Raw genomic sequence first — 144,179 nt, forward strand, 5'->3', positions numbered from 1 at the left:
CAGAATGACAGGAGAGCATGGAATCCTGGTATTTCTTTCTTGTCGTAATAGATTGATGGATAGGAGAAACAAATCCAACATATCAGCCCTTAGCATCTTGCCTTAAAACACATGCGGCTGGCACTGAAAATTGTCTATGTAGCGGACATACTCTACTGATATGTAGGAGTGCAAATACCATACTTCTGATCAGAGAATAAACCACCAGTAATGGCATCTGTTAGGTTGGTCTCTCAGAGCAAAATTTGCAAATTTTTATTTCGAACTGTAAAGTAAAAGAACTGTTTCTTCAAAGAAACCAGTTGCTAAAATGTTATGTAATAATGCCAAGGAGTCCAGTATAATTACTGCGATTTTACTATTGCAGGTACTTAACACGTAATGTAAAAAGTAAACATTGTGATCTGTATGGAATAGGGTACGTTTATACTGCTGTTACAGGTAACATCAGTAATGTGATCGAAGTTGTTAAATTAGATGCCATCTGATCTATAGTATGTCATAGTCGTGGTGACAGTTATAATGAGGTGCTGTGTATGGTTGTTCGGATTCTGGTGTTAGTGAAAGAGGCTACTAGCACCAAAGTTTCTAACACTTGGGCTGTCCCATTTCTCCCAGCTTGTATATTCTCTGCATACATTTAATTTTCATGTAAGCTTAGATTCCTAACTAGCAAATTCTTTATAGTGGACCATTCAGAGCGAGGCGGATTGTCCATGAAAATGCTGTACTGATTGAGACGATCAAGGGAAAAACAATCGCGTGGGCTTCATCACATTTCAAACATCAAATTGTGGAAAAGTTAAGGATAGATCCAAAGTAGGCAATTTATGGTAGATAGTCAGTGTATTTATTTGTGGTGTGTAACGTTGTGCAGAGTCAAATCGAACATAAGAATTTTCAGGCGGGATGTCAGGAAGTATGACGGAATAGACTGGTCAGATGAGTCATGAACAGGAGTCGACAGAGTGGTGTATGTACGTATTTTTTGTCGTATGAATAAGGATCAAGCAGAAACGACGTGATGATTTATGAGTGAATAAAGATGGTAGATAGAGAAGCGACGTGATAAATAGTAGTGGATAAAGGTGATAGGTAAGGGAAGAAGCGACGTGAAGCAGTGTGATTAATAAATAGAGATTCGACGTGATGAAATAGTGGTAAATAAAGGTGAGTAGAACTGAATAATGTGGAGATGTCTTAGATGTATGTTACAGAGAGACCTGTGTATGCTGCAATAGAGATTGATGCGAATGGCGAAGGAAGACCAGGAAATGATGGAGTAATGGATGGACGGAGAGCCGAAATACGAATGAAGAGATGAGGACAACTGCACAATGTGAAAGGACATAAAGGGAGTATGAGATCCAGATGGTGAACGTTGTGGAACACTGACGTAAGATGTAATATAAGTGTAAGAGCTAATTCTTAGCATAACATTTGCGATTTGGCAAAAATAATATTTATTGTTGTTGTTGTTGAAGCCTGGTACCAGGATAACTAATCAAAACGGTACCAAGAATGTGTACAGTTATTTTGCAGGTTGAATAATTTGTGTATTTTTGTTTCTTAGATGAAATGTCGCAATTCTAAGTTGATATTTAGCATGAAGTGAATGCGGAGGTAAGCCGATGGAGAGAGGTGCCAGAGTGAAAGGACGAATTCGGAGACTGGAAAGCTATCTCCGGAACAGCTTCATGTGTTATGTGGTTGAGTATAAGGGAGCAAAGGTATGGTATGTTGTCGTGAGTGTGGTGGTGTTATAAGTATAAGGGAGCAAAGGTATGGTATGTTGTCGTGAGTGTGGTGGTGTTAAGGTTAACTGACTTCTAGACCTATTCTGTTAGTGTATTAATGGATTGAATGAGAGGGAAAATGTGATGTCTGGTGAGTGAGAGTCGTAGAGTAGTGTGATCAAGGCGCACACTCCTGTAAAGGGGATGCTACCGTTCTGTAACTACAACATTATTATGTATTGTTTGATTGGGATGAACCTCGATGGCAGGTCAGGATCTGACATCATGTGGATGGTTCATACATGTCCTAGAAATGTTGTTATATATAATAAAAAGGTAAAATATATAGAAAGATACTAATTTCAGTCTGTCACAAGCACAAAGGTGCATTGTATGTTGTAGATTTAGAGTCACCAGTTTCTAAAATGTTTATTGTCTTAGGATGTTAAAGTAGTTTAATATTTAATAACCTGTGTTAGGTAATTGTGAGCTGCATAGATTATTTCTTATTTTTTTGTTAGAACACTTTCAAGTGGTATTAATTTCAATCTGTCACAAGCACAAAGGTGCATTGTATGTTATAGATTTAGAGTCACCAGTTTCTAAAATGTTTATTATGTTAGGAGGTTAAAGTAGTTTAATATTTAATAACCTGTGGTAGGTAATTGTGAGCTGTATAGATTATTTATTTTTTTTGTTAGAACACTTTCAAGTGGTATTAATTTCAATCTGTCACAAGCACAAAGGTGCATTGTATGTTGTAGATTTAGAGTCATCAGTTTCTAAAAATGTTTGTTGTGTTAGGATGTTAAAGTAGTTTAATATTTAATAACCTGTGGTAGGTAATTGTGAGCTGTGTAGATTATTTCTTATTTTTTTTGTTAGAACACTTTCAAGGGGTATTAATTTCAGTCTGTCACGAGCACAAAAGTTCATTGTATATTGTAGTTTTAGGATAAAGTTTCTAATACTTTCACTGTGATAGGACGTTAGAGTAGCCTACTATTTGATATTGTAATTATGAGCTGTATAGATTGTTTATTATTCCTTTTGTTTTTTTTTTTACACTTTCATGTTTTGTATGAGGGACGACAGGTACAATGAATAGCACGAGTGTGGGCTGTCTATAGAAAAGAGATAAATGTTGATGTTGTATGTGTAGAAAACTAGGGTGTATAATTTTAATGTAAGAATTTCCTTTTGTCTGTAATGTTGCGAGATGCACGGAAGGCTAAATGATTGGGTGTCGTAACGCCCATACCGCTAGCGGGCCGAGCTGACGATGCCGTGGCGACAGGCGACAGAGCCGCGGCACTCCCCACTCCACTGTCGGACGGGGTACACTCCACGCGCCCGCTACAGCAGGTCAACGGCCTGGGGCGACACGCACGTACCACTGGCCATTCATGAGTTCCGCCACCCTTACGACTGGGGAAGGTATCCCGCGGAGGCAACAGCGGGTGGTTTCTTCTGCTCAACGGCGCGCGCAGCGGCGCTACTGCAGAATGGACGAGGCGCGGCAGAGCCCGGCGAGCATTTTTTTTTTACCAGCAGCTAATAACTAGTACTGGACTGTGGAGCCGTGAAACAAGATGACTGCGACTTTCCATAATGTGGAAAGTGAAGGACTGGTGTTTCCACGTTGTGAGTGGTGGAAAAGATTTTGTCTTTAGCAGACAGGACGATCGTTTTGTTTTGTCTTGACCACTGAATGGTGGGATCCATAGACTTTTGGCAGTGACTTGTTAAGTGTGCTTTGTGAATTGCACGTGGGACACTTGGTACACTTAGAGGACAGTTGTCGTTTGGTGAACAATTATTGTATGAAGGCAAGAAACTAGAGTGGGACATTGACATTTGCGTCTGTAGTAGGAGACATTTCTTGAACTGGTGCGGGAATAAGTGCTGTTTGTTGAAACTTACGACTTTTAATTACACCATGAACTGAAAGGACAGAACCGTGGGTAGTAGTAGTTGTAGGGCCATTTTTTTGGACGAACAGATTCGTGTGGATGGTACTCTGACAGTGACTATGACGTTTGTGTTTAATGTGAGATACAGTTTGCTGTCCAGTGCGTGTTCAAAATGCCGATTTGAGTGACTCAAAGACTTTCGTCCGGGTAACCATGGGAGAGCTTTGACACCGAGACAGTGGTTCTAGGAAAACTATCAGCAACTTTTTGACCACAAGAAAGTCACAGAATGAAAGGTTTCCGTGTGACTCGCAAGATAGGAAATAATGTATTTGTAATTGTGTAAATGTTTTTTTTTATGTGTTTCATTCCTGAAGGGACAGCAAGTGTAATTGTATTTCATCAACATTTGTGTTTAGAATAGTTAGTGTTTGTTTTTTGTCTGTTCTGGGTTATCAAGTTCACGTAGCATGTTTATTAGAATATTTCGTACAATGATGCTCTAATTATAAGCAAGTGGCGTAATACTAACGTAGCGGTTCATGTAGCATTGATCAGTAAGATTGTCACAGGGGACAAGAGTTTGCATTGCACAACAAATATCGGAATTAACTGATGTATTTTGATGTCGTCCATAGTAATAATCTTGTTGGTGTTTTGACTGAAGCCACTTATTTTTATTATCACAGTGGTGACATTTCACATTAAAGTGTAACGAAGGCTAGTCGAAATGCAAGTTCTTGTCGTCTATATGTGTGACAACAGAGAAAGTATTTTTTATTTGTTTTAGAATTATTGAAATTTGGATTACTCATAAAAATAACGAAGATCCCAGTAACTAAAGCAAAATTTTATCTCAAGATTATTTTTTCATTTCTATGATGTGATGTTTTATTTGTCATGTAGATTGTTGTAAATTTGTATGTGTACGTTACTCCGGATTGTGGAGAGTACAATAATGCAACAACTGCCAATTGCGTAAAGTAACAACATTTGCTCGTCTATTTGAGGTCACCAGGGGCTAAGGTCTCCTCCTGGTTACTTTGATGATTTGCTACGTTTGTTCTAATACAGTTTTCTTAAAAAAAAAAATGTTCGGAACTACCCTCGCATTGCAAGGATAGTACCGTGCCATTTTTTTCTGCATGGGTAGCCGGTGGTGAAAGGGTACAGTACCGCCCAACATTGAAAATAGGTACGAAATTCTTGTCAGAACAACACATTTTTTGTGTAAAAGTAACTCAATTTCAATTAATACAGCGAAGCCGGATACCAGTGTGGGAAAGAATGACAATTTATTTATTTAATTGATCACATGTGCACTCCCTCAAAATAAATCCCTACATCCAGTTTGGTGAGATCTGTGAAAGGAATGAATGTATGGTCGTCTGCTAACCACAGATAGTGAATCGGAATATATGATCATCTTTGAGTCGATCCTTTGGCTACCTTTGGTGAGACCAAAGAGATGGAAGTTACCAGAACTTTGAGCGTCTGAAATGTGGCTGACCAATAAGGTAGCAAGGTGCTTCTCCCACTTCGAGAGAGGTGCGAGAGAATCAGAATACGGCCATGTTTCAGGATTCTGCCGCTGAACCTTCTGCTGTAAAGACCTGTTTTTTTGTTGTGCTCCGGAATGAAAGAGTGGAGGCATGGTATGGATGTGGAATATTTAAGAGTAGTTAGAATTAATAATTTCTCTTTCACAGGACCTTTTGTGGGGAAAATTACAAAGTGAGGCAGGTAAATTTAAGGGGATTGTAGTAAACCAACGGTCACAAAGAGCCCACGTGTAGATATAAGTTGAGATACTTCCGTGAGCTTAAGCTGAAATATTTAAGAATTAATAGCGTGTGTACAATAAGCTGGAATATTTAAGAATTAATAGCGTGTGTACAATAAGCTGAAATATTTAAGAAATAGTGTGTGTATCATAAGTTGAAGTATTTAAGAAATATCATTCCGTGTGACGCTGAATTTAAACTCTGAGAGAGAATCAAGGTGAGTCGGCCGTTTTTCCAGCAACGCCACATGGCTTGCATTGCACAGGAAGACGTGCGTTTATCTCCAGAGTTCACATTAGGAAAGTAGAAATTACAAAGTGGGGCAGTGTCGTGTGAAACTGGGATAAATATTGATTGAAGTGGGAAAGCGGAAAGTGATGAAGTTGTAACCGTTCTTTGTGTAATATTTCATATTGTTGTGTTGTGTATGTCTTGTAATTTGGGTATGTGTGTTTTGCATGGGAGTAGCAAGGTAGTTTCGAAAGATTTGTGGGTATGCCGTTCCTTCTGTATCGCTCGATCTGGAGGAAAGTTTCGTGAGGATTATTGTGAGAGGCGAAGTGTGAGGTATAATAAAAGATCCACCATCCGATCCAGGGAGTGCACTGTTGCGATAAATAGATTACGAGACCATAGTATTGAGATTCACTAACGTAAAGCCATGCCCACTGGGCGGAATTTCTCATGTGATTTTGTTGTAGGTTGTAGAATTTGTGTGTTTAGGAATAAATCAAATAGTGAAAAGAAAGAGATTGGTGGCCTTTTTCATTAAATTGTATGTTATCGTAATGTCCCGAATTTATATAAAAGCCGTTAAATCTAAGACAAAAGGTAAATGTGGTATTGCCAGTGCGTAGTGTACAGTCAGAGTTCTATAAATCACTGATAGTCAGATGCGTGTTTCCGTTGCGTATTATTCATACAGGAGGATAATTTGTAACTAAATAGTAAGATACGAGAATTCATGTTGCTCGATAAATTAAGGAAGATTCCACTCGCTTGGCAAACCACACATCTTGCAGGCCTGACTGCTTGATGCCACAGTATGAGAAAGGCAAGTGGGTGCCTCTCAACCTATACCTCATAGAGCTAATCTCGAAGAATTTGCAGTGACCAAATAACTTTTTTAGCAACGTCTGTTCCTTCAGATATGCATGCATGTCTGAAGGAACAGACATTGTAAAATAAACTTTGTATTAAGATGTACTTGTTGCACAGCATGGCGATCTTCCTTTGTGGTGGTCAGACGTAGTCGACCAGAACGTTGACGAGTATATCTTCTGTCACGTTATCATGCAGTCCATTGCCAGGCCACTGACACATTCGAATGTCCAACAAATCTCGACCAATCGGCAAAAATGTATACCAACAATAACACCACTTTCAAACTGTGTCAGGTGTCGATAACGCTGTGTCACACATGTATATGGCATATCTCTATCCCTCATAGTGATAGTAGTGGAACAAAGTTCAGATCCCCCCAATCTGCATTGTTGCCAAATTTATTCAAGATGGCGGATCGAAGATCGCGGTGATAGATGTGGAAAGTCGCAATGACGTCATGGTGGGAAGTTCAAATTTTGGCAGGAAAACAGGTCAATTGGACCACGTGCACTAAAATAACCCCTCTCCTCCCACATTTCCTTCCCTTCCCCTTCACTCCCCAAGAAAATCACAGGAAAAAATGTCGGGAAGGTCACTTGGGCTACCTCCACTAACCTAAGAAAATGGAGGAAAAATTTTGGGGGAGGTTCCTCTTCCTTGGAATTGGAGGACAAAGGACTCAGCCTGTGCTGGGCTGCTGGATAGCATGGATGTAACTCTTTATTTTGCATGCATTGTTTATTTAAAAAATTTGAGTTGTCATAGGCAGTAGCTCTATCCAATGTGTTCACTATGAGGTCCGGAGTCCAACTAACCTAGTACACAGTACTGCTACCAGAGGGCTCTGTCGTCCCTCTCGAGAGGTAATCCGAGATGGCGGTCTTGGAAAAATGGCGGGAAAAGGACTCAGTCTGTGTCCAGCTGCTGGAGAGAGGAAGGAGTGTACTTTCTTTATTTTCAGTGGGAAGTTAGAACAATTTATTTAAGGATGGATTTCATATATTTTATTTATTTATCACACTGATACAAAAAACTCGCCTTGACATGCTTGGGGTCACAATCATACATTACAGACCTGAAAACTGCTCGAAAATGACCGAAATAATTCAGTACACTGATGTACAGACACGAAAACAACTCGTAAATTGTCAAAATAATGCATGTAAACGCTATGCAAATACGCTCACTAATTATAAACCGTCGAAATGATGCACTGAATAGCCCACAGACCTGCAAACTACTCGTAAATTACTGAAACAATGCATTTCACTGACGCACAGACACTTTCACTACACATAAAATTGTCAAAAATAATGTATGTATAATGCTCTGCAAACACGTTCACAACGCTTAAACAGTCGAAAATAATGTGTGCATAAACACTCATGGCATGTAAAAATGCTTTCAAACTATCGTTAAGAAATTCGACCGTGATGTATCAGCGAAGAGTTCCCTACAGAGCTCCAAGACGTCACGCTGAGCGGCACACACAAACACTGGTCCGGCCATGTCCCACATGCAAGACGCGTTTTTCTGCACGCACATGTTTACCTAGGCACCGTTGCTAGCGCAACGACGTGTAGCCGCGAGATGTTTGCCTAGCGACTCATCCTCGTAGGTGCAGCTAATTGGTTGTCGATGTTATACTGTCATGTCTATGTAAATAAGAGCCAAGTCTCCCTCTGGACGCGATATAGAAATCTTTTGCTGTGCTTTCAGAAACTGTTTACGAAAATATCGCAGAATACCGCAGGATGCAGTCTTCCTAGCGATCCTAATGGGACTGCCTGTCGGAATTCGTAGTGTTGCAGAAATACAGTGTTTAAATTTAGCAAACGTAGGGATGGTTTGCTTGTCGCGGCATCTCAGTAAAAATGCAAGGCTGCTTAACAATCTACCTCTCTTGAGACGTAACTTGTCAAACTCACATATGTTCTGCCATTAGAATTAAACGACGGGCGAGTGTGGTACTTGTGATAGAAATGGTGCGCTACAGGCATGAGGAATTGTGCTTGGTGTCCAGACAATTGCTATCACTCCATCTCAAGATTTCAGCGAACCTTTCAGAGGTATCCTGGAACTGGGTAGACAGCGCCACTTGAACACTGGCTGACTGGACTGGACGACAAGCTAAGGTTCGTCAAATGACTAAATACGATGGACTCGAAGCCCGAACGCAAGAAGACTTACCAACAAGACGCACTGTGTTTAATCTCATGGAGAAGACTTTAGACGATGCTGCAGTTTCGGTGCTAGAGAAGCGTCTGAATTTTGCACCTACACCAGGGACCATTCCCATCCGAGATGTGATTAGTATAATAGAGCAGGCTGCTTCCAAACTTCCTAAGGATGCTACCGAAGAGATTAGGCATGTCACACGCCGCATCTTGACTCAAGCTTCATCTAAGAGTTCCAACTTTAACATCACCTCAAGTGAAAGAAAGGCTCTACGAGAATTGTGAGAAGGCCAAGACATCGTCATCTTACCTGCTGACAAAGGAAATGCTACTGTGCTTCTCTCATGCACAGAATATAACAGCAAGATATACACTCCTGGAAATTGAAATAAGAACACCGTGAATTCATTGTCCCAGGAAGGGGAAACCTTATTGACACATTCCTGGGGTCAGATAAATCACATGATCACACTGACAGAACCACAGGCACATAGACACAGGCAACAGAGCATGCACAATGTCGGCACTAGTACAGTGTATATCCACCTTTCGCAGCAATGCAGGCTGCTATTCTCCCATGGAGACGATCGTAGAGATGCTGGATGTAGTCCTGTGGAACGGCTTGCCATGCCATTTCCACCTGGCGCCTCAGTTGGACCAGCGTTCGTGCTGGACGTGCAGACCGCGTGAGACGACGCTTCATCCAGTCCCAAACATGCTCAATGGGGGACAGATCCGGAGATCTTGCTGGCCAGGGTAGTTGACTTACACCTTCTAGAGCACGTTGGGTGGCACGGGATACATGCGGACGTGCATTGTCCTGTTGGAACAGCAAGTTCCCTTGCCGGTCTAGGAATGGTAGAACCATGGGTTCGATGACGGTTTGGATGTACCGTGTACTATTCAGTGTCCCCTCGACGATCACCAGTGGTGTACGGCCAGTGTAGGAGATCGCTCCCCACACCATGATGCCGGGTGTTCGCCCTGTGTGCCTCGGTCGTATGCAGTCCTGATTGTGGGGCTCACGTGCACGGCGCCAAACACGCATACGACCATCATTGGCACCAAGGCAGAAGTGACTCTCATCGCTGAAGACGACACGTCTCCATTCGTTCCTCCATTCACGCCTGTCGCGACACCACTGGAGGCGGGCTGCACGATGTTGGGGCGTGAGCGGAAGACGGCCTAACGGTGTGCGGGACCGTAGCCCAGCTTCATGGAGACGGTTGCGAATGGTCCTCGCCGATACCCCAGGAGCAACAGTGTCCCTAATTTGCTGGGAAGTGGCGGTGCGGTCCCCTACGGCACTGCGTAGGATCCTACGGTCTTGGCGTACATCCGTGCGTCGCTGCGGTCCGGTCCCAGGTCGACGGGCACGTGCACCTTCCGCCGACCACTGGCGACAACATCGATGTACTGTGGAGACCTCACGCCCCACGTGTTGAGCAATTCGGCGGTACGTCCACCCGGCCTCCCGCATGCCCACTATACGCCCTCGCTCAAAGTCCGTCAACTGCACATACGGTTCACGTCCACGCTGTCGCGGCATGCTACCAGTGTTATAGATTGCGATGGAGCTCCGTATGCCACGGCAAACTGGCTGACACTGACGGCGGCGGTGCACAAATGCTGCGCAGCTAGCGCCATTCGACGGCCAACACCGCGGTTCCTGGTGTGTCCGCTGTGCCGTGCGTGTGATCATTGCTTGTACAGCCCTCTCGCAGTGTCCGGAGCAAGTATGGTGGGTCTGACACACCGGTGTCAATGTGTTCTTTTTTCCATTTCCAGGAGTGTACAAACTGCTCGACGATCCTGCATATAGTTAATTAAAAAGTGATCCGAGGGGTAGGATCCAGAGAAAAAGTATGGAACTCATCAGGAAGAGCTCGATTCCAGCGAAAGTCGCTAAGGGTTTGCGTCAACAGGTTGCAGTTCCTCCTAGAATCTACGGCCTACCCAAGAACCAAAAGAATGGGGTGCCTCTCCGTCCCATTGTAAGTAACATAGGAGCACCTACTTATTTTGTTGTCAAATACCTGACATCACTATTGGGACCTCTCGTAGGCAAGTGCGACCATCACATTCGAAACTCTGAAGATTTCATAGGTCGCCTGAAAACTCTTAGATTGCAATCATCGGATCTGTTAGTAACTTTCGATGTTGTGTCTTTATTTACAAAGGTGCCGTTGCAGGACTCTTTGGAGCTCATCAGCAACAAGTTTGAGGAGGACATAGTAGCATTATTTAAACACGTGCTTACTTCAACATATTTCTTATTTCATGACCAATATTTTGAACAAGTGGACGGTGTCGCCATGGGAAGCCCTCTGTCTCCTGCGGTGGCCAATTATTTCATGGAGGACTTTGAAGAAAAAGCACTACAGTCAGTCACTCTTAAACCCTCTAGTTTTCTGCGGTATGTGGATGATACATTTGTGGTGTGGCCACATGGACTTGATACTCTACCTACGTTTCTTCAGCATCTGAATTTGCTCCATTCGAATATCAACTTCACAACGGAAGTGGGAAAAGACGGTGCTTTACCTTTTCTTGATGTCTTGGTACGAAGGAAAGCAGATGGAACCTTGGGGCACAGCGTCTACCGCAAGCCAACGCATACAGATCTATATCTGCAGGCCACAAGCTACCATCATCCTGCACAATGCGGTAGTGCATTACGTACGCTAGTCCATAGAGCACATGTAGTATCGGGTCCTGAGAGCCTGTCGAGTGAAATACAACATTTGAAGACAGTGTTCCGACAAAACAGTTATTCTGAGAGACAGATACGTAATTCATCAGGCCCAGGCGAGTTCAATCTGTGGAGCAGAATGTAGATACGAAGACACCCACTTCTTTGGCCTTTCTGCCATGTTTTTGTGCCATGTCGTCAAGAATCGGAAGAGTCCTAGGAAGATATGGAATTAAGTGTGTTTCTCAACCTTCTGCAAAACTGAGAAACCTGTTGGATGCGGTTAAGGATGACCTTGTCCTGAAGACTGAGCACAGCCTGGAGCGCTGCATAGGCTGCTATTAAATCACGACGCGAAGATCAAAATTCTTCGATAATAGGCCCGTCATAACATTGACTTAGTATGGCCGTTGGTGAGTAACGTCTGGCTGCGTTGTTGACAAACGCGGCGTACAGCGTACGCGCGAGAGAGTCGCTCTGCGATTTTCGGCAGAGGGAGTTTGAATATGGCAAATCATTGCGCATGCGCGATTTCCGCCGCCGCGCATTCTTCGACCGCGTGTTCTATAAAGGGGGCGTCGACGTGCGGACACCGTCAGTCGTACCTACCCACCAGCAAGGTTGAACCACCTGAAGATGTCGGACAGTTGCTCTGAGAAAATATTGTGGAATTTGCACGATTTGATCCGGCGGCAAACCCGTGAAGACTATTTACAGTATTCTTGTTGTTTGCAAAGAGGGCACTGTCCAAGCACAGTCAGGAAAATCAGAACAATTACACAAACAGAATTCGAAGCACTGTCCTACAGAAGAGAAAAATGGGTGGAATTTTCGGTGTCCTATAGCTACTGGTCTGGAGATGTCCTAATGCCACAGTGGCAAATGAGGGTCAGTATCCCGCCAGAGATGGATGGTCTGCTTCAACTTGTCTTTGAACACTTGAACAAAGAAGACATCATGTTACTCTCAGAACTTTCCATAGATACATTGTCCCCAGTCTGTAGAGGCTCCTATGTCCCAGCACAAAGGATGTCTTGTGAATGAATGGAGAATTTCGAAGGGCTTTTACTGAATTTACCCGCCAAACTACTGATGCTTCTGGTGTGAGGGCCCTGTCACCATTTTTTTCTGCAGACGAGACTTTCAGCGGCAAAACTATTTTGTACAGATTGCCATATCGCACTGACAGTTAAACCCCGCAAAAGTGATCTACAGATAATGAAATACGGGAATACATTTCCTCAATTAAGCTACTCTGCTGTCCGCCCCGAAGTCAGTGTGGCGGATTGCCATCCTACACCGACCACTGATGCGACAGTATGCTTCCCAGATTCTGTATCAGCGCTAAACAGCCCCTCCTCTACTTTGCAAGTACCATTGCAAATGTAGATAGATGACTACGCAGTATGTCCATTCATTGCTAATTCTCTAACATGTACATCAAAGTATACCAAACAGTGAGCTACATATTTCTAGCACTTCCAGCATAGCACGTAATTTACGATGTTTCTCTACGTGGATCGTAGTCACATAGCATTCTCGCATTCTTACGATAAAGTTAGAGGCTGAAAGATCCCATCACACTGTCTTTGACCTGCCCGCCCTACAGTACTGTCACCGATTTAATCTGCAGCTGACCAGAAGTAGACCACTACATTCCACGTTTCGTGAATGAATGGAGTGTACCGAGTCCGTAAATGCTGTTCCAAACCCTTCCAAGTGCACAAGATTTCTCCAGATGCGCGCATGTCGAGGAGGTTAGCACCCGTTATCGGTGTATAGTAGTAGATATGAAAGTGTTGTGATGTAATAGCAGACGGTTAAGAAGAACAAGAAACGGGTGGTTTTTATGCATAATGGAGCTTCAGATGTACAGAGTTCGAAGCATTTTACGTAAATCAACTACGCTATTAATTCTAAAGGATTGTTCGAGTGTCTGGGATCAGTACCAAGAAGGTATTGGTAAGAGAGAACATAAACACTTATACTCCTAAGGCTACACGGTTCTACACTTACAACAGGCTATAATGTTACATTGTTGCAGTTTCCAACCTATTAGTCATGTGGAATGCAGCGTTGTTAATATTCCAATATAAGAAATATATTTCCAGCGCATGACATACATCCCTCTTCGTGGTTTCTCTTCGATGAACTATGATGACAAATTGTAAAATGAAAAAACTACTTCCTTAAAACATCAGTTCTGTGTGATACATGCACAATATAGCTTTCCAGAGGTGTACAGCGTCCACTGTTCACATCCGATCATGATTCAGAAATTATGCTATGATTGTATTAGCCCAATAGAAAATGATCGTTAGTAACAGAGAATACCTCTCACAAGGAAACAGATAAACGCATAGCAGTGGCGTTTGACATGTGCAATCACACATCATGTATGTCGCCACTAACTCTGGAAAAAGGACATCTGTCAGGCAGATGTATACACAGGGATTGCAGTGCCTCACAAACACTTGTCGCTAACTTAGAATCATCTTAGTTGTGAAACTGAAGTCTCGATTTTATATCCAAGATGCCACAGGGGAATGGAGTACGTCGCATAAATCTTCGTTCGTTTAGAGGAATGTGTCGAAACAGGATGGTCACGTTTCATCACACATGAGATGGAAGTCCTCAGATGACCGAAAGGTATGCTGTTAACGATTGCAAGTAGACAGTACTCTAAGTCACACACAGAACACGTGGCTGTATACAAGTGGAACGCAGGCTATGTCACACAACTGATGAATCCTGACAGAACAATGGAAAAAAAATGGTCAAATGACCTGCAGCAACATCTCCCTCTCTCTAGAATGAGTCATCAGTCTACCATTAAATCGTACCTGGTTACAACTCCATCTCAACCGATCGCTCCATTCATTCTCTCTCACCCTTTAACGCAGATGCAAGAAAGCTTAGAGGCAGATGGTTCTCTGTTTTTTCAGGGAAGCATCAAAGACAGCAGTCAACTCGGGTGTATCGCTATTACCTCAATAGTCATACAGTAGAATGTTGCCTCGACAAAAAAAATGACTGTTTCCCTGGTTCCCGGTGCTTCCATATCAATTTTTTCTCGTTTTCCTCTTGCTGTCGCATACTCGTTCCCATGTACAAGAATTGTTCTGCGCCCATCAGGAGACACGCAAGTACTTCAATTTCCCCGCATTTTGATGTATTTTCCCTCAATTTTCTACGTATCTTCCGTCATCTTTCGTAATTTTATCGATTTTGCGTCACTTCTATTCATGCTATCATGACATCACTTCTCGTTCCGAGTTCTAGAATTGCTTGTAAATGTAGTACAACATAGTGCAAATTCACTATTTTTCTGGTCGGGTGGTATAGTATAGCACTGTACTCGAATGTGTCAGTCACCTCCACAGACATATTCAACAGTTGTAGTGCGTTTGCTTTGTTTTCTGTATCTCTATGGAGATGCAGTAGCAAAATCCTCGTCCCTGTTCGCTACTGTCTTTTATACTACCTTGTGTCGCAGGAGTGGACTTTGTTTTACGCTGACCTGACACACTATACACCGTTCGGGAGCTATGACATGTTCCTATTTCCATTGAATGATCAAAACACGGTCCTGCCACACTAACTCACGTCACTCTACACGAGTTGCAGAAGGTGGTAGATAGAGCTCTCTCGTGACTTCTGCTCAATTCTGACATAAATTGAAACGATCACATGCACAGAGCTGCAGGAATGGCAGAACAGAGTCTGATGAGCAGTTACAAGATGTAAAGGGACTATTTAAAATCACGTTGGAATTTTACTGTAGCAGATAGGTTCGAAAAAGTGGCTCGTTTCGAGATATGAGAGTGCCACGAGTATGATTCACTAGTGGCTGTAATCATTTCAATACTTCTCCATAGGATCCAACGCAGGTATGTGATTGAATGGAAAGACTTGATTCCAAATGATGTCTTCTTTGTTCGAGTGTTCAAAGACAAGTTGAATCAGACCACCCATCTCTGGAGGGATACTGTCCCTCATTTGCCATTGTGGCATTAGGACATCTCCAGACCAGTAGCTGTTGGACACCGAAAATTCCACCCATTTTTCTCTTCTTTAGGACTGAGCTTCGAATACTGTTTGTGTAATTGTTCTTATTTTCCCGTCTGTGCGTAGACAATGCCCCATTTACAAACAACAAGAATGCTTTTACTGTTAAAATGTATTTTCCCAAGTATGCACAGATGTTATGAAGGCTTTTATCGGCGAGAACGTTTACCGTTTCTGGTACTATACGAGTATTAATAGCAGGACCCTACGATTTCCAGGATGGGCAACACATGGTGGATGGGGTGCATCGTTAGGACCATTAGGGAGAATGCCTTCTGTATTATTCTGGGCTATTTTCGTAATCAAGTACTATTAAGGGAAGAATTTCCATGTGTGTGTGTGTGTGTGTGTGTGTGCCGCTCGGCCTGCCCTCCTTGGAGCTCTGTAGGGAACAGTTTGCTGATACTTCGTGGTTGAATTTCTTAATGATAGCTCGAATGCGTTTTTACATGCAATGAGTGTTTGTGCACTGCATTATTTTCGGCTGTTTAAGCGTTGTGAGCGTGTTTGCAGAGCGTTATACGTGCATTATTTTTGACAGTTTTATGCACAGTGAACGTGTCCGTGCATCAGTGTATTGCATTATTTCGGTGATTTTCAAGTAGTTGGCAGGTCTCTGGGCTGTGAAATGCATTATTTCGACAGTTTACAATTAGTGAGCTTTTTCAGAGCGTTTTTTACACAGTATTTTGACAATTTACGAGTTGTTTGCGTGTCTGTACATCTGTGTACTAAATTATTTCGGTAATTTTCGAACTGTTTTTCAGATCTTTGTATCAGCGTGATAAATAAATTCCATCCCTAAATAAATTGTTCCAACTTCACACTGAATATAAAACAAGTACACTCCTACCTCTCCCCAGCAGCTGGACACATGCTTAGTCCTTTCCAGCCATTTTTCCCCAGACCCCCATCTTGGATTACGTCTCGGGAGGAACGACAGCACACTCTGGTCGCAGTACTGTGTACTAGGTCAGTTGGACTCCAGACCTCATGGTGAACACATTGGATGGAACTACTGCCTATGACAACTCAAATTGTTTAAATAAACAATGCATGCAAAATAAAGACAAACATCCATCCTGTCCAGCAGCCCAGCACAATCGAGTCCTTTTCCTGCCAATTCCAAGCAAGAGGTGGTGGTTGGATGACTTGCATTAGTGGAGATAGCCCTAGTGACCTTTATTCCCTGCCAAAATTTTCCCTCCATTTTCTTAGGTTAGTGGAGGTAGCCCAAGTGGCCTTTGTCCCGCTATTTTTTGCTGTGATTTTCTTGGGGATGGTAGGAGTGGGGAGGGGATGAGGGGGAGGGGGGAGGGGTGGGTTTAGGTTAGTTGAGGTAGCCCAGTTTACCTATTTGGACTTCTTGCTGTGACGTTAATGTGACGTTGCCACATCTATTGCGCCATCTTGGATCCGCCATCGTGTATAAATTTGGCAACAATGCAGAGCATTGTGACACCAACTTTGTCCCACTTCTAGTGATCAGTAAACATCTGACACTGTTCACACTCATTATATACACTACCATGTCTGGTAACAACGCTAAACATGAACAATATACCAGTGCACTCTGACAGCCGTCTTACATGTCACAGAGAACTGCAACTCTAATCATTTAAAACTTGCCGATGGTGTGTATGTCAATGAAGTTAGGTTGACATCCAGCCATTTTGTCTGAATATTTCGTTTTTCAGGCAGTGTAAGCTGAAATAAACGCCTAATATGTCCACCGTAGTCGCTCCCTGCCAAAGGAAACGGGAACCGGCTATCCAATCATGTCCATTGGTTTGTTAGCCTATAACACGTCGAATGAGACATGTATATTTATCAAGACAATAAATCACGCCATCACTTCCAAATGGTTTGAAAAACTGTTTGAAAAACACCCCACAGGCCTAAGGGTGCTAGTGTGGTCTGCCTAAGCGCAATCCTTTTAAGTAGCTCTTATTAAATCTGTATCATTGTAAGATAAGGCCTATAGCAATGATAGAAAACCCAATACTACCTGATTACAAGATTAGTGGTGAGCGTTTTGAACAGGTATAATCGTATAAGTATTTAGGGATGACTCTCAGAAGGAGTACGACATGGAACGCTCACGTAGAATCCTTATTAGGGAAGGTGAATGGAGGAACAGATTTGTTGGAAGGGATCTGGGAAATTGCTATGATCTTCAAGGAAGAAGAATGGAAGTAAGGTTATCGTTTAATATTCCGTCAACAAGAAGGTCATTAGAGAGCTCGGACTGGGGAAGGAAATCGTCCGTTTCGTTTGTGAGGGAATTATCTTTTCGTTTGAGTAAAACGTTGCGTATGGAAATGACAGAGAACTCGAGAATAAGTTATATATGGCAAAATTGGTATACTGAGTACGAGTTAAAACTGACATAGGGAGACCAAGTTCAATTTACACAGGACCACGGCAGTCCACCTCTTTCGTCTGTGTATTGTGTATGAATTGTGGATCGCCAAGTCAAGGGCAATAGTTACTTTCAACATAAGAAAGATAAACTTCACTCTGGAAATTAAGAGCTGTACTAGATCGAAATACATTGCTAATAAAGAAAAATAAAAAGGGATCTTCTTAGTAAGTAAATAATATATTCTTGTACTACAAATATCAATCACACTTCGAAATTAATGACTATCGTTCATGAGCTACGTAATACTGATCAAGGAGTGAAAAACATTCATGTGATAGAAGAAAAAACCAGAATAGAGTTTAGGATGCAGTCTATGAAGTACATGGTGTTCATAACTTCTTGTATGTGCATACACTTCTATATGCTATGGTGGTATTACGTACTACATTACTCGCCGGCATAATTGAAATTTAGTTTGGAAGAAGCAAGTAGTGGTGTAGTTTACTGTTCGCAGAAAATAGAACACCTTAGGAACGTGGATAAATTAAGACCGAAAACTCACTCCGATATGCATATATCACGTAGCCGAAAAATCAGATACAGAGGATTGTTTTCTTATTTTTATTAAGAGACGTTATTTGAGATAGCACTCATCGACAATAAACATTTGGAAGTCCTTTTACTAATGTCTACCTTAATTTTTTTTGTTGTAGTCAAAGTTTAACATTCTTACAGTAAACAGAAGTAGTCTGTAACAATTTAAGCAAAATCTAGTGCACACGGAATACTAAGAAATATTTTTTTTAATTATGTCTGTGCGGACAAAGATTTTCTGAAATGATATTAACGATAAGGATTTTACTCGATCTGCAACAGAATCACAGAAAATACCACTGCCCTTTCTCTACCCGTGCTTCTCAAATAATACCAGCGTTTGTGTGATTTGTTATTAAACAATATTTCGTTTGGAGTATGAAATGGTTGCTGTTAGTCTCACGAGACACTGATACGCCACTGAGTTACATGCCGATGGACAAGAGTTATTATGTACTATGTTGGTTTCTTCAACGTCCTATGTGTATCAACACACATACCATGCTCTGATTATAGGGCTCCCATGCTATATCTACTGATTTAAGTATCGAGGGTCATTGGGATGCCTCATGTAAGCTTCATTAGCCTATGTTTAACGACGTTTAGTCGAGCTTCTTAGCTGAGGCCATAAGGCACCGAAGCACGTTTACAGTGCGTGAAAGTCTGGGCCCCAACGTGTCAAAGGAAAGCTGCCCCAACTCATTCAGAGCTTAAACCATTGTACAAAAGCTCATTTATTGTAATTAAGCTTGCAAAAATTGGTTACCTGGAAGCCGACTATCTGAAATACATGCCGGCCATTAAAATTGCTACACCAAGAAGAAATGCAGATGATAAACGAGTATTCTTTGGACAAATATATTATACTATAGCTGACATGTGATTACATTTTCACGCAATTTGGGTGCATAGATCCTGAGAAATCAGTACCCAGAACAACCACCTCTGGCCGTAATAACGGCCTTGATACGCCTTGCCATTGAGTCAAACAGAGCTTGAATGGCGTGTACAGGTACAGCTGCCCAGGCAGGTTCAACACGATACCACAGCTCATCAAGAGTAGTGACTGGCATATTGTGACGAACCATTTACTCGGTCACCATTGACCAGACGTTTTCAATTGGTGAGTGATCTGGGAAATGTGCTGGCCAGGGCAGCAGTCGAACATTTTCTGTATCCAGAAAGGCCCGTACAGCACCTGCAACATGCGGTCGTGCATTATCCTGCTGAAATGTAGGGTTTCGCAGGGATCGAATGAAGGGTAGAGCCACGGTTCGTAACACATCGGAAATGCAACGTCCACTGTTCAAAGTGCCGTCAATGTGAACAAGAGGTGACCGCGACGTGTAACCAATGGCACCCCATACCATCACGCCGGGTGATACGCCAGTATGGCGATGACGAATACACGCTTCCAATGTGCGTTCACCGCCATGTCGCCAAACACGGATGCGACCATCATCTGTAAACAGAACCTGGATTCATCCGAAAAAATGACGTTTTGCCATTCGTGCACCTAGGTTCGACGTTGGGTACACCATCGCAGGCGCACCTGTCTGTGATGCAGTGTCAAGGGTAACCGCAGCCATGGTCTCCGACCTGATAATCCATGCTGCTGTAAACGTCGTCGAACTGTTCGTGCAGATGGTTGTTGTCTTGCAAACGTCCCCATCTGTTGACTCAGGGATCGAGACGTGGCTGCACGATCCGTTACAGCCATGCGGATAAGATGCCTGTAATCTCGACTGCTAGTGATACGAGGCCGTTGGGATCCAGCACGGCGTTCCGTTTTACCCTCCTGAACCCACCGATTCCATATTCTGCCAATAGTCATTGGTTCTCGACCAACGCGAGCAGCAATGTCGCGATACGATAAACTGCCTTTATCAAGTCGGAAACGTGATGGTACGCATTCCTCCTTACACGAGTCATCATAACAACGTTTCACCAGGCAACGCAGGTCAACTGCTGTTTGTGTATGAGAAATCGGTTGGAAACTTTCCTCATGTCAGCATGTTGTAAGTGTCGCCACCGGCGCCAACCTTGTGTGAATGCTCTGGAAAGCTAATCATTTGCATATCACAGCATCTTCTTCCTGTCGGTTAAATTTCGCGTCTGTAGCACGTCATCTTCGTGGTGTCGCAATTTTAATGGCCAGTAGTGTAATTGCTTGGTGCCACGAAAGACATTGTTACAGTATTTTCTAAACATGTGGACCTTTCTGGGTCGCAAATGTTTGTAGGTAATTACTATATGTAATTACTATGTGTTTCATGTGACAAGGGACAGTGTTTAGCCCTCCCGTAGTGCAATATAACCACACAGCAAACTAGGTCTTAGAGAAAATGACTTACTGTCTTTCTACAACATATGTTGAATAGATCGCAATCATTAATTTACGAAAAAAACGTAAACTAACCTTCAAGCTACGCTTCTTTTTTATTCATATGATACTTTTCTTACATTTAAGTGAGGCCACTGACATTGATAGTCAAGGAAAAGCCACAAAACATAGATGTATCGAAGAATATTAAAGAAAATTGAAAAATATAATGGGAATTTGAACAAACATTTCATCCTCGATGCAATCAAGCCGCAGATATGGTATTTTACCTCTATTATTACACCTTCAGTAGTGAAACTTCATGGCAGATTAAAACTGTGTGTCGGAAAGAGACTCGAATCCAGGACATTTGCCTTTCGCGGGCAAGTGCTCTACCATTTGAGCTGCACAAGCACGACTCACGACCCATCCTCACAGCTATAATTCCGCCAGTACCTCGTCTCCCACTTTCTAAACTTCACAGAAGCTCTTCTGCGATCCTTGCAGAACTAGCACCCCTGGAAGAAACGATACTGCGGAGACATGGCTTAACGACAGCCTGGGGGATGTCTTCAGAATGAAATTTTCACTCGGTAGCCGACTGTGCGCTGATTTGAAACTTCCAGCCAGTTTAAAACTGTGTGCCGGACCGAGACTCGAACTCGGGACCTTGGCCTTTGGCGGGCAAGTGCTCTACCATCTGAGGTCCTCACAGCTTTCATATCAGCTCACACTCGCCTGCTGAGTGAAAATTTCATTCTGGAAACATTCCCTAGGATGTGGCTAAGCCATGCCTCCGCAATATCCTTTCTTCCAGGAGTGCTAGTTCTGCAAGATTCGCAGGAGAGCGTCTGCAAAAGTTTGGAAAGTAGGAGACGAGATACTGGTGGAATTAAAGCTGTAAGGACGGTTCATTAGTCGTGCTTGGGTACGTCAGGTGGTAGAGCACTTGCCCGCGAAAGGCAAAGGCCCCGAGTTCGAGTCTCGGTCCAGCATACAGTTTTAACCTGCCAGGAAGTTTCATATCAGCGCACACTCGGCTGCAGAGTGAAAATTTGATTCTACCTTCAGTAGTTATTTTACAAGAAGGAACTTTTACACAATAGAAAATTCATGAGTAAATGAAATCTACATTCAGAAATTATAATGAACTGTGGATAGCCTTGCTCACGGAGTACTCGAGTACACACGGTCCGAGAGCGCCGACCACCACCAGCTGTATTGACTTTTTGACAGTAACACTTCCCGTTGACTTAATTTTCAGTTTGTAGTGGAGTAATAGTAAGATGGAAAAGAGTAATTACGGATAAGGTTTTTGGCTGCAATTCTAGATTCTTCAGTTTAACGAAAACTGCGTGGCTGAGACAGTGTTGTGAACGTAAAATGTTATACGTACGGTTGAGAAATCAAGTAATTAGTTAATTCACCCTCTTTATTACCAACTAACAATATGTGGGAAAAATGAATATAAAGGTTTAACGTTGCATCAACAACGAGATCAGGAGAGGCGGAGTGCAATCTCCATTTGGGAAAAGATGGGTAAAGGTATTGGTCATGTCCTCTACAAAGGAACCATCCTGACATTTGCCTGGAGCGGTTTAGGAAACCGCAGAAAATCTAAATCTGCGCGATTGGAAAGGGATTTGATACAGGTGTGCTGATGTTAACCCAACAGGTATCCATGAAACGACTAATTTCCACGGTGAAGAAAATATACGAAAATGTCAATTAGCAACGAACCAGTTTCCTGGATGCAGTCAGTCACTGGAACCCGTCATAACCATTGTCAAGAACCTAGGCGTATCTATCTAGAGTGATAAAAGATCTCTCGATAGCAAGAATATAGCCATCTTCAAGGAAGATGCTACTTTAAATTTATCCGAAGAATAGTAAGGTAATGTGGTTCACCTACGGAAGTACCTATTCATAAAACCCTTATTAGAGTAATTCTCGAACTTGCGTGCCCTGTTCACGTTGCATTAACGCAAGAGTCAGAGAAGGCTCAATATTTCAGCACTTCATGGTTGGCTTATTTGGACTACACAACAGTGCCACATAAATGACCCACAAACCCAAATGAGAAAAATTACAAGACTCGCAGGAGCTTCGTGAAGGGCCTTACTCTCACAATTAAGACAGTCTATATTCGCATACGACATGAAAGATGTAGTACTTTCTCCAATATGTATCTCACAAATTGCCCACGAAAGTAAAATTAAAGAAACTTTCTATTCCTGCACCATACATGACAAGTCCTTGAATGCTGGACATTAAAGAACATTTTGTCCTACCCCCTACACCTCATCATCATTATCATCATCTTCATTGGAAAGATCAGGAGTGGGTGACTGAACTAGGTCGTCAGTGCTCGGAGGGTCAGTAGTTCATCACCCTGGTCGGGGTTGCCATGGAGCGGCAGGTAGATGTTAAACATTCATTTTATTGCTCAGATAGTTACAAGGGGCGTTCAATAAGTTTTGCAACACAGTTTTATCTGAAATTAGGTTGTTTTATTCAGGATTCCAACACACCATATTATTCTCCACTCGTTTGGCTACAAAACCCTATTTTTCAACGTAATCTCCGTTAAATGCGACGGCCTTACAACTTGTATGCTCGCACGGTATCACTCTACCGGTCGACCTCGGATCCAACGTCTTGCTGCATCAATAAACTCCCCATTATCCAAGTACTGCATCCCGCGGAGTGCATCCATCATTGTACCAAACTTGTTGGCCGGCCGAAGTGGCCGTGCGGTTAAAGGCGCTGCAGTCTGGAGCCGCAAGACCGATACGGTCGCAGGTTCGAATCCTGCCTCGGGCATGGATGTTTGTGATGTCCTTAGGTTAGTTAGGTTTAACTCGTTCTAAGTTCTAGGGGACTAATGACCTCAGCAGTTGAGTCCCATAGTGCTCAGAGCCATTTGAACCAGCCAAACTTGTTGAACTTTACGGTCCTATGTTGCACGGCGAGAAAGCCAGTGGGCACACATCTTTGAGTAACACCCCACTGGCCGGCCGTAGTGGCCGTGCGGTTCTAGTCGCTACAGTCTGGATCCGAGCGACCGCTACGGTCGCAGGTTCGAATCCTGCCTCGGGCATGGATGTGTGTGATGTCCTTAGGTTAGGTTTAAGTAGTTCTAAGTTCTAGGGGACTGATGACCTCAGAAGTTTAGTCCCATAGTGCTCAGAGCCATTTTTTGAACACCCCACTGGTGGACGAGTCTGTCGGCACTATCAACAGCGACGTCCAGTTGTGCTGTGAGGTGTTTGACTGTGATCCGTCGATCACCTCGAATGAGGGTGTCCGCACGTTCCAACATTGCATGAGTCACAGTCGTGTGCGGCTGGCTGGCACGTGGAAGACTGGACAGGTTTACGCGACCCTGTGACACTGATATCTGAAGCATCGCCCAACGACTCACTGTGCTTTTGTTCTCTGCCAGGTCTCCGTAGACGTACTGCAAGCGTCTACTAATATCTGTGATGCTATGCTTTCCCGCCAAAAGACACTTAATGGCAGCTCTGTGCTTGGAACGCACCACCGTTACAGACGCCATTTTGAAGGTTACACATAGCGCCACCACCTGTCGAAACTTCATGAAACTATAGGGGCTGAAGCGGGAATATTCCACAACAAATTCTGCAGTTTTTCAACCGAAATTGGTCGAGAAAAAAAGTGTTGCATTTTTTATTCAACGTTCCTCGTTCAACAGTAGTGACGGTGCTCAGGGGAGCCAACACCCCCATAGGTATGGCTGTATTCGGCAGGCGAGGAGCTGCTGAGGAGGGCAGGCAGCAGTTCGCTACAGACGTGACAGATTGTCACTTGGCAGCGTCCAGTTGCCAGCAAAGTGATGAGATCAGTGAAGTGGATTTGAGTAGCAGACGGCAGCCCACATCAGTCGCCACACAGACTAGATACGACAACGTAGTTCAGGGTGGGGCACACCGTAGTGCAGCATTGCCTGCCCACGCAAGGGGAGATAGGCAGCAGCAGAGTTTGCCTGCACAGGTAGAGATGGCTGAACCGTTGCACGGCCCTGCGCTCAACCTGTAGCTTACCAGAGTAGGAGGCTGGCAGCGACTGGAAGTAGGCCAGTTGGTGGTCCAACAGTTGGGGGGTGCTAAGTCAGCAGCGTCAGACTTAGAATGGACGGTAGGCCCATAGCTTGAGGAGGCCAAGTCTGGTAGTTGCATATTCTCAACTCATGACGTCCAGTGTAGACCTCCCTTAAAAGCTGGCGGCTGTCAAACTGCATACATGTGTCTAGAAATGAGTAGTATTTATACATGCTCGGTTCTTCCCTGTTTTACCAAAACAATGATTTCAATCATGAAGCCACGACTCGGTCGTGTAGCAATCGGTTCGCTGATGCCACAGTGGTTGTGCCTTTCTGCTGTTTCATCAAAATTACGATCCTGGTCTCTCTGTTTGGCCGGCATATGTGGTAACTGCCGCCGTGACGGTACTTACTGGATTGGCAGGTAGCTCCTGATGCAGTCATCACTGACCTGGCCCAGTCAGACCTGCTTCCATGGGCTTCTTGTGGTATCACTATTTTCTTCAACTGTGCCTAGGAACATAGCTGTGGCCTCAACACCATCATCAATTTTAAATGTCAAAATTTTTCTCAATAAAGTAACTGGGATGTGAGGGCTAATTTTCTCATAATTAACAAAGCCTTCTGTGTGATTTGTAAGCTTCAAGTCACAGAGACAATCGTTCCAGCGTAGAATTTCACTCGTCCAGTTCGTGACTATTTTATTTACTTTTGAAACAGCCACATCAGCCACAAATGCCACGGTGTGGCCACTAAGCTGGGCCACACAAGGCCAAGTCATGTTTAAAGGTATCCTCAGAAACTGCATCTATTGTTCAAACGGTTGCTTAAACTCTGGTCAACGACGTCAGAAATTTGTGAGTAGGGGGATACTAAACAACTAATGGGCCAAGATGACATGACAGTTATGCAATTCTCTGGCAAGAAAAGAGACGAAAGGCATCTCCTTTATGAGCGTGATACACTCTGATAACAAGTAATGAGCATCTGATGGGCCTCTTCTCAGCCACACAAACATCGCAGGAAGGAACGCCACGATCACAGATCGCTACGGTAGCGCGGAGCGCAACGCATTTCCTACATAACAGATGTGGAAAGCTACATCAGACTCTTTCTGGCAAACATTCCATGATTACGACTCTTCTGTGTGAAGACAACATTATAACTAACTGCTACTGAATAATGCGACCAATACGCATAAATTAGTCAGCATACTGATGATACTTTTAGATGTTTCAAACTACATCTCTTACGCAAGAACTCCTTATTGCATCTCTGGTTACATTTTCCGCCCAAAATGGCTATAGTAATAAATATGGAATTCTTGTACGGGATACTAGGGTTCTAATGTTGATACCACAGAGGCAAACAGGGTGTATCCGTAAGATGGCTCTAAGTACTGTGGTACTTAACATCTGAGGTCATCAGTCCCTTAGACTTAGAACTACTTAAACCTAACTAACCTATGGACATCACATACATCCATGCCCGAGGCAGGATTCGAACCTGCGACCGTAGCAGCAGCGCGGTCCCGGACTCAAACGCCTAGAACCGCTCGGTCACAGCGGCCCACGTTTCCGTAAGAGAGAGCAAAAATTCAACAGGACGTGGAGGATGCTCCACTCAACAATTCTGAGGTAGGGAACCTGGGGTAGGAGAAGCCAGCTGAAGGAGATAATAGGAATAAAATCTCATTACTGTGTACTTTTTTATTTCCATTAGTTACAGTTAACTGCAAATACCATCATTGACACAATGACTGAGAGAATTAAACACTCGTTATGGTGGATGATGCCTGTTAGGAAATCGTTCCCCTGTACAGTCGTTCGGCAGTGAGAGCATTACAACGTATTTCCCCATACACAAGGGGCATGTCAGTGAGCTCTGCGAAACTGTACTGGCACTGCTCCCTCGTATTGTACTGTATGTCTCTGAATAGCACTGAGTAATGAATCGTTAATTCATAGCACGTTCTGTCATGGGGAAACATAAATACGATGCAACAGAACCACCTCATGGAAAAGTAAAGTAAACAAAACCTGCATCATGACTTCCTGGTAATCAGGCTCGTCCTCCTTGTTTCCTTGCACGAAATAAGGAATGCATGTGTAAATAAACAGCACAGTACGTGTAAACTTGTACGCGTGTTAGTTGTAAATAAGCTGGGAAACATTAATGCTAGACAAAGCGTTACACAAGTTTACTTCCATATCTCCTTAAGATGACTTCTCCAACCCCAGGTTCCCTATCTCAAATTGTTCAGTGGAGCATCCTCTACGTCCTGTTACATTGCACGCTCTTACGGAAACACCCTCTATACAGTCGGTGGCAGATTTCGCGACACCCCTTGCCTTACCGTTATGCTCAACTGCACAGCTTTACTTCCTCTTATACAGCATAACATGCAAGTTGACGAAGTACTGTCGACATATTCACTACAGGCGTGTAGTCGAAAATTAACAGAGCATTATCAGACTGTTTTAGGAAATGTGGGAGACTGTATTGCTGATGATTTATTTATCTCTGACGTTTATCTGTTGTGTTCGATGAACTAAAGAAATACACCATTTAGTATGCACTGTACTAATAGAAACGGATTACGACTTTGATAGCATTACGAAAAACGTCCTTTAATAAAACAAATTACCTCAAGTTGTTATGGATTAGCAATATGATACGCACTTTCGTCTTCGAAATGGTCTGTGTCTACGGTCAGTCTACAGTCATACTGAAGTAGCGTTACATGAAGGACTACCACGAAAGTATGTAAATGTAGTAGTATGAGTACATTAGTAACGAAATCCAATTAACAAATAATTCATTGCTACAGTTAAGTCAATACAATTAACAAAAGCAGAAAAAGCAGGCCTTAACAAGTGTGCAATGCTGCAAATTTTTCATCTTTAGATCCGCAGGTAGCGGCAAAACTTATGTGGGAGTGGTTGTCTTGAGGTTTCTTAACTGACTGTTAACCTCCGTGCTAGTCGCTCTTTCACAGATGACGTAAAAGTTTAGTCTCTAGGGAGATTAGGACTGAAAAAACCGGAATTTTCCCGTTGGACGGCGAACACCTTAGTGCCAAGCCAGCCGTAGCAGATATTGATCCTTTATTATACCAGTCGTGACTAAGAAGGAGAATTCGAAACCTAAGTGGCGAAGTTTCTGTTGAAATGAGCTTCCTGGACACAAAAACACAAATTTGCTACCTCTATATCATCCTTTAAGAATCGTTCTGAGTATGTAATCTAAATGACAAGAAAATATGGAGTGAATTTACCAGAACAATTCTGAACCACTCCAGGAAGTAAATCGACGGTAACATAGTTGCCAGACGTATTCTACAATGTTGCCAATCCTCCATTAGACTAGAGTCAGGCAGAATACGTTTGTTCAACTAGCTAGCTCTGGGGATGCTCACGTTTACTTTAATATTATATAGTAGAAAACTTATATAGTAGAACTTATATAGTATATAGTAGAAAACCACCTGGCCCAGTAAAATTATCATCAAACGACAATTCAGAGCTTGCTACGCGCTGGAACAGAGTGACCTTGCACGCTTGCACTACCTGCCTTTCGCCACACACGGATAGCTTGTAAAACCCATGTCTCGTTGAGTACTTGTTTCCAATTTTATGAGAATGATCTATTTCGGCGATAAACTTCTGTGAATTGCAGATTGGGCATTTGATAGTGTAACCTTATCGGAGCATGTGCCATACATGCTCAGTAAAAATGCATCTCAGATGTGGTGAGATGTTCCACAATGCTGCCTCTGACATGTCATACCTAGCAGTCGCCGTATCTGGCAGTCGACTAGACTTGCATCTTACATCCGTTTAAGACATCAACCTTCATCAAATACCATTAAATACTGCAATTCTTACATCTAGTTCTCGCTGTCTTACAGTAGACTACTATCTTTCCTAAGTGTTACGGTATCTGGTGACGGAACAACACGAAATGTGCATGGACGTATCTCCAGCTTTACAAGTTGACAATGCATCTACTGTACCCTAGTTCAACAACGCTAAGAATTCAAGATTAAACGGAGAGTCTCTGCGGAGTTTGCAAGTGATAATGAGAGGGAACGGAAAGTTGAAGCTACGAATTTGTCCGTGGCGATTCAATTTATACTTTTGTAATTATTTCCAAGCAAAAAGATTATTTCTAATCTAAAAGTTACGTTTTCTGTTAAAAAGCGAAAACTGCGTCTAATTAGAATAGAAATCGGCTGGCTGCACCACTGTCCGAATGACCCTACAAGAACGGTGTCTTAGTTGTTCAATCAGCTGCCTCACACATACCGATCCCCTTACTCATATCAATACCATAAAGGAAGTTTAAGCACATCAGAAATCTTACAAATTTCTGTTTCTGTCACTAAACGGTGTACTTCTCGTCTTTGGAAGGAACCCTGTTCTTCAGATATCATATACATCAAATAACGTCAGAAAAAAGGGAAAAAAAGTTTAGTTTTGAAAGCTGCATTCGACGAAATTCATTTTGTACCGTCAGGCAATGTGAAATTCAGTATTCAATTCGTCCTTAGCGGTTTGCTTAAAAGAGATTTCATCCGAAAAGTTCGCGAGACTGTATTCCATAAATTGCTGTGATACTCAGCAGAGCAACTAAAGAGAGTTCTTCCATAGTGAGTCGAGCAGTCGTCGAGCCAGCTAATCGCTTCTGGGTCGACTTGCATCTCAAGGCTAGCGAGAATATTGGCATTAAACTGTGGCCCTCACCTCAGCTACCTTATCGACGTAATAGATTCGCAACTAGATGCAGGACTAGATCGCACAAGCTGAGCCCAGTTGACCTCGAATTTTCACTCATTAACTCTAATTTATAATCAAATAATCACTTTCAATTTTTTTTGAGGTTTAAAGCCCTAGTGAGGTAATTCAAATGGTTCAAATGACTCTGAGCACTATGGGACTTAACATCTGTGGTCATCAGTCCCCTAGAACTTAGAACTAGTTAAACCTAACTAACCTAAGGACATCACACACATCCATGCCCGAGACAGGATTCGAACCTGCGACCGTAGCAGCAGCGCGGTTCCGGACTGAAGCGCGTAGAACCGCTCGTCCACAAGGGCCGGCTGTTACGTAAGCAATGAAGTACAATCACAGGCAAGACTGCTGATGACACTAGCTTGGTAGTAAAGGATGTTGTGTGCAACAATAACTCGGTTTCGAACAGTGCAGTTCATGACATAAGTTCATGGCTTGTAGGTAATAAACTAACGCTAAATCACAGTAAGACTCAGTTTTTACAGTTTCTAACACACAATTCAACAAAACCCAACGTTTTAATTTCACGGAATGAGCATATGATTAGTGAAACTGAACAGTTCAAATTTCTAGGTGTTCAGATAGATGTAAACTGTCGGGGAAAGCCCACGTTCAGGATGTTGTTCAAAGACTTAATGGTGCCATTTTTACTGTTCGAACAGTATCTGAAGTAAGTGATTGTTCGACACGAATGTTTGCTTATTTTCATTCGCCTATTTCGTATGGTATTATATTTTGGGGTAACGCTTCTCATTCTAAAAGGATCTCAGGAACGGGCGGTTCGGGCAATAAGAGATATAAATTCGCGAGCCTCTTGTCGACCCGTGTTCACTAGTCTGGGTATTTTGACATTGGTCTCGTTACAATATTCGCTTATTCCCAAGGATAAGCAGCTTTCACTCAGTTATTACTCGGCAGAAATCCAGCCTGCATTTGAATCGGACTTCCTTAACTCACTTGCAGAAAGGTGTGCAGTGTACTGCTGCATCCATTTTCAATAAGCTACCACAAGAATTCAAAAATCTTACCAATAATCCACGCGCTTTCAAATCGAAACTGAAGAGTTTCCTCATGGTTTACTCCTTGTATTCTGTCCAGAAGTTCCTTGAAAAACTAAACTGATTATTATGTTATATTGGTGATTGAGTTTACTGAAACTTATGGCTTGGGTTCATAAACATTTTATTTTTATCTGTTGTTACTTTTACGTTGTAATTTCGTGTACTGACACGTTCCATGACCTTGGAGATTTGCCCCTCAATTTGGTCCTACGGAACTTGACGTGTGAATAAATAAATAAGACCATGCAATGGATGCATAAAATAATATAGAGAATGATCAGATCGGAAGATAGTTTCCTTAGCTGGTATTGCCAAATGATTATTTGTTGCCGAGCCTTTCCTTATCAAAACGTTTTCATGTACTGTGCCTTATATTTCGAATTCCTCTGTTGCGGGTATTGTGAAAGGGAGGCTTTTTATAGTTACAACGAGAGCATATTGTTTTTCATAAACACGATGTTTCAAAACTTGACGTCAAAACTTCGGAAATGGTCTCTTACTATAACAAGAAGGTAAAAATTCTACTTCAATATGGGTCCGGAAATGCGTGATTACAGATTTATTCTACCATCAGTTGCTACAAATTACAGTGTACGTCCGTAACGCCAGCTGGTACACTCTAGTTTCGTATCGCAGGAAATGTTCAAAGTGACCTTCTCCTGCCTAAATACAGGACTTGATTTGTCACCTAATTGATTTCTGCACACGATCAAAATTGCCTGGTGCAGTTCGTACTGTCTGAAAGGTTGCCACCAAACGTGCATAGGGAGCAACTTAGTCCGCAACAGCAGTCGAATACACAAGAGACTTAACTTACCCCCACTGGTGGAAGTCCATGGGGTTTAAGTTGAACCACCTCTACCTACCCAGGTGCTCGGAAAAATGCGTATTCAGGTGCCTCCGGGCAGACAGACTGAAACGTCCAGGAGCACCATCGTACATGAAATACAGTTTTCGACGGAATGCAAATGGTATGTCTTCTTAGTATTAAGGCAATGCAGTACGCAAGAAATCTGACCATTAAGTCTCGCTGGAAGGACGAAGGGTCCCAACAAGCACCCGCCAACAACAGCTGCCCAGATTTTAATGGAGAACCTCTGTTGGTGAGACGATGGGATGGCTGCCTGGAGATTTGTCCGCTCACACGTGCTGGTTATGCAATTTCTGGATTGCGTCCTTTGTGGGTGTCGCTTCATCTGTGAATAAAACAACAACTGCAAAGTTGGGCTTCATAATACTTTGCTGCAGGAACCACTCGCAGAACGTTACTATTGGAGGATAATGCTCAGAAGATAAGTCTTCTAAACGCTGCAGATGGTATGAATACAGCACGTTTTCACGTAACCGTCTCCAGATCGTCAAGTGCGGCATATTCCTTTACAAGCCTAACTGTCTTGTGCTGATTACAGGACTTGCCCCCCACAGCGCTGAGTAGACCATCTTCTTGCACTCTAGTCGTACGTCTTGATCGACCTCTACTCCCTGGTGGACGTGTGAAACTTCTGTATTCACAGAGGTGGCGAGGAATTCCTTCAACTGTCTTTCGGTCTGGTAATCTGTCCAGTGGATAGCTTTCCCGGTACAAGCGACTTGCCTCCATCCGCCAGACCGTAAATGTAATGCATGGTCGCGAGCTCTTGGGTGGAGTACATTTCCAGATTGCAAACCACCGGCACAGGCAATTACAGAGCTCCCCATAAACACCTTTGCTAATGACTACGGATATCTTTACCGCCCCTAGCACTTAACGTGTCACGTCAGAACAGATTGCACACCACAACTGCTAACCTCGGATATGCCGACAGATACGTATTTAACTAGCGATCACTGTACTGTTCCCAGTCCGCCTGCTTAGCTGAGTGGTAACATGTTTGCCTCCAGTGCAGCGTGCCTGGGTTGTAGATTTTCTCCGCGCGTGGACTGGGTGTCGTGTTCTCCTCATCATCAACGACACTGAAGTCACCCAATGTGGCGTCACCTGAAGTAAGAATTGCACCGGGCGGCCGAACTTCCCCGGATGGGGCCTCCCGGCCATCAATGCCACACGATCATTTCATTTCATTTGCACTTCATCTGTGCGCGCTGAAGGATATTCAGGCCTTTCCTCCTACAAATAGCACTCGTCAGCGAACACTGCGTAAGAGTAATATGTTCGAATAACTCGGTAACTATGTATATCCGGGCCCATGTTGACATACCCTTCTTTTCCTCTTGTTGTGTGAGGACTCTATTCCTGAGGTTTTGTTGTCTGCCTGAACAAGAGAGAGAGAGAGAGAGAGAGAGAGAGAGAGAGAGAGAGAGTGAGAGACACAGAGAGAGAGAGAAGATATCACCCAAAGAAACGTAGCTGTCGCAGATCAGTCACAGTTTATGAAAATACCCACGATTTTTATAAAAGACGACCCTAAAACTCAATGGGATTATCAGGCAGCCATATCCCCCCATTTACTGTGTAGATTCTTGACAGTATACTAGAGAACGTGAAGAAAAAACTTTTTGAACGTGTGATTATCAGAATAAACAACTCAATTCAGTTTCCAAACTGGTATTTAAATTATCACTGCATAGTAACTGAGAAACTATATCTTATGTTACAGAAATTTGTGAGTGGGGAGCATTCGTCACGTACGCAACCTGTGTACAGGCACTTGGTTGAGTTTGGTGAGTTCCATGGCTAAATTTCTGCCTCGGCGAATGCGGGCTGGTTCCCCTTATTCCGCCTCAGCTACACTATGTCGGCGATTGCTGCGCAAGCAAGTTCTCCACGTACGCGTACACCACCAGTACTCTACCACGTAAACATAGGGGTTACACTCGTCTGGTGTGAGACGTTCCCTGGGGGTTCCACCGTAGGCCGAACCGCACAATAACCCTGGGTTCGGTGTGAGGGAGCGGAGGGGTGAAGTGGACTGCGGTAGTCGTCGTGGGGTTGCGGACCACTGCGGCTGCGGCGGGGACGGAACCACTCCGTCGTTTCTAGGTCCCCGGTTAACATAACATAACATAAAATAACATGGCTAAATTCATCACTGTGTGCCTTTGCAGAGGGTAGTTCTGGAATTGATGTTTCAGAAGATCTATGTCTATTGGATGTGGATAATGAAGATTATTCTTTCTATTAAGTTGTGGCGCCTTCTCCTTGATTTAATGAAGTTATTACTGTCAATTACATAATACAGAACATCTTGCACGTACTCAGTGGCACAAATAATAGTACTGAAAATCTACTACTTTGAAAACGCTAAACAGTACTTAACATTGATCAACCAAAACATTCTTCTTCTTTTGCTTATGCCTTTGTCCCACAGTTTTGCAGGGTCGGCATGGTGGAATGAGTGTACCCCAGATGTCTGCGTCTCGTGTAATTCAGGGAATAGTGACAACGTGTTCAGAGGTTTGCGAGTCGTGTAACTGAGGCTGGACGTGGGGACCAGCCCTGTATTCACCTAGTGGGATGTGGAAAACCGCCTGAAAACCACATCCAGGTTGGCCGGCACAGTGACCTTCGTCGGTAATCCGTCGGGCGGATTCGATATGGGGCCGGCGCGCCTACCTGAGTCTAGGAAGCAGCACATTAGTGCTGTCGGCTAACCTGGCGGGTCTGATCAGCCAGAACATTATGACCACCTAAATAACAGCCGGTATGTCCACCTTCGACACGGATAGCAGCGACGACGCGTCGTGGCATGGAAGCAATGAGGCCTTGGTAGGTTGCTGGAGGGAGCTGGCACCGCATCTGCAGGCACAATTACCTAATTCCCGTAAATTCCGGGGAGGGAGGCCATGAGCTCTGACACCATATTCAATCACATCCTACATGTGTTCGACCAGGTTCAGATCTGTCGAGTTTGGGGGACAGCACATTAATTGGAATTTTCCACTGTGTTCCTCTAATCATTCCACCACACTCCACGCCTTGTGACGTGGCGCATTATCTTGTTGAAAAATGCTACTGCCGTCGGGAAACTTGATCGTCATGAAGGGGTTTACGTGGTTTGCAACCAGTGTACAACACCTTTTAGCCATCATGATGCCTTGTACGAGCTCCACTGGACCCATGGATGCCCACGTGAATGTTCTGCAGAGCATAATGGAGTCACCGCCATCTTGCCTCCATCCTGCAGTACAGGTGTTAAGAAGCTGTTCCCCTGGAAGACGACGGGTTCGCGCCCTCCCACAGGCATGACGAAGAAAGTGTCGGGATTCATCACACCATGCAACGCTCTGCTATTGTGTCAACGTCCAGTGCCGATGTTCACGAGTCCATTTCTGTTGTAGTTTCCAATGCCGTGTTGTTACCACTGACACATGCATGGGTCGTCGGCTGCACAGGCCCATCAGTAGGAGTGTTCGGTGCACTGTGTGTTTAGACACTCTGCACTCTGTCCAGCATTTGAGTCTGATGTTAGCTCCTCCACAATTCGCCGCCTTTCCTGTTTTACCAGTCTGCTCAGCCTATGTCCCCGAACATCTGTAATGAGGTGTGGTCGCCGGACTCCACGACGTCTGGACGTGGTTTCACCTTGGTTTCGTCACATATTGTTGACACTCACCACAGCAGTCTTTGAACGCCCGACAAGTCGTGCAGTTTCCGAAATTCTCATGCCGAGCTTCCCGGCCATCATAATCTGCCCTAGGTCAAATTCAGATACATAGATCGCGTGCCTTCCCCATTCTCCAGCCGGACAACACGCTCACTGGCACTACATGTACCGTGGGTGTGTCTAACTAGCAGTCATTACTTACCAGTTGACGCTGCTATCTCCTACATGGATTTACAGGGTGTTACAAAAAGGTACGGCCAAACTTTCAGGAAACATTCCTCACATACAAATAAAGAAAAGATGTTATGTGGACATGTGTACGGAAACGCTTAATTTCCATGTTAGAGCTCATTTTAGGTCCGTCAGTATGTACTGTACTTCCTAGATTCACCGCCAGTTGGCCCAATTGAAAGAAGGTAATGTTGACTTCGGTGCTTGTGTTGACATGCGACTCATTGCTCTACAGTACTAGCATCAAGCACATCAGGACGTAGCATCAACAGGTTAGTGTTCATCACGAACGTGGTTTTGCAATCAGTGCAATGTTTACAAATGCGGAGTTGGCAGATGCCCATTTGATGTATGGATTAGCACGGGGCAATAGCCGTGGCGCGGTACGTTTGTATCGAGACAGATTTCCAGAACGAAGGTGTCCCGACAGGAAGACGTTCCAAGTAATAGATCGGCGTCTTAGGGAGCACGGAACATTCCAGCCTATGACTCGCGACTGGGGAAGACCTGCAATGGACGAGGCAATTGTTCGTGCAGTTGACGATAACCCTAATGTCAGCGTCAGAGAAGTTGCTGCTGTACAAGGTAACGTTGACCACGTCACTGTATGCAGAGTGCTACGGGAGAACCAGTTGTTTCCGTACCATGTACAGCGTGTGCAGGCACTATCAGCAGCTGATTGGCCTCCACGGGTACACTTCTGTGAATGGTTCATCCAACAATGTGTCAATCCTCATTTCAGTGCAAATGTTCTCTTTACGGATGAGGCTTCATTCCAACTTGATCAAATTGTAAATTTTCACAATCAGCATGTGTGGGCTGACGAGAATCCGCACGCAATTGTGCAATCACGTCATCAACACAGATTTTCTGTGAACGTTTGGGCAGGCATTGTTGGTGATGTCTCGATTGGGCCCTATGTTCTTCCACCTACGCTCAATGGAGCACGTTATCATGATTTCATGCGGGATACCCTACCTGTACTGCTAGAACATGTGCCTTTACAAGTACGACACAACATGTGGTTCATGCACGATGGAGCTCCTGCACATTTCAGTCGAAGTGTTCGTACGCTTCTCAACAACATATTCGGTGACCGATGGATTGGTAGAGGCGGACCAATTCCATGGCCTCTACGCTCTCCTGACCGGAACCCTCTTGACTTTCATTTATCGGGGCACTTGAAAGCTCTTGTCTACGCAACCCCGGTACCAAATGTAGAGACTCTTCGTGCTCGTATTGTGGACGGCTGTGATACAATACGCCATTCTCCAGGGCTGCATCAGCGCATCAGGGATTCCATGCGACGAAGGGTGGATGCATGTATCCTCGCTAACGGAGGACATTTTGAACATTTCCTGTAACAAAGTGTTTGAAGTCACGGTGGTGCGTTCTGTTGCTGTGTGTTTCCATTCCATGATTAATGTGATTTGAAGAGAAGTAATAAAATGAGCTCTAACATGGAAAGTAAGCGTTTCCGGACACATGTCCACATAACATATTTTCTTTCTTTGTGTGTGAGGAATGTTTCCTGAAAGTTTGGCCGTACCTTTTTGTAACACCCTGTATATCTAAAGTGGGTCGGTGGTCATAATGTTCTGGTTGATCAGTGTGTGTGTACGACGGAAGTAAGTTGTCCGAAAATGCTGTCCAAAAATACACTGGCTGACAAAAAATGTGAAGCACCCAGCAGGGAGGAGGAAATGAAATGGTATTTCACGTGTTGAGAAGGTATGTGACTTTATTTCAGTGATTAAAATATCGAGTATGAGTCCACTCATTAGTATGACGTAGCACACCCTCTGGCATGGACGCATGCACTGCTTCGGTTGTGAAGGGTTTAATAAGGGCGTGGTATCCTCTCACGAGATAAGTCAGGGCAAACGTGTCTTTACTGTTAGTCGATATCACGGATAATGGCACTGTTACGGAGTCGATGTCCGAGCTGGTCTCACATACGTTATTTCTGGGACAGATCTTTGGATTTTGCTGGCCATGAGAGTACCTCACCATCGTGCAGACATTTCAAAGAAACACGTTCCATGTGTGGATTGGCATTATCCTGTTGAAAAATGATACCACAATACTATCGCATCAGAGCTCAGGTTGTCAATGACATGCACTGTAGACTCGCGTTCAGAACTTCAGTTATCGGTGCATGTACTTGGGAGTAGCTTCGCCCTCCGAAACTGTCCACTTATGACTGCCCGGTGCCTAATTTTCTAACTAGCCGGACTAGAGCGAGGAATAATCAACCATAAATCAATAAAGAGTATGGGGGCAGCTTACAGCACCTCTTGTTAAATAAAGATATTGACAGATAATGAAAGTTTTAAAAACAAATTGAAATCATTCGTACTTGACAACTGCTTCTATTCCGTAGATGAATTTCTGAGTAGAGAGTTTGTATGTGGGCGGGTTAAATTTATAAAATTTTCTTATAGACTAAGATTAAAACAAAAGATTTCATTTTGTAAATGGCCAGCATGTAGCCCCGTTTTATAGAGAAAATGTACTGCATTTGTGAACCTACTGACATGTTCCACATCATGGCGATTTCGCAAGGATATTATCTGTGGAACGCTAAACAAAAGCCAACTGATCAGCTTTGAAGAGATGTAAGTTAGAAACTACAGTATACCTTCGGCAGTTTCCTGATATCCCCGGATGTCGAAACTTCATTCATTTGTTCAAACTCCTCCTTGTATATTAGGATTAGAAGTTAATTTTCTGTCTGTCTTATTCTTGCGTTCTCGCATTTGACCATTGTTACCCTTCATTAATATTTAATTACATTCCTCCCCTGTGAACTGTCATATACACTGATGGAACAAAAACCACAACACCAAAAAATAATTAATAAAGAGTAATGAAATTTAGGGAATACATTTCTCTAGGTAACATATTTAAGTAATTAATATTACAAGATTGCAGGTCAATGCAAGCTCGAGATAAGCCATTGCAAGTGTGAAATGTTGGTATATTAATAACTGGTTTAACTGCTAAACTGTTTAATGCAAGCATGCAAATGTGCATGCATTGTGTTGTACAGGTGCGGGATGTCAGTTTGTGGTATGGAGTTCCAAGCCTGTTGCACTTAACTGATCAATACAGGGACGGTTAATTCTGGTTGTAGATGACGCTGGAGTTATCGTCAATGATGTTCATATGTGCTCAATTCGAGACAGATCTGGTGATCGAGCCGGCCAAGGCATGTCGACACTGTACAGCACGTTGGCTTACAACAGCGGTATGCGGGCGAGAGTTAACCTGTTGGAAAGCACACCCCTGAATGATGTCCATGAATGGCAGCACGACAGGTCGACTCGTCAGCTTGTCGTACAGTTTTGCAGTCAGGGTGCGTGGGGTAACCATAAAGTGCTCCTGCTGTCATGTGAAATCACACCGTAGACCATAGCTCCAGGTGTGCACTACGTGATCAAAAGTATCCGAACACCTGGCTGAAAATGACTTACAAGTTCGTGGCGCCCTCCATCGGTAATGCTGGAATTCAGTATGGTGTTGGACACCCTTAGCCTTGATGACAGCTTCCACTCCCGCAGGTATACGATCAGTCAGGTTCTGGAAGGTTTCTTGGGGAATGGCAACCCATTCTTCACGGAATGCTGCACTGAGGAGAGGTATCGATGTCGGTGTTGCGGCCTGGCACGAAGTCGGCGTACCAAAACATCCCACAGGACATCTACAAGATTCAGGGCAGGACGCTAAGCAGGCCAGCCCATTATAGGGTTGTCACTGTCGTGTAACTGCTCCGCCACAGGCCGTGCATTATGAACAGGTGTTCGATCATGTTGAAAGATGCAATAGCCACCTGCGAATTGCTCTTCAACAATGGGAAGCAAGGAGGTGCTTAAAACATCAATGTAGGCCTGTGTTGTGATAGTGTCACGCGAAACAGCAAGGGGTGCAAGCCCCCTCCATGAAAAACACGACCACACCATAACACCACCACTTCCGAATATTTTACTGTTGACACTAAACACGCTGGCAGGTGACGTTCACTGGACATTCGCCATACCCACACCCTGCCATCGGATCGCCACATTGTGTATCGTGATTTGTCACTCCACACAACGTTTTTCCTCTATTCAATCGTCCAAAGTTTACGCTCCTTACACCAAGCGAGGCGTCGTTTGGCATTTACTGGCGTGTTATGTGGCTTATGAGTAGCCGCTCGGCCATGAAATCCAAGTTTTATCACCTCCCGCCTAACTGCCGTAGTACTTGCAGTGGATCCTGATGCAGTTTGGAATGCCTGTGTGACGGTCTGGATAGATATCTGCCTATTACACATTACGACCCTCTTCAACTGTCGGCGGTCTCTGCCAGTCAACAAACGAGGTCAGCCTGTACGCTTTTGTGCTGTAGATGTCCCTCCACGTTTCAACTTCACTATCACGTCGGAAACAATGGACCTTGGTATGTTTAGGAGTGTGGCAATCTCGTGTACAGACGTATGACACAAGTGACACCCAATCACCTGAGAACGTTCGAAGTCCGTGAGTTAAGCGGAACACCCCATTCTGCTCTCTCACGATGTCTAATGACTACTGAGGTCGCTGATACGAAGTACCTGGCAGTAGGTGGCAGCACAATGCACCTAGTATGAAAAAAGTATGTTTTTGGGGTCTGTCCGGATACTTTTATGACATAGTGTAGGTCCAGTGTGCCTATCACACAAGTGGGTTGGTTGCAGGCCCTCAGCTGGCCTCTTCTAATCAACACCCGACGATTACTGGCACCGGGGCAGAAGTAGCTTTCATCAGAAAACACAACAGACCTCCACCCTGCCCTCCAATAAGCTGTTGCTTGACTCCACTGAAGTCGCAAATGGCGGTAGTTTGTTCTTGGTGGACTACACGCTACAGGGCGTCTGGCTCGGAGCTGTGCTTGCAGCACCCGATTTCTAATAATTTGTTGCGTCACTGAGGTGCCAACTGCTGCTCAAATTGCTGCTACAGATGCCAGTGCCATGCGCCGAACACGATGGTCTGTTCTTCCTGTAATGCCAGGTGACCGTCCGGAGTCCGGTCTGCTTGCGACCAGACATTCTCTGACCATCGCGCCAGCAGTTGTGTACAATGGCTACATTCCTGCCAAATCTTTCTGTAATATCGCAGAAGGAACATCCAGCTTCTCGTAGCCCTATTACACAACATCATTCAAACTCAGTGAGATGCTGATAATGGCATCTACGTCGCGTTAAAGGCATTCTTGATTATTATCAGCTCACCATGCCAGTCTCAAAGATAACTGAAGCTCACGACCGTTACAGCGTGTATCTAAGGCAAACCTAATTTGTATCCTCGAAGTGTCGCTACTGGTGCGAAATTTGAATAGAAAACATCTTTCAGATCTAGAAAAACACTCACTAAGTTTCGTTTATGTTGCACTCCTTCTTGGAATTGTGATTTTTATCCGACAGTGTATATCATACATTCGCCAGAAAATAATACTCGTGAGCGAGACACGGAATTTGGAAGTTGGTCCAATGAAGTACGGCAGACAGCGTCTCCTTGATCCGTATCGTCAGGCAAATCATTCACGGACATAGATCTAAATTCTTTCATTTTAAAATACTTTTTTACCGTGGTCATGAAGTGTTAGCTGTGGAACTTCTAGTTCAGTTGCCCTTTTGCAAACTGATTTCATTGGAGACTGCTCAGTTAATTGAGAAACGGCGGGCTAACGTTTCCTCTTGTGTGTTGTTACTTATTTGTGACCTGTTTGACACTGGAAGAGAAGCTGCTCGGCTAAACAAAAGTAGCTGTTTCGGCTATTAAGTGTTCATTTCTTAACGGCGTAATAGTTTTCAGTGCTCTGGCAATATATTTCAGGCCTTTAATCATGTAAAACTAACCCCCGCTCCATTTTCAACCAGAAAGATTGATTTTGAGTAATACTGAAAGTCTTATTGCTGTCTGACAATCTCTTTGGAGCTGAAGCTTTCGGTTTTCATTGAGTAGATGTTATAGCTATCAGACGGTACACCCATCCTGTGAACTAAGAATAGTTTTGTTTCAGCGAGCAGCTAGATAATTGCAGGGTGACCCAGGCAGATCCACACATTTTTTAAACAAAACAGCGGAGCCCGTAATATAGCGGCTTGCGTTGCAGAGCTAATTGCGAAAAGCCGTCTGACTACCAGCAGCAACGCATTCCTTTTTTTCCAACACGTATTTCTGCCGAGTCAGCACACATGAGAGCCGCTCCATTAGCTACCGCATTTTCGTCGATCTTTGTGCAAAGTACGGGATGTCTTCAACAAGACACAGCCATATCAGTGACGATATCCACTATGAAACGACGATGAATGTTATTGTAACTTGTGTTGAGGAGGAACTTAATAACATTTCAATTATCATAAATCACTTCAGTCACAATATTTTAATTTTCTGTTTAATCAAATGGCGCTTCGCGGATGCAGCTCCATTTTCAAAAATTACCCTCACGTTTTTGAGTGCTATATCAACTTGAGTTCGTTCCTGCATACAGCCACACAAAGTTTATCGATGACACCTCTGTAAAGTACACACATTCGTACCTACACTTTACGAATATTTATAAGAATGTAAAAAGTTAACGATAATGTCAAATTTCTTCGACTGTGAGTGCGAATGTCGCACTTCTCCCATTCAGACGACAAACGTTATAGTGGCCGAGCGGTTAAAGGCGCTACAGTCTGGAACCGCACGACCGCTACGGTCGCAGGTTCGAATCCTGCCTCGGGCATGGATGTGTATGATGTCCTTAGGTTAGTTAGGTTTAAGTAGTTCTAAGTTCTAGGAGACTTATGACCACAGCAGTTGAGTCCCATAGTGCTCAGAGCCATTTGAACCATTTTTTTGACAAACGTTGTATGAGCAACTGAGCAGACGTAGCTCCCCAAACATGAATGTAATTTTTTCAAATGCCGCTGTAGCTTGGAATTTTAATTTACTTAAATAGCAAAGTAAAAAATTTGGACGGGAAACGGCAAATTATTTCGGAGTATCTCATGCTGTGAAAAATAATCACAGACAGCCCACAATGACGAAATGTCTGTTAATAACCTTACTGCGACGAAACCATGGACGTATTCTACAGAGATCACAAACATATTAATATGTTTACGTATTTCGTACGAGTCTCTCATAATTTATTCCCAATTTTGCTGTCACTTCGTTGTAAGCTCGTTGATTGATTTTCTCATCGATTATAATATTTTTTGCTCAAAGGAGCCTTATAACGACGGTATCTGATATATAACTGCAGGTTCCTATTGGCGATTGCTCTATAAGTAGTTAGAAAGAAGAGTTGTTTTAAAAGTAAAAGTCTCTGTTTTTGTGTCCTCTTAGAGAATAAATTCCTCATTTGCCACTAAATGAAAGGTTTTTTGTTCGATTGGCAACACGATTCGCTTTTTTTTTAAAGAAACTTCTGTGGCAGGTTTTAACAGTACGTAGAATAGCTTATGTACCAATAACTTGATTTCAACGTGAAAATCGCCAAAATAATTGAATGTAGAAAAAAGGTCATGATTTAAAATAATTCTCATTTATTCTTCAGTCTCAGTTGCGCATCTGATATCAGGTTCTGAACAGACGAGACGGGTTCCTGAAGAACACTACACAGATCTGAAGATGATACAGAGTGATCGATGCATGTCATGTAATTAAAAATGTGCAACTGATACTGAAGAATGAATGATAATAATTTTAAATATCAGTACAGTTGCTGATTCTCTCGAATCGAATATGTCTGTTATAGTGAAGAAGTTCATAACTGTTTCATCGCATATCTAACTTTCATACATAGTAAGAATCAAAATATGTCTATGTTCCTCCACGTGCCGAAGGAATATTCGATAAATGTTACAAAATATTTATTATAGGCATTTATTATGGGCCATTCAAGATTCTTCAAAAATGGAAGAAGAGAAATGTGTCTGGCAACTACACACACAGCCTTTCATTTAGTTAAAGACGGAATTTATACCCTAAGGAGATGCCAGGATTCTATTTCGCTGTTAAGTAACGAAATAATATACAAAAAAATCATGATACCTGCGTATTTTTTCTCTCCATATCTCCCATACTGAGATCAATAGAGAAAGAGCACTGGAGATGTCACGGTATCTCTCGTAACAGGATCTATATCTGGCTTTACCCTACGTCTCGTAGAGGCTTGTGCGAGTAGATGTTCGAAAATTCCAAAGCCTTGTCCAGCCCGTAAAGCAAAAGCCATATTTCGTCAGCTTCAGTAACTTTTACAAATTCACTTTCGATAGCAAAATTATTGTTTATAAATTACCATTGAAACTGAATAATGTATATCTTTTCTTTACGTATGCATACAGAAACTAAAAACTCCTTTTTGTATGTAAATTACCAATGAATGGTATAAGAGAGTGTGTGGGAATATTCACTGCGTTGAAAAGAATTGTTAATGATAGCTGCCTCCGAACAGAATGCGAAGGCCCGAGTTATCACCTTGAAAGTTATTTGCTCACTGCCGATGAGCTCACTAATTGTCGGCTGTGAAGCAGGTATACTTTGTGATCTACACTCAAAGTCGAAGTTATCCATAAGATGGCTATCCGTGACCAGTAGCTTACCGATAATGAACCGAAAAGCCTAAGTCTCTATGGTTAAAATGAGCTGGATTTACTCGTTCACGCCGACAATGAAGACCACCATAGAACTGAACGACCATGACAGATGATAGCTCCGTATTACAGGCGCAATTTGGACAACAGTCTGAAATTTTAAATTCGTGGCATAGTTTAAAGTGCTGTCTAATAAACACAGCAAAAGTAATTTGAGTGCCATTATCCATGCTCGCTGACAGTTCCTATTCAAATCAAATGGTTCAAATGGCTCTAAGCACTATGAGACTTAACATCTGCGGTCATCAGTACCTAGATTTAGAACTACTTAAACCTAACTAACCTAAGGACATCACACGCATCCATGCCCAAGGCAGGATTCGAACCTGCGACCGCAGCAGCAGCGCGGTTCCGGACTAAAGGGCCTAGAACCGCTCGTCCACAGCGGCCGGCGTCAGTTCCTATTCTAATTACTAATTCTTTATATGAATGCAACAATAGAGTATTTGACTGTTTTCTGGAAACTTTCTTAAATCTAAAATACTTGGTGAATACCCTATAGCAACAAAATTTCTCAACAGCCTGAATTCTAAAAAAGGTGTGAAGCAGTAACTGATGTGAAGAACTTGATGAAGACAGTGGATGGTGGGCTGATGAACACATACTGAACATCTCCGATGTTGTCCGAATGAATATAGCAAGGTTATTCCATCAGTCAGAAGCACTACGTCATGGAAGAGGAAAAAAATCTGGGTTTAATGTACCGTCGATGATGAGATCATTACAGAAGTCTTGAGAAGGAAATCATCCGTGTTCTTGTCAAGGAAATCATTCCGTTATTGCGTAGGGAAACGATGAGAAACTTAAGTGTAGATGACCAGGCGCGAATTTGAGCTGCCGTTCTGCCTAATACTTGTCCGCCGTCTTTAGCACCTCCAAAATAAGGACCACTTCACCATAGACCACATTGATATCGTAGTTTAAGCTCAGCTCCAGGCCGTCACTACTTAACCCAAGTCTAACGTAGGGTGATGGTAACAACAGGCGCTTTTCAGTAATACCCACTCTCTAAACTGCAACAATACTTTCTTCGCGCATACCCTAACCCAACAAGCCCGTAATGAGAAATGTCACCAAAATATTCCGTAACACCTTACACCCTCCACCGAACCGATAACCAATGGTTCTAGCAGATTTTCCATTGTCCGCTGCATCTGACAGCACCCACTATGTAATCATCTAGTCCAACATAAACTATGTAATCAAAAGTATCCGAACACCTGGCTGAAAATGACTTACAAGTTCGTGGCGCCGTCCATCGGTAATGCTAGAATTCAGTATAGTGTTGGCCCACCCTTAGCCTTGATGACAGCTTCCACTATCGCAAGCGTACGTTCGGTCAGGTGCTGGAAGGTTTCTTGGAGAATGGCAGACCATTCTTCACAGATTGCTGCACTGAGGGGAGGTATCGATGACAGTCGGTGAGGCTGGCATGAAGTCGGTTTTCCAAAACATCCCAAAGGTGTTCTATACGATTCAGGTCAGGACTCTGTGCAGGCCAGTCCAATATAGGGATGTCACTGTCGTGTAACTACTCCGCCACAGGCCGTGCATTATGAACAGGTGTTCGATCGTGTTGAAAGGTGCAATAGCCACCTGCGAATTGCTCTTCAACAATGGGAAGCAAGGAGGTGCTTAAAACATCAATGTAGGCCTGTGTTGTGATAGTGTCACGCAAAACAGCAAGAGGTGCAAGCCCCCTCCATGAAAAACACGACCACACCATAACACCACCACTTCCAAATTTTACTGTTGACACTACACACGCAAGCAGATGACTTTCACCGGGAATTCGCAGTACCCACACCCTGCCATCGGATCGCCACATTGCGTACCGTGATTCGTCACTCCACACAACGTTTTTCCACTGTTCAATCGTCCAATGTTTACGCTCCTTACACAAAGCGAGCCGTCGTTTGGCATTTATCGACGTGATGTGTGGCTTACGAGCAGCCGCTCGGCCATGAAATCCAAGTTTTCTCACCTTCCGCCTAACTGTCATAGTACTTGCAGTGGATTCTGATGCAGTTTGGAATTCCTGTGTGATGGTGTGGATAGATGTCTGCCTATTACACATTACGACCCTCTTCAACTGTCGGCGGTCTTTGTCAGTCAACAGACGAGGTCGGCTTGTACACTGTACGTGTCCCTTCACGTTTCCACTTCACTATCACATCGGAAACAGTGGACCTAGGGATGTTTAGGAGTGTGGAAATCTTGTGTACAGATGTATGACACAAGTGACACCCAATCATCAGACCACGTTCGAAGTTCGTGAGTTCCGCGGAGCGCCCCATTCTGGGCTCCCACGATGACTAATGACTACTGAGGTCGCTGACATGGAGTACCTGGCAGTAAGTGACAGCACAATGTACCTAATATGAAAAAAGTATGTTTTTGGGGTGTCAGGATACTTTTGATCACATAGTGTATTATCTCAAACATTTACTTAAAAACTCTAAGATTCTTTTGTATCATTATTTATATCCATTCTAAGCACCCTATATTTTATGATCTCCTAATCCTTGTTGTACCCACCTCCCCCACCTATGTTATTCCAGTAGATCTTTACGTCTGTGACTTTTCGCCTGTCGAGCATGTATCTTAAATGAAGCTGGTTTACTGGAATCCTCCAAGGCGACCTACTACCCCTGCCTTAATACAATCTAACCCTAACACTTTTGATGCCATCCATACTTCCAACATGCCACGTTGGACGCACTACTATACATGTGTTCGATCTAAATCAAAGTCATTATCCTTGCCATCTCTTATAACATTTGCTATAGGCACAAACCAACCCACACCATCCTTCATACAGTCAGAATGCTGCTACACCAACTGGGATGCCGAATGGAACTTCATCCACATCCAAATCAAAAGCCATCTCATCAACTTTCACTACCTTGGTGTTACATCTCTCAGGTCCTTCTTCCTTCAAGGAAATTTATAGGAGGTCTTCCTACCCACTCTCTTTATCTTCACCCCCACCATCCCCATTCCGCCGTGCTCTACTCCTCAGATAATCCGGTGAGACTATTTAATTCTTCCACTGATGCAGAGACCTGGACACAATAACGCACCACTGGTAACTACAGCAACTCATGCTTTACCTCTTACTGGCAAAGAAGTACAGAAATCGGTGACAAACACGTGCAAAAATCAACACTGCAATTCCCTCAAACTGAAAAAGTTGTTGGAAAGCATTACACCGCCTCATTGGTACAGAATATTTTCACGTAGAGGAAGGTGTAAGTAGATGAATGACGAACATTAACTTCACTTAACGAAGGTTTATTCAGCACTTCAAATACAAGAGCGCGGAGCGAACTGCCTCCGGCCAGAACACATACGGTATATATACAGCTACAGAACATTCCAGTACAGTGATTCTTGACATTAGTGGATACTTATAGAATTTACTCGAATCGACAATAGAAATTAAAATATTTCAGTTCAGCTGAGTTTTGAATTCACGACCCTCCATCCAACAATCTAGTATAATAACCACTACACGACGGCGACTGCGCTACTCGGCTTTTTCTGCGACATTTCTCTCCCCTTAAGACAACAGCGTCTTTTTTTTGTAACCTTATATATTTATTTAAATATATTAACAACGATACATTAAAAATACATTTTATTCTATTAATCTATTATATTCCTAGTGATGGTTAATATTACTGTCATTTTATATGTTTTCGTTTTTATATTTTCCTTTTTCGTTTTTCTCATATTGTTTGTTCCTTAAACCCTTTTACATGGCCATTTGTCGTCTTTTTTTTTTTTGAGGGGGGAAGACGTTGCAGGACAGGCATAACAGTTTATATTTGGCATCGATGCATTGATTTTGAGTTTATGTTTCTGTATGTGATGCACTTGTGATGCCAGAGGCACATTGTGTATTCTGGTTTGATCTCTTCCTCTAGTTACACTGTTAAGTGGGACAGTATGAAGGAAACGTCACCATGATAGGTGGAGCAGAAGTGGAAGAAACTTTTTTTTTTTACATATACTACAGAATATACCTAAATTGAAGAAGAGAGAAAATTTTTGCCATATTACATAAGAGAAGCAGAAAGGATAGTGTGAGTAGTCAATATAATTTTATAGGCACAAAGTAAAGGAAATCATTTTAAAAAAATGTCTAATAATAATAATGAATAGTTGGAACTTTCCACTAAGGAGCACTTTGTGTCACTGATTTCACTAAGAAGAAACACTTTATACTTCTATACTTCACTATTTGATGCGAGAAGAGAAAGCACTTTATCTTTTGTGTTGCACTTGTTCGCTATCACTGCACACGTTATTCTTGTGGTGAGGTGGCTGGTGGCGGTGCTGAGGGTCACAGGCTGGGAAGGACTCTGGCGATTGCTGTCTGCAGTGGAATCTGCAGGAAGTTTTTGAAGTTCTCGTGGTATCGCCTGTGCTGCTGGGCTGTCTTGTTCTCCTCCCAGAGGTCCATCAGGAACGCCAGATGGTCGGTCTGCCTCCGCGCTACGATGGCGTGTGCCGTCATGGCGAGGATCCAGAGAGTCGCCAGTCGCTTGGACCGTGGAAATGGGTTGCAGTCTGGGGCGGTGATTGCTTCCACTGTGATGCTTCCCGGCGCCGTTCTGTTGATGTGGGCCACCATCTGCTGGCACGCTTCCCAGATGTTGATGGCATTCCCGCACGTGAATCGGTGCTCGAGGGTATCGGTCATGCCACATACGTCACACTTGTCACTTGCGACGAGTTTTATCTCCGCCACTCTTGGGTTGGTTGGTACCGTTCTGTTAATTATTTTGTACCATGTCTCCTTCGCATGTTTAGGCAACACTTTTTCCGAGACGATCCCCCATATTTGTTTCCATTTGTATTGCGGGAGTTTTGTTCAATTTTGTTTTTTGCCGGCTTCCCCCTGAGGGCCCAGTATATTCTCTTGGCTGTTCTGTGGCTGGGGTTCGCCACGGTGTCCAGAACGTAACTTTTGTTGGCGTAGTGCAGCCTGACGTGTCGCATTCTGAAGGGAATGTGTCTCGTGTCGACCGGCGCTTCTTGTGATGCGGGCTTGTATCTTCCAATTATCTTGGCTGTGACGCTGTCAGGGTTTTTGTCCTGGATGGCGAGCGTTCGTTTCAGTAGAAGGGCTGCACATTTGGTCTTTATATCAACTAGACCTAGTCCCCCTTCTTTTGTTGGCAGCGAGCACGTTGCTTGCGCCACTTTGAATATATTTCGACGCCACAACAGGTAGTACGCTGCGCTCGTTAGTGCTCGCGCAATTTCTGTCGGGATGCTTAAGATTTGCGCCAGGTACCAAGCTTTCGACAGGATCGTCGTGTTTATCAATTCTTTTTTTCTGGTGGATTGTTAGCTTCCGGTTCGCGTGCTGTCTGGAGAGACCTCTTATGGTGTGTAGCACGTCCCTCCAGTTGTATGCGGCCATTATAATTGGACAAGACTGTATATATATTCCAAGAACTTTATGGCTTTCTGCTATTTTATACCACTGGCTGTCTGGTTTGAGTCGTTGATTCCCTATAGGCAGTAGCACTGTTTTTCTGGGGTTGGTTTGGGCGCCTGACGCTTTTTGGAATGTATTCATGATGGTTTCTACTCTCCCAATATCTTCCTGGTCTTCAATAAAGATGCCTAGGTCGTCAGCGTAGGCTATACATGCTACTGCTTTGCTTCCTACAGAGAAGCCTCTGATGTCGTTTGTGAGTTTCCGCAGCAGCGGGTCCAGTGCTATAGCGAATAGAGCCATTGACAGTGGACAGCCTTGCCTCACGGATCTGTCCAGTTTTATCAGTTTTGTTTCCCAACTATTGATAATACTGTCGATCTCGCAGCACTTAGTATCTTCTGGATGATTTCGATGAATTTTTGCCCAAACCCGAGTCTGTTTAGTGTCTCTCCGAGATATTTGTGGTCGATCCTGTCGAAGGCTTTTTTGAAGTCCACCGAAATTATGGCACCTGCGCTTCTGGTGGTGGCTGCCTGTGCTATTATGTCCCTGTAGGTGCATGTGGCGTCAAATATATTTTTCCCTGGTACCGCACATGTTTGCCACGGACTGATGACTTTCCTCATCGCCGATTTCAGGTTGTTTGCGATGCATTTCGCTATTATTTTATAGTCGGCGTTGAGGAGCGTAATCGGACGAAACTCTTCAATGCGGCGGGCGGCTCTCTTCTTAGGGATGAGTGTTACGGTCCCTTCGGTCAGCCCAGGTGGAATTTCCGCCCCATCGAGTATCTCGTTCACCATTTACGTGAATTGCCCTCCTAGCACGTCCCAATATGCGAGGTAGAACTCGAGCGGGATGCCGTCGGCGCCGGGTGCTCTTCCTCTTGCGCTGGTCCTCATCGTTTCTTTGATGTCATCCACGTCGACATTTTCTGTCAGCAACGCCCTGTCTGCGTCTGTGAGCACGCTCCTCGTCTGCTGGAGGATTTCAGCAGTTGCCGCGTCGTCTGTCGCTTCTCGACGGAACATGTCTCGGAAATAGTCCTCGATGTGTTTTGTTAACTCCGTTTTCGTCGTGAGCGTCTTTCCCTGCTTGTCCTGAAGCTCACTTACGCACTTTCCTGCGCCTCTCTCCCTTTCCCTATTTAGGTGGTGCATGGTGAGTGGCTCTTCATTCACCTCGCCATATGTTTTACTTCTGGTGAGGACGCCTCTTATTTTCTGTTTCTTTATTTGAAGGAGTTTTGCCTTGATTCTCCTCACTCGCGGCAGGTATTGCTGGTCGTCTGCTGGTGCGTCGAGTGCGTCTTTCAGGCACTGCTGGTAGAACTCGGCCGTGGTTCGCCTCCAGAATGACTTTTCCGCGCTGTATCTTATCAACAGGCTGCGCATTGTCGGCTTCGCTCGTGCCAGCCACCACTCGGTCGTGCTGCTGTAGCGTGCGCGCCGTGACAGGCATTCTTGCCACGTTTCCACTATTTGCTTGCGCAGTTCCGCGTCCTGCAAGTGTTCCGTATTTAGCTTCCACGTGCTTCTTGTGCTGACGTTCTTTCCTTTTTGGAGATGCAGGCTGCATTCGTAGCTGCAGTGCTCCGAAAAGATGACAGGATAGACATCGACGTGCGCAACATTTTTAGTTGCTGCTCTGCTGATATATATACGGTCCAGTCTGCTTTTACCATTTTTGTGGTGGTATGTAAATTCAGTGTGTGTTGGATGGAGCAGGCGCCACGAATCTTCTATTTTCAGTCGTCGGATCAGTTCTTGCAGTTCTGGGCACATGTTTGCTAGGGGTATTTGGTCTTCAGCTGCGGCGACACAGTTAAAATCTCCTCCAATGCTGATGTTGTTATTGTTCTGCATCAGCAGTTCGGCTACTTCTTCATTATAGAAGGTGCTTCTTGCTCGCTTGTTGTCTGTGCCAGAAGGTGCGTATATGCTGATAAAGAGCGTCTTTTCTATGTTTAGCGCTATCCCTCGGCCGCTTGGCAACATTTTAGTCCCGCCAAAGTCGATCCCGTTCGGTACCATTATTGCCGTACCGCATTGGGATTCTGGGTCTATACGAGGTGCGGCTAGAAAAAAACCGGACTGATGCTGGAAAAAAGATTTATTTACAATTATTTACAATTTCATGTTATCTCCTTCAATGTACTCTCCTCCTCGGTCTCTACACCGCTCCATACGAATTTTCCACTGTTCATAGCAATGCTGCAGATCATTTTCGGTAAGTCCATACATTACTTCCGTCGCTTTTTCTTTTACTGCTTCAACAGTCTCAAATCTAGTTCCTTTCAAAGCTGACTTGACTTTAGGGAAAAGAAAAAAGTCACAGGGGGCCAAATCAGGTGAGTAGGGTGGATGATCTAAGATGGGAATGTTGTGTTTTGCCAAAAACGTCTTCACTGACAACGCACTGTGAGCTGGGGCATTGTCTTGGTGAAGGATCCATGACTTTTTTCTCCACAAATCGTTCTGTTTTCTCCGTACTCGCTCACGTAGGGTAGCCAGGACGCTAATGTAGTAATGCTGATTCACTGTTTGTCCCTCTGGTACCCAATCAATGTGCACAATCCCTTTGATGTCAAAAAAAAACAATCATCATTGCCTTGAATTTCGATTTTGACATTCGTGCTTTTTTTTGTCGTGGAGAACCAGGAGTTTTCCAATGCATCGATTGGCGTTTAGTTTCGGGATCGTAAGTAAAAAACCACGAGTCATCGCAAGTAATAACATTTTGTAAGAAGGTGGGATCACTTTCAATGTTTTCCAGGATTTCAGAAGAAATCATTCTTCGGCGTTCCTTCTGTTCAATTGTGAGACACTTTGGAACCATTTTTGAACACACTTTGTTCATGTTGAAACTTTCATGAAGAATCTGCCTAACAGTTTCCTTGTCAACTCCTGTTAACTCAGACACTGCTCTGATTGTTAAACGGCGATCTTGTCGAACAAGTTTACCGATTTTTTCAATGTTTGCATCAGTTTTTGCTGACAATGATCTGCCAGTGCGAGTGTCATCACTAGTGTCTTCGCGGCCATCTTTAAATCGTTTAAACCACTCAAACACTTTTGTTCGCGATAAACAATCATGGCCGTACACTTGTTGTAACATTACAAACGTTTCACTTGCAGATTTTCCTAGTTTGAAACCAAATTTGATGTTAACACGCTGTTCTTTCTGTACACTCAACATTTTCCGACGCACAGACAAAACGTCAACTACTTAAAACAGACGCCACGGGCAGACTGAGTGCAGAAGGTAGATGAAACGCGAGCAGTAGGCGGAGCGAGAGTCACGTGACAGGCCACGCGACTTTCAGCCTTATTGCATTCGTTTTATTGTTTCACCAGTACTAGTCCGGTTTTTTTCTAGCCACACCTCGTATTTGTGATTGCCGCATATCCTGGTATCTGGTTTATTTTAGTCGTAACCACTTCTTGCAATAGAGCAACGTCTGTTCTCCTATGGCGTAGGAAGTCCCCGAGGGCTCGAATTTTTAAAGATGTGCTCATCTTATTTATGTTAACTGTGACAACTTTATAGATTGTATTTGCCTACCTGCTCATTTAGTTTATCAGTCGGTGCTGTAGTCTGTGTCCATGCGGACATCTGTCTGGCTGTTTTCTCTTCGGTCCTGTTACGAGTTGGAGCTGCGTCTTTTCTTGTTTTTCTTTGCGGGTTTGTTTACCATTTTCGTCGTTTGTGTCTGTTCGTCGTCTGTATTTTGTTGTTTTTTCGGTTTGTCACTGCTTCCCCTGGTGGAGGACTTTGCGGTGACATCGTCGTTTTGGTTGAGCTTTAAAACTTTTCTCAGGTGGTTACTCTTCTCCTTTATCCACTGCTCGCGCGTCTGCTCCACGGTCGGGACGGCGCTCCCCCCCGCGGACGTCTTCGCGTCGATTTGCATATTTTCGGTGGCCTGCTCCTCTCGTAGTTCCTCCTGCACCTGTTGTGGCGCGCGCTCGGTCATCGGCTGACCTTGCTGCTCCGCCTCGTCCGAGCTGGCGTCGCTAATCTGCCTTTTATCTGCGTTTCCTGCCGGCTGGCCCAGTCGTGTGAAGTTAGCACCCCTTTTTCGAGAAATATACGTTTTTCTCACAGTTCTTGTTAGATGTGCCATAGTTCTAGAGTTCTTTCCACAAAATTTCAATAGTTCTGCAAAATGTAACGAAGAAAACAACAATACTCGAAAAAATTTTCGTATCGAAAACATTCTCTGACAATTTCCGCAAAATGTAAATAAGTACAAGAGTTCTGAGCACAGTTCTGAACAGAGCTCCAAGAGTTCTTTCGAAAACCCAAGTAACATTTTTTTGTGCAGCTAATAGTTTACGAGATAATTGCAATTTAAGGAGAAAATCTTTTCACTTACTGTGAAGTTGGCACCCTTTTTTCCACAAATGTATACTTTTTTCAGATTTCTTGATAGATATGCCATAGTTCTAGAGTTCTTTGTACAAAATTTCAATAGTTCTGCAGAATATGGCGAGGAAAACAATATTCGAAAAAATTTTCGTATCGAAAACATACTTCGTCAATTTTCGCAAATTGTAAATAAGTACAACAGTTCTGAGCACAGTTCTGAACAGAACTCCAAGAGTTCTATCGAAAACCCAAGTAACATTTTTTTGTGCAGCTAACAGCTTACGAGATAATTGCAATTTAAGAAGAAAATCTTTTCACTTACTGTGAAGTTGGCACCCTTTTTTTCACAAATGTATATTTCTTTCACAGTTCTTGACAGGTATGCCATAGTTCTAGAGTTGTTTGTACAAAATTTCAATAGTTCTGCAGAATTTAGCGAAGAAAACAACAATACTCGAAAAAATGTTTCTATCGAAAACATTTTTTGTCAATTTTCGCAAAAATTAAACTTGTACAACAGTTCTGAGGACAGTTCTGAACAGAACCCCAAGAGCTCTATCGAAAATCCTAATAACATTTTTCTATGGCGATAATGGTTTGTGAATAATTGATTTAATCTTTGACACACTTTCTCTACAGAAAATATAAATATATTCGTACAACAGTTCTGATGACAGTTCTGGACACCACGTGAAGAATTCTATCGAAATTCCTAGTAGAATTTTTTAGTGCAGGTAATAGTTTAAGAGGTAATTGCAACTTAATTAAGAACCCCATAAGAGCTCCTACTGTGAAGCTGGCACCCTTTTTTTCAGAAATATATATATTTTTCAGAGTTCTTGATAGATAAGTCATAGTTATAGAGTTCTCTGTACAAAATTTCAATAGTTATGCAGAATTTAGCGAAGAAAACAACATTGTATAACATAGCTGATTCAGGAACCCTTTCCTTCTGATACAATTCTTACTGTTGCCACAATAAATCACTTGTGCATAGATTCCAACGGTACTGATCATTACAAAAATACAACCATTGACCAGCGGCGCACATTTCTTGCAGCGTTGTACAAAGCATTCGGCTTATCCGCTGTGAAAATACCACACCTAACGCTATTTTAAAATTTACGGTGGATGGCTTCCGTTTATCTACAATGTCAGCATATATCGAATTATCTTCATGCAAACGTGATGCCTGGATCATTCACTTCCCCTTTTTAGGTACGGAGGAAACTAGAGTTCAGTCTTGTGGAAGCCAAAAAAGGAAATGTGGGCATCCCTTCTTTTACTGATAGCAAACTCTAGAGAAATCTCCACGCTTGTTTTTCTTCATTATGCCAACAAAAGAAAAATTCTCCCTTCATAGCTCTATTATCAATCCAGTACTAATAAACCAGTTGTCCGCTTTCACATTTCGAACTGACTGATATGTAGGTTTACACAGTCACAGAACAACATCAAAATGTTTATTGCTCAGTTGGTAAATCCTTCTGGTTGCAACACAGCGTATATTTCCGAATTGTACAGGTAAAATACTTAAGAATCCACACTTAAGAATCCATATTCGTTTGTTTTGATTGATACATATTGGCGAAAACTGTACCTTCCATAGAATCCTTCCAGCTTCTTGTCTACTGTAACATTTTCTCCAAGGGTGTAAGATTTGTGGTAGTTGCGTACAAACACAGTAAATATTTCCCGAATAGCTGTTAGCTTGTCTAATTGTCTCCTTTCATCACGAATAGCGCGACTGTAAAATCTAAGGCTCTCCAGAATAAATTTGAAACGTTTTATGTTCATTTGCGAGGTGAAATTTTTCAATGCCATCACCATCAGTTCCACACAGATCTTCCAGGCTTTATCTGTTACTTTTGTTAACAACAATTAAAAACAAGAGAGTCATGAAGGCTTTCAGTTCAATATCATCTATTGATTTTACCCCTCTCTCACGCTGAAATGAGGCTTTGATGCTCTCAAAATTCTGATTGGAATACAAAACTACAATAGACAAATATCGTTATCTATGAGGTAATTACAGCATCACAAATGCTGCTTTGGCTGCACCTATTGGTACAGGTAAATTTCGAATAATATTATGCTCTTCGAACAATATGCTTTGGATTTCTTCAACACTATCTAGTACTTCCCACTTACAATAATAAAATTCCTATAAAATAACGCAGCCACGCGCAGTGTATTAATATGAAATTTGACGTTCAGACAGCGGACACTGACTATTAAACAGTTCAAACAGAATTTAAGTGCAGTTTACATTCTGGATTAGCTTTGTACTACTTACTACGTTGATAAATAAATTAATCGCTGAAATGAAATACGAAAGGGCACAGTGGATAAAAACGAGCAATCGGCTCATATCTCATCTAGAGAGCATTAGCGTCGATACTGAATCATACAACAATGAAAGGCACACATGAAGTGTATATTTTTAGAATCAGGAAGAACCAGATGAATTTTATTACGTAAAACAGTAATTGTTTTGAGCTCTCATGACATCCAGGACCCACTAACAGCTAAAAATATGCCCAGGACCCTCATGGATGACAGTTATGTGGCAACACCACCAGCCGCTAGGATACATAAAAACATGTGCTGTGTGTAACGAATAAATTTGAAATTGCTGTCGTTAATATTGTTGCAAACATTTGTTCTAGTTAGAAAGGAAGTGTGGAAGTTTGATGAGTTACACTACAGCGAGACTTAAAAGTCTTTACAATGTATAGAAATGTAAGTATATTTACTGAATATATCGTACAAACGAACTAAGTAGTATGTTTAAATCCTAATTCAATACATGACTGATAGAGGTGTTATAATGTTGAGGAGATACAGTATTAAAGTTAATAAGAAGTTCGAAATTTGTAAATAAGAACCTCGTTTATTTGGTCCTCAGTAATCCGGATTTCCGGTTTATCCGGATTCATATTTTGTGTCCCTTGGTATTTTTCTCTTTTTTTCTTGTAACACGAGGATGTGTAGTCGGTGAGGTACATAGTCTGCTTATCACTAGGCCGGTAATTTAGTCTAGTACTGAGTGATAAGGAACTCGGAGTGTGTGAATGACATTGTTTCTCAAGTATTGTACATTAATATAACGGTGTATTGATGCCCATCAAGTAAGTTGCATAGTAAACACGCTAACAGCACTCCACCACAGCTCATTGTACCTCTGGTGCGGTTCTCGACAGGTGTGACACCATCTGGTTAGTGGCGCGTGTGAATGTATCTGCTCTCTCAGCCATCTGTTTGTTTTGCACTGGCGAGCCTTCTCTCCTTGAATCATCTAAGCGTGCACATCCCACGCTTCCACCTACAGTTACTACAGTCAGTCTTAAGAAGGTGTACTGGCAATTGTATAGTGCTGAACATTTAGACTTTTTGTATTTAGCAGCATATACATCCGGGTTTTCGATTTTCGGTTTTCCAAAATAAAAGTGAGAATTTACGATCGTACTCATAGCTGTACTTCCAGCAGTACTTTATCTCCTGCGTTCCCAATATCATAGAAGTTGTCCTACGAAAATTGCAGAAGAAGCACTCCTGGACGAAAGGATATTGTGACGATATTCTTTCGTCACAGCCTGGGGTAAGAGACCCGGTCCGGCACACAGTTTTTATCTGCCAGTAAGTTTCACATCGGCGCACACCCACTGCAGAGTGAACACACAATCTACTTCATAATCTACTGGCACCATAAAAATGTTATGAGGGTTTTTAAAAGAACTCTTTCCGTGCTATCCAGAACTGTCAGCAAAAGGGTTGTGCCAATTTATTATAATGTAGACCAAGCGGGTCTCTCGAAAATGCTATTATCTCATTAACTGTTATCCCCACAAAAAATGTTATTACAGTTGTCGGTAGAACTCTTAGGGTCGTATTAAGAAATGCCATCAGATCTTTTGTACGAATTTATTACTTTTACATGACAAAAGTGAGTCCCACATTAATTATCTCATACAATGTCATCGTCACAAATAATGTTATTATAGTTTTTGGTAGAACTTTGTGGGTGATATTCAGAACTGTCATCAGAACTATTCTACGAATTTTGCTATATTAGATAAAGTGAGTATCAGATTAAAACAATTATTGTATAAACTATTATCGCCACAAAAATGTTCTTATCATTTTCAATGCAACTCTTCCGGTGCTATCCAGAACTGCCAACAGAACTGTTATACAAATTTATTTTTTCCAAACTGACAAATAATTTTTTACCATACCAAAATTTTGCCGAGTTAATGTTTTCTACCCGAAATTCTGTAGAACTATTCGTGTTTTGAGCAGGGAAATCTAGAACTATTGCATATAAATCAAGAACTGTGAAAAAAATTTATATTTATCGTAAAAGAGGTTCAAACTTCACGGGAAATGCTCATAAGCATTCCTTAATAAAGGCAGTTACTATGTAAACAATTACCTGCACAGAATATGTTACTAGTATTTTCGATAGAACTCTTACAATGCTATCCAGAGCTGGCATCAGAGCATACGAACAGACATAATTTTTTTTTTTAGTAAGAGTGCCCCACAATTAATCAATTACCATACAAACTATTATAACCACAAAAAATGTTATGATTATCGATAGAAGTCTTGAGGTGTTAACCAGAACTGTTCATCAAAACTGTTGAACGAATTTACTTTTTCTGTGGAGAAAGTGGGTCTAACATCAAAGCAGTTACCGTATAAACTATCATCGCCACAAAAAGATATTATTAGGATTTTCGATAGAGCTCTTGGTGTTCTGTTCAGAACTGTTGTACGAATTTACTTTTTGCGAAAATTGACAAAGAATGTATTCGATAAGAAAAATTTTTCGAGTATTGTTGTTTTTCTCGCTAAATTCTGCAGGACTATTCCAATTTTGTACAAATAACTCTAGAACTATGACATTTCTATCAAGAACTCTGAAAACATATATATTTCTGAAGAAAAGGATTCCAACTTCACAGTAAGTGAAGAGGTTCCCTCCTTAAATTGCAATTATCTCGTAACGTGTTAGCTGCACAAAAAATTGTAATTAGGATATTCGATAGAACTATTGGGGTTCTGCTCAGAACTGCCCTCAGAACTGTTGTCCGAATTTACTTTTTGCGAAAATTAATAACGAATGTTTGCCATTCGAATTTTTTTGAGTATTGTTGTTTTCTTCGTTAAATTCTGCAGAACTATTCAAATTTTGTACAAAGAACTCTAGAACTATGCCATATCTATCAAGAACTCTGAAAAAAAACATATTTCTGAAAAAAATGGTGCCAACTTCACAGTAAGTGAAAAGATTCTCATTAAAATGCAATTATCTCGTAAAATATTAGCTGCAGTAAAAAATGTTACTTGGATTTTCGAAAGAACTCTTGAAGCTCTGTTCAGAACTGTGCTCAGAACTCTTGTACTTATTTACATTTTGCGGAAATTGGCAAAGAAGGTTTTCGGTACGAAAATTTTTCGAGTATTGTTTTCTTCGCTAAATTCTGCAGAACTATTGAAATTTTGTACAGAGAACTCTATAACTATGACTTATCTATCAAGAGCTCTGAAAAAAATATATATCTGAAAAAAAGGGTGCCAGCTTCACAGTAGGAGTTCTTATGGTATTCTTCATTAAGTTGCAATTACCTCTTAAACTATTACGTGCACAAAAAAATTTCACTAGGATTTTCGATAGAACTCTTCACGTGGTGTCCAGAACTGTCATCAGAACTGTTGTACGAATATGTTTATATTTTCCGTAAAGAAAGTGTGTCCCATATTAAATCAATTTATCTCAAACCATTATCGCCATAGAAAAATGTTGTTGGGATTTTCGATAGAGCTCTTGGGGTTCTGTTCAGAACTGTCCTCAGAAGTGTTTTACAAATTTAATTTTTGCGAAAATTGACAAAAAATGTTTTCGATACGAAAAATTTTTCGAATATTGTTGTTTTCTTCGCTAAATTCTGCAGAACTATTGAAATTTTGTACAAAGAACTCTAGAACTATGGCATACCTGTCAAGAACTGTGAAAGAAATATACATTTCTGAAAAAAAGGGTGCCAACTTCACAGTAAGTGAAAAGATTTTCTTTTTAAATTGCAATTATCTCGTAAGCTGTTAGCTGCACAAAAAAATGATACTTGGGTTTTCGATAGAACTCTTGGAGTTCTGTTCAGAACTGTTCTCAGAACTGTTGTACTTATTTACATTTTGCGGAAACTGCCAAAGAACATTTTCGATACGAAAATTTTTTCGAGTATTGTTGTTTTGGTCGCTAAATTCTGCAGAACTATTGAAATGTTGTACAAAGAACTCTAGTACTATGCTACATCTATCAAGAACTGTGAAAAAAATGTATATTTCTCGAAAAAGGGGTGCTAACTTCACACGACTGGCTGGCCCGTAGCGGGGAGAGGGACCGGTTCACTCTCGCCCGAGGGGGAGGGCTGCGCGGCCGCCGCCGTTGTCTCCGCCCCGGCTGGGCTGCCGCTGCCCTCGCTCTCCTGCGGCTGTCTCTGCTGTGGCGCGTCCGCGTCCCTAATCGGGGGAAATTCGGCAGCGAGATTCTGTGCTCTCCCAGCGTACGTATCTTCTCGGGGCAGCTGTAGTGGTCTTTTTCGCGGGCATTCATTTCTCATATGTCCTGTAGCGTGACAGACGAAGCAGGTCTACGGCTGTCCGGTATACGAAACGAAACCCCTGTACCCGAAAACGTTAATGAAAGACGGGATATGTTTTCTGAGGTCAATTTTTACCGTTCGGACGCCCGAGTCCACCTGTATTCGGCAAGCGCTCCCTCATTTTTCTCTTGTTAGTCCAAAAACATTCCCATAAAGCCTACAGCTCTTAATGATTTTCTCGTCCGGTACTTCAAACGGTAAATTGTAGATTTTGACGTTACGGATCCCGTAGCCAGAAGGCTGCATCTGAACGTTGCGTCTCGGTGTTACGTCCTCCTAGTCCGGGAACGAGTCATCGGTCCTGCGTACTCCGACTCCCGATGACTGATGTTAGCCCTGGCGGTGATCTACTTAGAACTTCCCATGCCGCTACGTTCTTCGCTACCTTTCCGCTTGTTGCCTGTCGCTGGAGCTTCGAATTTACCCAGGGTTGCAGGATCCTTATAGGGCTTCATTCGAAGGACGTGTACCGTATCTCTGATCTTTTGTCGTCTTGTGTCGGGGTCGAAATCTTCAACTTCATAAGTAACATCAGACAACTGTCTTACAACCTTATAAGGTCCAAAGTAGCACCTGAGGAGCTTCTCAGAGAGACAGTCCTTCCGAACAGGAGTGAAGATCCAGACGAGGTCACCAGGCTGGTAGACAATAGGGCGGAGGCTCGCGTCTTACCTTCGGCGATCGTTTTCTTGAGCCTGCAGCGTGCGGAGTCGAGCTAACTGCCGAGCTTCCTCAGCTCTGGTTAACACCTGGTCGATGTAGTCGTCGTCCACGTCATCGGGATGTAACGGGAACACAGTGTCCATCGTAGTCGTCACCTCACGCCCGTGCACCAGGAAAAATGGCATAAATCCTGTGGTGTTTTGTTTGACGGTGTTGTAGGCAAACGTCACGAAAGGTAGCACCTCATCCCAATTGCTCTGCTCATTGACGAACATTGATGGCATGTCGGCCAAGGTCTTATTAAGGCGTTCAAATGGTTCAAATGGCTCTGAGCACTATGCGACTCAACTTCTGAGGTCATCAGTCACCTAGAACTTAGAACTAATTAAACCTAACTAACCTAAGGAGATCACACACATCCACGCCCGAGGCAAGATTCGAACCTGCGACCGTAGCGGTCACGCGGTTCCAGACTGAAGCGCCTTTAACCGCACGGCCACACCGGCTAAGGCGTTCAGTAAGCCCGTTAGTTTGCGGATGGTAGGCAGTCGTCATGTGATGAGTAATGTTACACCGACGGTTTATCTTTGTCACAAGATTCGACTGAAAATTTTTCCCTCGATCCGTAATTAACGACCTTGGGGCACCGCGTTTTAATACAATGTCTTCTACGATGAATTTGGCTACCTCGAATGCTTCGGCTGTTTTCACGGCATTTTTAATGGCATATCGCGTCAGATAATCTGTGCAAACAATAATCCATCTATAGCCACTAGCAGACGTTGGAAATCGTCCGAGGAGGTCAATCCCAACACGCTGGAAAGGCGTTTCGGCTGGTGGAAATTGTATGAGTCGGCCAGGTGATTTCTGAGGAACTGCCTTTCTCTTCTGGCACTCTCGACAGTGCGACACATAGTGACGGACACTCATAAATAAACCTGACCAGTAAAATCTCTTGCGGATCATATCGTATGTCTTAATTAATACTAAATGTCCAACCTCAGGTGTGTCATGGAATTTCTGTAGAAGGACTAAGCGCATGTGTTTAGGAATCGCTGGTAGCCACCTCTTTCCAAATGGATCGAAGTTTTTCTTGCAAAGTAATCCATTAACTACCTTAAATTGTCCTTTCACATCCTCTGACCGATTTAAGGCAAGCATAATTTGACATATCTTGGCGTCCTTCTTCTGCTAAGCAGAGAGATCCAGGAGTGCAGCGAGACAGTCACTATCTTCATCAAAGTGTTGATGGTCTTGCACAGGGTTTCTTGAGAGACAGTCGGCATCTTGGTGTTTTCTTCCGCTTTTGTACACTATGGTAATGTCATACGCTTGACGACGTAGTGCTCACCTGGCGAGTCGTCCTGTTGGATCCTTCAGACCTGTCAACGAACAAACTGAATGATGGCCTGTAACAACTGTGAATGGCCTTCCATACAGATACTGTCGAAATCTGCACGTGGCCCAGATCGCAGCAAGGCATTCTCTTTCTGTAGTTGAGTAGTTTCTCTCGGCTTTTGTAAGTGTCCTAGAAGCATAGGCTATAACTTTCTCTTTTCCACCTGAAATCTGCACCAGAACAGCACCGATCCCATACCCACTGGCATCTGTGTGTAGTTCTCTAGATGCTCTCTCATCATACAGACCAAGTAAAGGGTCAATCGTCAGAGCTTTTCGCAGCACATCGAAAGAATCTTGTTGAGCACCACCCTAGATAAATTTAGCATCGGCTTTTAACAACTCTTGGAGTGGCCTGGCTTTGATACAAAAGTCTTTGATAAAACGATGGTAATAAGAACACAATCCGAGGAAGCTTCTCACATCCCTAATACTTTTAGGAATAGGAAATTCCGTTATAGCTGTCATCTTTTCTGGGTCTGGCCGCACATCTTAGTTTGACAGAAGGTGCCCAAGTATTTTGATTTCTTTTGCTCCAAAGAGACACTTTCTTGGATTAAGTTTCAGTCCGGCTTGTTGGAGACACTTAATAACGGTCCTCAGTCTTTTTATGTGTTCATCAAAAGTGTCTGAGAACACTATAATGTCATCTAAACAACAAAGACACATCGTCCACTTTAGGTGCCTTAGAAGATTATCCATCATTCGTTCAAAAGTTGTTGGTGCATTACACAAACCAAACGGCATTACCTTAAACTCATACAGGCCCTCAGGGGTGATGAATACAATTTTCTCACGATCAGCCTCATCTACTTCGATTTGCCAGTATCCCGAGTACGTGTCCATGGTCGAGAAAAACTTAGCCCCCTTCAGACAATCTAGTGTATCGTCAATTCGTGGAAGAGGGTAAACGTCCTTTTTAGTTATCTTATTAAGCTTCCTGTAATCAACACAAAAGCGTCAACTGCCATCCTTCTTCCTGACGAGAACCACTGATGAACACCACTGGCTCTGCGAAGGCTGAATGATGTTATTCTTCATCATTTTCTCTACCTCGTCGTGAATTATTCGACGTTCCGTTACTGAGACATGGTATGCTCTCTGGCTTATTGGTTGATGGTCTCCAGTGTTAATCCGGTGCTTCACCATCGATTTGTTTAATTTGCTCTTCACCTGTGGATTGAAGCATTCAGAGAACTCTTGAAGAATTGCAAGTAGCTTATTCTGTTATTCCTTAGTGAGATCTGGTGATAGTCGAGCTAGAAGATCTTGTCTCGTAGTGGTAGCGCTAATTTCGCCCACAGACTCGGCATGGGAGGTTTCTATGACGCTCAGCTGTTCTGTAATTAACAGCTCAGCGTTTGATACGCACATGCGTTTTGGAAGGATCTGCGTTTCTCGGCGACAGTTAACTATCCACAATTCACCGAATCCGTTCTTAAACGAGACGACAGAGACTGGGATGACCAATTTATTCTTCAGTGGTATGCTTCTCTTACGTTCCACTACAAGATCCATGGGTTGATGCATGGCGTGACACAAGACAGCTACCTTTCTAGCGCTGACTGCAGGGATGATCACTTCATCCAGCACACATAGTCTCCACACACTCGGATGTGCATCTTCCTGTCCACAGTATCTCATCTTGTCTAGCATTATCTTCGAGCGACCACAGTCTATAATTGCTTGAGAAGCTTTCAAAAAGTCCCATCCCAGAATGGCGTCATGACTACACTCTTGTGAGACGATGAATTCTAAGAGCTGTGTATGCCACTTATACCCACACGAATGACACATCTTCCTGTAGGTTTTACATATTTCCCATTAGCCACCTTCAGCAGAGATGTTTTGCTGTCGACGAATACGGTTTTCTGCAACTGGCGACGGTAGTTCTCCGAAATGATTGAATATGATGCTCCAGAGTCCACAAGAGCTTGGGCTGGTCGGCCATCCATGAGGCTATCGACGTAGTTTCCTATCATTTTTGTAGCGATCGACAGCAGAGGATTTTTCTCTTCGGCGGCCTCACCTCCAAGGATGGTCGCACCCTTTAGTTTTCCAGGTTGCGGGGGCTAGGTGGTCGGCTGGAGCTTCTAAACAGTGCTGGAGACCATGTTCGCCGTGTTGGGGAGCGTCCTCTCCAGCGGCTAGCTTGCGGCGATGGTGACCTACGTCGTCCTGCACCCACATCTTCTTGTTCATCTTCGTCGTCCCGGAGTTGGCGTCGGCTAAGATGGGTCTGCTATCTTCTGGCGCGGGCGTCATCAAATATCCGCCGCCTTTCTCGACAATAGCGCACCACATGTCCCGGTCGTCTACATTGGAAACATACTGGTTGGTTATCCTGGGTCCTCCAGACATCAGTCTTTCTTAGTGCCCAAACAGGTTCCTCATGCGGCATTGTAGGAACGTAACTTCGCCTGGGTCTCGACATTTTTACCGTTTTAAAGGGAAATGAAGGACGAGAGATTGAGTTAAATGTCTTTTCCGCTTCCTCCCTTACGACCTCTTGAAGCGACTCGGCTTTTTGCTCGCTTGAAATCCAAGTGCCTTCTGAACTTCCTCTCTCACTGTCTGACGAAGAGCACTTGTGAAATCAGTTTCTTCCTCCATCACAGACATCGATACGACGTTTGGAAGCCTTTCAAACTTCTTGCGTGTAATTCTTTTTTGATGCATTGTCTCAATATATTGGCACCATTTTACGAAGTCGTCTGCTGTCGGGACCTCCTTCAGGAGTAGGGCGTGATACATGTCCTCAGTAACACTCTTCATTAGATGTGCAACTTTATCTTCCTCCTTCATTCGAGGAGCCACTATTTTACACAGCTCCAAGACGTCTTGAATGTAGGATGCTGTTGTTTAATTTATCTTCAGCCTTGCACTTCTGTCGTTGTGTGTCGCCGAAATACTTGCGCAGTTCCGCCTGGAATACTTCCCAACTTGTGAGCTTCTCCTCGTTGTTCTCATACCATTGCTTGGCAGTGCCCTCCAAATAGGAAAATACGTTAGCCAAACACACGGTGTCACCCCATTTGTTAAATTTGCCTGTACGCTCATATACCTTCAGCCACTTGTTTGGATCTTGGCCATCGTCACCAGAGAACCCGGAGGAAAGTCTCATGTGGTGGCACGCGGTTGCTGTCATCGTGATGTTCTCTTCTTCTTCTCTCTCCGATAGAACGCGATCTGTTGAATATGGCTCGAACTCGGGTTTCTCGCCACGTAAACGGCGGCTCTGTCGTGGCCTGATGGGAGCCATTGATTCGTCGATAATGTGCAGTATTACAAGTTTCAATACCCGGCGTCTCCACCAGATGATACCCTCACCTCCGATGAACACTCACCATCGAGGACAACGTACTGGGTTCTATTACTTAAGAAGTATTCGAGCCACTCATACATTTGGGAACCAATCCCATATGCTCGTACCTTAGTTAGGAATCTGCAGTGGGGCACCGAGTCAAACGCTTTCCGGAAGTCAAGGAATATGGCATACGTCTGATACCCTTCATCCATGGTTCGCAAGATATCACGTGAAAAAAGGGCGAGTTGCGTTTCGCAGGAGCGATGCTTTCTAAAGCCGTGCTGATGCATGGACAACAACTTCTCTGTCTCAAGGAAATTCATTGTATTCGAAATGAGAATATGTTCGAGAATCCTGCAACAAACCGATGTTAAGGATATTGGTCTGTAATTTTGAGGATTCGTCCTTCTACCCTTCTTATATACAGGCGTCACCTGCGCTTTTTTCCAGTCGCTCGGCACTTTACGTTGGGCAAGGGATTCGCGATAAATGCTAGCTAAGTAAGGAGCCAATGCAATAGAGTACTCTCTGTAAAACCGAATTGGAATCCCATCAGGACCTGGCGATTTATTTATTTTCAACCTATTCAGCTGCTTCACAAACCCAGGGATGTCTATCACTATGTCCTCCATACGGGAATCTGTACGAGACTCAAACGGCGGTATGTTTGTACGATCCTCCTGCGTGAAAGATTTCTCAAATGCTAAATTTAAAATTTCAGCTTTCGTTTTGCTGTCTTCCGTTGCCAGGCCAGACTGATCAGTGAGTGACTGGATGGAAGCCTTCGACTCGCTTACCGATTTTACGTAAGACCAGAATTTCCTTGGGTTTTCAGCAAGATCTTTTGCTAAGGTATGACGGTGGTAGTGGTTGTATGCTTCGCGCATCGCTCTTTTTACAGCAGCACGAATCTCTACTAACTTTCGCCTGTCGTCATTCTCCCGATCTTTCTTGTACCGCGAGTGCAACTGTCTTTGCTTCCTGAGCATTCTGCGAATTGCGCTGTTAAACCACGATGGGTCTTTTCCGTCCGTAACCCACTTTTTCGGCACATACTTCTCCAATGCGTCATTTACAATGTGTTTAAAATTTGCCAATAATTCTTCCACGTCCATCGTACCGGAAGTAAATGAAGTCGATTGATTCACTAAGTGGGATGCTAACAACTGCTTATCTGCTCATTCTAGTAAGAAATACTCTCCTACCCTTTTTGACCGATTTTTTAACTTTCGTAACCATAGTCGTAATTACAACATCATGATCACTAATCCCTGTCTCAACAATGACACCGTCGATGAGGTCTGGTCTGTTCGTGGCTACCAGATCTAAAGTATTTCCATTACGCGTTGGCTGTCGATTTAGCTGCTCAAGACAATTTTCGGATAATGTGCTCAAAAGTAAGTCACACGACGGCTTGTCTGTACCACCTGTAATGAATCCACAGACATCCCAGTCTAAACTATGTAGGTTGAAGTCGCCTCATACTAATATAGCATGATCCGGGTACTTCTGCGATACAGTGTGTAGACTCCCTCTGAATGATTCTAGAACTGTCACAGTGGAACCTGGTGGCCGGTAATGACACCCAACAATTAACTTTATTTCTCCTAGCCCTGTCCAGATAACTTCACAATCACACGCTACTTCGACCTCAGTAGACACAATATTTTTGTCAACTGCAATGAAGACACCACCTCCTACAGTGTCTAATCTGTCTTTCCGATACACGTTCCAACTCTCACTAGATATTTCAGAACTTCCTATCTCAGGGTTCAGCCAGGTCTCAGTCCCGAGAATAATTTGCGCGCCACACGCTTCCTGGAGGGCAGTAAATTCAGGAACTTTATTCCGAACATTCTGAAAATTTACTGCTAATGTCTTGATAGCTGAAGTGTCTTTACACTGAGCGGGTCCTGATTTCCCTGCCTGCACGTCGACTGGTCAGTGTTCATCAGGACACCTCGCACTACTGCCTAGCCTAAAAAAAAAACCCATGTGCACGCCACAAGTACTCTGCTACCCGATATCCGCTTCCTTTGTGTAGTGCACCCCTGACTTATCTAGGGGCGTCCTACAATTCCCCACCCAATAGCGCAAGTCTAGAAAGCTGCAGCCAAGACTGTCACAGAGTCGACGAAGCCTCTGGTTGAGACCCTCCACTCGGCTCCAAACCAAAGGACCCCGATCCACTTTGGGAACGATGCTGCAAATAGAGAGCTCTGCTTGCACCCCGCGTGCGAGGCCAGCGGTCATCACTAAATCCGCCAGCCGCCTGTACGAACTGAGGATCGCCTCAGAACCCAAGCGACAGGCTTCATTGGTGCCGACGTGAGCAACTACTTGCAGACGACTGCACCCCGTACGCTCGATAGCCGCAGGCAAGGCCGCTTCCACATCTCGGATGAGGCCCCCTGGCAGACAAACCGAGTGCGCGTTGGAATTCTTTCCAGCCCTGTACGCTATTTCCCTAAGGGTCTCCATCACCCGCCTAACGTTGGACCTCCCAATAACCAGCAAGCCTTTGCCCCCTGTGCCTGCTCGAGCCCTGCTGAAGGAGCGGCCACCTGCCCACTGACAGGATGAACGGGCGAGGCCAGCCATATTGAGCTGCGATATATGAACAATTACTTACGAACTAAGCAATCAAATGACCACGACTACGCCACTATACAGATATCACAATGCGATCCTACCTCTGTCTTTGTACAAATGACAACCGCCTACACGATGTTACACCCTACCGTTATTAAAATTTGATACTACTCCTTTCTAATTCGAAAATACGCAAAGATCCGAATAATTTCACCACGCAAGCACACAAACACACAAAGTAATTTGAATTAAACCTGCGGAACTAATACGAAAAACTGAATATACGACTAGTGTCTGCTACTGCTGCTCGCACACGTCACTCTGCAAGCACAGATGAAACTGCACTGGCCTCTGTCTGCTGCTAACTGACTCTACGAAATAAACAGAAAGCACTGGCTGTCGAAAACAAACAACTGACTCACGACTCCGCGAATTTATACTTTACAGCTATCAATAAGCAATATAACTCCTCTCAAATACGAGAATACGCAAGGATTTTATGTAATTAAATATGCAAGCGCACAAACACTCGGAAAGAAATTGAGAATCAAACTACAAAACAAATATGAAAGCTAAATATGCGACTCCCTACTGCACTGCTGCTGCACTACTGCTGCGCTGATACTTCACCAGCGGCTGCTCAAGGTGCAGGTAGTTTGTGGTGGAATGTGGAATGGAGCTGTGATTGATATGTAGTAGTGGTACGATATAATTATAGTATGTCACTTACTTCAGAGAACTGTATGCTCTTATTAAGTATTGAGTACAGATCTTCCATAAGCAGACACAATCTGTCGGAACTAATTGCACCATAATAAAGATTTGGCAGTTTTGTTTTGGTGTGCATAAAAGTGTTTACGTATTGAATCTGTAATTGTTCGCCAGCTGTAAACAGTTGCTTTCGAATTTGCATTATTTATTTGCCGTATTTTCTTCCTGTTGTGTCTCATATAAACATTTCCCTTATATTATTCTGGTTAACTTCTGCCTCATCAAAGACAGTATTGCTATAGGCATGAATCTGATTGCAACGGTAAATGTAATGCAATTTTTTGGTTAAGAATTCTCTCTTGAGCATGGTTTTCTTGGCCTGAATAGCAGCAACAAATTCATATACGTTAGGAATTGTCACGACGTTAGCCTAAATAGATGAACAAATAGAAAAACTTTTCATTCTGTGGCTCCAGGGTGAGGAGCACTTGAAGGATATAGAACATGTCATGAAAACAAACGTATGTATGACATATAAACAAAAAAAGAGAAATTCTAATTTCACAGACCCAAAGTGAAATAGTCCTCGAAAAAGCCGGATAAGTAAAAAATTTGAAATATATTTTCTTTAAAAAATTAATACCAGACTTACGACACACTTGTAAGTGTATATACAGTCAAGTGCATAAGATAATTTTACGAGTTTACTTACGCAAATCGCATCTCTACAGTGAAGACGTATAGCACTCAGATTTTTAAACCAATAATTTTATTTGATTTTTATTAACATATATACCAGTTGGTTCTGTTAAGAAACTCATCAATCAATCTGTTCCAAAAATCTAATGAATATTTTCGTCAGAAGGAGTCTCACTGGCCAGAAAAATCGCAACACCAGATAATAATTAATTTAAAGTAATGAAATTTCTGGAATACATTTGTCTAGGTAACATATTTAAGTGATTAATATTGCAAGATCACAGGTTAATGTAAACGTGAGATAAGCCATAGCAAATGTGAATTTCTGGTACTTTGATAATCGGTGTAGCCTCCAGAATGTTCAATACAAGCATGCAAATATGTATGCATTGTGTTGTACAAATGCTGGATCTCAGTTTGTGGGGTGGAGCTCCATACCTGTTGCACTTGGCCGATCAATACAGGGACGGTTAATGCTGGTTGCGGATGACGCTGCAGTTGTCGTCCGATGATGTTCCACATGTGCCCGATTCGAGACAAATCTAGTGATTGAGCTGGCCAAGGCAACATAATGACACTCTATAGAGCGTGTTGGGTTACAACAGCGGTATATGGGCGAGAGTTAACCTGTTGTAAAAAAAAAACAAAAAAAACCTGGAGTGCTGCTCATAAATGGCAGTCAGGATAACCAGATTGATGTCCGCCCCTGGTAACTGAGTGGTCAGCGCGACGGAATGTCATACCTAATGGCCCGGGTTCGATTCCCGGCTGGGCCGGAGATTTTCTCCGCTCAGGGACTGGGTGTTGTGTTGTCCTTATCATCATCATTTCATCCCCATCGACACTCAAGTCGCCGAAGTGGCGTCAAGTCGAAAGACTTGCACCAGGCGAACGGTCTACCCCACGGGAAGCACTAGACACACGGCATTTCCATTTACCACATTGATGTACAATTTTGCAGTCAAAGTGCGTGGGATAAACACTAGAGTGCTCTTGCTTCTCCAATTAGCTCTCGCTTGACACCACTGACGTCGCAAATGGCGGTGGTTTGGGGTCAGTGGAATGCACGCCACAAAGCATCTGGCTGGGAGCTGTCCTTGAAGAAACCGATTTGTAACGATTCGTTGTGTCACTGTGGTGCCAACTGCTGCTCAAACTGCTGCTGCAGATGCAGTACGATGGGCCAGAGCCATAAGCCGAACACGATGCTCTCCCCTCTCGGTAGTGCCACGCGGCCGTTCGGAGCCCGGTCTTCTTGCGACCATACATTCTCGTGACCACAGCTACCAGCAGTTACGAACAGTGGCTACATTCCTACCAGTTTTTTCTAACATATCGCAGTAGGAACATCCAGCTTCTCTAGCCCTGTTACGTGACCTCGTTCAAACTCAATGAGGTATTGCACCTTAAAGATATTCTTGACTAACATCATCTCTCCACGTCCAGTCTCAAAGGTAACTAACTTTTACGGCCGTTACAGAGTGTACTTAAGGCAAACCCGATCTGCATGATCATAGTGTCGCTAATAGCGCCACTCTTATCGACTGGCGCAAAATTATTATAGACATCATCTTTCAGATGTAGAAACAAATCTACCAACTATAGTTTACGTCGCACAACACCTTCTTGGTGTCGCGATTTTTTTTCGTCAGTTTATATTTCCCATTTTATCAAGGCCGTCAATGGAATAACAGACTACCAAGTTCCAGCCACCCTCGTCCATTGAAAAGTGATGTCAAAGAATGCTTTTCCTTACGTTGCCCAAAAAGTGGAATGATGAGGACAGACTGTTGGACCACAGTTACATAAACCGTATATATCGAAGTTTCTCAGCATGTTAGGGGATCCAGTGCTTCAGATGGAGTGAGGCTTACCACACTCTCTTGACATATGGAGGCGCTAATTTATTTCCTAAAGAGGAACTATGTTTATTTGCACTTTTAATGAGGATCATTGTGAACAGTTGTTAAGGCACAGAATGCGGTAGAGCAGAGGTGTAGCTGTTACATGGTCAGGAAGGTCAAAACTGTCGGTTTTATTTTAGGGTTGGATCACTTGATTGCACAAGCAACCATTGCCCCAAAAACGTCCAAAAATGAGTCCATTTAGTGGAAGATCAAGCCTCGCGGCTGCAATTGCCAGATATGTTCCGATGTCACTTCTTCTCCCGAAGCCGCCAACTAGACTATCGTTTACGTCGCACAACTCCTTCATGGTGTCACGATTTTTTTTTTCGTCAGTTTATACACTCCTGGAAATGGAAAAAAGAACACATTGACACCGGTGTGTCAGACCCACCATACTTGCTCCGGACACTGCGAGAGGGCTGTACAAGCAATGATCACACGCACGGCACAGCAGACACACCAGGAACCGCGGTGTTGGCCATCGAATGGCGCTAGCTGCGCAGCATTTGTGCACCGCCGCCGTCAGTGTCAGCCAGTTTGCCGTGGCATACGGAGCTCCATCGCAGTCTTTAACACTGGTAGCATGCCGCGACAGCGTGGACGTGAACCGCATGTGCAGTTGACGGACTTTGAGCGAGGGCGTATAGTGGGCATGCGGGAGGCCGGGTGGACGTACCGCCGAATTGCTCAACACGTGGGGCGTGAGGTCTCCACAGTACATCGATGTTGTCGCCAGTGGTCGGCGGAAGGTGCACGTGCCCGTCGACCTGGGACCGGACCGCAGCGACGCACGGATGCACGCCAAGACCGTAGGATCCTACGCAGTGCTGCAGGGGACCGCACCGCCACTTCCCAGCAAATTAGGGACACTGTTGCTCCTGGGGTATCGGCGAGGACCATTCGCAACCGTCTCCATGAAGCTGGGCTACGGTCCCGCACACCGTTAGGCCGTCTTCCGCTCACGCCCCAACATCGTGCAGCCCGCCTCCAGTGGTGTCGCGACAGGCGTGAATGGAGGGACGAATGGAGACGTGTCGTCTTCAGCGATGAGAGTCGCTTCTGCCTTGGTGCCAATGATGGTCGTATGCATGTTTGGCGCCGTGCAGGTGAGCGCCACAATCAGGACTGCATACGACCGAGGCACACAGGGCCAACACCCGGCATCATGGTGTGGGGAGCGATCTCCTACACTGGCCGTACACCACTGGTGATCGTCGAGGGGACACTGAATAGTGCACGGTACATCCAAACCGTCATCGAACCCATCGTTCTACCATTCCTAGACCGGCAAGGGAACGTGCTGTTCCAACAGGACAATGCACGTCCGCATGTATCCCGTGCCACCCAACGTGCTCTAGAAGGTGTAAGTCAACTACCCTGGCCAGCAAGATCTCCGGATCTGTCCCCCATTGAGCATGTTTGGGACTGGATGAAGCGTCGTCTCACGCGGTCTGCACGTCCAGCACGAACGCTGGTCCAACTGAGGCGCCAGGTGGAAATGGCATGGCAAGCCGTTCCACAGGACTACATCCAGCATCTCTACAATCGTCTCCATGGGAGAATAGCAGCCTGCATTGCTGCGAAAGGTGGATATACACTGTACTAGTGCCGACATTGTGCATGCTCTGTTGCCTGTGTCTATGTGCCTGTGGTTCTGTCAGTGTGATCATGTGATGTATCTGACCCCAGGAATGTGTCAATAAAGTTTCCCCTTCCTGGGACAATGAGTTGACGGTGTTCTTATGTCAATTTCCAGGAGTGTATTTCCCGTTTATCAAGGCCGTCAATGGAATAACAGACTACCAAGTTCCAGTCACCCTCGTCCATTGCAAAGTGATGTCAAAGAATGGTTTTCCTTACGCTGCACAAAAAGTGGAATGATGAGGACAGACTGTTGGACCACAGTTACATAAACCGTATATATCGAAGTTTCTCAGCATGTTAGGGGATCCAGTGCTTCAGATGGAGTGAGGCTTACCACACTCTCTTGACATATGGAGGCGCTAATTTATTTCCTAAAGAGGAACTATGTTTATTTGCACTTTTAATGAGGATCATTGTGAACAGTTGTTAAGGCACAGAGTGCGGTAGAGCAGAGGTGTAGATGTTATATGGTCGGGGAGGTCAAAATGGTCGGTTTTATTTTAGTGTTGGAATCACTTGATTGCACAAGCAACCATTTCCCCGGAAATGTCCAAAAATGAGTCCATTTAGTGGTAGATCAAGCCTCGCGGCTGCAATTGCCGGATATGTTCCAACGTCACTTCCTCTCCCGAAGCCCGCCAACTAGACTATTTGACGAATATTTTCCGTAATTTTGCGAAGAAGGAACAGTTCTGATAGAAGATGAGGCAGCAGCTCCTCTGCAATAACCACAAGCGTCTAATTGGAAAGCTTCCTGGCTGCAGGTTTCACGTTTATAACATAACATTAGGTAAGAAATGTTGGCTACCTGTGCCTGGCTGGGGCCACCATCGAGAAGTGCTCCCAAATAGTGGGACAGGAGGGTACTAGCACAGGCTACATTGTAGCCAGATTTCCGATGACAGCAGCGATGATGCCACCCAATGGAAATGGAAATGAGCGTTTAGCGTCATTGGCCGGGAGGCCCCTTGCGGGGCAAGTCCGGCCGCTTTGGTGCAGGTCTTATTACATTCGACGCCACATTGGGCGACCCGTGCGCCGGATGGGGATGAAATGATGATGAAGAGAACACAACATCCACTCCCTGAGCGGAGAAAATCTCCGACCCAGCCGAGAATCGAACCCGGGCCCGTAGGATGGCAGTCCATCACTCTGACCACTCAGCTATGGGGGCGGACGATGCCACCCATTGACATCATGCAACACTGCCAGATGCCACCCCCACTCCTTCCCCTATCTCCCTGACGTCACAATCCGAGATGGCAGACTTCAATCAAATTGCCATAGTATCAAATAGCTGAAAAAAGTGGGATATTAAAAAATACCGGTTTTACATAGCGGGAAATTAAAAAAACTGATGGTCAGTTGCGCTAAGTTTAAAATAGTTGGAAATTAAACAATCCTGTATTTTCCCCTCTCCTTTTATGTCACATGGGTAGTAGGTCACTTGCGCTAAACATGACACCAAAGAGTCCATTTTAAAATGGCGGGAAATTAAAAAAATCCGCAGGGAGTACAAAAGCATAGTTGTGCGAAGTATAGAATGGTAGGAATTTCAAATTGGGTAATTGACACAAATTTAAATCTATGTAACCTTTACACAATGATCCGTTAACTACAGCGCCCCGACCAGTTGATACACACGCTTTATTCGAAGCCTGACTAACACCAACACATCATGACAGTGGGTGTCTGTCTGTGCAATGAAGTCTAACTCATAAAGTCCTTAGTGATCTGAAGCTATTTTTCAATTGTTAAGAATGTGGATACATTGAAATGCAATAATGCTAAGCCTTTGACGAACTGTAGCAATACACAGAGCAAAGCCATTGTCAGAAAGCACAGACATTCAATTTACTAGTGAGGCACTCAGAAGGAAATATTCGATCTATTTCAACAACTTTATGCTGATATTCAGCGCCAGGACATGCAAACAGTGTAATACGATCCACTTATCTCTTCAAATAAACATATCTCCCATATTGTAGTAGAATTTGCAATCTTTATGGCAGTCTGGTTAATTATTTTTACAGATAAAACTACAGTCAGATTCCGTTTTATTGAAAATATACACTGAAGCGCCAAAGAAACTGGTATAAAATATGTGTGAAATCTTATTGGACTTAACTGCTAAGGTCATCAGTCCCTTAGCTTACACACTAATTAACCTAAATTATCCCAAGGACAAACACACACACCCATGCCCGAAGGAGGACTCGAACCTCCGGCGGGCCCAGCCGCACAGTCCATGACTGCAGCGCCTCAGACCGCTCAGCTAATCCCGCAGCTGCGAAACTGGTATAGGCATGCGTATTCAAATACGGAGGTATGTAAACAGGCAGAATACGGCGCTGCGATCGGCAACGCCTATATAAGACAACAAGTGTCTGGCCCAGTAAAAAAATGGAAATGTCGTGTGGCTAAGGCCTCCCGTCGGGTAGACCGTTCGCCTGGTACAGGTCTTTCAATTTGACGCCACTTCGGCGACCTGCGCGTCGATGGGGATGAAATGATGATGATTAGGACAACACAACACCCAGTCCCTGAGCGGAGAAATTCTCCGACCCAGCCGGGAATCGAACCCGGGCCCTTAGGATTGACAGTCTGTCACGCTGACCACTCAGCTACCGGGGCGGACGTCTGGCCCAGTTATTAGATTGGTTACTACTGCTACAATGGCAGGCTATCAAGATTTAAGTGAGTTTGAACGTGGTGTTATAGTCGGCGCATGAGCGATTGGACACAGCAACTCCGAGGTAGCGATGAAGTGGTGATTTTCCCGTACGACCGTTTTACGGATGTACCGTGAATATCAGGAATCCGGTAAAACATCAAATCCCCGACATTGCTGCGGACGAAAAAAGATCCTGCAAGAACCGGACCAACGACGACTGAAGACAATCGTTCAACGTGACAGAAGTGCAAACCTTTCGCAAATTGCTGCAGATTTCAATGCTGAGCCATCAACAAGTGTCAGCCGCGAACCATTCAACGAAATATCATCGTGTATCCTTGATGACTGCATGACACAAAGCTTTACGTCTCGCCTGGTCCCTTCAACAATGACATTGGACTATTGATAACTGGAAACATATTGCCTGGACGAGTCTCGTTTCAAATTGTATCGAGAGGATGGACGTATATGGAGACAATCTCATGAATCCAGGGACCCTGCTTGTTAGCAGGTGGCTGTTCAAGCTGGTTGAGGCTCTGAAATGGTGTGAGACATGTGCAGTTCGAGTAATATGGGACTCCTGATACGTCTAGATACGACTCTGGCAGGTGACACGTACGTAAGCGCCCTGTCTGATCACCACCATCCATTCATTCCATTGTACATTCCGACGGACTTGGACAATTCCAGCAGGACAATGCGACACCCCACACGTCCGGAATTGCTACAGAATGGCTCCAGGAACACTTTTCTGAGTTTAAACAATTCCGATGGCCACCAGACTCCCCAGGCGTGAACATTATTGAACATATCTGGGATGCCTTGCAACGTACTGTGCGGAAGAGATCTCCACCCCTCGTACTCTTACGGATTTATGGACAGCCCTGCAGTAATCATGGTGTCTGTTACCTCCAGCACTATTTCAGATATTAGTCGAGTCCATGCTACTTCGTGTTGCGGTACTTCTACGTGTTCGCGTGGGCCCCACACGATATTAGGCAGGTGTACCAGTTTCTTTGGCTCTTCAGTGTATATTCCACATGACGATTTTTTCTGTAGGTATGCTTCAGTGCGAATGAAATCTAGTAGTAGTCACATAAAAGGAGATTTCTAACACTATAGGTAGCACAAATGATCTGATTACTAGTGTGTTCCCTCCCCTAAGCACACAGTACAGCATCGATTCTGTTTTACATGGCCTGGTCAAGCCCCTGAAGTATGTGGCGTCCAATGTTTACAAAATACGGATCCAATTCCAGTTCGGTAGTTGAGATGGTTTCCATTATACTATATATATATATATATATATATATATATATATATGACGACGCAATTACGCTCCAAAGAAGAGATAACTCACATCACTTCTTACTTTACCCAGGATATACACGCATATATACACTGTGATTCATGAAGGTATGCAAATATTTTAATATATTATTCTATAGGAAAAAACTACAGAAAAAAGTTCATACAAACATAGATCCACAAATGTTTAGTTACGGAGTTACGGCTAGTAAAAGATTTTGCCTGAAATTTAGCAACTTCGCTAATATGAAGCCATCGTAAAACTGTATGAGGTTAAAGTAAAGCACGGTTTCCATTCATTTTGTTAATATTAGTCTGGTGAAGCTAATAAAACATATCCCACACGTGTATCTGCAGTAGTCATCCAGAAAATACAGAAAAGCAAAGATTATTATACAAGTAAATTTGTTTACTTTCCTGAAACGAGCAACAAAGTCTGTTCACACACGTGCAGCTACATGCATTGACTCGGTGTAGACATTTCTGAACATTTATTGTGAATGTACTGTGAAACTGTACGTACATTGTACAACTTCTTTAACACTGAGATTTGTTTTTTTCAGTTTAACATGAATTCACGTGTGCTATGGTATTAGTAAAAGCAGATTATCTGACACATTCATACAGTTTCCGGTAACATTATTACCATCGTTTTCCCAAAATTAAATTCTCTACAACTTCTGTTGAAAACTTTGTGCAGTTGTCTGGAATTTAAAAAAAAGGTGGCGAAGTAGTTAATAAATTAAAAATTTTACGAAATTACGTCTTTACTTCTCTGGATGTTCTGGAAAACTACTGCGGATATGCGTCCGCGTCATGTTTTATTAGATTCACCAGATCAATAACAACAAAAGAAATGGAAATCGTGCTTGCTTTAAACAGTTTTGCGATGGCTTCCTAAAAGCGAAGTTACTAAATTTCGGGCAAAATCTTTTATTAGCCGTAACTCCGCAACTAAACATTTACGGACCTATGTTTAGGTGAACTTTTTTCTTTAGTGTTACTTGTAGAATAACATATTATAATATTTGCATATCTTCGTGAATCACCCTGCATATATAGGTTGGGTAAAGTAAGAAGTGATATGACTAATATCTCTTCTTTGGGGCGTAATTTCTCATTACCTGTTAGACAAAGACTAGGTCCTGCAGCTGCCAGTGCATCTGCTACCATTATTATGGTGTTCATAATATGTAACATCAGACCTAACAGACTTTAAATGATAGAAAATAGGAAACAATCCTCACAAATCTACTAGAAGCTCATTGTGATACTGCATTATGTGTTATAGCGATGGATGGTGTATACTGTAAAATTATAATATCTGGGACAAAATGTTATAATTTTGCTATAAGATGATGTTGTATGGTCTAATTTGTGAAGTTAAGGATGTACAGGACTGTGACATCCTGATAATGCATATATGTAAATGTAACCTGCCCAGAATGTAGTGGGATATGTTTCTAGAACCCACTTAGGTATAATCAGCACCAAGGCACACATACAGTCATAAATGTAACTTTGTGGTGGAGTAAAAATGTAAGCATAAGAAGTTATACATCCTTATTACACAGCTTGAGTGTTCACAATCACCACTGACCAGCTGAAATGCACACTATATTCACAGGCTGAATAATTCTTAGTCATACCTTACTGTGGATATTTCCAGTGTCAGGAATGCAGAAACATGGAAGTTCAAACTTTCAGGAATATAATGACATCTCTGTAACAGTTGTGGGAACTATTTACAACTCGTAAACATTCCACAGCTGGTGCACCCCGCATGGTCGTCAGATTTCCTGTGTCCTACTGGGTTTTCCATGATGTCACGGTTGTCCCACATTCTTTTGTGTCATAAGTTTAAAATTGGATTTTCTCTGATATCATACAATGTAACGCTTATGGGAGCTCACATGTGATGTTGCTAGTCTACTTGTATTAGAAAATAGTTCTAGGCGCTACAGTCTGGAACCACGCGACCGCTACGATCGCAGGTTCGAATTCTGCCTCGGGCATGGATGTGTGTGATGGCCTTAGGTTAGTTAAGTTTAAGTAGTTCTAAGTTCTAGGGGACTGATGATCTCAGAAGTTAAGTCTCATAGTGCTCAAAGCATTTTGAACCATTTTTTTTCCAATTTCTGTGGTGCTACAGTTGCATCACCCAACTCTACCACAACATCTAGGCTTATAAGCTATGTGGTGGGCTCAGCCCAGATACTCTGTACACCCTAGTGAAAGGTTGATCATCCTCTTCATGAACTGTCATCAGAAATCTGCCCCCTTCAGACCTAAAAAATCTGACTCACTTAGTCTGATGTAAGTAGTAATTCATTCCTCTGCTCCATATCTACTATTCATTGTGTATATGTATGTGTTTTCATATTTTTCATTTATTTCTACCTGAGTGCAACAGCTCCCTCATGTAGATGATGCAGACCTGATATGTTTGAGCAACAGCAGAAATCAAGTCAAGACACAGAAGAAGATTTGTTTCCAGAGCTTTCACTGATTGTGGAGCCACCAACATTGCTTAGTTCATCAATGACAGTGTTGTTATTCACTACAATTTACAATGTGAATTTAAGTGACAGTAAATATGTTGTTGTAGGTATGTCCACAGACTGAGAGGTCAATGTAGGTGCAATTTTTGAAAATGCACGTTTTAGTGACATGAAAGTATTGTTATCAGTTTATGAATGATACCAGTTGTGCAAATATTCAAGACAAGCAACTGCAATGTTCAGCACTCTAACGCCATGTGTTTTGGATGAGCACACAACTGTTACAATGTACAGCACTGAGAATGCCATGCAGTACACTCACCTTCACAATTCTACATTCAGAAACTTGATGTATGCCAGCAACGCCATCTAGTGTGTGGTGGATAAGCATATTGAGTGGCACCCTTACATGTATCGATTTTAAATAAGAGTTTTGCGATGCACCAGTGTTAAACATTGGTGCAAAGTCGTGTACGTGTTTGCACTTGTACTGGAATATATTAAACCAAATTTAAAAATGAATGATAAATTACTGACTCTCCTTAAACAGTGTTTCGTTGTACCCAACCTCCAACATGTTTAATAAAATATTCAGCACAGTTACTAAAACACAAAGTGTAATGAGAATGATTCACATCTTGAGTAATCTAGATAATAGAGCATTTGAGTTGTATTTCAACGAGGGACTGTAAACATTTACCTATGGGCAGGGTCATGTGGAGGAATTATTGTAGTACAAGTTTAAATGAATAGGTGACCACATACAGGATACATATGTACCTAGTAGATCAATTATTGATATGAGAGGCCATCCATCATACACAGTCACTCTAAAGTAACTTCAAAATAAACAGTGACTACTGCATAACAGGTGCACAAACACAAGACTATACCTAGGGAGAGGGAGAGAGACTTTACAGTCAAGTTTGACCTACGCCGACGAGGCTTAGCACATTTTATACCAGATGGAACTTAATGGTTCAGCTGTAACAATGCAAGAAAGAGTCAGACTTATTATTCATACATTTTCAATTGTTGTTGCTATGTCAGAGAGACTTAGCAGTTCATGCATTTTCAGTTGTTGTTAGAATTAGCAGTTCAATCTAAGAAGAGGCAAAATGTATGTGGTCATAACAGCCCAGCCAATTAGTGGGAAGGGTAACCTACTTTTTGTACAAGTTTATTCGAATCAGTTACCATCAGCTTGAGTATTGTAATAGAGGGAACCTATTTTTTGTATACAAATCTACTATCTATCGCCCGACTGGACGAGTTACAACTCCTATGCATCTTTATGGCCCTATGTGGGCGTGTATTCTCTCCATAGATGGTCAGTGATCTGAGAGAAAAGTGATTGCTATATATTTTCAGCTTCGATTTCTATTATTCACTCATCAACCCTGAGGTATGCATGTACTGCAAGAATGTGGTTGTTCAAAAGCTAAAGTATGCATGTGTGATTCTTTAAACCACAAATGGGTGACATCACACAGTTTTAAGCTTGCAACAATTGGGTTCTTTGAAATTCCCGTCATTCTGTACTTATCAAACTGAGTTTTTGAGTGCCCTGTGGATTTTTTAAATTTCCCACCATCTTAAACTAGGCTTTTGAATTTTATAGTTAGTACAAGCAGACCTCCTTCCACTGTTAATCAGAGGAAAGTGGAGAACTTACGATTTTTTTATTTTCACACCATTTTAAACGTAGGACAAGTGGATTTCTTGGTTTTTTATTCTTCTGTCATTTTAAACTGGGAGTTTTTTGAGTTTCCTGCCATTTTGTACTTAGGGCAACTGGCCTAGGTCCATCATTTTGGCTTGTGATGCCAGAGAGGTGGGGAGGGTTGGGGTGAAATCTGACAACATTTCTTGATGTCATCAATAATGTCATTGGAAGTATGGCAACAATGTAGCTGGCACTAGTACTCCCATTTCCCCTCTACTCCCCTTTCACTCATTGTGGTTCTTCTTGTTCTGGATGATGTGGTAGGTTACGTGCATGCCGAGAGGTTACATACTGAGACAATGAAATAGGGGGGAACTCCAACTGCTTCCTGAGCTAGAAGCTGAGTAGGGTCATCATGTGTGGTATTTTATTCATTAATACCATATGAAGGGCTTATTTCAATAGTGGTACAATTCCATTTTTGTTCATTTTGAGATACAGAGTTCTAAGTTAAATGAGTGCTGAAAAATCTGGAGTTGATATACCAGAAACATTCAAGCATATGGCTTCTTGCTAGAGATGAACCCGTCTTCCTGTTTGTTTGGATCATTAATTTCAGAAGCATTATAGGCAGAAAAGTGAAGGTAATGCACTTGTACCACTATTGAAGTAAGCCCTTCATATTCAGCAAATCAACATATGACATTTACTTTCTGCAGCAGCCTAATGTCTAGCATAACAACTCTGTAAGAATGAGGAGGCTGCCACACGATAAAGCATTTGTTGTAACAGCCATTAGTTCAGAGCAGGCTCCAGAGTGTGAACCAGTAAGGGGTACACGCAAATCCTCCTGGGAATCTGGGAACCTTGTATAGAGAGCAAAGTGATGACAGCATGCCCATCTCATAGCAAAACAGAGGGATAGCAGTTACTAATAGTGGACAGAAATCAGTCTAGTTTGCAGAGAATGTCACAAGGTACCGTGAACTAATGCATCATAAGTAACATGAGAACTGAAATGAAATGTCATGTGGAGAGGGCCTCCTGTCGGGTAGACCGTTCGCCTGATGCAAGACTTTCGAGGTGACGCCACTTCGGTGACTTGCGTGTCGATGATGATGAGATGATGTTTAGGACAACACAACACCCAATCCCTGAGAGGAGAAAAATCACCGACCCAGCTGGGAATCGAACCCAGGCCCCTTGGCATGACATTCCGTCGCGCTGACCACTCAGCTCCCGGGGCGGACGACAAGAGAACTTCTTGCAGAGGAGGATCTCTGTTTAGTCGTGCTATGACGAACGTGCCAAAAAATGGCTCTGAGCACTACGGGACTTAACATCTGAGGTCATCAGTCCCCTAGAACTTAGATCTACTTAAACCTAACTAACTTAAGGACATCACACACATCCATGCCCGAGGCAGGATTCGAACCTGCGACCATAGCGGTCGCGCGGTTCCAGACTGAAGCGCCTAGAACCGCTCGACCACTCCGGGCAGCGTGACGAACGTGCTATTTAACTTCTACATCTGTAACTGAACAGTCACAACTTTGACGTTATTGAGCATCTGTGATCAATTTTAGAATAAAAGAAATCAGTGCAGGTTTCTGTTTGTGTAAGAATCTAAACTGTCCCATCACCAAGCATATAAATGATCCCATCTTAATATGCCACCATCCTATTACGCGATCATTTCTTTATTTCAGTAATTAGATATGGCTAATATAAATTACATAACTTCGAAAGTATGTCCATATTGATAACTTCTCCGTAATTGCGGACTGTATTTTCCTACTTGAAGTTTTGATGCGATAAAGTAACATAAGTTTAATCCTTGTAGTAGTAACATATATCACATTTTCGTGCAATTTCTTTCTTCAGCTACAGCGAATGCAAACGTGAAATTGCTCTAAAATTATCGGACACAACTTTACATCATCGGCAGCAGGCGATCTGCTGTCTCGAAAATGGTGATTCAACCAGACTGATTGGGCGTTTGTATAGCAAAACACGCGCCACAGCTGTCGACACTGCTAAAAAGCAGATACTGTAGAATCGACGAATTGAAACAAAGTAACTAACGGCTTCTATTTTTTTGAGAACTGTGAAATTGACAGAAACATCTCGTTAGGTGTGAGACAAAGGAAAATCTTAGCCTGAGCGCATCTAAAATAGCAGCTGACCGTGTGGTGGAGAGTGCGAACGTTGTTTGGAGGGTGCTGCAGAGACAAGGCTACAATGAGCAAATTGTTACTGATGTGGCCTTCAGCCAGAAGATAGATATGAAAAGTGAGAGTAGGGTTTTACTTCCCGTCGACATCGAGGTCATTACAGGCGGAACACCTATATGATGCAGCCCTTCACTCTTGTCAGTCCTGTGGAAGCTCATGCATCTCTGCTTAAGTATTGCAATCTAGCTCCACCTGAACCTGCTCACCGTAGTTAGGCCTTGGTCTCCCTCTACAATTTTTAACTCATACACTCTTCTCCGTTACCAGATTGACGATTCCTTGATGCCTCACAACCTATCTCATCATCCGCACCAGTTGTCTTAGCCAGGCTATGCCATAACACTCATAAAACACTTTTTCCTGCAACTGAATTCAGTACCTCTTCATTAACTATTCTATCTACCCATCTAATCTTCAGGATTCTTCTGTAGCCCCACATTTCAAAAGCTTCTATTCTCTTGGTGTCTATTCTACTTATCGTTCACGGTTCATTTCCGTATTAGGTTACATTCCAGGGTAGTAGTTTAAAAATACCCTATGATTTAAATTTACGTTCAATATTGACAAATGTCGCTCTTTCAGAAGAAACACCCATCATTTTGATTTTCAGCTCCTTGTATTGGCCGTGTTTGCAGTTCAAATTGTTGGATGTGAGGTCCGCCAGTTATGCAAAACACCGTTTTTCTCAGTACCCAAACATGTTTCGGCGCCACTGTGCCATCATCAGTGGGTCTTCATTTTTATTTATTCTGCAATGTGAACATTTTTGTTAAACGATTATAAAATTATGTGCATTTTTAGTTCAAACAACAGATCGTTTCTTTTAGTAAATACCTTTACATTTGGTGTGCTTGAATTTTCTGGATCACTTGTGCGTTAATTACTACAGGTAGCTTGTCATCTGCAACCAAACGATGTTGATGAGAAAATTTTTTGCTGGGACTTAACCTATCTTCTAGAATGTAATTCAAAAACGTAAGTAAAAATAAATACAGGCGAGAAAACATCGCGAAAAACTGAATTACAAGTTCAGCACATTAGTGCAGGATGAGATCTAACATATAACACAGTAATCTTTTGTGTATATACTTTGTAGCATTTATTTGACATGAGAAATTACGGCAAATTGACCAAAAATGAGCCACTGTATTGTAATTCACTTCACTTTTTTCTCTTGTATTGTGAATCTTCCTTCTTTCGAACCATATTTCAGCAATAATCTGCTAACATAAAAGGTACCCACTTCCCTTCATAGCGCTTTTCTATGGTAGAGATGTCTTTATGGAATCTTTCTCCATGTTCATCCGATACGTCACTACAACTCTGTGTGAAGTAGTCAAGATGAGAGTCCATCATATGTGCCTCCAAAGACATATTGCACTCCAGATCTTGATATGCTTTGATCATGTCATTCAGCATTGCTTTGTAGTTAGTAGCTCTTCATTTTCCGAGAAAGTTTTCTGGCACCATCTTGAAACAGTTCCATGCCGTCTTTTCTTTGACAGTTAAACGTGCTTCAAAATTTGCATTTTTCTGCAGCTCCTTGATTTGTGGGCCCACAAATACACATTCCTTTATTTTTGCAGCTGAAAGACGGGTGAATCTGGTAGCTAGATACGTATACCCACTGCTTGTTGGGTCCATGGCCTTTACGAATTGTTACATTAGGCCAAGTTTGATGTGAAGCGGCGGAAGTAGTATATCTTCAGGAGATACCAGACATGTACGCTGTAAATTCTTTTCACCCACTTTCTATCTTCACCTAGGCCATTTCTTTTTCACGTAGTGAGAATTTCTATCTCGACTATTCCACTCGCAAAGAAAACTGGCATTCTTTGTATAGCCTTATTGTGTTCCCAGTACCATAGAAATTACTTTGAAATTTGCACATGTTTTCCATTTGTATTCATTGTATTGTAACGAATTTAGCATCCTTTCTAAGAATTCGTAATTCTCTTTGGTCAAGCTGGTGTAAGCTGCTCGAACAGAGGGTATTTTATTTCCATTATGGAGCAAAACACCCTTAAGACTCGGTTTCGGCGCATCTATGAAAAGTCTAGGCGCTTCAGTCGGGAACCGCGCTGCTGCTACGGTCGCAGGTTCGAGTCCTGCCTCGGTCATGGATGTGTGTGATGTTCTTAGGTTAGTTAGGTTTAAGTAGTTCTAAGTCTAGGGGACTGATGACCTCAGATGTTAAGTCCCGTAGTGCTTAGAGGCATTTGAAGCGTCGGTTGCAAAATAGGAAATAAAGGGACTTTCTCTATGCTTGAACACACTGATTTTAGTACTTTGGTGGAGTACATTATACTCTTGTAACCTTGAACCAAGCAGCTGCGCCTTTTGTTTACTTAGTCCTAGATTTAAATCTGCTTGTGTTAACAAACGTGGAGATGACTCACTTGTGCCGGCCGCGGTGGCCGAGCGGTTCTAGGCGCTTCAGTCCGGAACCGCACGACTGCTACGGTCGCAGATTCGAATCCTGCCTCGGGCATGGATGTGTGTGAAGTCCTTAGGTTAGTTAGAGTTAAGTAGTTCTAAGTTCTAGGGGACTGATGACCACAGATGTTAAGTCCCATAGTGCTCAGAGCCATATGAACCATTTGATTCACTTGTGCAGTGATGTAAAGGATCATCATCTGTGATTTCTTCAGTACTACTTACTTCCATGTCACTCCGAACTTGACCTGTAGCTCTTGAAGGTACTGGAAGGCTGTCAGAATGCTGCGCTGGCTTTCTCACTAAAGGCAGATCTGGGTAAACAATGTGACTCTTCGATTTTTTGTTTGTAAAACCCTGAATTTTTGCAAGACAGAAATAACAATCAATAAGGTGGCCCTTGGGCTCCCTCCACATCGTAGGCACAGCGAACAATGCCGCATTATTTTTACCTTTCCACCACTGAAATAGTTTGCAGTAACATGTCGCACAACAGAAATGTGGTGCCCATTCTCTATCTTGGTCTCCTACCTCTACTCCAAAGTAATGTTTATATGCTTTCTTTATGAATGTTGAAATTTTCTTCATGTTTCTGATAAAGGTGAACTTCCCACAGATACAGTAGAAGTTGTCTGGCTTATATCGACAGCGACGACGACGTGGTATTTCTGAAAATTTAAAAATACCTTTTCAGTAATACACCTGTACTACATTAATACTAGAGAACTAGAGAAACGCTGATATGTAAAAACAAGTAGTCAATTTACCTTCAGCACCAGGATAAATCAGTTTAAACACAGGGACATATAAGTTCAACTGTGCTCGGAAATATGACAGAGACGTGTCAGCCAAAACACTCACCTGTTAAGATTAACACAAATTACGGGTAACACCACTATTGTAAATTCGATGCACCTGCCTCTGGGAAGTGTGAAGGTTTACTACCGGAGCAGCTATCGGCTGTCGCCGTTCGAGTTAATGAGGTATTGCAGGTGGTCCTAAAGATATAGGTGTGGCGGGGGATAACCCAACGACGTCCGATTCTTCCCACCAGCTGTTGAACAAGAAACTGTCACGTTCCATCACTACTGGATGCGGCAACATACTCGTATTTCTCTATAACGTCCCTGTGTTTGCCATGATTTGCGGATATACATATACATGTGTATACATGTTACATAAAAAGTATCCCTGACAACGATATTTTTTTCATATTTGAATTTCTTATGGTAAACTGATTTAGAAGCACACACTTTAATATCAGAAATTGAGCCCTTGTCGAACAGTGTAATCACTCACAAGAACCAAATTTAGAAACAATGACATGCAAAAATGTCATGGGATACCTCCTAATATCATGTCGGACCTCCTTTTGGACAGCGCAGTGCAGCAACTCGACTTGGCATAGACTCAACAAGCTCTTGGAAGTCTGCTGCAGAAATATTGATCCATGCTGTCCCTATAGCCGTTCTTAATTGTTAAAGTGTTGGTGCACGATTTTGTGCACGAGTTGATCTCTCGATTATATCCCATAAGTGTTCGTTGGCACTCATGTTGGGTGATGTGGGTGGCCAAATCATTTGCTTCAGTTGTTCACAATGTTCTTCAAACCAGTTGCGAACAATTGTGGTCCAATGTCAAGGCACAATGTTGTTTGGGAACATGGAGTCCATGAATGGCTACAAATGGTCTCCAGGTAGCTGAACAAAACCATTTCCGGTCAATGACTAGTTCCGTTGGACCAAAGAACTGATTCCGTTCCATGTATCAGGCCCACACCATTATGGAATCACCACCAGCTTGCACAGTGCCTTAGTGACAGCTTAGGTCCATAGTTTTGTGGGACTTGTGCCGTATTCGAACTCTACCATCAGTTCTTACCAAGTGAAATCGGGATTCATCCGACGATATCACGGTTTTCCAGTCGTCTAGGGGCCAACCGATGTGGTCATGGACCCTGGAGAGACACTGAAGGTGATGTCATGCTATTAGCAAAGGTACTCGTGTCGGTCGTCTTCTGCCAAAGCCCATTATCAGGAAATTACGTCGCACTGTCCTAACAGATACGTTCGCCGTACGTCCCACATTGATCTCTGTGATTATTTCATACGTTGCTTGTCTGCTAGCACTGACAACTCTATGCAAACGCCGTTGCTCTCGGTCGTTAAGTGGAGGCCGTCAGCCGCTACATTGTCTGTGGTGAGAGGTAATACCTGAAATTTGGTATTCTTGACCCACTCTTGACACTGTGGATCTCGGAATATTGAATTGTCTAATGATTTCCAAAACGGAATGTCCCATGGTCTAGATTCAACTACCACTCTGTATTCATAGTCGGTTAATGCATGTCGTGTGGCCATAATCATGACGGAAACCTTTTCATATGAATAAAATGAGTAGAAATGAGAGCTCCACCAATAATGCACTGCCCTTTTTACCTTGTTTACTCGATAGTACCGCCATCTGACTTTGAATGTACCACATAAAGTTGCCTCAGGAGCTAGGCCAGCCTGGCAGCGAGGTGAGTGAATGGGGGATAGGGTGACCTTGAATATACCTTTCCCAACTGCCTCAGCTGTAACCTGACACCCCATCTCAAGGTCAAGTGCAATCTTCCTCTGGAAATGCTGCCTGCCGTGCCCTTGTCTTATCAGTGATCTTGTATTAAGATAGTTACCTTGGTTTATAGCCACACTGTCTCACAACTGTCTAGGTGCCTTGTCTCCACTTAAGTTAGTGTTTTGTTATATTCTAACCACAGCATCACACCTCTCATCTCGCCTTCATCTACTTCCTTTTGCATACTGTCTTCAAGATGATTTCCTTTGTATAGCCCTTCTATATAATCCAGCCAACTAACAGCCTACCCTTGTCTGTTTAGTACTTGCTTACCATCTGAGCTCTTGATAGTTACACAGAAGCTACTCTTTTCTGCAAAAGTTTCTTTAATTTTCCCATACATGCCATCCATATTTCTGATCCTCGCGGATGTTTCTACAGCTCTAAATTTCTCGTCTGTCTATTCCTGATTTACTATTTTGCATTTTTTGTAGATGTCACGTGTAAAACGTCCGTATTCCAGTTTGGTTAATTCCTTTGCTGAAAGTTTATACTTTCTTCTTTAATCAGTTTAATTCAGTATCTCGTGTGCTATCCCAGAATTACTACTATCCTTGTCTTTTTGTCTACTTGGTCCTCTGTTGCCTTCACTATTTCATTTCTCAAAACTATCCATCCGTCTTCTAGGGTATTCCTTTTCCCTTGTTGTCTAATGCTCTCTCGAAACGTTCTTATTAATTTCCTAAGTCTGTAATTTCTTCAGTTTCAGTCTGCACTTTATAACAAAAGAATTATGGTCAAGGTTCACATCTGGGCCTGGAAATACGTTTAAAATTTTCTGTCTTATTACACAATGTATTTCAACAATATTCATCTGGTTTCACTAGTCTTGCCCAACGACATTAAAAGATTATGTTAGTACTAGCTGTAGATAAGAAGTTCATATGGTTGCCGTTAGGGGTCTCTGGTGTAGATAGCTCGCTTTTTCCTTGTCCAGTGTGCGACGAGTGGAGATGGCAATAATACAGGAACAAATGTTTTTTGCGTTTTCAGTTTCAAAGGTGGAATTCATTTACAACTGCGCTGCGTGAATACCCACAATTTCACGTACTTCCGCTCTAAGCACTCAACGATGTCACCAGCTGTTTGAAGACACCGCTTGTTTATATAAGGGGAAACCCACAGGCCGTTTTGTGTGCTCGTTCGAGAAGCAGTTTTGCATGCAGTCCACAGCCGTCTACTTGTCCTGAGAGCCGAGTGTTAACTATTCCGCATGTGTCTGCCTGGCGTGTTTTGCGGCGACTTTTGTGTTTCAGCTATAGAAGATTGAATGGCTAGAAGCCCTTCATAATAGTGTTAAATAACGACGTGTAAAATTCTCTAAATTCATCTGGGCGTCCAGTACCCCAAGTTTGTATGTGCATGCCTGTAAAGTATACAGTGTAAAATCGTACTGTTCGTATGAAAATAAGAAGTCTGTAGTTCTGTGCGGAAGTTAATATTAACCCCGAGTTTCTATCTTCATTCATGCAGAAGATATAATCTTGTTAAATCAGATGAATGTTATTGAAAAACCTTGAAACCTTCCAGTATCCCCAAGTATTATCCAAGTATACAATCGTCTTTCATGACTCTTAAACCAAATGTTGGCAATGATTAAATTACACACTGTGTAGAATTCTACCAGGTCACTTCTCCTTTAATTCCTTTGCCCCATTTCACCCACTCGGATTATTTTTCCTTCTTTTCCTTTCCCTGCTCTCGAAAAACAATCGACCACTCCAGTTAAATTTTTTCTCGTCTGATTAACTCAATGAATTCTTTTATCTCGTCACACATTTTTTTCAAATACATTTGTGGATGTGGTAGGCATATACATTGTTATTACTGTGGTGGGTGCTTTATATGTGTTTGTCTTGATTGGGATAATGTGTTCACAACGTTGTTCGTAGTAGTTCACACACATTTCTAATTTCTTATTGATTATTAAATCTATTCCTGTATTACCTCTATCTGATTTTGTGTTGATAATTGCGTACCAACCCGATCAGGGGTTCTGTTCTTCCTGCCACCTCGCTTCACCGATTCCCACTGCAATTCTATCTGCAATCTGTCCAAAGAAACAAATTAACTGTTACAAGTTACTGTTTATTTATTTACAGATTACGTTGCATAGGTTTAAACCTTCATCATCTGGTATGTATATGTGTTTTAGTATGGCGAGCACGTGTTGTGGTACGACTTTGGGGTAACCTGTGACACCTTCTAGTAGAGAAAAGCAAGACACTCTATGGAGATCTTTGACTATAGATTGAAAGTATATGGAAATGTGAAAGTGAAGTAAGTGAAACAGTGTATCTCCAGTGGTCAACGGCTTCTTTCTCTGTTGTGTTACATCAGATATAAACCATCAAACTTTGTAAAAACTGAGTAGCGTTGAGAAACTAATGAGTGCGAAGAACATATAATAAAAACAGAAACACTACTTCAAAGTGCAAAGAACATATATCAAAACAAAATCGCTATTTCGACGCAAGTATTAAAAAATTATGGAGATCTTTGGTTACGTAGATGAAAAGATATGTTAGTGTAAATATCTCCAGTGGTTCAAAAATTCATTTCTGTCACGTTTATGTAGCTCATAGTTTGTACACAATTAAGTAATTAGGTAACGTGTTGAAAACTTTAAGTGCAATGATTACGTTGCCAACAGTAGCCAAATTTATATACGAATAACAATTTACTTATTGTCATTATCTGGGTATCTGACATGATCAGTCGGAACAGGAGGTGATCTACGGAGAAGTGCCGCAACACGATGTGGCATGGACTCGACTAATGTCTGAAGTAGTGCTGGAGAGAACTGACACCATCAATCCTGCAGGGCTGTTCATAAATCCGTAAGAGTACGTGGAGGTTGACATCTCTTCAGAACAGCACGTCGCAAGGCTTTCCAGATATGCTCAATAATATTCACGTCTGGGTAGTTTGGTGGCCAGTGGATGTTTCTACACTCAGAAGAGTGTTCGTGGAGCCACTCTGTAACAATTGTGGACGAAAGGGGTCACGCATTGTCCTGCTGGAATTTCCCAAGTCCATCGGAATGCACAGTGGACATGAATAGAGACAGGTGATCAGACAGGCTGTTTACGTACATGTCATCTGTCAGTGTCTTATCTAGACGTATCAGGGGTCCCATATCACTCTAACTGCACACGCCCCACACCATTACAGAGCCTCCACCAGCTTGAACAGTCCCCTGCCGACATGCAGTGTCCATGGATTCATGAGGATGTCTTCATACCCATACACGTTCATCCGCTCGATATAATTTCAAACGAGACTTTTCAGACCAGGCAACATGTTTCCAGTCATCAACAGTCCCATGTCGGTGTTGACGGGCCCAGGTGAGGCGTAAAGCTTTGTGGTGAGCAGTCATGAAGGGTACACGAGTGGGCCTTCGGCTCTGAAAGCCCACATCGATGATGTTTCGTTGAATGGTTCGCATGCTGACACTTGTTGATGGTCCAGCATTGAAATCTGCAACAATTTGCCAAAGGGTTGCACTTTTGTCGCGTTGAACGATAATTGCCATCTTCAGAGCTATAAAAAATATGGCGAGGTTACGTTCCTAAAACAATATAGAAAAACACAGTAGGGCATACTTAAAAACTTAATGACAAATAATTACGTACCCATTAAACCGGGCAATGATTTAAACCACTCTGTCACAAGAAGAACCTACGATGTGCTGTAACATAATAAATGTCATAAAAATTCTGTTTACATGGACAGATGCAATCCAAAGTCAAAATACAATAGTGAATACACTAACAAATAAAATTAAATAAAAACATACGACAAGAAATTCGAGGCATGAAAATAATAGGGTAGATGTGCAACCATAATGTATGTACAACTTCGAATTTTTATGACATGTACAAAACAGACACATATCGCATAACATCGTTTCGTGGTTTAATGCCATGTTGGCTACGACAGAGTAACTAATAACTAGACCTAGATTGCAACGGAGATGCTATGTGCTGAAAGGTACCACCAGATATCGGTCCACTATCCATAACATCAGTTACAAATAGTGTAATAGTGTCCCACGTTTATATAACATTAGAGTTAACAAAGGTAATTTAACATCAAAAACAGCATGTAGGAATTAATTATAACAAAAAAGTTTCAGCAAGAATTAATGCTATGAGTACTTTCAAGTTTTTTTTTTTTTTTTTGCATATTTCCAAAGGAGTAAGTGAATATTAAAATATAGGATCTCGTCTTACGAAGAATTTGATGCTCTACAACTTTCATGCATGATACTTTTCATTTGAAGTAGCCACTTTTGAGTTACAGGCAATGGAACATTAGCATAACTCACTTTGCCGCCAAACTGATAAAAAATTCCGATTTCTGACGAACGATTGTGGCTGAACAGCTATACCGATTATGACCTGTAAATATTTTAAGAAATTTAATACTAGTCTTATGCTATTTCTTCGATGTGCTGAAAATGTGTGATATGTATCATTTTAGAATCATAAGCGAAAACTTGAAAAAAGTCTAAAGATTTCGTGTTTTTTCGACCCTCGAAAATTTATTTCCATCTTGTGCATATTTAATGGCCAACGCGGCCTTTTTTCGGGATAATTTACTTTGGCTATAGGCTGAAAACGTGTGCCTGCTACAAACGAGTTTGCACGTGGGAATGGTTGAAACACATAAAAAGCCAAATCTTGTTAATAGGGTGAATGTTTTGACAGTCTGAACTACAATTCACTCTGTTTTCCCACCACCCATGCAATCTGTGTACGGGTACACAGGCTAGATGAACGATCTTTTTTTTTTCTTTCGCAGTCCAGGCCTGTACTCATTTCTATCCAGCTGATCCGATACACTTTCGAAGTAATCTATAAGAAGAATCCATTTTTCATTCAACAGAAAAACCTGCGATAAAACGCCATCAGAAGACTTTCATATTGCCTATTTTGGCACGGTTACCCACTTGCACCCATTGATTTTACTTATCTTACGTTTGTGTACTCCTTCTTCCTATGAGGCTTTGGTATCAGCTGCCCCACAAACCTTCGGTCTCCGACCGTCCGCTACTGTGTGCATTACATGTTTTTCATCAGTTTATTACACTTTTGGAGTGTTTTCCGTGTAGGTCATCTTCAAGAGAAGTATTACACGTTTGAATACACAAGCCCATTCACTGAAAATGAAAGAACATACACATCATAATCCGTCACCAGCTTCAACAACACTGTTTATAATATACACGGTGGTCCATTTTAATCCATAATGGGGAATAACTCGGGATGGGGATGAGATACAGCAATTTTTTTAGATAAAGGTTTTAGATGGCAAAGACGGTTACGCATTGCTACTAATAGCCATGACCTCTAACGTGATTTTCAAGGTGATTTGGAAGTTAAAGTGATTTTTTAAAAGTGAACCCTAACATTTGATTCAAGATTTGAAAATATCGGCGATTCAAGATTTGAAAATATCGGCAAATTTTACATATAAAATGATACATTATTCAAGATCATGGCTTTTTCAATGAAGGTCGCATAAGCAAATATGTTTTTAGTTCTAGCAGAGATTAACTTAGGATAGAGGAAGGATAGGGCAAAATACAATCTTAGATACAAATGGGAAGGGGCATCCCGAGGAATTAGAGGGGAGGGGACTCATTCAGCGACATGTAAATCAATGATCTACGTTTTATTTATGTTTGTTCTGTCTTGCAAACATTCATTGTTATTGTGGGCAAAACACCTAAATTTGACAGATTCAGCATGAACTTTTGACGGTATATGTACTAAATACAATGCTCAGCTGAAGCGAAAATGTGTCAACAAGTTGACCAAGGCCGCACATACGTGGGTGATGCATATTGTTGTTGTTGTTGTTGTGGTCTTCAGTCCTGAGACTGGTTTGATGCAGCTCTCCATGATACTCTATCCTGTGCAAGCTTTTTCATCTCCCAGTACCTACTGCAACCTACATCCTTCTGAATCTGCTTAGTGTATTCATCTCTTGGTCGCCCTCTACGATTTTTACCCTCCACGCTGCCCTCCAATACTAAATTGGTGATCCCTTGATGCCTCAGAACATGTCCTACCAACCGATCCCTTCTTCTGGTCAAGTTGTGCCACAAACTTCTCTTCTCCCCAATCCTATTCAATACCTCCTCATTAGTTATGTGATCTACCCATCTAATCTTCAGCATTATTCTGTAGCACCACATTTCGAAAGCTTCTATTCTCTTCTTGTCCAAACTATTTATCGTCCATGTTTCACTTCCATACATGGCTACACTCCATACGAATACTTTCAGAAATGACTTCCTGACACTTAAATCAATACTGGATGTTAACAAATTTCTCTTCTTCAGAAACGCTTTCCTTGCCATTGCCAGCCTACATTTTATATTCTCTCTACTTCGACCATCATCAGTTATTTTGCTCCCCAAATAGCAAAACTCCTTTACTACTTTAAGTGCCTCATTTCCTAATCTAATTCCCTCAGCATCACCCGACTTAATTAGACTACATTCCATTATCCTTGTTTTGCTTTTGTTGATGTTCATCTTATATCCTCGTTTCAAGACACTGTCCATTCCATTCAACTGCTCTTCCAAGTCCTTTGCTGTCTCTGACAGAATTACAATGTCATCGGCGAACCTCAAAGTTTTTATTTCTTCTCCATGGATTTAAATACCTACTCCGAATTTTTCTTTTGTTTCCGTTACTGCTTGCTCAATATACAGATTGAACAACATCGGGGAGAGGCTACAACCCTGTCTTACTCCCTTCCCAACCACTGCTTCCCTTTCATGTCCCTCGACTCTTATAACTGCCATCTGGTTTTTGTACAAATTGTAAATAGCCTTTCGCTCCCTGTATTTTACCCCTGCCACCTTTAGAATTTGAAAGAGAGTATTCCAGTCAACATTTTCAAAAGCTTTCTCTAAGTTTACAAATGCTAGAAACGTAGGTTTGCCTTTCCTTAATCTTTCTTCTAAGATAAGTCGTAAGGTCAGTATTGCCTCACGTGTTCCAGTATTTCTACGGAATCCAAACTGATCTTCCCCGAGGTTGGCTTCTACTAGTTTTTCCATTCGTCTGTAAACAATTCGTGTTAGTATTTTGCAGCTGTGACTTATTAAACTGATAGTTCGGTAATTTTCACATCTGTCAACACCTGCTTTCTTTGGGATCGGAATTATTATATTCTTCTTGAAGTCTGAGGGTATTTCGCCTGTTTCATACATCTTGCTCACCAGATGGTAGAGTTTTGTCAGGACTGGCTCTCCCAAGGCCGTCAGTAGTTCCAATGGAATGTTGTCTACTCCGAGGGCCTTGTTTCGACTCAGGTCTTTCAGTGCTCTGTCAAACTCTTCACGCAGTATCATATCTCCCATTTCATCTTCATCTACATCCTCTTCCATTTCCATAATATTGTCCTCAAGTACATCGCCCTTGTATAGACCCTCTATATACTCCTTCCACCTTTCTGCTTTCCCTTCTTTGCTTAGAACTGGGTTTCCATCTGAGCTCCTGATATTCATACAAGTCGTTCTCTTATCTCCAAAGGTCTGTTTAATTTTCCTGTAGGCAGTATCTATCTTACCCCTAGTGAGATAGGCCTCTACATCCTTACATTTGTCCTCTAGCCATCCCTGCTTAGCCATTTTGCACTTCCTGTCGATCTCATTTTTGAGACGTTTGTATTCCTTTTTGCCTGCTTCATTTACTACATTTTTATATTTTCTCCTTTCATCAATTAAATTCAATATTTCTTCTGTTACCCAAGGATTTCTACTAGCCCTCGTCTTTTTACCTACTTGATCCTCTGCTGCCTTCGCTACTTCATCCCTGAAAGCTACCCATTCTTCTTCTACTGTATTTCTTTCCCCCATTCCTGTCAATTGTTCCCTTATGCTCTCGCTGAAACTCTGTACAACCTCTGGTTCTTTCAGTTTATCCAGGTCCCATCTCCTTAAATTCCCACCTTTTTGCAGTTTCTTCACTTTTAATCTACAGGTCATAACCAATAGATTGTGGTCAGAGTCCACATCTGCCCCTGGAAATGTCTTACAATTTAAAACCTGGTTCCTAAATCTCTGTCTTACCATTATATAATCTATCTGATACCTTTTAGTATCTCCAGGGTTCTTCCATGTATACAACCTTCTTTCATGATTCTTAAACCAAGTGTTAGTTATGATTATGTTGTGCTCTGTGCAAAATTCTACCAGGCGGCTTCCTCTTTCATTTCTTAGCCCCAATCCATATTCACCTACTATGTTTCCTTCTCTCCCTTTTCCTACACTCGAATTCCAGTCACCCATGACTATTAAATTTTCGTCTCCCTTCACAATCTGAATAATTTCTTTTATTTCATCATACATTTCTTCAATTTCTTCGTCATCTGCAGAGCCAGTTGGCATATAAACTTGTACTACTGTAGTAGGTGTGGGCTTCGTATCTATCTTGGCCACAATAATGCGTTCACTATGCTGTTTGTAGTAGCTTACCCGCATTCCTATTTTCCTATTCATTATTAAACCTACTCCTGCATTACCCCTATTTGATTTTGTGTTTATAACCCTGTAGTCACCTGACCAGAAGTCTTGTTCCTCCTGCCACCGAACTTCACTAATTCCCACTATATCTAACTTCAACCTATCCATTTACCTTTTTCAATTTTCTAACCTACCTGCCCGATTAAAGGATCTGACATTCCACGCTCCGATCCGTAGAACGCCAGTTTTCTTTCTCCTGATAACGACATCCTCTTGAGTAGTCCCCGCCCGGAGATCCGAATGGGGGACTATTTTACCTCCGGAATATTTTACCCAAGAGGACGCCATCATCATTTAATCATACAGTAAAGCTGCATGCCCTCGGGAAAAATTACGGCTGTAGTTTCCCCTTGCTTTCAGCCGTTCACAGTACCAGCACAGCAAGGCCGTTTTGGGTATTGTTACAAGGCCAGATCAGTCAATCATCCAGACTGTTGCCCTTGCAACTACTGAAAAGACTGCTGCCCCTCTTCAGGAACCACATGTTTTATTTATATTTTTGAAAGAAGTACATTTTAAAATTCAAGCTTTCATGAACATGAAAACTTTCAATATGAATGTGCACTCGAAGACGTTTGTCTGGCCTCTCAACAGATACCCCTCCGTTGTGGTTGCACCTACGGTACGGCTATCTGTATCGCTGAGGCACGCAAGCCTCCCCACCAACGGCAAGGTCCATGGTTCATGGGGGGAAGTGATGCATATTAGGAAGTTCATTTGCATATTCCGCAAGTCTCCGAATGGTGCGTGGTGAAGGGTACTCTGTACTATTACTGTTCATTTCCTTTTCTGTTCGATGCACAAAAAAAGCGAGGGAAACACGATACTCTACAGGGTGGTCCATTGATCGTGACCGGGCCAAATATCTCACGAAATAAGCGTCAAACGAATAAACTATACAGAACGAAACTTGTCTAGCTTGAAGGGGGAAACCAGATGGCGCTCTGTTGGCCCGCTAGATGGCGCTGCCATAGGTCAAACGGATATCAACTGCGTTTTTCTAAATAGTAACCTCCCATTTTTATTACATATTCGTGTAGTACATAAAGAAATATGAATGTTTTAGTTGGACCACGTTTTTCGCTTTGTGATAGATGGCGCTGTGATAGTCACAAACATATGGCTCACAATTTTAAACGAACATTTGGTTACAGGTAGGTTTTTTAAATTAAAATACAGAACGTGGGTACGTTTGTACGTTTTATTTCGGTTGTTCCAATGTGATAAATGTACCTTTGTGAAGTTATCATTTCTGAGAACGCATGCTGTTACAGCGTGATTACCTGTAAATACCACATTAATGCATTAATTGCTCAAAATGATGTCCGTCAGCCTCAATGCATTTGGCAATACGTGTAACGACATTCCTCTCAGTAGCGAGTAGTTCGCCTTCCGTAATGTTCGCACATGCATTGACAATGCGCTGACGCATGTTTTCAGACGTTGACGGTGGATCACGATAGCAAATATCCTTCAACTTTCCCCACAGAAAGAAATCCGAGGACGTCGGATCCGGTGAACGTGCGGGCCATAGTATGGTGCTTCGACGACCAATCCACCTGTCATGAAATATGCTATTCAATACCGCCTCAACCGCACGCGAGCTATGTGCCGTACATCCATCATGTTGGAATTACATCGCAATTCTGTCATGCAGTGAAACATTTGTAGTAACATAGGTAGAACATTACGTAGGAAATCAGCATACATTGCACCATTTAGATTGCCATCGATAAAATGGGGGCCAATTATTCTTCGTCCCATAATGCCGCACCATACATTAACCCGCCAAGGTCGTTGATGTGCCACTTGTCGCAGCCATCGTGCATTTTCCGTTGCCCAATAGTGCATATTATGCCGGTTTACGTTACCGCTGTTGGTGAATGACGCTTCGTCGCTAAATAGAACGCGTGCAAAAAATCTGTCATCGTCCCGTAATTTCTCTTGTGCCCAGTGACAGAACTGTACACGACGTTCAAAGTCGTTGCCACGGAATTCCTGGTGCATACACTCCTGGAAATTGAAATAAGAACACCGTGAATTCATTGTCCCAGGAAGGGGAAACTTTATTGACACATTCCTGGGGTCAGATACATCACATGATCACACTGACAGAACCACAGGCACATAGACACAGGCAACAGAGTATACACAATGTCGGCACTAGTACAGTGTATATCCACCTTTCGCAGCAATGCAGGCTGCTATTCTCCCATGGAGACGATCGTAGAGATGCTGGATGTAGTCCTGTGGAACGGCTTGCCATGCCATTTCCACCTGGCGCCTCAGTTGGACCAGCGTTCGTGCTGGACGTGCAGACCGCGTGAGACGACGCTTCATCCAGTCCCAAACATGCTCAATGGGGGACAGATCCGGAGATCTTGCTGGCCAGGGTAGTTGACTTACACCTTCTAGAGCACGTTGGGTGGCACGGGATACATGCGGACGTGCATTGTCCTGTTGGAACAGCACGTTCCCTTGCCGGTCTAGGAATGGTAGAACGATGGGTTCGATGACGGTTTGGATGTACCGTGCACTATTCAGTGTCCCCTCGACGATCACCAGTGGTGTACGGCCAGTGTAGGAGATCGCTCCCCACACCATGATGCCGGGTGTTGGCCCTGTGTGCCTCGGTCGTATGCAGTCCTGATTGTGGCGCTCACCTGCACGGCGCCAAACACGCATACGACCATCATTGGCACCAAGGCAGAAGCGACTCTCATCGCTGAAGACGACACGTCTCCATTCGTCCCTCCATTCACGCCTGTCGCGACACCACTGGAGGCGGGCTGCACGATGTTGGGGCATGAGCGGAAGACGGCCTAACGGTGTGCGGGACCGTAGCCCAGCTTCATGGAGACGGTTGCGAATGGTCCTCGCCGATACCCCAGGAGCAACAGTGTCCCTAATTTGCTGTGAAGTGGCGGTGCGGTCCCCTACGGCACTGCGTAGGATCCTACGGTCTTGGCGTGCATCAGTGCGTCGCTGCGGACCGGTCCCAGGTCGACGGGCACGTGCACCTTCCGCCGACCACTGGCGACAACATCGATGTACTGTGGAGACCTCACGCCCCACGTGTTGAGCAATTCGGCGGTACGTCCACCCGGCCTCCCGCATGCCCACTATACGCCCTCGCTCAAAGTCCGTCAACTGCACATACGGTTCACGTCCACGCTGTCGCGGCATGCTACCAGTGTTAAAGACTGCGATGGAGCTCCGTATGCCACGGCAAACTGGCTGACACTGACGGCGGCGGTGCACAAATGCTGCGCAGCTAGCGCCATTCGACGGTTAACACCGCGGTTCCTGGTGTGTCCGCTGTGCCGTGCGTGTGATCATTGCTTGTACAGCCCTCTCGCAGTGTCCGGAGCAAGTATGGTGGGTCTGACACACCGGTGTCAATGTGTTCTTTTTTCCATTTCCAGGAGTGTAGAAATATGGTACGGGTGCAATCGATGTTGATGTAGCATTCTCAACACCGACGTTTTTGAGATTCCCGATTCTCGCGCAATTTGTCTGCTACTGATGTGCGGATTAGCCGCGACAGCAGCTAAAACACCTACTTGGTTGGTTGGTTGGTTGGTTGGTTTGGGGAAGGAGACCAGACAGCAAGGTCATCGGTCTCATCGGATTAGGGAAGGACGGGGAAGGAAGTCGGCCGTGCCCTTTGAAAGGAACCATCCCGGCATTTGCCTGGAGCGATTTAGGGAAATCACGGAAAACCTAAATCAAGATGGCCGGACGCGGGATTGAACCGTCGTCCTCTCGAATGCGAGTCCGGTGTCTAACACCTACTTGGGCATCACCATTTGTTGCAGGTCGTGGTTGACGTTTCACAAGTGGCTGAACGCTTCCTATTTCCTTAAATAACACAACTATACGGCGAACGGTCCGGACACTTGGATGATGTCGTGCAGGATACCGAGCAGCATACATAGTACACACCCGTTGGGCATTTTGATCACAATAGCCATACATCAACACGATATCGATCTTCTCCGCTATTGGTAAACGGTCCATTTTAACACGGGTAATGTATCACGAAGCAAATACCGTCCGCACTGGCGGAATGTTACGTGATACCACGTAGTTATACGTTTGTGGCTATTACAGCGCCATCTATCATAAAGCGAAAAACGTAGTCCAACTAAAACATTCACATTTCTTTACGTACTACACGAATATGTAATAAAAAATGGGTGTTGCTATTTTAAAAAACGCGGTTGATATCCGTTTGACCTATGGCAGCGCCATCTAGCGGGCCAACCATAGCGCCATCTGGTATTCCCCTTCAAGCTAGACGAGTTTCGTTCTGTGTAGTTTTTTTCGTTTGATGCTTATTTCGTGAGATATTTGGTCCGGTCACTGTCAATGGACCACCCTGTATATGCTCTAATCTCTCCAGGTCTTTACGCGGAGTGTACGGTGGCGGCAATACAGCTGTTCTGCACTCAGCCTGAAATTTCTTAATAGTGCTCCTCGAAAAGAACGTAGCGTTCCCTCCAGGGATACCCATTTGAGTTCTCGAATAATCTCCGTAACATTTGCATGTTGTTCGAACCAACCGGTAACAAATCTAGCAGCGTGCCTCTGAATAGATGCGATGTCTTCCTCTAATCCGACCTCCTGCGGGTCCCAAATACTCGAACTGTACTGAACAGCGGGTTGCACTACCGTCCCATGCGCGGTGTCGTTTACAGGTGAACCACACCTTCCTAAAATTCTCCCAATAAACCGAAGTCGACCATTCGCCTTTTCTACTACAGTCCTTACATGCTCATTCCATTTCATATTGCTTTGCAACGTTGCAAATCGACGTGTCTGTCTCAAGCAGTACACTACTAATACTGTATTCGAACATTATCGGTTTGTTTTTCCTACTCATCTGCATTAATTCGTATTTTTCTACATTTATAGCTCGCTTCCCTTCACTACACCAACTAGAAATTTTGCCTAAGTCATTTTGCATCATTCTACAGTCTCTCAACATCTACACCTTACAGTAACCCACAGAATAGTCAGCAAACAACAGCAGGTTCCTGCCCAGTCTGTCCGTCAGATCATTTATGTATACAGAAAATAACAACGGTCCTATCACACTTCCCTGGGGAACTCCAGACGTCATCCTTATCTGTGATGAACACTCGCCATAGAGGACCACATACTGGGTTGTATCGCTTAAAAAGTCTTCGAGCCACTCACATACCTGGGAACCTGTTCCGTACGGCCGTGGTGGCCGAGTGGTTCTAGGCGCTCCAGTCTGGAACCGCGCGACCGCTACGGTCGCATGTTCGAATCCTGCCTCGGGTATGGATGTTTGTGATGTTCTTAGGTTAGTTAGGTTGAAGTAGTTCTAAGTTCTAGGGGACTGATGACCTCAGATGTCAAGTCCCATAGTACTCAGAGCCATTTGAACCATTTTTTGTTCCGTACGCTTGTACCTTCACAACAGCCGGAAGGGTGGCTTCGTGTCAAATGCTTTACGGAACTCTAGGAATATGGAATCCTTCTGTTGTCCTTCATCTATGGTTTCGCAGCGTCTCATGTGAGAAAAAGGCAAGATGAGTTTCACACGAGCGATGCTTTCTAAAACCGCATTGATCTGTGGACCTACTGGTTCAACTGGCTCTGAGCTAAAGAAGATCTGGGCGGAAACAGACTTTCCGACGATGAGGACGTTTAAGTGCTCACTTTTCCCTCCCGCCGTTCGAGAGTGGAAGGGTAGAGAGACAGCTTGAAGGTGATTCACTGAACCCTCTGCCAGGCACTTTATTGTGAATTGCTGAGTAATCATGTAGATGTAGATGTAGACGTTCACACATCAGTTCTCGTATGGGACAAATGGCTCTGAGCACTATTGGACTTAACATCTGAGGTCATCAGTCCCCTAGGACTTAGAACTACTTAAACCTAACTAACCTAAGGACATCACACACATCCATGCCCGGGACAGGATTCAAACTTGCGACCGTAGCGGTCGCACGGTTCCAGACTGAAGCGCCTAGAACCGCTCGGCCACACCGGCCTGCCGTTCTCGTATGGGCCCATGACTAAGAAGTAATTGAACGTTCAGACCGATCTTTACAGAGACTTGGTGGCCATATTGAAAAATAGTGCCATGTCTCAGTGTCACTTCGACGTGTAGTGCAGCATTCAATGCAACTTACTTGGCCCGTCATAATAATGTGTCACTTACTTTTTTGAAGTTCCGTCGGAGATGTAATGGATGAATTTCCATTGCCGAAAAACTATACAAAACAAGAATTTTACGTCTGGGCGTTATTTCAGCTTATGCTTTTGAACCAGGAACTCGCAACACAACCTTAAGCAGCCATTTAAAGAAAATTCTTTTGCTAATGAAGTCGACAATTGACCTACGGTTGTATGTAACATGCAACTGACGGCCGTTGTGGCCGAGCGGTTCTAGGCGCTTCAGTCCGGAACCGCGCAGCTGCTACGGTCGCCCCGGGTTCGATTCCCGGCGGGGTTAGGGATTTTCTCTGCCTCGTGATGACTGGGTGTTGTGTGATGTCCTTAGGTTAGTTAGGTTTAAGTAGTTCTAAGTTCTAAGGGACTGATGACCATAGATGTTAAGTCCCATAGTGCTCAGAGCCATTTGAACCATTTTTTTTTGCTACGGTCGCAGGTTCGAATCCTGCCTCGGGCATGGATGTGTGTGATGTCCTTAGGTTGGTTAGGTTTAAGTAGTTCTTAGGGGACTGATGACCTCAGTTGTTAAGTCCCATAGTGCGCAGAGCCATGTCGTTGTTGTGGTCTTCAGTCCTAAGACTGGTTTGATGCAGCTCTCCATGCTACTCTATCCTGTCCAGGCTTCTTCATCTCCCAGAACCTACTGCAATCTACATATTTCTGAATCTGCTTAGTGTATTCATCTCTTGGTCCCCCTCTATGATTTTTACCCTCCACGCTGCCCTCCAATACTAAATTGGTGATCCCTCGATGCCTCAGAACATGTCCTACCAACCGATCCCGTCTTCTAGTCAAGTTGTGCCACAAACTCCTCTTCTCCCCAATTCTATTCAGTACCTCCTCATTAGTTATGTGATCTACCCATCTAATCTTCAGCACTCTTCTGTAGCACCACATTTCGAAAGCTTCTATTCTCTTCTTGTCTAAACTATTTATCGTCCACGTTTCACTTCCATACAAATACTTTCAGAAACGAATTCCTGACACTTAAATCTATACTCGATGTTAACAAATTTCTCTTCTTCAGAAACGCTTTCCTTGCCATTGCCAGTCTGCATTTTATATCCTCTCTACTTCAACCATCATCAGTTATTTTGCTCCCCAAGTAGCAAAAGTGCTTTACTACTTTAAGTGTCTCATTTCCTAATCTAATTCCCTCAGCATCACCCGACTTAATTCGACTACATTCCATTATCCTCGTTTTGCTTTTGTTGATGTTCATCTTATACCCTCCTTTTAAGACACTGTCAGTTCCGTTCAACTGCTCTTCCAAGTCCTTTGCTGTCTCTGACAGAATTACAATGTCATCGGCGAACCTCAAAGTTTTTATTTCTTCTCCATGGATTTAAAGACCTACTCCGAACTTTTCTTTTGTTTCCTTTATTGCTTGCTCAATATACAGATTGAATAGCATCGGGGGGAGGCTACAACCCTGTCTCACTCCCTTCCCAACCACTGCTTCCCTTTCATGTCCCTAGACTCTTATAACTGCCATCTGGTTTGTGTACAAATGGTAAATAGACTTTCGCTCCCTGTATTTTACCCCTGCCGCCTTCAGAATTTGAAAGAGAGTATTCCAGTCAACATTGTCAAAAGCTTTCTCTACGTCTAGAAATGCTTGAAACGTAGGTTTGCCTCTCCTTAATATTTCGTCTAAGGTAAGTCGTAGGCATTTGAACCATTTTAACATGCTACTCAATGAAAGTGGAGTTTCATTGCTGCGAGGGCAGCGTCTGTGTCAGACAGAGACGTAAATACTTGCCCTCGCTTTTGCCACACTCTTGTGGTATGGCAGCGCCGGCCGAGGCACGGCTGGGTGGCGTGACCAGGTAGCGCAATGCTTGCCTCACACAATGACAACCCAGCGCACGCGGCGGATGTGAACACTGACGGCCGCTTCAGCGCCGTCAAGGTCACGAGACACGGTCACAGCCGGCAGACCGGACTTCACCTTTCGCTTCCACATTTATCTCTCCACTTACGCTCGCGATAATCACATCTGCATAAATACTCCGCAAGCCACCGTACGGTGTGCGGCGGTGGGTACACTGCGCCACAGTTAGTATTTCCTTTCCTCTTTCGCTCGCAAATGAAGCGAGGGCAAAACGGCGCTCCACATTGAGCAACGTTAGTATTCAGACACTATGGGATTTTTACTTTGTAGCATCATAACTTTATCCGTAATAAAACAGACAAAAAATACTAACAAGTATTATAAAAAGTTACAGTAAACTCTCGATTATCCTAGGTAATTGGGGGTTTGAAAACCGCGGATAATCGAATTCCGCGAATAATTCGCAATTACGGTACGCAGTAATGTATTAGGGTTGTTCGAAAACAAAAATTAAATGCAATATCATAATTAAAACCATTATAGTTATAAGTAGGCTGTTAAGGTTTTTATGTTGGCAACGCCACGTAGTGCTGTGTATGAAAATCGCTGACTGCACTGTGGGCAATCTGTGGCTGGTTGGACTCATTGTTGGAATATTCGCCTGTGTAGTGTTGGGCAGTTGGATGTGAACAGCGCGTAGTGTTGTGCAGTTGGAGGTGAGCGGCCAGCAGTGGTGGATGTGGAGAGAGAGATGCCAGAGTTTTGAGAACGGAAGATCTGTGCGTGTGTCCGCCAGAAAAAGGAAATTTGTAAAGATGGATGTCATGAATTGATAGATATATACACTCCTGGAAATTGAAATAAGAACGCCGTGAATTCATTATCCCAGGAAGGGGAAACTTTATTGACACATTCCTGGGGTCAGATACATCACATGATCACACTGACAGAACCACAGGCACATAGACACAGGCAACAGAGCATGCACAATGTCGGCACTAGTACAGTGTATATCCACCTTTCGCAGCAATGCAGGCTGCTATTCTCCCATGGAGACGATCGTAGAGATGCTGGATGTAGTCCTGTGGAACGGCTTGCCATGCCATTTCCACCTGGCGCCTCAGTTGGACCAGCGTTCGTGCTGGACGTGCAGACCGCGTGAGACGACGCTTCATCCAGTCCCAAACATGCTCAATTGGGGACAGATCCGGAGATCTTGCTGGCCAGGGTAGTTGACTTACACCTTCTAGAGCACGTTGGGTGGCACGGGATACATGCGGACGTGCATTGTCCTGTTGGAACAGCAAGTTCCCTTGCCGGTCTAGGAATGGTAGAACGATGGGTTCGATGACGGTTTGGATGTACCGTGCACTATTCAGTGTCCCCTCGACGATCACCAGTGGTGTACGGCCAGTGTAGGAGATCGCTCCCCACACCATGATGCCGGGTGTTGGCCCTGTGTGCCTCGGTCGTATGCAGTCCTGATTGTGGCGCTCACCTGCACGGCGCCAAACACGCATACGACCATCATTGGCACCAAGGCAGAAGCGACTCTCATCGCTGAAGACGACACGTCTCCATTCGTCCCTCCATTCACGCCTGTCGCGACACCACTGGAGGCGGGCTGCACGACGTTGGGGCGTGAGCGGAAGACGGCCTAACGGTGTGCGGGACCGTAGCCCAGCTTCATGGAGACGGTTGCGAATGGTCCTCGCCGATGCCCCAGGGGCAACAGTGTCCCTAATTTGCTGGGAAGTGGCGGTGCGGTCCCCTACGGCACTGCGTAGGATCCTACGGTCTTGGCGTGCATCCGTGCGTCGCTGCGGTCCGGTCCCAGGTCGACGGGCACGTGCACCTTCCGCCGACCACTGGCGACAACATCGATGTACTGTGGAGACCTCACGCCCCACGTGTTGAGCAATTCGGCGATACGTCCACCCGGCCTCCCGCATGCCCACTATACGCCCTCGCTCAAAGTCCGTCAACTGCACATACGGTTCACGTCCACGTTGTCGCGGCATGCTACCAGTGTTAAAGACTGCGATGGAGCTCCGTATGCCACGGCAAACTGGCTGACACTGACGGCGACGGTGCACAAATGCTGCGCAGCTAGCGCCATTCGACGGCCAACACCGCGGTTCCTGGTGTGTCCGCTGTGCCGTGCGTGTGATCATTGCTTGTACAGCCCTCTCGCAGTGTCCGGAGCAAGTATGGTGGGTCTGACACACCGGTGTCAATGTGTTCTTTTTTCCATTTCCAGGAGTATATATATGATGACTTTTGAACACTATTAAGGTAATACATTGTTTGTTCTCTATCAAAATCCTTCATTTGCTAACTATGCCTATCAGTAGTTAGTGCCTTCACTAGTTAGAATCTTTTATTTAGCTGGCAGTATTGGCGCTTGCTGAATTGCAGTAATTCGAGTAACGAAGATTTTTGTGAGGTAAGTTATTCATGAAAGGTATAGGTTATTGCTAGTCAGGGCCATTCTTTTGTGGGGATTATTGAAAGTCAGATTGCGTTGCGCTAAAAATATTGTGTGTCAGTTTAGTGACGATCAGAATAAGTAAAGAGAGAAATGTCTGAATACGTTCAGTTTTGCTCAGCTGTTTGAAAAACAAATAAAGTAAGAGGTTTACCAGCACAGTAACACATAATTTTCCAAAGGGGACGTTTCATAGTAAATTCTGCTTTAATCATCATAGTTTATGTGAAAATTCGGTACTTACAACGAATACAGTACACACGAACTTCACATACCTTACACTACTTTGAAACAAAATACAGTCAAGCTCTTGCAGAATTCGAGCAGCGCATTGTTTACTACTCTTGTGTTGTTACGTGAGATTATCGCACACCCGCGACAACTCCCAGGTTATTGGAAAAGTTTCAGCAGCACAAGTATGTGGGAGGCACAGGAAGCGGATAATCCACAAAGCGGATAATCGGGAGTTCACTGTAAATGTATCGTAACTAATGACATAATCTTTATGGTCATAAGTTACGAAAGTTCGTTAATAATACGATTTAAATAAAACTCGGTTATTTTCACGTTACTTCAATATTCGGACACTTTTCAGAACTAATTATTTCGAGAAAAATATTTGTCAAAAATGTGTGTTTCAATATCTTGTCAGGTAGCCACTTTGTTGTATCACTTATTTCAAACACTTGCTTTTTCTTCTGTTTATCAATGACCTCTCGCCTGTTACATCGCAAGATGCTAAGTTTGTTTGCAAACTTTGCGCAAAACAGCAAGTCAACTACAGATATAGAAATGCCTGCTAATCAAAGTTTCACTGACATTAAAATATGCTTTAAAGCTAATTCACACTCACTAAACTTTGAAAAGACCCACTATATACAGTTCAGAACCTGTAAGAGGTTTTCTTCTAGCGTGTGTATAACATGTGAAGACATATAGATAGAAAAGGTAGACAGTGTTAAATTTCTGGGATTATAATTCGATAATAAATTCAGTTGGGAAGGGCATACCTCAGAATTGCTGAAGCGCCTAAACAAGTCTGTATTTGCAATGCGAATGATGTCAGATGTATGAGATACAAATATAAAAAACCTTGCATATTTTGCTTACTTTCATTATATTACGTCATGTGGGATCATGTTTTCGGGTAACTCGTCAAACCGAGAAAAAGTTTTTAGAGAGCAAAAACGTGTAATAAGATTCATTTGTGGTGTAAATTCAAGAATATCATGTAGAAACCTGTTCAAGGAACTAGGTATTGTAACCAATTCTTCTCGTATATTTATTCCTTAATGAAATTTGTTGCAAAAATATATATCTATTTCCAAGCAACGACTTAATACATAGTATCAATACTTGGAACAAGAACAATCTACATAAAGACCTAAAATCACTTACCTTGGTCCAAAAGGGGGTCCAGTATTCAGGAACACACATTTTCGATAAATTGCCAGCAACAATTAATAACTTGGTTTCAAATAGAGCACAGTTTAAATAGAGTTTGAAAGACATTTTGGTGGACAACTCCTTCTACTCTATAGATGAATATCCTAACAGGGACTGTCAGAGTAGCTGCAGTAAAAATATTTGTTAGATTTCCGTTTTGACAGAACTTCGTCACACTAGTGGAGATTAGGTATTTTGTGTATGATAAATTTATTAAAAGTCCATAACTATGTTTCGTTCTGACAGTGTATTAGTTCTGGAAATATTAGCAGTTCCAGTTTACTGCATTGTATTCACGTGTTATGACAATCTGCTGGCTAGAGATCAGGGAAGTGAGCATTATATTGAACTGTTCTCTGTTCTTTATGTTATACTTTCTGCCATAATTTTACTCATGTTGATCTCGAAGAGGCGATGTGTGGTGATTACTTAGGGCAAGAAGAACTTCTTAGACGAGATCACTATAAAAACTTTATTGTAGATAACCGGTTTAGGTAAAGCTAAGTTACCATCTTCAGATCTTCATAAAGGTTATTACAAACATCTTCTGCCAGCTACAGTCAAAATTTTTTCCATGGAATTTTCAGGTACATAAAACATTAAATGAGCGATCGTCGCCACGTCAAAATTAAAATTACTATGTACATTACTATTCGCAACATGTACGTAGTAATTTTAATTTTGGCGCGCCAATGCAGTGATCATTTCATGTTTTATGTACCTGGAACTTTAATGGAAAGATTTTGTGTGTAGCTAACACATGGGTTATCTACAAAAAAGTTTTTACAGCGAACTCGGCTAAGAAGTTCTTCTTCTCCTAAGTAAAAAACTTTCTGACATGTTCTACACGGGTCTATGGAACGAAAACTGAATCTAATCTAATCTTTTGTAAATTGTCACTACGTAGACCGCGCTATCTTCTTTTAATCGACCCTTCAAAGTTTCTTTGGAAGATATTGGTGTTTTTCTAATACGTTGCTCTAGATTTCCCCACGCATTCTCAATAGGGCTGAGGTCTGGTGATTGAGTTGGTGGCTGTAAGACTTTCGGGCAGTTGTACAAGAAAATATTCCTTCACAATTCGAGTATTATGTTTCGAGTCATAGTCCTGGTAAAACTTGAACGCTTTTGATACTCCCATTTTTAGCACTTTTGCTTAAATAGGTTTATGTTCAGATAAAAATATTTGTCTATAATACTGTCGATGAATACTAATTCGCCCGATCAGAATGTGGATATACAGCCCCAGACAACAATAGTGACACCTCCATCCTTTACAGTCTGCTTAACATTTCGCACCCAGGCAAGAATGACGACACAACTCGAAGATGCACTACTTGAGATAAAGCGACTTTAAGAATTCTATAAAACTTATACTGAAATACACTCCTGGAAATGGAAAAAAGAACACATTGACACCGGTGTGTCAGACCCACCATACTTGCTCCGGACACTGCGAGAGGGCTGTACAAGCAATGATCACACGCACGGCACAGCGGACACACCAGGAACCGCGGTGTTGGCCGTCGAATGGCGCTAGCTGCGCAGCATTTGTGCACCGCCGCCGTCAGTGTCAGCCAGTTTGCCGTGGCATACGGAGCTCCATCGCAGTCTTTAACACTGGTAGCATGCCGCGACAGCGTGGACGTGAACCGTATGTGCAGTTGACGGACTTTGAGCGAGGGCGTATAGTGGGCATGCGGGAGGCCGGGTGGACGTACCGCCGAATTGCTCAACACGTGGGGCGTGAGGTCTCCACAGTACATCGATGTTGTCGCCAGTGGTCGGCGGAAGGTGCACGTGCCCGTCGACCTCGGACCGGACCGCAGCGACGCACGGATGCACGCCAAGACCGTAGGATCCTACGCAGTGCCGTAGGGGACCGCACCGCCACTTCCCAGCAAATTAGGGACACTGTTGCTCCTGGGGTATCGGCGAGGACCATTCGCAACCGTCTCCATGAAGCTGGGCTACGGTCCCGCACACCGTTAGGCCGTCTTCCGCTCACGCCCCAACATCGTGCAGCCCGCCTCCAGTGGTGTCGCGACAGGCGTGAATGGAGGGACGAATGGAGACGTGTCGTCTTCAGCGATGAGAGTCGCTTCTGCCTTGGTGCCAATGATGGTCGTATGCGTGTTTGGCGCCGTGCAGGTGAGCGCCACAATCAGGACTGCATACGACCGAGGCACACAGGGCCAACACCCGGCATCATGGTGTGGGGAGCGATCTCCTACACTGGCCGTACACCACTGGTGATCGTCGAGGGGACACTGAATAGTGCACGGTACATCCAAACCGTCATCGAACCCATCGTTCTACCATTCCTAGACCGGCAAGGGAACGTGCTGTTCCAACAGGACAATGCACGTCCGCATGTATCCCGTGCCACCCAACGTGCTCTAGAAGGTGTAAGTCAACTACCCTGGCCAGCAAGATCTCCGGATCTGTCCCCCATTGAGCATGTTTGGGACTGGATGAAGCGTCGTCTCACGCGGTCTGCACGTCCAGCACGAACGCTGGTCCAACCGAGGCGCCAGGTGGAAATGGCATGGCAAGCCGTTCCACAGGACTACATCCAGCATCTCTACGATCGTCTCCATGGGAGAATAGCAGCCTGCATTGCTGCGAAAGGTGGATATACACTGTACTAGTGCCGACATTGTGCATGCTCTGTTGCCTGTGTCTATGTGCCTGTGGTTCTGTCAGTGTGATCATGTGATGTATCTGACCCCAGGAATGTGTCAATAAAGTTTCCCCTTCCTGGGACAATGAATTCATGGTGTTCTTATTTCAATTTCCAGGAGTGTAGTATGAGTGTACTTTAAATTTTAAGTAATTTTACCAGTAAATGCCATTTTAGTCTATATGACAAAACTATGGGCATTTAGTTCTCGTCGAATGTGAGGTGTTATCAGGTAATTATCAATTAATTCTTTGAGTTGTGTCACTTCTCTTGATTTTCTAAAAACTATTTTCTGTTGTTATGACCCTTTTGCCATTTTTCCAGCCCCAAATAATATACATTTTTTTACTTATTGTAATATTATACATCAGGAAAAATCAATACTTTAGTTGAAATGAAAAAAGAAAAACACTGAAATTGTTGTATTAGAAAAATACAAAGTCCAAAATTGTAATTTATGAAATTTAATACAACTTAATAAGAAACATCAATTAGAAACAATTTAAGGGACACAGTAGTCGAATACATAGAATCATAAATGGGCTTATAAAATGTAGGAATACTTTTCATCGACAGGAGATTCAGTAGCAACTTTCCTTATAGCAGATGTGTCCATTTGTTTTCTTGTACGCTGCAACGCACGAAATTTCGTATTATCTACAACAGCTGTAATGGTCGAAACAGTGGCTGTTCCTTCGGGCATTTATATTTGTGTGGAGGGCTTTGTAATCTAGGATACAGACACTGTATAAACGCCGTCATTGTGATAATCAGTGATATTAAGACTTACATCGTCCGCCGCCGGTAGGTGAGTGGTCAGCGCGACAAACTGTCAATCCTAAGGGCCCGGGTTCGATTCCCGGCTGGGTCGGAGATTTTCTCCGCTCAGGGACTGGGTGTTGTGTTGTCCTAATAATCACCATCTCATCCCAATCGACGCGCAAGTCGTCGAAGTGGTGTCAAATCGAAGGTCTTGCACCCGGCGAACGGTCTACGCGACAGGAGGCCCTAGTCACACGACATTTACATTTTAACAGTTACATTCTACTTACCTTGTACATGAAAAGCTTCACATCTCAGAATGTGCCGCTCTTCGTGAACGACCCATGCACATCTGCCAATAGCAACGTTAAAGTGACACTATTCCAGCCGTGTCGCATCATAAAGTAGCCTACTGCAAAGCTGACACATCAGCCCTGAGGTGGAAAAAGTGCGACACAGAGATGTGCAGCTTTTTGTTCACGCTGGGGCGCTTCACACGTATTTTTCGGTGCAATAAACTAAAAATTGTCGTTTTTATTACTTTTTTCACTTTTCTTGTCGGTGTGCGATTGGTGACTTTAAATTCTTTATTCGTATTCCGCCAGACGTCGATCCATCATGTTTCCTCCTTCGTAATAAATTCTTATCAAAGTTCATCTCTTCTTTCGATTCTGTTCATACACATACGGTGTCTTCCAAGCCATTCTTCCATTGTAGCCACTATCTTTCAGTGCTCTGTGTGAATCTTCTGAGAACGTATCTTCTTTGCAGTATCGTTTAGAACCTCACTTACAAACTTTGGGTGCACTGAGTGTAAGTTCCTTCTTTATTTTTTGTATTAGATTCCTCTTGTCGCATGCATCCAACTTCTTGTTTGACGCTTTTGAGGTACAGAGTCTATACGATCCTAGTTTTTGAATCGTATCACGATATCTGCAACAATCAAGTTGAGCATGGCAGCGATTTGACCATATGATTTACCTTTCGCGTTATGAAAATATCACAAGTTGTCGTATATCAAAACCGGTATTAGTTTCTCGTCGCATTGTAACGTCTGGACAGTCGACCGCGCTTGTAAACAAACACTGCCTTTCAACTTAGAATATATAACTCGGCGTGAACGATCAAAACAAATGCTACACCGCCAACTGTTCGAATAGTAATGCCAAAATCGAGCGATGTTTTATTTAAATCGTATTATTTAACCACTGTTGTAAGTCATGTAAAGAAGTTCATACTATTATTTAGTGGACATCTACCTTAATATTAATCTTGATTATTTTTCAATAATTTTTGGATGGGAGGTCCGCCAGTTATGCAAAACACAGATTTTCTCAGTACCCAAACACAGTGCGTGTTCTGGTGTAGTGAAAAACTATTTAACTACGTTATTTGTGGAAAATACTTGTTATAGTTGCATCACAACATCTCAGCATGATGTGGAGAATGGAATCGCTTGCCACACGAAAACATGACAAGCTACCTATAGTAATTAACACAAAAGTGATCCAGAAAGTTCATGCACACCAAATGTAAAGAATAAATAAAAAAACGAAAACCCACTGATGATGGCACAGTGGTGCCGAAACATGTTTGGGTACTCAGAAAACGGTGTTTTGCATAACTGGCGGACCTCACATCCAAACATTTTTAACTGCAAACACGGCCAATACAAGGAGCTGCATATCAAAAGATGGATATTTTTTAATATTTGTTTGTTAAGAGTAATGTTATGATGCTACAAAGCAAAAATCTCATAATATAGGAATATTAATGTTACTCGCTGTATATCCTTCCGTAAGAGCCCTGATACGCCTTATATTGTCTTCGCGCTCATTACGCGTGGCGTATGCTGGTAGGAGTAGAATTGTTTTGTAGTCAGCCGAAAATTCAAGTTCTCTAAACTTTCTAAATATAGTATCACGAAAAGATCGTCTTATTTCCTCCACCGATTACCATTTGAGTTCACGGAGCGTTCCGGTAATATTCCCATGCTGATCGAACTTATCGGTAATAAAGCTAGCAGCATGTCTCCGAACTGCTTCGATGTCTTCCTTTAATGTGACCTGGTGAAGTCCCAAACACTCGAGCAATACTCGAGGGTGGGTCGCACAAGTGTTCTGTTAAGGGTCTTCTTTATAGATGAGTTACACTTTTCTGGAATTCTCCCAATAAACCGAAGTAGACCACTCGTCTTCCCTACACCCGACCTTACGACGTGACCGTGTGAAGTAGGACACAACTAGTACTGTATTCGAACATTACAGGAATGTTTATCCTACTCATATGCCTTAACGTACAGTTTACCAAATTTATAGTAAGCTGCCACTAATCAAAACTAATGGAAATTCCGTCAAAATCATTCTATATTCTCCTACAGTCACTCAGAGACGACATTTCCCATACGCTGCTACTACGTCTTCAGCAAATAGTCGCATACTGCCCCTCACCCTCATCTTTCAAGTCCTTTATGTATACAGAGAACAAGAGTGGTCCTGCCACACTTTACTGAGGTCCCCTGGCGATAGCTTTGTCTCCAATGAACATCCGCCGTCCAGGACGACATCTGCATTCTGCATGTATTAATTAAAAAGTTTGCGAGACGCTCATATATCTGAAAATCTATCCGTATGTTCGGACCTTTGTTAACAGTCTGCATTGTGGCAGTGTCAAATGCTTTCAGGAAATCTAAAAATATGGAATCTCACTGTTTCCCTCCATCCAGAAATGGACAACGTGAATCTCTCACGAGCGATACCTTCTAAATACGTATTGATGTGTAGCTAGAAGGAAGTTTATTGTTATGCTGGAGCCAAGATAGCCCCTGAGGGCCGGCAACCCATATTACGCCACAGAGGACGGGATTGTCTATGTCTAAGGTGTACCAAAAGCACCACGATAAACACCGGCTATTTACAAACAAGATAATGGAAACAGACATTCTGAGCACTGCTTCCTGTAGGGGGAGCTTGAGCCAAAGCCTGTGGGAAGTATCACTACGCGAAAACCTGATTGGCTGGAGACTTCTATTTAGAGGCTAGAACTTGCCCAGAAGTTCAGTTCACTCCGAATGCCGACCTCGTTGACTTCGACCGCTGAAGATTACGTCTTCGTCTCTGAATTGGACTTTTACTAGTATGTGTGTTACCACGAACCTTTGTGGAAAATTTAAAAAAATGTGTGTGAAATCTTATGGGACTTAACTGCTAAGGTCATCAGTCCCTAAGCTTACACACTACTTAACCTAAATTATCCTAAGGACAAACACACACACATCCATGCCCGAGGGAGGACTCGAACCTCACCCGGGACCAGCCGCACAGTCTCTGACTGCAGCGCCTGAGACCGCTCGGCTAATCCCGCGCGACTGTGGAAAATTAGAAGTGAACTTTTGATTGCCTCAATTAGGATACTTTTACTAGCATCGTTATTGTTACCTTTGTTTTGTTGTTCAGTCATCAACCTTGTAAACTTACATAAATAAAAGTTGTGCTGCAAAAAATTGCGAATGGTCAGACACAACATTTATTGCATTCGAACTTAAAATATACTCAGAATTCGGCAGCAAATCGACCTTAAGGATTTTGGTCCGTAATTTTGTGGCTCCCTTCTTTCACCCTTCTTATACAGGATGAATCACTTAAAACTTGCATCGCAAATATTGCGGAAATATGAAGTGCTATTGATGAGCGGTTTTCACAGAATGAATTCGTAGTCAGGGGCTCGTATTGTTAGCCAATCAGCAGATTGTAATAATACTTAGAAAGTGTATGTTTGTGCAAAAACGCACTTTTTTAAATGGAACAAAGCCTATTGATATCAAAAAACTAAATGTACTGTAAATCAGAATGTCCGTTGTGTTTGTTGCATGATTCTAGCGCGAGTCGCTTACGAGACAACATATTTCGGGAAGTCCGCACTCCGATACTTGTACATCAATACCTCTGGTAGTATACATCAAAGAACAACACAATTGGATACGCTAGTTATGTGGATTCTGACCAATAACGAGATAACTGTCCATCGAGGGTTGTGTTCAAAATGAGCACCAGCAGCGGCAATATACACTTCCAGTCTATTATGAAACGACTGCTGCATACGTGCTAGTATTTCAGCGGAGATGTCCGAGCAGTAATCAATAACGTGTCGTTGCATATCATTGGGTGTAGTTGATATGTCCTTGTATACAGCGTCTTTCAACTTTTGCACAGAAAAAAATACTAGAGGCGTCAAATCCGGGGAACGGACCGGCCAAGGTACAGGTCCACTGCATCCGATCCAACGATTTGGAAACAATTCGTGAAGACATGCTGTAGTACTTGGTAACTATGGGCCGGACAGCCATCGTGTTGGTACCACAGGTTCCTCCTAGTCCGCAGAGGAACTTCTTCTAGCATCCATGTAAGATGATCTGTTACGTAGCTGTGATAATTTGTGCGTGTTCAGAGTTCCGTCTATGAAAAACACGCCAATGAGTTGATAAGTTCACCGTGTCACACGAGACGTTTACACTACATGGATGCTGACGTTCCACCTGAAGAAGCCAACGGGGTTTGGCAACAGAGGAATAGTGCATGGTTCTGCGGTTTACCTCGCCATAGTAAATGTGGCTTCATCGCTAAACAAGATACATGATACATCTGTAGTATCCTATCTTAATGCCCACGCACAGACGTTAGCACGATCCTCAAATCGTTTTGCAGCTATTGATGGAGAGAGATGTGATGGGGATGGAACCTCTGTCGGCGTAAATGAAATGAAATGATCGTGTGGCATTGTTAGCCGGAGCCCCCCATCCGGAGAAGTTTGGACGCCGACTTACATTTCATCACCGTGTCGGTGATAATGAAATGATGAGAAGGACAATACAACACCCAGTCCACGAGCGGAGAAAATCTCCAACCCGGTCGGAAATCGAACCAGGGCCCGCTGCATGGTAGACAAACACGTTACCACTCAGCTAAGCAGGCGACTATGGCGATGGAGAATGCGTGGGACCCTAATGCGACCGCGCGGCAGCTAACGTGCGGATCAACTGCATCAGCAGGAAGAACTTTAATTTTCCCCTCGTCTGTCGTCACTTTCCTTCTACTACGTTGTCTAGTTGTTACACTACCACTTTCACGTAACTGGTTGAAGAGGTTAATAAATAATTGCCGAGGTGGTTTGACGTCCATTGGGATATCTTGCCGCATACAACGTACAGGAACGAGTTGCGTTCCTCCTACACTCTCCATATACAGTGAGCAAATGGGTCTGAGCACTATGGGACTTAACTGCTGTGGTCATCAGTCCCCTAAAACTTAGAACTACTTAAACCTAACTAACCTAAGGACATCACACACACCCATGCCCGAGGCGGGATTCGAACCTGCGACCGTAGCGGTCACGCGGCTCCAGACTGTAGCGCCTAGAACCGCACGGCCACTTCGGCCGGCTTACAGTGAGCATGCCGGCTTTTTCTGCATTGGTAAATCTCATCGTCCACTCACGACCTACTGCATGGTCAGTCACCAACTAACTGTCTAGCAAGTCAGTGCACTCATGCAACACACAAGCACACTCTAAGCAAACATAACAACACCGTTCCAAGCAACTACTCAGCTTGAATGACACAAAGACGTATCGGCGTGGAAACTTTGCACAATGCGGTAGCTCGTAAACGACACGCAATAGACTCCTGCAACAAACACCACTGACATTCTAATTTACCTACTTTCGGTCTGTTAATATCAACAGGCATTGTTCCATTTAAAAAAGCGTATGTTTGCTCAAAAAATTCACTTTCTAATTGTTATTACAGTCTTTTTTACTGGCTAACAATACGACCCCTGACTACCAGTCAATTCTGTGAGAATCGCACATCAGACATAATGGTACAAGTTTAGGTGATTCACCCTGATAAAGGATTCACCTGCGCTTTTTTCCAGTCGCATGCACCCTTGCAATGGGCGAGAGATTCGAGATAAATGCAAGCTACGTGAGAGGCCAGGGCCGAAGAGTACTCTCAGTAAAACCGAATTGAAATTCCATCTGGACCTGATGACTTATTTGTTTTCCAATCTTTCAGTTGCTTTTCAATGTCTTCTATACGGGAGTCCGTGTAGCGGTCAAACGGTGGTATGTCTCTACGATCGTCCTGCTTAAATAATTTTTTAAACGCGAAATTTTAGATTCCAGATCTTATTTTTCAGCCTTCTGTTGTCACCCCAGACTGGTCTACGAGAAACTGAATAGAAGCCTTCAACCCGCTTATTGATTTTATGTAGGACCAGCGCCATGGCCATTATCGGGCATCTCTGAATCACGTTTCTGATGATGACCTGCTGACTGGCCTGAATACCTGTGAGCATGAGGTTGTTCTTTAGCTACAGCTCGAACAGACTGCAAGATGGGGGCAGCACTGAACCGCTGTGCTACGAGAGGAAGCAGAGAGATATTTGTTTACTCCGAATAAACTAAAGGAAGGAAGACTGGATGCCACTCTTTGCAGTACGCGTTACCACCACATTCTGAGAAGAGTACAAACGAATACGGTAAACACGCCCTGGACTTCCTACATCCCCAGTAGGTTAAGAGTGTATCGCGGTATTTCCTTTCACACACTTCACGCGACGCAGTTTAAAAGAGCTTTTGCAGTGGCTAATTAACGATTGCTATAAACTCAAGAATGCGGATGGCTCCCATACAGCGACAGAGCAGAATTGCGCAGTGGTAAAGGCTCAATGGTGTGGGGCGTGTGCAGTTAGAGTGATATGGGACTCCTGCTACGTCTAGATACTACTCTGACAAGTGACACGTACGTAAGCATCCTGTCTGATCACCCCCATCCATTCATATCCATTGTGCATTCCGACGGACGTGGGCAATCCAGCAGGACAATGCGACACCCCACACGTCCAGAATTGCCACAGAATGGCTCCAGGAACACTCTTCTGAGTTTAAACAATTCCGCTGGCCGCCAGATTCCCCAGACATGACATTATTGAGCATATCTGGGATGCCTTGCAACGTACTTTTCAGAACAGATCTCCACCTCCTCGTACTATTACGGATTTACGGACAGCCCTGCAGGATTCATGATATCAATTGCCTCCAGCACTACTTCAGACATTAGTCGAGTCCATGTCACGTCGTGTTGCAGCACTTCTGCGCGATGGCGGGTACCTACACGATGTTAGGCAGGTGTACCAGTTTCTTTGGCTCTCCAGTGTACATAGTTCATCTATAGGGTTTGATGGCTCAATCCGTTCGTGAGAAAAAGGGGTCTTAAAAGACGGACACACAGACGGACGACAAAGGGATCCTATAAGGATTTCACCAGAATACTCAGGTAGAATCTAATTAGTATATTATCTGGACCAGAAGACTTGCTTTTAGTAAATAACTGGAGGCGCTTCGCTGCACCGAGGGCATCTACTTCTAAATCCCTCATTTGGGACCGCATCCCATAAAAGTCCTGACATCCCAAACGAGCATGGAGAAACAGTAGGACGGAAAGGAAGATTAAGCTATAATGTACCGTCGACGACCTGGCCATTAGAGACGAAGCTCAAAGTCGTTTTGGAGAGGAATGGGAAGGGAAATCAGCTGCGACTTTCTCAGTGACAACCATCGCAGCATTTAAATTAGCAATTTAGGGAAACCACATGAAACCCAAAACTGGATTGTCGATTGGGGAGTTGAACCCCTAGTGGAACTGCAAGTCCACGCACACCATTACAGAGCCACCAGCAGCTTGAACAGTCCCCTGCTACCATGTAGGGTCCATGGATTCATTAGGTTGTCGCCATACCCATACACGTCCATCCTCTCGATACAACTTCAAACGGCACTTTTCCGGCCAGGCAACATGTTTCCAGTCATCAACAGTCCCATGTCGGTGTTGACGGGCCCGGGTGAGGCGTAAAGCTTTGTGGTGAGCACTCACCAAGGGTACACGAGTGTGCCTTCGGCTCCGAAAGACCATATAGATGATGTTTCGTTGAATGGTTCGCACGCTGAGACCAGTTGATGGCCCAGCACTGAAATTTGCAGCAATATGCGGAAGGGTTGCACTCCTGTCACGTTGAACGATTGTCTTCAGTCGTCGTTGGTCCCGTTGTTGAAAGATATTTTTCCGGCCGTAGCGATGTCGGAGATTTGATGTTTTACCAGATTCGTGATATTCACGGTACACTCGTGAAATGGTTGTACGGGAAAATCCCCACTTCATCGCTGCCTCGGAGATGCTGCATCTCATCGCTCGTGCGTCGACTATAACACCACGTTCAAACTCACTTAAATCTTGATAACGTACCATTGTAGCAGCAGTAACCGATCTAACAACTGCGCCAGACACTTGTCTTGCACAGGCGTTGCCGACCATACCACCGTATTCTGCCTGTTTACATATCTCTGTATTTAAATAAGCACGCCTATGCCAGTTTCTTCGGCGCTTCAGTGTATATAGATTATTAAGTTTTTAGGGAAATATCAGTGAGCGAGTCCTACTCACACTTACCCGGTTTTTTATTAGCAATCGTAAACAACAACTAGGTCGATCAAAGATCCGTTCGTAAAAACTGGAAAGTTTCTCAGGTCACACCAATACACAAGCAAGGAAACTGAAACAATTCTCTGAATTATAGACCCATATCTAACATCAATTTACGGTAGGATTTGGAAACATTATTTTGTTAGAACATAATGAACTACCTCAAAGCAATTGATCTTTTGTCACAGAGTCAACGCTGGTTCAGAAAATATCGTTCCTGTGAAATACAAATGGTTCAAATGGCTCTGAGCACTATGGGACCTAAAGTCTGAGGTCATCAGTCCCCTAGAACTTAGAACTACTTAAACCTAACTAACCTAAGGAAATCACACACATCCATGCCAGAGGGAGGATTCGAACGTGCGACCGTAGCAGCAGTGCGGTTCCGAACCTAGAACCTCTCGGTCGCAGCGGCCGGCGGACTGTAATCTGATTGCGTGTCTGTGGAGTACTGTCGCAGTTGTGCCACTGGATTCGTGATTTCCTGTCAGGAAGGTCACTATTCGTAGTCACTGACGATAAGTCACTTAGTGAAACTGAAGTGGTATCTATGGTCCATAAAGTTGATTTTGTAGGACCTGCCGCGCGGAATGGCCGCGCGGTTAGATGCGCCATGTCACTGACTGCGTGGCCCCTCCCCCAGGAAGTTGAGTGCTGCCTCGGGTATGAGACTGTTTGTTGTTCTTAGCATAGGTTAGTTTAAGTTAGTTTAAGTAGTGTATAAGTCTAGGGACCGATGACCTCTGCAGTTTGGTCCCTTAAGAACTGACACATATTTGAACATTTGTAGGACCTCTGGTGTTAATCTATTTAAACGATTTAGGAGACAATCTGAGCAGTCCTCTGCGATTGTATGCTATGATGCTGTTGTTTAGCGTCTAGTAAAGTCATCAGATGATCAAAACCAGTTCCGAATTGATTTATATCGGATATTTATATGGCACGAATAGTGGCAGTTGATTCTAAACAATAAAAAGTGTAAGGTCCTCAACATGAGTACTACAAAGAATCCGTAAAATTTACTCTACGAAAGATTACACAATTTTAAAGGGTGTCAATTCAACCAAATACCAAGGGATTACAATTACGATCAGCTTCCATCATAAACATCATAGTCCGCAGCTCGTGGTCGTGCGGTAGCGTTCTCGCTTCCCGCGCCCGGGTTCCCGGGTTCGATTCCCGGCGGCGTCAGGGATTTTCTCTGCCTCGTGATGACTGGGTGTTGTGTGATGTCCTTAGGTTAGTTAGGTGTAAGTAGTTCTACGTTCTAGGGGACTGATGACCATAGATGTTAAGTCCCATAGTGCTCAGAACCATTTGAACCATTTTTTTAATCATCATACAGAAAATATTGCGGCAAGGACAAACCAAATACTGCGTTTTATTGGCAGAACACGTAGCGGATGCAACTAATCTACTAAAGCGACTGCCTACACTGCGCTTGTCCGTCCTCTTATGGAATACTACAGAGCGATATGGGATCCTTGCCAGGTAGGATTGACGGAGGACATCGATAAAGTTCACAAAGGGCAGTTCGTTTTGTATTGTCATCAAATAGGGGAGTGAGTGTCAGGGATACGATACGCGAGTTGGGTGACAATCACTTGAAAGAATGGCGTTTTTGGTTGCGACAAGATCTTTTTACGAAATTTCAATCACATCAATCACATCCCTCCGAATTCGAAAATATTTCTTGACGCCTACCTATGTATTGAGAAATGACCATCGCAATAAAATAAGAGAAATCAGAGCTTGAATGGAAGGATTTGGGTGTTAATTTTTCCCACGTACTATTCAAGAGCGGAGCGGTCAAGAAATAGCCTCCAAGTTGTTCTATGTACCCTCTACCAAAAACTTAAGTGTGAATTTCAGGGTAGTCATGTAGATTAAGATGTCTGCATCCATTCACTCGTTTGATATTCTGCCTACTCCGTTATCGAATTAGCCTTCTCTTCGTGTGCATTCATTAGTGACAGCGCATTAACAACATCAGTATTTGCCTGATTTATTCCGTCTACGGGTTTTATTGAAGACTGGCAGAGCGGGCTAATGGAAATTAGCTTCGGACATAAAAAAAATTTTAACTCCGGAATTTTTTCCTGAGTCGAGTCATTGTGTCGTTTTCCCTTATGGGAAATACAAATAATGAAAAAACAATGAAAAAAAGCAACAAATATTGCGTCAGGTAGGTTAAGATCATAAATAACAGTAAGAATTGAGCGTGCAAAAAGTAGTCTCTCATTTATGCAAAGTAAAGTGTTACCTGTGATTTTCGGCCTTGAAGGCTGATAGGGAATAATTGTCATTTCGTTCGATTACACATTCCGTTACACATTAATTCAATGTCGCGGCAATGAGCAATTGGGGACTGTGTCATTACTTTTTAAATTTCACGTTTTAAACACACTTTCTTTCGTGATGCTCTGATATGAGAGACCAATAAATTTTGTTTTGGAGCAACTAAAAAGTTAAAAGATGTTTGTGGTTCAAAGGCTTAGAATTTCTAAGTGTGAGACATACAAAATTACAGTGCGCTCAGCAGAAAGATGACACACACTGTTTACCTTAGGAATAGCACAAGCTGCAATAGCATGACCTCAAGTAGCGGAGAAAGCGCTTCTGCAGAACTTTCACACTGCAGCCGCTGTAGTTATGTCTCTTTAAACGAGATGCTGACTCTTTCGTGCTGGTGAAAGGACACAGCCTACTTGTTGCCCGGCAGGAAGGAACATGCTGAAAATGTATCTTAGTGCAGAAGGGAGAAATCCTGCGTAACTTGGACACATGTCTTCGACTTGCAGTAACCTTGCTGTGTGTGACTGACTCGCACCGCAATGTTAACTGTAGCCACAGCAAGTAGCGTGGCAAGACGAACGTAGTAGTGGCTTTGTTTGCTGGTAACTAGTATCTTTTTCTGGTGGAAGTGATGCCCCGAGTATCTGGTGCTTTTAGGTGTTTTTTCCCAACCCTACCGCAGAATGCTGAACCAGGTGCTTTAGTTCTATCAACGCTAATCTGTTGAGAAGAATAAGCTCACCAGACAAAAAATCAGTCAGCCTAGTGCGCACGCGGAGATGAATAATTAAGGATTTAAACCGATAGGCTCACGTGCTGAACCACGCGTGTACTGCTTCTACGAAGTGTGAACAAAGGTAACGGGAATTTTTTTTTATTAAAGATTCCTTATTTATTCATCAAAATCAACCTTGTGTCCTTCAAAGTAATCCCCTTCAGTTATAATACAATTGTGCCAGCACTTTTTCTGATCTTGGAAGCACTTCTGGAACTGACCTTTCGTTATAGTGTTCAGATCCTTCGGTGATACTGTTTTTATCTCATCAAAGTTCCCAAAACGACATCCTTTCGTGGTTCTCTTCAGCCTTTGGAATAGAAATAAGTCACAGGGGGGGGGGGGGGGGGGGCATGTGCAGCGAATACGGTGGCTGAGGCAACATTATGGTTTTGTTTTTTGCCAAAAACTCACGAAAAAGCATTGAGGTGTGAGTGGAAGCATTATTGTGATGCAATTTCCACGGATGGTTTTGCCACAGTTCTGGTCGTTTTCTTCGGATTTCTTCACGCAAACGGCGCATAACCCCCAGGTAGTATTCCTTATTGACCTTACGACCATAAGGCAGGAATTCATTATGCACTATCCCACTGTAATCGAAGAAAACAGTGAGTAGAACCTTCACATGTGATCGAACTTGTCGAACTGTTTCGGTCTTGGCCCTTCAAGCAGTTTCCATTGGGACGATTGGGCCTTAAATTCAGAAATTTCGAACCAAATTTTGCTGCTTCGTGTTCCATATACAAAACATTCGAAAAACATTGTTAGATATCAAAGGATATGCCGACATTATCAGCAACCTCTTTGATAGTAATTCGGGAATTTTTCAGAACAGTTTTCTTTACTTCTTCCACATTGTCGTCAGTGATTGATGTGCCAGATTGCCCAGAGCGGTCGTCGTCGTCAACATCACCTCGGCCCTCTTTGAAACGTTTATAACACTCGCAAACTCTTTTGCCTTACTCATAGTTCATTCGCCAAAAGCTACAGTCAACATTTCCAATGTGGTGCTGCACTTTATTCCATTTTCACGCGAAATTTAATGCAAATTCTTTCGTACATCTTTTTAGGAAGAAAAATTCGTCAAACACTCGAAAACACGTATAGGATAATCTTTTAGACTGTCAACAATAAACTAAATATTCCAAACAGCTGAAGCCGTAAACGTACATCAGGAACATGCGTACCAACAAGATAAAAAATTTGAAAATCGGTTTATAAGGACAGCAAAATTAAAAAAGTTCCAGTTACTTCTTGATCACACCTTGTACGTAAGGGTAAGACAGTAGCGATCAGTGAGACATTTATGTTTTACGCGGACATCGTACGTAGACATGAATTAACGGAAGGAGGTGACGGAGTGACAAAACGGGCGATCGTGTTTGGTCGGCTTCAAGGCCATGCGGTGTGTACAGAAAGCTGGTTGAAACCTGAAATTGATAGCAGTGAGATTTTTGGGGAAAATTTAACTGTATATCGAAAGGATAGGCTAATGGGAAATAGAGGTGGTGTATTTATCGCAGTAGGCAAGAAATTCTAATTCACCAAGACAGAAACTGAAACTGCATGTGAGATTGCTTGGGCAAGACTCATTATCAGGGGTGAGTATAAAATGGTAACTGGATCCTTCTGTCGCCCACCAGACTCATATCTTGATGTAATCGGAAACTTCAGAGAAAACTTCACTTCGATTATGTCTAAGTTCTCCAATCGTACAGTAATTATAGGTGGAGACTTTAATCATGTGTGTGAATTCATAAGGGACCAAACTGCTGAGGTCATCGGTCTTACACACTACTTAAACTAACTTATGCTAAGCACAACACACACATCCATGCCCGAGGGAGGACTCGAACCTCTGACGAGAGTGGCCGCGCAGTCAGTGACAGGGAGCCTCTAACCGCGTGTCCACTCTGCAGACAGACATTACAGTTCAGTGCCTGCAGCCAGCTCAGTATACTGCCTGCAATTACGCTACATAGCACAGTACTACGAGCTCCTCTGAGAAGACAATATTTAGACTCAGCAGTAGCTACTTATGGAATAACAGGACCGTTAATCGAGAATGTCTGCATAATTACATGCAGTCATAGTGGAAATATCATAGACTGCCAAGAGACAGCAAAGTTTTTTCTATTTCATTGTATTACGTATTGAACATCAAGTTACCAAAGTCAGGTTCCATTTTGTATCATAAATATTAATAAATGATATTTGTTATTTTTTATTGTGTTGAGACATATCTGGTCTAGTGCCGCCCTGTCATGCAAGTATTTAATTAGAAATTGTGCAGTCTGCCACCTTTTTTACTGGACCATAATAGGAATTACGGTTTCTGCTACTGGGGGTGTTTGATGCTGAATTAGTAGTAACATTCAATTATAACGTCCCCAACATTTGGTGACAAGGGAAAAGCTTACATATTGTTAATAACAATTTTAGGCAAATCCCACCATCTGGTGAAGAGGAAAAACTATAAAGAATGATAAAAATTTTCACTAATACTCAAGATCTGATGACAAGGCACAAATATACACGATGCTGAAAAATTTTCGTCAGTTCTCAGCGCTGACAACGAGGCAGTGCGAACTCATAGTATCTGCGTCAACAGGGGCTACAAGCAAAGAGAAAGTTACTGAACAAAATGTTCAGGAAACTAAGTAGGAAAATTTTTTTCGCTTATTTTTGAGTGTGGCAACACTACTGGCTTTCATTTATTATATTGTGCATCATGGACTCTAGGATTGCTAATCCATTTCCCTTCCAGAAAGAACTTAGTGATATTTACAATGAAGTAAACACCCTTAGCTGCTTACAGGCGCTGACATACGTCAACGGAGACAGATGAAAATGTGTGCCCCGACCGGGACTCGAACTCGGGATCTCCTGCTTACAGGGCAGACGTTATATCCATCTGAGCCACCGAGGACACAGAGGATAGCGCAACTGCAGAGATTTATCTCTGGTACGCCTCCCGCGAAACCCACATTCTCAACGTACTGTCCCGCACTACATTCGTAGTGCCCCCGGCCACTATACTCATTACTCGCGGCGCGTTGCCGATTCCCGTAAGAGTTCGGGCACTGTTTGTGCATTCGCACAGAAGAAGAAGACGGTCAAGTGGCCGGTGAGCCTTAACTATATATATACTAAGATGATATCTGTTCTTTCGGACATGTCCGAAAGGACAGATACCATCTTACAAGGGAACCTCCCCATCGCAACCCCCTCAGATTTAGTTATAAATTGACACAGTGGATAGGCCTTGAAAATCTGAACACAGATCAATCGAGAAAACAGGAAGAAGTTGTGTGGAACTATGAAAAAATAAGCAAAATATACAAACTGATTAGTCCATGGGGAAGATAGGCAACATAATCGACAACGTTAGCTGCTGAGCGCCGTGGGCTCGTGGTTAGAGTGAGCAACTGCGGAACGAAAGGTCCTTGGTTCGAATCGTCCCTCGAGAGAAAATTTTACTTTCTTTATTTTCGCAAAGTTACGATCTGTCCGTTCATTCGTTGACGTCTCTGTTCACTGTAATAAGTTTAGTGTCTGTGTTTTGCGACCGCATCGCAAAACCGTGCGATTAGTAGACGAAAGGACGTGCCTCTCCAATAGGAACCGAAAACATTTGATCGCAAGGTCATAGGTCAACCGATTCCTCCACAGGAAAACACGTCTGATATATTCTTTACGACACTGGTGACGGCATGTGCGTCACATGACAGGAATATGTTGTCGACCCACCTAACTTGCACACTTGGCGAATGGGTAAATAGATTCTTCTAACTTACCCGATTTAGGTTTTCTTGTGGATGTGATAATCACTCCCAAAAAAGTGATGAAAACATAAGAGTTTGTCACATAAACTGCATCAAATGAATGTAACAGTTTCACAGTCGCACAGTTTTCCCTGTGCTCTGTGAAAACATATGTTTTTTTACGTTTTGAAATGTTTCCGTGCGTAGACCGTCAAATCCTGTATATGTCCAAGCAAATATGAACATGTCCTGGAATTTTGGAGAGCGAAGTTGATTACGTGTGAGTGCCTGAACTTTGATAATTATCTGAAAATAAAAAATTAAACTTTTCACTCGAAAGAAGATTTGAACCCAGGACCTGTCGCTCCGCAGCTGCTCACGCTAACCACGGGACCACGCCTTAATGTTGCCTAGCTTGCGCATCGACTACTCAGTTTGTATATTTTGCTTATTTTTTTCATAGTTCCACACAACTTCTTCCTGTTTTCTCGATTGATCTGTGTACAGTTTTTCAAGGCCTATCCCTGTGCCAACTTGTAACTAAATCTGAGGGGGGTGCGATGAGGAGGTTCCCTTGTTAGTATATATTAGTGATATTTGTAAACTGTTCTGAGCACATTTTTCAGACATCGCCCAACTGGAACTAATCATTCAGTTCTTGTTCCAATTATTACAAACCCAGAGCTCATGGTGGTACGCTTGGACAGCCTTTAAGAGAACAAGGACGAAGGCCAAAAACAACCACTGCAATTTAAAATGCCGCCGCTACCCTTTCCGGAAACCGATCGGAAAGCTGAGTCCTGGAACAACTACAGTCAGCGTCTTGATCAATACTCATCACACATCATATGTCAGGTGATGTCTTAGAAATGTAAGTAACAGTTTCCTTACCAGGAATCAGGCATAAAAAGAAATAAGTGATAACAACATTTACAGTACAAGTTACAATAACACGAAACAGAAAGATTTATATCTTTCGGTGGTGCACAGAAATGCCGAGCTGAGCACGAAACTATGTCAGGATATACATTCATCGAATGCTGAATAGCACAGGAACGCTGTTCATTAAATAGGTGGTACGCCACCTATCACCTGTTGCATGACCACGTTGGGAGCCAAAAAGGCTAGTCTTACGATGATAACGTATGGAAAAACTTATAATAATCAATCTGGATGAATTATAACGGAAAAAGTATAAAATAGCAAGTTATGACAAATAGTGGTACAGGGTACACTCCGCCACACACCGTGCTATGGCTTGGGTAGTATCTAGACCGATGTATTTCTAAAATATATAAAAATTAGCCGCCATAAACATTAGTTAAATTTGTAAAAAATATTAAAAACAAATATAAAACAAACAAAAACCTGTTATAGGAACCATAATTGCCATCTACGGCTAGTTTTTGTAAATCAAAACGAAGTCGTCGAAGCATGACCGATGAAAATGTGAATGTAGACGACGAGACGGATGGAACATATTGATAGAGCGCGTCTGTGGTAAGGTAGATGACAAGCCAGAGATGTACCAGTGACGGACGCCGTTGGTCACCATAGAGACAAGAATATCCATAACCAAAGATATACTGAGCAATGGGGCCTTGGTAGGTCGCTGGAGGGATTTAGCACCACATCTGCACACACAAGTCACCTGAGTCTCGTAAATTACGGGGAGGGAGGCAATGAGCTCTGATGCCACGTTCAATCACATCCTAGATGTGTTCGATCTGGTTCAGATCTGTGGGCCAGCACATCGATTGGAAATCGCCACTGTGTTTCTCAAATCACTCCATCACACTCCTGGCCTTGTGAAATGGCGCATTATGTTTTTGAAAAATGCCACTGCGTTCGGGGAACATGATCGTCATGAATGGGGGGTACACGTAGTCTGCAACCAGTGTACGATACACCTTGGCCATCATTGTGCATTGCACGAGTTCCACTGGACCCATGGATGCCCACGTAAATGTTCCACAGTACAGGTGTCAAAGAGTTGTTCCTCTGGAAGACGACGGATTTGCGCCCTCCAGTCGGCATGATGAAGAAGGTATCGGGATTCATATCAGGCCTTGCAACGCCCTGCCACTGCGCCAACATCCAGTGCTGATGATCACTTGCCCGTTTCAGTCGTAGTTGCCCATGTCGTGGTGCTAACATTGACACATGCGTGAGTCGTCTGCTGCGGGGGTCGATCGTTAGGAGTGGTCAGTGCACTTTGTGGCCAGACACACTTGTACTCTGCCCATTATTAAAGTCTGGTGATAGTTCCGTCACAGTTCGCTGCATGTCCTGTTTTACCAGTCCGACCAGCCTGCGACGTTGTCTGGACATGGTTTCACCTTGGTTTCTCCACGTGTTGAACACACTCACCACAACACGCCTCTAACACCCGACAAGTCTTGCAGTTTCCGAGATACTCGTGCCATGCCTCCAGGCCATCACATTCTGCCTTTTGACAGATAACGTGCTTTCCCCATTATACACACGGACGGCGCAGTCACTGATACCACATGCACCGTGTAGCAGTCATTCCTCGCCAGGCGACGCTGCTTTTGCCTGGATGGGTTTGTATCTATAGTAGGTCGGTGGTCATAAAGTTCTGGCTGATCAGTGTATGCCACGTGAGTATGGAATCGATGATTTCAGGAGGGCCATATTCAATACCACACATGATCTCAACGGATCCAGACAACTAGCCCACGAGAGGATAGAATAGTGTTGTTCCCTCGGCCGTGCAGGATTGTGCAGACATGTCACATATCTTGGTGTCACAAATTGGGCCTATTTGTAGGAAGACAAGTATCTAGGCCGACAGTATGACGACCTGTGGAGCACTACGGACTGCCATCAAGGCGACCGTTATTGCGGCTTCCCTTGATGCAGCAGCATTGAAAGGCGGGCCTACAGTTTTGCGCCCAACAACACTGGATACTGGAGTATCTCCAGACTGTTTTAGATGGGTCCCAGCTCCCGCTTCTGCGTGGACCATCATGATGGAGGCTCCGAGAGAACGAACGTCACCACATTGTATTCCTCGCCGTCATACGGGCAAAGCACCAGGTATGATTGTATGGGATGCCGTTGGGTACACAATACAATCACAGATGGTTCTAATAGTAGGTAATTTGGACCGTAGGCGTCACACTTCCGCCGTGTTAAGGCTGGTGGCCGTGCTCAATCTATAAGATCTCTGTGACGTATTCTTTCAACAAGATAAGGAAAGACTGCATGTTCTCCGTACTCTCTTGTCGTACCATGGTATAGTGCTTGTTCCACTGCAGATCTGGCACTGACCAGAGCAAAATGTTATATAATTATATGTGAACATACACTGTTTTGTACCAGGCTTAAGGGTACACAACAAATATCACCAGAAACTGTCACTACATAGGCACAACTGCGCGCCTGGCGTCCCTGAATTCCAACCAGCAGCCTCTACGGGACTATTACAAATGATTGAAGCGTTTTCATAAATTCACTGTAGCTCCATTCATTGACATATGGTCATGACACACTACAGATACGTAGAAAAACTCATAAAGTTTTGTTCGGCTGAAGCCGCACTTCAGGTTTCTGCCGCCAGAGCGCTCGAGAGCGCAGTGAGACAAAATGGCGACAGGAGCCGAGAAAGCGTATGTCGTGCTTGAAATGCACTCACATCAGTCAGTCATAACAGTGCAACGACACTTCAGGACGAAGTTCACCAAAGATCCATCAACTGCTAACTCCATTCGGCGATGGTATGCGCAGTTTAAAGCTTCTGGATGCCTCTGTAAGGGGAAATCAACGGGTCGGCCTGCAGTGAGCGAAGAAACGGTTGAACGCGTGCGGGCAAGTTTCACGCGTAGCCCGCGGAAGTCGACGAATAAAGCAAGCAGGGAGCTATTTTCATCTTCCAACAGGATGGTGCTCCACCGCACTTCCATCATGATGTTCGGCATTTCTTAAACAGGAGATTGGAAAACCGATGGATCGGTCGTGGTGGAGATCATGATCAGCAATTCATGTCATGGCCTCCACGCTCTCCCAACTTAACCCCATGCGATTTCTTTCTGTGGGGTTATGTGAAAGATTCAGTGTTTAAATCTCCTCTACCAAGGAACGTGCCAGAACTGCGAGCTCGCATCAACGATGCTTTCGAGCTCATTGATGGGGACATGCTGCGCCGAGTGTGGGAGGAACTTGATTATCGGCTTGATGTCTGCCGAATCACTAAAGGGGCACATATCGAACATTTGTGAATGCCTAAAAAAACTTTTTGAGTTTTTGTATGTGGGCGAAACGCATTGTGAAAATATCTCAAATAATAAAGTTATTGTAGAGCTGTGAAATCGCTTCAATCATTTGTAATAACCCTGTAGATGGCTCTCACAAATTCTTTCTGCTTCCACGTCGCTTTCTTCATATCTCTCACTCATTGAACAGTTGTAGTCATGGGTTGACGTGACACTTGCAGGACACCACTCGCCAGCTACTACAGTTGATGAAGTTTGGCATAGAACTGAAGCATTATGGAATGACTAGCCCATATTTGTCATTTAGGCTGAGTTCGGCTCAATGCCAAACCGCAGTAGAGCCGTTGTTGTTATCAGAGGTGACAGCTCTGTGTACTCAATTTGTCTCCCAGTACAGCCCCAGATTACCTACAACTATTATTGTGCATTTCTCCAACTGTGATGTGCATGCACGGTAAGTAAAATTTCGTTATTTGCTATCCTTTCTAGTACTGCAGTTTTAAAGACCAGTAGTATTCTACCACACTTTAGCAACATTATGGTTCAAACGGCTCTGAACACTATGGGACATAACATCTGAGGTCATCAGTCCCCTAGAACTTAGTACTACTTAAACCTAACTAACCTAAGGACATCACAATCATCACCGGCTGGAGTGGCCGATCGGTTCTAGGCGCTACAGTCTGGAACCGCGCGACCGCTACGGTCGCAGGTTCGAATCCTGCCTCGGGCATGGATGTGTGTGATGTCCTTAGGTTAGTTAGGTTTAGGTAGTTCTAAGTTCTAGGGGACTGATGACCTCAGAAGTTAAGTCCCATAGTGCTCAAAGCCAATTGAACCATCACACACATCCATGCCCGAGGCGGGATTCGAACCTGCGACCGTAGCGGTTGCGCGGTTCCAGACAGAAGCGCCTAGAACCGATTGGCCACTTCGTCCGGCAGCAACATTATGGCACACATAGAAGCGTGATACAACATTCTAAAAACACTACTGCATCCATGTCACCGAACACAAAGCGATGCATGTCTCCGTCAACCAATAAGATAACATTATTGTTATTTTTCGCTATAATTACCAGTTCGAAGCCATATACTGTGCTCGACTTACTTATATTCTCATGAGGTACACTAAAATTCTCTTGTATTGTACTCATCTGCATCAAATGCCTATTTAGGCCGAGTGGTTGACTATGAGGAGTTTTTTTCTGATGTACTGTTGTATTTGTGTCATTATGGATGATGCGGCAAATGAAGCTCGTCTCAGCATCCAGGTTTTCGATATTTTATTTATTTTACACGTCTAGTGCGTAGGACCAAATTGAGGAGCAAATCTCCATGGTCATGGAACGTGTCAGTACATGACATTATAACAGAAAAGTAATGACAGATAAAATTAAATATTTATGACTGCTAAAATGACGGCAAGCTGTAAGTTCATGTAAACGCAACTGAGACCTCAGTGGACGTTCCATGATACGACCACAACTTAGCGGCCGGGAGGAAAGTACAGGTTGATTTTACGGAAAGGTATTTGTTGCTGCACAGTAGTCCGTAAGCCTTTATTTTGCAAGACATCCTTAAAAGATCAATAAGATATATATCAATAGTAACTGTTTGAGATAGATTTCAGGGTGGCAAACCAGAAAGACCAAAATTTTAATAAATGTTTTTTTTTTCTTTTTCAGGACAAGTTCAAATGGTTCAAATGGCTCTGAGCACTATGGGACTTAACATCCGAGGTCATCAGTCCCCTAGAACTTAGAACTACTTAAACCTAACTAACCTAAGGACATCACACACATCCATGCCCGAGGCAGGATTCGAACCTGCGACCGTAACAGTCACGCGGTTCCGGACTGAAGCGCTTAGAACCGCTCGGCCACCGCGGCCGGCTCAGGACAAGTACTGACTCCTTAAAATAACAAGTACAACAAGTACAACATTCATAAAAATACAACTCGAGAGCCTTTTAGGCGCCCATAAAATTTCAAGTAGGCAAATGTGACTTCTCTACAATTACAGAAAGAGAATTACCACAACAATTTAAGAACCCTCATTAGATAGCAAACTTTAAATAAGGAAGTTGCCCCTTATTTAGAAAAAAATTACAAGTTTAGGATTACTACTGAAATAACTTGAGGGTGCTTTTGGTGCTAGGAATTTAGAAACCTGAAAATAAGCCTGTTTCTTTTATTTTAAATTTACAGGGTGAGAATTTCACAAAACTGGACGAGCACTTTGACATTAGCAATTTTTCAAACAGGAAGGTAACAATATCCAAAATTCAAAATTTTATGAATTCAGCGCTTGACAATCCAGAATGACGATAAAAGATTTGGAGCGCCCTTTGGGCACTAACAATGTTGGAACAGAAATGCAACAACGATTTTAAAATTTACAGCAATCCACAATCAATGACTGAAAGATCTTCAAATCAAGCAAGCGTTAAGGCAGCAATAACAAGACAAGGACGGGTTGCCGGAGGGCAAGGCTTGGCTAGGATGGCTTAGGGTAGCGTACACTTTGATTTAAACTTAAGTTCAAAAAATGGTTCAAATGGGTCTGAGCACTATCGGACTCAACTTATGAGGTCATTAGTACCCTAGAACTTAGAACTAGTTAAACCTAACTAACCTAAGGACATCACACACATCCATGCCCGAGGCAGGATCCGGACCTGCGACCGTAGCGGCCTCGCGGTCTCAGACTGCAGCGCCCAGAACCGCACGGCCACTAAACTTAAGTCCGAATGCCATAAAGATTAAGAACTTCACTTATAGAACTTACTGGCTACCCCAAAACAGATGACGGAACACTACGCCTCCCACACGTACATAGCCGACGTGGACTAGCCACGAGCCGGCCGGAGTGGCCGTGCGGTTCTAGGCGCTACAGTCTGGAGCCGAGCGCCCGCTCCGGTGGCAGGTTCGAATCCTGCCTCGGGCATGGATGTGTGTGATGTCCTTAGGTTAGTTAGGTTTAATTAGTTCTAAGTTCTAGGCGACTGATGACCTCACAAGTTAAGTAGCATAGTTCTCAGACCCATTTGAACCATTTGACTAGCCACGAACGGTGAATCGGCGGCTAGCGAATAACACACCGGAGCCAACGGCTACGCTACGAACAACTTGGGAAGCCGAGGGCAAACAAATAGACGTATAATTCATGCAAGAATGAGCATCAAAGTAAGTAAATTCTCAAGACCCGACACAAGAATACAAAATGCAAACGCTGCCCAGAATCTAATTGTTACAACGACTGCATAATTAAAACAGAGATGATTAACTGGTTATTTGTTTAACAGTGATGACCAAACATAACAATTAATTGGATTAAACAGCCAGCTTTAATAAGACCCCGAAAAAAAAAATTTAGTGAATAAACTTAAAGTAGCAAGAAGTGCTTGAGCGCTAATACCTAAGCACGTGATCACAGTAAAAAATAAACTCCTTCTTTTAAGAGAAGTGCTGGATCTCACCAAGACCTTCCAGTGTGAGTACAGGAGACGAGTCAACGTTCATCGGATCGCTGGCAGTTGCTTATCACGACCGTGAACGATGTTACACAATTCATGCACCGGTCGGGCAAACAAGAACTTGCCACCTTAAAGGTCAGGCTTGATATCCTACATCAGTGGTCAATAATAAACGTGATGCCATAGAAGATACAAAACCAAATTAATTTCACATCCAAGCAATAACGGTAAGTATCACCGAAATGCCGAACAAATTGCAGTAAAAAAGAAAACACATTTTAAATATACTCAAATATATCATCCATAAGGAGAGTTCGCACAGAGAGGGGTGTGAGTACCGAGTGACGGAGAACAGCAAGCACACCAGCCTAACGGGAGCAAGACTAGCACGGGAGCACATATGCCAAAATCCATAAACGGAAGTACCTTACCCAAAGATAAGGAAGGGCGGGCGGATAACAGAGAAAATCAACGTGATCACGACGCCCACATCAGCAGACGGTCACTCCCAAACCCAGACAGTCAATCGGGCGCAACAGCGCAGAGCCCAACACTCTACAGTAGAGTCTACACCAACACGGCCCCTTACACGTAGCCGCCCACTTGGACGAGCGACTGCTGATCAGGCCCCGAAATGGCATGCTCACCGTTCGTCACACGTCCCTCTCTCTCACTGCCCCACCGTCCGTCAACAACCTACCTCCAACCCACTCTAACCAAAGAGCCAACTACAAGAAAATGTGTGAAATCTTATGGGACTTAACTGCTAAGGTCATCAGTCCCTAAGCTTACACACTACTTAACCTAAATTATCATAAGGACAAACACACACACCCATGCTTGAGGGAGAACTCGAACGTCCGCCAGGACCAGCCTCAGACTCCATGACTGCAGCGCCTTAAACCGCGCCGGCCGCTGGTGGCCGAGCGGTTGTAGGCGCTTCAGTCTGGAACCGCGAGACCGCTACGGTCGCAGGTTCGAATCCTGCCTCGGGCATGGATGTGTGTGGTGTCCTTAGGGTAGTTAGGTTTAAGTAGTTCTAAGTTCTAGGGGACTGATGACCTCAGCTGTTAAGTCCCATAGTGCTCAGAGCCATTTGACCCATTTTTGAACCTCAAACCGCTCGGCTAATCCCGCGCGGCCCAACTACAAGAAGACCGAAGCGTGACAGGAAAACGGGTTGCGCCATTAAGCAAAGGTATAACACCTCGGAAAACGAGCCGACACGGATCAACAATATAACACAGGAATCAGCTTAGTTTTTCAAAGCACTCCTCGACAGAATAGAAAGAATGACCCATGAGCAAGCTCTTCAGTTTAGACATGAAAGCACGTGGACTACTGGTAAGATTTTGAATTCTTGTGCTAACTTACAAGATGGCGCACCTCTGCACATTGAAAATCCAGTTAAGCAGCTGCTGAAGCGCCATTTCGGAAATGCTGGAATTATTAGCCGCCATTTCCCTACAGCCCGGCCGTCCTTATCACCTAATCTTAATCCGTGTGAAAATGGTTCAAATGGCTCTGAGCACTATGAGACTCAACTTCTGAGGTCATTAGTCCCCTAGAACTTAGAACTACCTAAACCTAACTAACCTAAGGACATCACACACATCCATGCCCGAGGCAGGATTCGAACCTGCGACCGTAGCGGTCTCGCGGTTCCAAACTGAAGCGCCTAGAACCGCACGGCCACTTCGGCCGGCTGAATCCGTGTGACTTCTGGCTGTGGGACCATCTGTAAGATGTGTTCAGTGTTCCGATTGCAAACTTAGATACATTGAAGGCACGCATTGCGCAACACATTCTGAACATGGCCCCGGAAACACTTCAATCAGTTGTGGAACATGCTGTTTCTCGATTTCAACTTGTTGCAGAAAACGCTGCATATTGAACATGTTTTGTGCCAGTAACACGGAAATTAATAATCCGATATGATTTTGATTGATGCGTATTATACGGTTTTTGGCATTAGGACAGTTAAAAATCGTTGTGATTGATGCTTTTTATGCGGTTTTTGGCCTCAGGACAATTAAACACTGATGTGATTGATGCTTTTTCCTCAAGACAACTAAAAACCGATGCGAGTAATTCTTTTTATGCTGGTTTTGACCTCAGGGCAATTAAAAACCAATTTTTCCCATCTGATGTGATATTGACCTTGCCGTGGCGGATGGGCTTACGTAATTAACAGTGTCACACCTGTACAACCATGTACACTGAGTAGTACAGTTTGTTTAACATCAAACGTAAACATCAGGCACTGTTATTAGTTTTCTTCTACCATAAGTTTTCCCCCTTCTCCGATAGTATTCCGTTGCAATTTGACGTCATTCTGACCACTGACGTTATTTCTACAGCGGTTCGAAAGTTTAACTTTAATTATAATCTCCCTGTATATGTTGAGAGCGCAGACTAATGAACAGGGGTTGACAAGAAGTTCGCAAACTTACACCACTTATTGCCCGAACTGCCTGTTTCTCAGGCAAAAATGCCCTTTGAGAAAGGGAAATATAACACCATTCGAATATCCATACGTCACAAGCGAATGAAAATAAACAAAGTAGACTACTTTTCGTTCGAACTATGACTTACTTCAGATACTGTCCTAATAGTAAAAATGGCAGTATTAGCTGTTTGAACAACATCCTGAACATGGTTTTTGCACGACAGTTTACTATCTATTTGAACACCTAGAAATTTCAGATGTTCAGTCTCACTGATCATATGCTCATTCTGTATAATAAAACGTCAGGTTTTGTTGAATTGTTGTTAGAAACTATAAAAACTGAGTCTTACTGTGATTCAGCGTTAGTTTATTTTCTACAAGTCATGGTTCAAATGGCTCTGAGCACTATGGGACTTAACAGCTGTGGTCATCAGTCCCCTCGAACTTAGAACTACTTAAACCTAACTAACCTAAGGACATCACACACATCCATGCCCGAGGCAGGATTCGAACCTGCGACCGTAGCAGTCACGCGGTTCCGGACTGCGCGCCTAGAACCGCGAGACCACCGCGGCCGGCTCTACAAGTCATGAACTTACGTCTTGAACAGCACAGTTTAATACGGTGCCAACGTAGCACACGACATCCTTTACTACCAAGCTAGTGTTATCAGCAAACATAAATATAAATAAGGAACAGGTGTGGCCCCAGCACTGACCTCTGGGGCACCTCCCCCCCACGCCTCCCCAATCTCACCGTGCCCCACTCGGCTCCCACATCATAGCCGTTGTCAGTAGTGTGGAGAATGACCCTTTACTGTCTGTTTTTGAAGTATGAGGTGAACCAACTGTGAGCTACTCCCCATATTCCATAATGGTCCAACTTCTGGAGAAATTTTTGTGATCAACACAATGAAACGCCTTAGTTAAATAAAAAAATGCCTAGCGTTCGAAACTTTGTTTACTCCATCTAGCACCTCACAGAGAAAAGGGAATACAGCATTTTCAGTTGTTAAACTACTTCTAAAACGAAACTGAATATTTGACAGCAAGTTATCTGCAATGAAATGCTGAATTATCCTTATATACACAGCCTTTTCAGCAACTTTAGTAAACACCGTTGGCATAGAAATAGGTCTAAAATTGTCTGCATTATCCCTTTCTCCCTTTTTATAAAGCGGCTTTACTACTGGGTAAACGCGCTGCCGGATGTAGTCAGATCGAACGCCGATGGTGGAGTAACTAATAGTTGGCCGGCAAATGGAGTATAGAAGGCGACGTGCAGTTGCTAATCTTCAGATTGAGTACCACTGTCTCGAATTTAAATCTCAACTCTCTCCGCACAGCGTCTAATTAATTGTGAATCCTCAGTCTGTTAAAATGAGATAATAACCTTTTCGCCTGTTTTTGGCCACACTTTACAAAGCGAAGTGGTACAGTGGTTACACACTGGACAAGCATTCGCGTTTAGGCTTTCCAGGGTTTCCCTAAACCGACTGAGACGAATGCAGAAAGATTCCTTCGAAACGGGCGCTGCCGTTTTCCTTCCTAATTCGTCTCTAATCTTAACCTGTAGTCGCGGAATATTAAACCCTAAACCTTCATCACTTGGCATCAATTTGTGCTATTCGAAAGGATTAAGCTAATAACAGACATGAGCTTTCATCCTTCTGCTTCATCTAAATACATACTCCACAAGACTTTTTACAGCACATGGTGGAGGTTACATAGCAGCAATGTTAGGGATTTCCATCCTGTTCCATTAGCGTAGTGAACAAGCTGGAGGAGAAATGCGGAGCTGTAGGAGCATGCACAATTACGAGAAAGATAAATGTTACAAATACAAAAATTAATTAAATGTTTGCAGAAAATAGAAGCTGAGGACTTAAAGGCGGAAATACGAGGGGCATTCAAATGAAACCCGGTCACTAGTGTAAACCAGCGGTAAGGATTTTACTAACTCAAAAATGTAGTTATACACAGTACATATACTCAAAAATAGTCGCCACAACTGTTGACACATTTACCATTTGCGACACTAGCCGGTCGATTCCATCCTTGAAGAAGCTAGTAGGCTGTTGTCGGGTCTAGGCCTGGACCCAGTCACACACTTCATCGTCTGTTGCGAATCGATGTCCACGAATAACTTGTTTTAGAGGTCCAAACACATGAAAGTAACACGGTGAAAGGTCGGGACTGTACGGTGGATGTTCCAGCGTTTTCCACCGAAACTTCTGCAGTGTTGTCTTCACCGCATTGGCCGTGTGTGGGTGGGTATTATCATGCAGGAGGATAACGCCACTGGACAACATGCCTCAGCGTTTCGGCTTGATGGCTCGTCTAAGGTTCAGTAAAGTGGCTTGATAACACTGGGCACTGATGGTGGTTCCCCGTCCCAGGAACTCGACAAGCAGTGGGCCCTTGTGGTCAAAATAGAAGGACATCGTGACCTTACCAGAACTGGTGTGCACGGACTTTGATTTCTTTGGAGGTGGTGAAGTCGCATGTTTCCACTGCTTGCTCTGACGCTTGCTTTCCGGTTCAAAACTGTGACGCCATGGTTCGTCGCCTGTGACGATACGCGACAGACAGCCGTATTCCTCCTCATGATAAGGTTGGAGATGACTCAAAGACAGAGCCATTCGAGTATTGCTCTGTTCGGCGCAGTGGGGAACCCACTGCGCACAGATTTTTCGAAAGTTCAAGTGTTGATGCATTACGGTGTGGGCGGTGCCTACGCTAATACCTAGTAACCTGTCAGGAAGGTCGCAGTTCGTAGTAATAGACGGCAAATCATCGAGTAAAACTGAAGTGATAACCGGTGTTCCCCAGGGAAGCGTTCTGGGACCTCTGCTGTTCCTGATCTATATAAATGACCTGGCTGACAATCTGAGCAGTTCTCTTAGGTTGTTCGCAGATGATGGTGTAATTTATCGTCTAGTAAGGTCATCCGAAGACCAGTATTAGTTGCAAAGCGATTTAGAAAAGATTGCTGTGTGGTGTGGCAGGTGGCAGTTGACGCTAAATGACGAAAAATGTGAGGCGATCCACATGAGTTCCAAAAGAAATCCGTTGGAATTCGATTACTCGATAGATAGTACAATTCTCAAGGCTGTCAATTCAACTAAGTACCTGGGTGTAAAAATTACGAACAACTTCAGTTGGAAAGACCACATAGATAATATTGTGGGGAAGGCGAGCCAAAGGTTGCGTTTCATTGTCAGGACACTTAGAAGATGCAACATGTCCACTAGAGAGACAGCTTACACTACACTCGCTGGTCCTCTTTTAGAATATTGCTGCGCGGTGTGGGATCCTTACCAGGTGGGATTGACGGAGGATATCGAGAGGGTGCAAAAAAGGGAAGCTCGTTTTATATTATCACGTAATAGGGGAGAGAGTGTGGCAGGTATGATACGCGAGTTGGGATGGAAGTCATTAAAGCAATGGCGTTTTTCGTCGCGGCGAGATCTATTTACGAAATTTCAGTCACCAACTTTCTCTTTCGAATGCGAAAATATTTTGTTGAGCCCAACCAACATAGGTAGGAATGATCATCAAAATAAAATAAGATAAATCAGAACTCGAACAGAAAGGTTTAGGTGTTCGTTTTTCCCGCGCGCTGTTCGGGAGTGGAATGGTAGAGAGATAGTATGAGTGTGGTTCGATGAACCCTCTGCCAAGCACTTAAATGTGAATTGCAGAGTAATCATGTAGCTGTAGATGTAGATGGATCTCGTCCACGGTGATTCTGTGGTTGTACAAGACTAAAGCATTCTCTTCCGCAACCATTTCTGGTGTGATGACACTATGAGCCTGTCCAGGATGAGCATCGTCTTCCAGTGACTCGCCCCCCCCCCCCCCCCCCCCCCAAGGAATCGTTTGCGCCATTCCACAACACTTGAACGACTCAGACTGTAGTCACCGTACACAGCCTTCATCTGTCGATACATTTCACGGCCTACAACTCGTTCCGCCGCCAAAAATCGATTCACTCCTCGTTGTTCTTGCTTACTCGCCTGCATGTTCGGTAGTGGACGATAACTTGCGTAACCACCTTCACTTCGGCGTGAAACCACAGAGGCGCTACGTAACATCAAACGGTGGGCACGCGTCAGTCTCTCTACCAATAGATGGCGCCACCATACTCGCAGTTACGTGGAGCCACTTTACGTTTAAGGCAAAGGTAGACGCACTGACCAGGTTTTCGTTTCAGTGAACCTCATAATATACGGAAGCGTTATATAATCGAAACAAACTTGAAGAAAATAGCATTGAAAGAAAAAAGTAAGCGGATGAAGATGAGAGGGGTGACGCGATATTGAGAGAATGATTTTACAGTTCCTACAACCTCACTGACTCTCTTTCTGGACCTCTCGCGGCGGTCCGTGCTGCAGATGTTGGTTATTCAGGCTTTTGACAGTTGGTCACAATAATGTGACTGGACAGTGTAAATCTTCGATATGGTGCGTCTGAAACATTTCGGCTTCCTTGGTCACGGAAGCTTCCATTATACGAGCACCAACAATTTGCTCACGTTCGAAATCACTTAGCTCCGAGGCTGGCCGGTGTGGCCGTGCGGTTCTAGGCGCTTCAGTCTGGAACCGCGTGACCGCTACGGTTGCAGGTTCGAATCCTGCCTCGGGCATGGATGTGTGTGTTGTTCTTAGGTTAGTTAGGTTTAAGTAGTTCTAAGTTCTAGGGGACTGATGACCACAGATGTTTAGTTCCATAGTGCTCAGAGCTATCTGAACCATTTTCAACTTAGCTCCGACATAATGCACTCAACTACACAGAACACTGTTTTGATCACGAATGACACACACAACGTATTGAGGACGTTGCACGGGTTCAGTCCATGGTCAAATACAACAGCGAAACCTGCAGGCTTCGCTAGCATCCGTATTTGTGTTCAGGCATGCGTTTCTCGTGGTGCTTCCATGTTTTTGTCCAACACCGGCACATTTGTAAATGTAGAATTTAATATTTCGGCTATATTGCTGTATACACTGCTTACATTACTATACTCTGTCTGCCCCCGGTAGCTGAATGGTCAGCGCGACAGAATGTCAATCCTAAGGGCCCGGATAAATTATTATGCCTGTGCTGCAATGTTTTTACCAAAAGAAAAAAAAAAGACTACAAATCGCCATGAAAAAGGGTTCGAGGAACAACAATAAGAGGAAAACGAAAAGAAAAGAATATACAAACGAAAACCTATAAAACGATAGTAATGTTAACCAACTGTAGGAATGTATTAGGTTAATAGAAAGAATGTTTTTAAAAAATGTATCGTTGTTAATAATTTAAATAAATATATATGGTTACAAAGAAAAGGTTCGATTTCCGGCTGGGTCAGAGATTTTCTCCGCTCAGAGACTGGGTGTTGTGTTGTCCTAATCATCATCATTTCATCCCCATCGACGCGCAAGTCGCCGAAGTGGCGTCAAATCGAAAGACTTGTTGCCGGCGAACGGTCTACCTGACGGCAGGCCCTAGTCACACGACATTTTATTTATTACTATATTCTCACTGAGCAGTACAAAAAAGAAACTGAAAAATCATTCATCGCAATTTTGAGCTCGATACCCTTGGCGCAATTCTCTGCAGATTGTCCACTATTTCAGTGTGTGCCACGAACATCTATGAAAATGGTTCACAGTGTTCAGGTACGAACGAAGGGCTAGACATTTCGCATCCGTCTCG

The sequence above is a fragment of the Schistocerca piceifrons genome, chromosome X (assembly GCF_021461385.2).
Source record: "Schistocerca piceifrons isolate TAMUIC-IGC-003096 chromosome X, iqSchPice1.1, whole genome shotgun sequence".
NCBI lineage: Eukaryota > Metazoa > Arthropoda > Insecta > Orthoptera > Acrididae > Schistocerca > Schistocerca piceifrons.